This window comes from Daktulosphaira vitifoliae, unplaced genomic scaffold (genome assembly GCF_025091365.1).
Source record: "Daktulosphaira vitifoliae isolate Bord-2020 unplaced genomic scaffold, ASM2509136v1 Scaffold_4, whole genome shotgun sequence".
NCBI lineage: Eukaryota > Metazoa > Arthropoda > Insecta > Hemiptera > Phylloxeridae > Daktulosphaira > Daktulosphaira vitifoliae.
In genome coordinates this window covers 36353309-36472243 of record NW_026099575.1, presented here as the reverse complement: position 1 = coordinate 36472243, position 118935 = coordinate 36353309, and the positions used below count along the sequence as shown (strand labels likewise).

The window sequence follows — 118935 nt, the reverse complement described above, 5'->3', positions numbered from 1 at the left end:
TCAATAACATTTCCTGTCTTTTTTTTTTTAATAATAATTTACCGACTTGTGTAAAAGTAAAGTTACTTAAGAATCGAAGCAATAAAATATTATAAGACAGCCGATAGGAAATATTTCAAGACGGTTAGTCCGTAAAGTTTTTCCGGTGCTACATAATTTATTAGGGTTGATTTTAGAATTTCCAATGTTCATTATATTATTTATTCTTATCAAATAATAATTATCGATTTAATTACATTAGATTATTCTTTTTCCTAAAAAATAAGCACACGCGTGGATTCATACGACTAGTTAATAGTTTATAAGTTTAAAGGTATTTTCACCCTAAAGAAATTGAAGTCGAACACCGATAATCAAATAATAAATACATATAACGTTATTTTTTAATGATGGCGTTTTAGTAGACTTCCTCGTGAAATAGTTTACCCATTGATAATAAATCTTGGTTAGCTGATGGGAAATTATTCAAAGAATGTCTTTTGACGGAAAACAAAGCAAGTAAAAAAATCTTATCAACTTTAAAGCTTTGAAATCTTAATAATTTATAACTGAGGAATGTTGAATTATTTCGTGGTAAAAATTATTGGATTTTCACAAAAGTAATTTGATTTTATTCAAATTTATGACTGCCGATCATTTCCGTTGAATAGTTTCATAATATTTAGAGGCCTTTTTTGTCAACGGATTATAATATTAATCATATGTTAAAATTATACAAGTATAATAATCATGTATAATCGTCAAGTCAATTGTTAATTTTTTTATGCGTGTTTTTACTGCGTACTATGCATAGTGTAGGTCAATATTTTTTTTTGACCTTTTCATTTTTTATACGTATTTTGTTTCTTTTAAGTCTTTGTTATTGTTAAATTAAATACTTGTTATTAGAAATAAAATTGTAATTTTTTTTTTTATCTAATATTTTTCTTAATAAAACTTAAAACTTAATAAAACTAGAATTTGTTTTTACATAGAAACCGTAAGTTTAGACCAAACACTTTTATAACATTAAATGTTATAAAAACAGTGTGCGATGGAATATTTATATTATATAATAATATAATATATAATATTCCTATATTCGCTTTCTCTACGGAAATTTCCGTAATACTCAGTAAAAACCTTTGTAATCAAAAATTTGAAAGAGTGAGTTTAAGTCAAACACGATTTAAAAAAAATATAAGTTTATGTTTGTAAAACAATATATCATATAACAGCTGTATCATTCAATATTGTAGCAGTTTTATGATCTATATTGTTTTACCACTATAACCGAATAATTTTTTCATGTTAATTTATTTTCACAAGTTTATGACTTACATAAATTTCTCGAGTGCTATCGATTTTTTTGATTAATTTTTATTTGAACTTTTTTTGAAGCCCAGTGATACAACTAGCGAGAAAGTGGACTAATATTTTGCCGTCTCAAGCGTTTTTGTTGTATTATTATAACAAAAAAGCTTTTATTAGCCCAAATTTATAAATTATAACTTTAAATAAAAGTCATCAAAATTTGTACAAATAGAGCTTTTATGTTGAAAAGGTCGTCTTAAGATACTCTCTTTGAAGCACATTATGCTACTGATGCAGGTACATAGAAAACTGATGGTTACTTAAAAAATTCTGTAATCTACATGAAAATAAACTAAGTTAGTTTTTAAAGGATTATTTTTTTGGTTTCTTTTTCCTTTTATTTTAATAAATGTGAAAAGATTGAAATAGATTATTTAGAAAATCAAAAATATAATAATATAAAAATTTATCACAAAGACCTTTTTTTTTAATGATTGTTTTCAATTTGTTTTAAATTTTTGTTTAGTAATAATTAAACAAAGAAGTATAAAACACTACAACTAATCATAGAGTATAATTAAAACATGAAAAAGTAATACTAGTTTTGGCTAGAAGCCACTACTTTTAATTATGGTAAGAATGGCTCTTAGCCAAACTAGTAGTTACCTTTTTATTTTTAATTATACTACAGGCTTAGCCTTATTTTTTTCTTATTTATTGTCAATAAATGAGTATTTATACAAAAAAGTAAAAAATAATCGTCAATAGTTCATTAAAAACATCTGTGCGATATTTATTTGTAAACGAAAGTGTCTCAAACAATAACTTCTGGCAAAATAATAAGATTACGTATATAAAATTTAAATTCGAAATATTAATTGTGCTTTCTTCCTCGAATAATCATTTCAATTTAAAGTGTTAAAAAATGTCATTCTTGAGGTTATGTTTAACAAATATCTTATGAAATCCAAAAAGGACCGTGTATATTGTATTAAGGTATTTTTAAAATACCAATGATTCTAATATAAATCATTGATTAATAGGTGATAAAAATCATTTAAAAATAGTTGACAGTTTGAATAGATGTATTTATCACAAAAAATGTAATTGACGTTTAAAACTCTCCCCAAAAGTCTGAATAGAAAATTAACAACTTTCTGTTGTCTTATAACCTTTGAACAATTTTGTACGAGAAGAGGTTTGCTAAAAATAATATTGGTAAGAATCGGCTCTAGTCACCTTCTATGTATTATAAAAAATTTACTTAAAAGAACAGTACTGTTGTTTTCCGTGGATTATGTTTACATTAACCGTTTTGTACTGTTCGATTTTATGTCGTCATTAGCGAACGAAATTCACGTTGCGCGGCGTCTGATTACCTTTGGCGGTCAATCAGCGCCAGGGCGACGGATTCACTTATAGAGTTGGTCACGCGATTCGCATTACGCCGTGTTAAACCCTTTTGTTGGTTTTACATGTCCGGCATCCCTTCCATTCAGCCTATCTGCGTTTTCACTTCTCTGGAACAGGCTTGTTTTGTCCCAAGGGCGCAGTCGGCGTCTTTTGAATGCGAAAAGTTACACGAGCATCCTAATGTCCACAGATCAAGTAAAATTGACAAGATGCTCATAAGGGCACGTCGTCGGCGGAGAGAAGTCCGCGGTGTGATGGTGTGAAAGGGGTGCGCTTGGAAGCGTCAATCAGTGCGCATGCACACTCGCGAAACAACTCCGCCATGTTGCCAAACTAACTATTAATATAATATAATTAATAGCGAGGACCGGGTGCGATGAGGAGAGAGTGGCCGCGGGGAAGACAGCGGCGGAAACGACGGCTGTGACCGGTGTGGTACGGCGCAGTGGCACGGGGTATGTATATACGCAGTACACATACAGCAATGAGATGGAGCGAGTGAAACAATAAGGGTCGAGTGGAACGGGGAACGAAACTCTTGTTAACATTGTGTCCAATTATTGATCTGCGTAAGTATGTAGTAGGAAGCGTTCACACTGCTTTTAAGTAGGACATGTGGGGTAAGGAAATAATACGTTAGACCATCTCATCGACGTGGTTTCGTACCGTTTCGACTCAATGATTTTTAATTTTATCGGACATGCAACGGTCATAAAAAATCAAATTCGTCGAACCGAAGTGTCGTGAAAAGAATGGAGCCCACACGTTGCAGTAACGTATGGGACAAGTTAAAACTTGTTCAAGTATAAAGCGTTTGACGTCAAAATCAATTCGCATCAAACGCACACCGTATCTTGTAAGTCGAAGATTAAAACTATAAACTTTGAGTTTTTCCGAGAAATTCTTATTTGTTTCAACTGGCACTAATGGCTTATTAAAATGTATATTTTAAATACACGCGGTACTCGAGAAAACTAAGTAGAGTTAAACTTTGTAATGTTTTTGAAAAGGTAAACTATTTAATGGAAAAACATACTTTACGCCGTGGGATTTTTTTTTTACACAAATAAGTATACATTTTTAATATGCTTATACGTTAAGTTCGCTGTCGTGCCTAAAGACAACGCCGAGTTTCTTAATGTAGGTCTATGTACATTGAATTTGACGTTTATTCATAAAATTCCACAGCAAAATCGATAATTACATAATAGCAGCCAAAGCAGCACAGCTTATATTGTATTCAATTAATTTTGATTGGTTTAAGAATTACGTAATGCCTGTACAATATAATGAATAAAATATAATATAATTTTGTAATTCGTTGCTCATGGAAACCATGTACATACATTGTTATGGGCCATAAGAGCAGTTATTGTAAATTGGTTAATTAAGCACAATTGAAAGCGAAACGAAATGATAAATTTTAGCTGCTAGCATTGAAATGTATCAAAACACAAGGTAAAGAACACAGTCGTTTGCAAAAGTTTTCGAGTGATGGTTAATTATAAAACGAGACTGTAGTGTTTGAATTTTAGGCAAACGGTTTACAAGCGTTTAGACGAATGATGCTTTTTACTATTATTATTATTATTTTGTTCGTTTGTTTAATTGGATTGACTTTATGCTTAGGGAGAAATCACTCGCTTCATTGTTTGTATATCATTTCATATGTATCAAATATTATTGAATTAAAAAGTTTAAACGCGTTCTCGTGTACATGACGTATAGGTACATTAACTTAAATCATGAGGGAGTCGAGTGTATAGAGAGACAGTTGGAGAAACAATAAAAAATTATGTATTATAAAAAAAAAAAGAATCATAATTGAAAAATATCGCAGGACTTTGTTGGGGTATGATGATAAAAAAAACACAATACCTAATTGTTCATACATATTAAATGTAATTTTATTTTTTTAAAGAATAGCGAATATACGTTTTAGCTAACGGATATATCCGTTTGTCTGAGAGTAGGACTTTTTCGAGACCATTTTTTGTTTGTCATTTGACATTTGTATTTTTTATGAAATACTAAATTCGTAGAATGAAATGGGAAAGTAATCATTGAACTGTATTGGATCAGTTTATTTTGTAGAGAACTCAACTAAATTGTAAAATGGCGGCATAGATTATTGTTTAGATGAAAAAATAAATAATGTACTCGGTAATATTAGATTGAATTAGTAGACAGTTAGTTGTAATGTGAATTTCATATACACAGAACTTAATATAAGTTTGTAGACACGAGAAATATGTGCTATATTAATAGCGCAAAATGACACGTAATTGTTTTATCATTAATTTCTAATTACTGCTATTTCATTTATCGTTCAATATTATAGTAATATGCATTAATTAAAAAAATATTCAAATCTGTTGTTTTTCCAAACCTAATAAATAATAGCTTAATCAAATTCGGCTTTAAAAAAAACAAATATTTTTCATTCGATCGCATTTTCGTGGCTGTCTCCATTAACCGTCGGATTAGACAAACACATTTTTCACATGTTTTTTATTGACTTTGTTTTAGGAATTTCTAATAGAGGTGCTACCAAGACCTATACAACACATTGATTGCAGTCGGTACGGGCGAGCGTATTTTCTGCTACGGACATACAGTACAGATTGGCGAGTAATAATTACCGACCACTTGAATCGCTAAAATATCGGATACTTCCAGCCCATTTGTAATTTTTTAGAAAACTACCGTAGGTCTTTCACGCGAAGCGTTCGTTTTCGCTACACTACTTTATGCATGTAAAACATAAGCAACGTTTATTTTTTATCTTCTCGCGCATTCATTATCGCCGATGTTTTATTTTCAAAACTACACGCACATGATAAAGTAATACAGTCGGCGGCGTTAACAATGGATGCGCTAAACGTGCATTATGCCGTTGACGCGGCTTGCACGCGGTGGTACCGTATGACCCCAAGGGGAAGAGATACAATAAAAATAATAGTAATAATACAAAAAATCTATACTTGCAACACGCGGGTGCGCGGTGGTATATCATACACTGCCACGGGTGTGTAATGTTGTAATATAATATACGTTATGAGCGTATGAAAGAGGCAGTGCGAACAAGTGCTCAGGCGCACACACATACTCTGCCGGAGGACCTATTCGCCGGAGGGGGCTCGGACCCCTTATTTATTTAAGTTGGTCGTATGCATAATGTATGTTGGCTGGGTACAGAATTTTCTATAATAAACGAGATATCTTTTAATTTATTAAATAACCCCCTCCGCCCTTCGCCCCGTCCGGTGTTCTCGTTGCACCCTCGTATCATCGCGTACTCGCCCCCGCCCCACTTGCCGGCCTGCATTTTAAGATCTGCGAACGGGCAGCTAGAGGCGCTAACAGCAACGGCGATGTAGGTTGTAAAACCCGAGCGATGGAAGCCTCCCCTACGTCGGTCGGGCCTCGCACGACAAACCGGGTGAGCGGGCGGACGGAGGAGGTCTCATAATTTGTTTTGGTTGTTTATTTTTTATTTAAAAATATAAAAGTAAAAGAAACCCAGAGGCGACTGCTCTGGTGTATTCAAACTTTTGTAAGTAATTCATCGAGTTGGATGAGTGTTGTGCCCGTTTGCAATATTAAAGTTAAAATATTAATACATATTTATCCCCTAACAGCTGCATCCCGGTTTTACGCCGCGTATCCCGTAGGGTAACTCGGAGTGGTGATAGAAGACATAAATTTATATATATATATATATGTACGATGCATGCGCTTTAATAATATATTTATAAATGTACACGTTATGCAAGATACATGTTACATTTTTCATATACTTTTACAACGGAGAATGACTGGATAAAATAAGACACGCGGAGAGGTAAAGCCAGGGGATATTGTGTGCGAGGACGTTAAACGTATATGTGCAAGTACATGTTGTTATTGCGGAGGAGGTTCGTTAAAATTATTATATATATATTTGTATTAAATGCATAGCGAATGAGCGAGATGGCCGACGTCGTGTGTCATCATATAAACGATATTAGAAGAACGTATCACCGTATTCGACGCCGCATCCTCTAAGATCGGCAGGGAATTAAAAAAGTATGGATCAAATAAGCAACGAAACAGCTACCGTCATTAAATTTTATTTCATTTGGAATTCCGGTGTAATTTAAATGCGTCCAGACGTAATTGTGGTTACCAAATATTAGTCGGAAAAAGGAATTGCACAGACAACATTTTTTTTGAAAACCAAAACTAAGGTCATAATTATCAAAAGAAATAAAGTAACTGCGCCGCGGCTCTCGAGTGTAGCTCCTTAACAAAAACCAACGTCGACTCCAAACGGAATGCTTTGCGCCGATCGATGCACCAAGAAAGAAACGAAAAAAGTGAATGTATTTGTATAAATAAATAATTCCGTCACCGCCGTTCCTTATTATTATAAATTATTACCTGCACATTTATGTATAGGTGTATTTTACAAATTTCCCTCTGTCGATAAGTTTTTTTTTTTAAGTAAAAAAACGAATTATGCGCATATGACGCCGACTAAAGTTTACAACTTCAGATCGATACCTTACGGTAGGAAAGAAAACTTGTTCAACTAACGTAATTTCAAACGGTATAAATAATTCATGATCTTTGAAAATTATTGAAATTTACATAAAAAAATAAAACAAAATACTATATTTTACAACAATATAAGTCAAAAGTGTATTACACTGAGTTACGCGAATTTCATACAACACTGATTAATTTTTTTATTAAAAATATCGAAAGTACAAAAATAAATGCACATTTTCTTTTTAATATAAAATATCTTATGATTTTATCGTATTAAATTAAACGAAAATATCCAAAGGTAATTTAGAAAAAAATGTATTAACAAACATCTTAGGTATCCGAAACGGTCTTTTCTTGATTAAAAATAATGTTTACTTTAATCCATAACATCTGTAAATCCAAACGAAACATTGTTAAACTCTGCCTAGACGTTTTGTTGATGTACAAGATTAACACCATATAGAAAACAAGAAGGGTTGGGTTTGTGTTAGGGTTAGTTTAAAGCGTATCGAATATATCTACTGAAAGTGTATGAATACAACTTAATTAAAGGCTGAAACTAGTTATAGGCTAACCGACATCATCTTAAATGTATACCCGTTTAAACTTAAAAGTGGACACACTAGGAATTAATAAAGTAGGATATAATTTTAGGGGTAAGCAACTAGGTAATCCAACAAAAAAAGTTATTTAGGCATGTAATACGGAACTGAGAAATTGCATCTAATAATTGATCGTTCTTTAAATCGTTTTAAATACATTCCATAATAAATGTGGTTGATAACCATACATTTTTTCTTTGACACATAACGTTGGAGTGACTTTTTTTCTAAAATACGGTAGAATATCTTATGATGCAAATTTCAATAATGTAATATTTTAAATTGAAATTGAATTTCGCATGAATTATATGTACTTGAAATATTGTCAGTGAGGAGGTTTCTATGCTCTATTTCATAATTTTGGATAATAGATCTGACAGATGCTTCTCTCCAAATTAATGGGTTGAAGCCTTCACAGCTCCTATGGAAACTACATTAATGGTGAATTATACGATTTATTCAAACTAATTTTTAGATTTTTTTTCAATGCGCAATGGCAGATAAATTTTATAAAAGAATCTTAATACTCATTTACAAATCTAATTTATTTTTTATTCAACTTAACTTTATTTCATATATGGAAAATAAGTACAATTATCATAAACACTATTATTTGCGTATCACCAAGTGTTCGATAGTATAAAAGAGAAAAAAGTAAAAAAAATTTCAAGTAACTCATAAAAAAATCAGAGCCTAAAGGAAATATATAGTGTAAAATTATCATTACGAGAATACATTATATCAAACCAATATTTTAAGATCAATATCGTTATGATTAAAATAAGTTAGGCAATATTAATGTGATTATGTGATGTATTAAATGCATTCTTGATAAATAGTTCATAAACTTATATGTTATAGTTGTACTTATTTACATAATTACATAACCGTATGCAAATGTGCTATAATATTTATCGTCATAATAAAAAAAAAAGTTTATTTGAAAAAAGAAACTCTGTGCTAACATTTTTGTCTAATTGTACGTATAGTAAAGTATTTAATTGCAAGTAATTTTAATTAAATACATAATAAAAAGCGAAAAATGAAATTGTTATTTTTTCAAAAACTACATTTTATATTCAATTAAACTAACAAAGATTTTTTTTTAATATGGCAATAATATAATTGTGTTTGAAAAATTCATAGAATAAATAAATTATAAATTCCGGAACGATATTTCGATAAAAATTTAATATTTTAAATTACTATTTCTTTTTAATTTATTTGATTTGAAACAATTTCTAAAAATAATACTATAATAATCAAAACTTAATGTTATAAACAGTAAAATTTGTATTTGGAAAAATAACGTATTCTATCCCCGATTAAAAATGTTGAGGTCTTTTTTGAATTATATATAATTTATATTAATTCAAATAATTTATATTTAAAACTATAATGGTAAAAAATAGTTATTTAAAAAATATTTCTGGGTAGAATAAATAATAATAATATATACATTTAAGTTCATATTTTTGAAAATAAAAATTATTATTTGTAGGAATCTCATTAAAAAAAAAAGCGGTAGCACAGTGGAGTCGCTGCACACTGTGAACATGGTATAGTTGGGACAACTATAAATGATATCTGACAGACATTAAAAACACTATCATAAGAAACGTTTCGATGCAAATCTGTAGTATTTTAAAAAATTGAACCCCCCTGTATAAAGGACAATGGTTCAATTTAAAAAAAAGTATGCTGGGTGAGAGGTAAATATATATATATATATAATTTAGTTAAAAACAAAAATTAATATTGATTTATACATTTTTCAAAAAGTTATAGTAATTTAAAGTTGAAAAAGTAAAATATAAAATCGTACATTTTAACGCTAAAATTGCATGTTTTTTAACTACGGCAGTCATTTGCATATAGAAGATAAGTCTTCGGGACAATCTTTTTTTTTTAACTTATAGTGCATAACATTAGCTTTATTTTAACATATGTTTGAAGCTCGGAGTATGTCCGAAACACTTAAGTTGCTATTTTTAAACCCTCTCTGTGGGCAGGTAAAGGGTTAAATTATCAAAAAATGTATATTAAATAAAAGTAAAATATCTAGGTATCAATAAAAAAAAACATTTATTTTGGTTTGTTCATTTTTCAATAAATTATGGTAATTTTTAGAAAAGAAATTTCAAAATTTACCGATTTTAAAAATCGTATTTTTTTGGGGGATTTTCACTAATTATGACGAACGAGGGAAAATTTTTTTAATTATTGATGGTAATGTCATCAACGAGATACGATTTGTGATATTTTGACGCATCGTTGAAAAAAATTTGTCCAGTGAGATCTAAGAAAAAGTAGTGACAGATACAAAAAAAAAAAATAATATAAAAAAAAATAAACAAATCATGGAAAATTAATACCTTCTCAGCTTCGCATCGAAGCTAAAAAATTACTTAAACATTTTATAATTTTTAAAGTGTGTAATAATACTAAATTAAAAAAACAAGAATAAAAAAGTTTTATAGTTATCTACCTTTTCGATTAAAATTAGCTTTAAAAGTTACCTTGAGAAAATATTCTTATATTAACGTCTATATATTTCAGTACAATTTTTTTAGGCTAAATTGTCAGGAAATTTTCTATAGCGGACAAATTCTCAGAAACTATTATTTTGGCTGTCACCTGTCTTTTGTTTTATGCGGTTTCATTAATAAATAACATCAGCTTTTAACGTTACGCTGTGGATAATGAAATAATTCATTTACCATGAAATTCTCGTTGCCCGAGAGCTTCAAACTATCCGCAGAATTCTGTAGAAATTTTTTTCTTATATATTTTTAGCTTTAGGTGTTAGTTACGTTAAATTAAACCTATAGTTTAGTTCTTGATTGAATTATTCATATAACTAATTTGGCTTTTTGAAATTACAATAACATAATTTAATTTTTAGATTGTAAAATTTCATTAATGGCTTTAGCTCATTCTGTAGAAGAGTTGTGATTTCAGTTTATTTTTATACTTTTAGTTAGCTCAATCTTTATTGAATATACTTTTCATTTTTTTTTTAGTTTTAAAACAATTAGTGCAGGCGAATTTTGGGAAATGAAAATTAATTTTTTTCCAGGAATACTTTCGAGCGGCAAAAAACTTGACAATGAAGGAGTTGGTTGTGCAAATTGTTGTGAGGGTATTTCGACTTTTGGATCCTGTTAAAGTTAAAGTGAAGTATTTCGACGAATTTTAATTATTCATCTGCGAGTATAAAAATACAACAATGAAGTACACTGAAGACTTGAAATTATTGAATATAAATCAACTGTGCGTTATGTGTGCAAGTAAAAAATAACAACCAACGCGATAAATATAATTTAAACATTGTTATTTACCTAATTTTAAAGGGCGTGCAATCAATGCGCAATTCACTGTGCTTTTGTAATGGACATGTATATATACTTTGCGTTACTTTTTATTTAAATAATATTTACAGTTTTGGACTACGTTAAAAACACAGTATTAATTGTTTTAGAAAAAAATTGAAAAACATATATTTATCATGTTTTTGAAATTTAAAAATAGCAATTATTGGGCTACATATTACAAAAAATTTTAATAAGTTAATAAAAATTTTAGAATAAATACTTATCGAATCACAAGCATTTTAATATGTATAGAGTGGGTATGTAACGCGGGTGGAGTATGAATTATAAATAAAGGGTTGGACTAGCCTACCGGGACACCGGGAAATTTCCCAGTGGGCTGCAGTTATATTGGACTGCGAGTCCGACGGATGAGGATGAAAGTAAAATTGTTTCAATAATTATTTTTTGTGGAATTGTTAAATTGAGAAGAAAAATTTGATAAGTTATTATAATTATGTGATATCAAGTATAGTAATCGTGGCTGAGATAACAATGTTTATTACATAGTATTTACATTAAATGTAACATCATACTTACCACGGTTCTGTTAACCAATATAATTTTAGTTAGGAACATTTAAAAATTGTATATATTGCTGATTGATAGTTTTAAAAATATAAAATAATTTAGAATACGATAAAAGTTCTGACAATATATACACCAACTTTTTAATGAAACTTTAATTTTTAATTATTTGTTGTTTTTTTTTAATCGTGATGAATATTTTTGGTTCATTTGGCATGTGAATATTTTTTTATTGCGGGGCTTAAATTTTCATTACCTAATAAATCATTTTTTTTCTTTGATAATATAGTTTTATTTTTAGGGCAAACCCCCTTTTCCAACTATAAGGCTGGTAAAAAATATAATTTCTCGGGACATATTTTGGGGCTAAGTTAACCCCCTGTATAAATACATACTAGTACAAATTACGCCTACCCAATTTGTATATGCTTATAATTCATTGAGTACTTGTCCGATCATCATTTTTGGTAAAAAAGTAATAAAAATATCTATACTAAAATTTTGAAAAAATAATTAAATTAAATTTTCATTTTGATTCTTGTTAATGATAAATAATAGAAATATGATTTAAAATAGTTTAAGAAGGCAATAATTATTTTCTAAATAAATTTCAACAAAATTATAATTCTATCAAATATCATAAGAGTTGTTAGTTAGGTTTGAAACATTCTGCATTTCGGTATATATACGTGTCCAAAAAATTTGTTTAATGATAACGTAAAAAATAAAATAGAGTTCTAAAATGTGCGGTGATTTATTTTGTATAATTATCATTGTTATGGTTGGAAAATAAAGAACAATTAAAAATTAATTAAGCGCTTCGAATGTATAATAATTTTGATTTGAGTTACCAACCATGTGGAAAACTATTTTTTTAAAGTGTAGATTGATAGTCCAACAGCAAATGGAGTATAATACTAGACAAACGAAAACAATAGCAGTTGAAGAACAATTGCCACAGTTTAAATTATATCCTTCTTCGATAAACTATTATATTATTTTAGTATAGATAAATATAATCGACCAAGTATCTTAATATTAATGGTATTCATTTTTTTTTTTTTTTGTAGACTTTTCAGCTGTGCCATAATGAAAATATTCGAAGAACGACAAGCTCTCCTCTAACTCTTATGGCGTATTTAAGTAAAAATTGCATAGCTTCACTTGAGTTTAAATTATATCTATTTATTTTACGCATTCAAAATTCCAAAAATAAAGATTTTTTGTTATTTTTGTAATAAGGTAAGTCTATGGTAGTTGAAACATTTTTATTTTGTTAATAAAAAACGCAGAGAATTAAAGTCTTTGTACTTAGATATTACTTTTTATTTGTTGATACTTATAAATTCAATTAATTATTCACTTAGCCAGAAATCCAGTTGAATTTATGTAATAAATTATTTCTTAAGCACAAACTACAATCGTGAAATTAAATTAAAACTGCGGCTCAGCGACCTGAGCGAATTTGGTATTTTCTTATTACTATATTACATAATAATGTATTTATCAATTATTTATTGGACCTCCTCTGACCTCGGTTTGCTGGAAAATAAGTATATTTGTGTACATAAATATGTTAAGAACTATAATAATGTATTACTGAATTCATAAAAATAAATTGCAAGTAATAAAATGTGTTATAATTAAACGGCTGCATAAGCAAGAGATAATATAAATCACTGTTTGAGTTATACATTTTAATATTAACATAAAACTTCAAGTAAAATGTATTATGGATCAATACTATGATTATTTTTTGTTCTTCTAATTAATCAAATACCATAAAAGTTAGTTCACTCATTTATAATATAATTCGTCAAATCGAGTTAGTCACCATAACACACACACATATGATAATATTAGAAATAATTCATTCAAATGTGGATATAATTAAACAACTACTAAAGGTCACGATCGCCAGTTATTGAATTATTATTATAATAGTGAATACTTTTTGAAAAGTAACATACATGAAATATGTTTTTTTAAGATTGATATAATTCCTAAAGTAGAAATGATTATTGTTTTTATTTTGGATTTATTGTTCACTTTATTTTAATATGTATAAAAGGTTAGTAGAATAACGCCGATGAATATCTTTTAATTGTTTGAGTTCTTACCTAATTGTAAAGAAATGGGCAATCCACTTAAGTTATTCTCGTGGAAGCTATGAATATTCGCCAAAGATTGTCCATGTTATTGTTGTTTTAAAGTAATCTATCCTTAACGTTTAAGGTGTATAATTAAAGTCTAAAGTGAAACAGATAATATTATACATTTTCTCTATTTCACTTATTTCTTTGGGATATTTTAATAATTAATGTGAGTAGAATCTCTACATACATGATAAATAGATTTTTTAACAATTCAAACATCTTATCCCTTACCAGTTAATAAAATTTGCATGTAGACAATTGAAGAATGACAAACAATAGGTCAAATCAAGTTGTGTTGATAATAATGTATTTAATATTATAGAATTTATTAAATAATGTTATATTTTATTTGGTAGCAAAATTATTTCATTTTCATAAAAACGGTAATTATTTTTACAATTTTTTTAGCTTCGATGGAAAGCTGAGAACTTTTAACTTTTTTATACGTTTGTCATAAAAGTAATAACTACTTTATATTTTTTTTTATAATTTCTCCGTAAAAATTACAATACTAAATCATTAAATATCAAATTCATACTATATATTAAATTGCTATAATAAATATTTATTCATATATTATACTTATAAATCACAAAACTTGTAATCAGGTTATAAATAAGGAAGTAGGAGATCATGTTGCTTTTGGAATAATACACTATTTTTTTTAAATTAAACAATATCTAAAGATTTGCATCGAAGCGTTTTTTATGATAGTGATTTTAATCACTGTCAGATTAAATCTATACTAGACCCAACTTAGCCACGTCCCCACTGTGCTAGGTATTTTAATTATACATTCAAAAAATTGAAAAATTTTTTTTTTTATTTTATTTTTTTTTTTTGTCGATGCTGAGTTATATAAAAACAATTAAATTATAATTTAACAGTATTAATTTAAAAAAAATTTTCATGACGAAGTGTTCTACGTTTGATTCTAAATCTATTGACTTGACAGGGTCCGATTAAGGGGGCGACGCCCTGAGGTCCATCTCGATTTCACTTGCCTAGTCTTGATTAGTTGATTAGTTTTCTTTTTTTTTTTACTGATTACTTTTTTCACGATAACGATAATTTTTATAGGAGAGTCAATTTCATGGTCCCAAGGGCCTATACACAAGATTAATACAAGTGTCGATATAAATTATAGTAATCTATGAATCAATATATTTTTTAATTAATCATTAAAGAAGCAAATATTATTTATAATTATAATCTTTTTCGTTATTGACGCTAAAATATAAGCCAGATATTTGTATTTTGGTGTAGAAAAAAATACACTAAAAATAAATAATCTCTATAATATATATGAAAAAATAATAGTACATATACTTTTTTAATAAAAATTTTATAGCTTTTACAAAAGTGTGTAAAATGACCATGATATTTATAAGGTTATAATTATTCATACTGTTTAAATTAGTAAGTGCCTATTTGCAACTCATGAAAATATTTCACTGTACCGCTTCAACTATAAAATGGTTTCTTGTGTTTAGTCTAAAATTACAATATTTTTTAACCGTGACTGTATGGAAAAATTACCTAACATACGCCAGTCTTACACAATTGAGATCAATTTTTGAATTCATATAAATGTGTTGTATTTTATTTGAAGACAACATCAAAAATTGAAAGATCAAGGCACTAGATAATGCGTAACAAAGAAATATCAAGTCCAAGTCTAAACCGTTTTTATTAAATAACGCACATTTTAATTTACTAAAAATTATTTCTCAATTTTTTATTATTATATGCTTAAAATTTTCATGAACAATCACAATAGCTGTTTTTCTAAAAAGAAGTTATTGAATTAAATATATTCTATATTATGTTTAATACAATTCTGTATAATAACAGTTATTTATCAAAAATTCAGAATTACAATAATGTAATAAAAAAAAAAAATACACTTTGTCTATGTTTTGACATCGTTAAGTAAATATAATACGGTATATCATTTTACCTGACGCTCCAAACATCCTATTATTCAAATTTTATTCCTTTTTTTTTTTGCATTAAAAAACCTGTGGTATATATTAATATATTATTAAAAAAAAAGTTTAATAACTGTTATTTGCCAATAAGATTCCAACAAAGAATACATATTTAATATAGAATTTGAAATATATTTAATAATACAGTTGGACTAGATGGATATTTTGATTTATTTAAATATATATTTGTTGTTTAACCTATGTAAGCACAGCAAATTATTAAAGAAATGATTCCTTCAAAGTTCGTTGAAATGTGCCATAAGTAATAAATATATAAGCTAAATTCATTAGAAATAATTATTTTTAAATACCTTCATCGCCCAAACGAATATTTAAATAAATAAAATAATAAAACACTTCATGAGGAATGTAACGCTGACAAATCGTTTCATCGACTTGGACATGATCCAAAAAGTAGAAAAAAAAATTAAAAACGCCCCATACACAGAAACCACGTAGGTATGTATTTTTATATTCCAACTCTAGAATAGTATTCTGTAATAAAAATAATAATATAACACATTATTATTATGAGTAATAATATGGTGAACCTTATACAATGGTGGAAATATATATAAAAATACGTCTTGCATCGTAAGATATAGAGGAAGAGGAGCGGTAGGGGTGTAGAAACGAAGCCGCTAGAAACGATTTCTTTATGTCTCTGTGCCCCGTGTTATTATATTTTGATTATAGTTGTACCCTATAGTCATTACACAGCAGTTACTAACCACACGGTTCACGTATGTACGTTTTAATATGGATTTGTCTATAAAGGCATAGAAAAGTACAAAACACATGTCATAAATTGCGCAACTCGTTTTTGAAAAAGGCACGGACGTATGCGTTTGCAAGAATACAATTGGAATATTTAATTTTTCAACGTCCAATGAGGGCTGGGTAGTTAAATTTCTTTTTTTAGTTATTAGTTGAAGAGCATTGTTACCTGATAAAAACAATTATTTTATTTTTATGCTATATGAGAGAGATTTAATCCAATTTTGAACTGTATGCAAGTTTGGAATTCTTATTTTAAGGCAATGAAATGTAGACTCGTTTTAGTGGGGTGACTTATTTTTTTTTAATTTTCTAAGCATTGTAGACAAGATTTTTTTTTTAAAGCAAGGTGATGACCAATAAGAAAAGATCTTTAGAGCCATATTTTGTAAATATTGTCTTTTAAAAATTTTACAATACTGGTCCAGGAGATCGATAGTTCTTATCGCCCCTCGCCCTTAAATATGTCTTTGGTATAAATATTAAATTAAAAAATATATACTATTATTAATATTGTTTTAATTTTACTATGTTAAAATGTTTATTGTCCATGTTCATCAGAGAACAATAGAAGTAAGACAATCTTTACGTATTAAGTGTTGACTATAAGTAATGGATTTTTTCCATTATAATGAAATCAAATAATTTTTTCAACATTATAAAAAATTCGAATTTTTTAAACAGAAATATAAAATAATAATTATAATACCTATGGAAAATTACAGTTTCACAATCAAAGATAAGTTTATTATTATTAATCACGTCACAAGAAATAATTCTATTAAAATGTTTATGAAACGTGTTATAACAAATGCCTTAATAATTGTGTGCATTTCTATAATTAGGATTGTGTTTTAAGTAAGTCTAAATACAAATTTCCGTTTTTATTTATCAGTTAACAAAAATACAATCAATAACTTGATAGGTAATAATTATAGCCATTAAACAATAGACATTCAATACTTACAGGTTTATTTATGCTATCCATTGATAAGCATTTTTTTTTTGGAATATATAGTACAAATGTTAAAATTTATTTGGCGAATACCGATTTTTTCGATGAAGTTTGATATCTGCTGATTAATCCATAATTTACCAAGTTGTAATTGATTTTTAACAGATAGAGGAGGAACTACTCCAATAATACATTAGGCACTGTCTGTGTTTCTATCTTTTCTGGTGAACTTACACTAACGTTTGATGTCCTAAAATGAATAAAAAAAATTTTAATTCTTACAATTTTTAAAATGTTGTTTAAATTTAATCATAAAACATTAAATAAAAATTTTACTATTAATTTTTTTCTTATAATCTACTTTATAAAATGACTATCTTGATTTTTTTTCCCTATGCATCTATAAATTACCCGAGAGACTAGCCGTGAAGCATTACTTCCCCCAGGTTACCCGATGTCATTTATTTAAAAACATCAAAACCTTATAACTAAAACAATGTTTTAATTCTAATCTAAGATTACATAGGGACATTAATAATATTTTCAATACCTCTAATATATAATAAAAGTATATAATGTTCTTCCCTATTTCTACATAAAGTTTTCAGGACCAAATCTCAGATCTCGATTCACCACTACTACTTTACGGCTACATCTGTCGTATCTACTTAAAATCCTCTTTCTCAAGTATCATCTTATATACAAAACGACTTACTGAGTTTCAGCTATCGCAATTGCCTAACATTTTCTATATTACTGTAGATATTTTTACAGGTCCAATTACTTTGTATAGCAGTATTCTCTCCGCATCTCATACTGGACAGTCCAACAGAATATACGTGGTGTCATCCACGGGAGATTTGCAGTGGTGACAGTATTGACAGGGTACCCTCTTTATTTTATGAATATAGACCTCGACACAACCATGGGCTAATAGGATTTGTGTCAAATGAAAGTTCAATTGGTCATGTAATCATCCTTCTATTAAGTCTCAAGTTCTACAAGTCTCGAATGAATCCAAGCAACTTTCTCAGCATAGACTAACTGGGCTTCCCACTCGTCCAAAGTAATTTGAATTCCATTCTTTAACAAGGCTTTTCTAGGATAGGCTCACAATGTTTAATGTGCGCTCTCTTTTTTCTGGCGCTAGCAGTTTGATAGGAGGTACTGCTGCTAGATCATTGATAGCCGTATAGCTAATAGTTCTATAGGTATATTAACTTTGCGGTAAGGTTCTCCGCTGTATTTTTGCTAGAGCAGTCACATTGCCTACGCGCGCAGAAGCGCATTGACCCAAACAGTATATATAACATTACTGAATGTACAGCACTGGACAATAATCGAAGTCGCAAATTTTTAGGACCAGTGTTATTCGACATGAGTCGCAATAGCTATAACATTATTCTAAGCTTAAAAAAGTTAAAAAAAAAAGCAAACAAAAAGTATTCAGTGGATCAAAAGTTATAGGATTTGTCAGAAAATTATGAGACGTCTGTATATTTTAGATAATTTGAGAAAAGCTATTTTAATTAAGTTATTCAAAAATGATTTATAAATACACGGTTTTAAGATTTCGTAGGTAAATCCAATACAATAAAATTAAAAGCAAATTTAGTGTTATAATAATAAAAAACTTTAATAAGTTTTTCAAAAAAATGTACAGTATATTTCATTGGAATTTTCGAAAATTTAACAAAATTTGTCGTATGGATTTTTTCCTGGACTAAAGAGACTACAAGATGGGCAATATTCCCCTTCCTTTCTCCTTGATTTATATTAACAGAGTGTCTCACGAAGCTCTGATATCTATTACAACTATTAATTAAATTATAATTTCGTTGAAATCAAGACTGTGACAGTCTTGGTCTTCGTAATCGACCAACACTAGAAATTGCTAGTGTTAGTCCAGTTTAGTTTTGGCCTTATATTTCTATAAGACTCAATTTTGGTCCTCATTAGTGAAAATATATTATCTTAACATATTGCCTTCTTAGACTAAGTTCATAGCATATTATTATTATTGAAAAAAGGGTCAGACAGTGAGTAGAAACGTACGTTTCCGCGTTCGGAGTCCTGGGTTCAATCCCCGGGGTGATAACGAGATTTTTCTTGCCATAATACCTATCCCGTCCGGCATTGGCCTAGTCAAGAACCATTATTAATTCACTAACATATGAAAGAAGGCCATCACCCTTTGTAACTTGTTAAGTTCGGGAAATAGAAGAAGGTAAATCTGATCATTTTTTTATTACTAATAAAAAAAAATTATTACATTTTAAAATTTTTTTTTCAAATTTTCAAAATAGTGGTATTTTAAAGCTTTTTTTACAAACAAATGTAATGGATCAAAAATAATTTTAGGATAAGTACCTATTGAGTGATGAGTATTTCATTACGTAGTATGGGTATGTAGCGCGGAAGGAATATGCATTATAAATATACACCTAAATGAGCTGTACCTACTTGGAAAAATTAATTTGCAGAACCTTCCAGTTGTTAGTATGCACATGAACAGCGTTCGTTTGAACTCACCTACCACATTGTTTAGAAGCCAAAACCTCTGTATGTTTTAACTCAAAAAATGTGTAAAACACCTCGTTGAATCTTTAGTACTAGTCTACTTTATGATTTTATTCTGTTAGCTCGGTGTTAATTAAATAAATTGTTACTCGAACACGATATTATTTTATGTTGTACTGTATGAACTATACAATCCTTAGCGCGTATAGGATATGTATACACAACGTTTATAGGCAGTGGTGCGCTAGCAAGTTTAATGTAAGACTTATGACATTAGTGAAGATATCGTTCCTCTCGTGTCTTGCAAACATGATCAGTGCTGGCGTTTCCCCAGAGCGCCTCATCTTGGCCTTCTCCTATTGTGGCTGAGGACGTACACTTTTCCCGCGCCCGTAGATTTCCCAGTACAAAAACAATAATAACTTACGGTACATAAATTGCCGGCGTCTCGGGGTGCGGTAAAATATTATTATAAATATTATAATAAAACTCTTGTAGTGTAATTAAAATTCGAATTGTTTTGCGCTGTAATAAAACCCAAAAACCCGTTTTACGGGGCTCTTAAAAACAATGTGCCTCCCTCTGCACCCTGTTCGACGACCGCCTTACACGGCCACTCGGTCAAAAATACTCGCTGCGAGCAAATTGCGGCTTTTAAAAATTATTATTTTCCGAAAATCGTCTGCCTAGCACAACTTTGTTGTGTTTTATTTTATTAATTTTTTAAAATACACCGTTTCCACTACACCGACGCCTTTTCGCCCGTTATTGTTATACTTTCGAGGTTTAACCATTATGACACGAACGTTCCGTTTTACAAAATTACATTTGTTCGGGAAATCTAATATTAGGTCTGCGCAGTGTAATTAAATTTTACAAGTTTTGTTTTCGTCCGTCTCTGTCCCTCCCCCCGCAATCGTGCCCTACCTTACTATTACTTTATGCTTACTACACATGCCGTACTTTCTCTCTTACACCTATATAACTCCCCAGGGACATTGATTAAGATTATTTATACCCCCGCCGAAGACAATAAAATACATTTTACACTGCGTGCGCGGGGTCGAAAACATTTCCAAACGTGCAAACCAATTACTATCTATGTGCATGAACATCGTGCCAGCCGCCACATTGGAAAATATTAATTAACGAAATGTATAATATCATAAAACATACTATCACGGTGCTTCGGTGTAATATTCTTTTGTTACCTATCTCCTGTACTTTTTGATGTACTGCTCATCGCCAATACACGGCCGTAATTATAATATGATTTGCTTGAATTGATCAAATTTATTTTTAGCCTCTTGCTTATAGTCTTATTATCCTCTCAGGCGTATGTGATATATTGTAGAAAGCCGAATTTTCGAGTGAATTTTGTTTTATAGATAAAATTATAATAAACTTTAATTTGTTATTGTGTTAAGAATAGCCTTATGTTAATTCATATTTAAATAATAATAATATGTAATCAATTGATTTAATGTTTACGACTATGTATATAATAGGATCAGATGGGATAAGTGCATTACAAAAAAAAAAATTTTATCTTTCATTTATACTTTCTAAATTTTTTATATATACCATATTTTTCTATTTGAATTAAGCTGTTATTTTTAACATCGAAACCTAAATTTGTAGAAGAATTTTTTTTTATAAACTTTTAAATAACGAACTTGATCCGAATTAGAGGGAAAGTGTGTCATTTAGATATATTACTGTCTGTATATGTTCAAGTCAAACAACGGAGTAATAGCATAGTAATATAATAAATTAGCAAAACTATTTTTTTATAGGAATAAAATAGCTATAATACTTTTTGTAAAATATCGTAATGATTTGTTTTCGTTGCGTAGCACTTTAAATTGATTCAAACAGAACAGCTTAATCATATAAATTTTCTTATAGGCTTTCACTACATTCTGTTTAATAAGTTAGCACTTAGCCTGTATTAAATATTTTGCAGGGAAAATGTGGCATTGAAATAATATCCATTTATCAAATGTCAATAATCAAAATTACTAAAAAAATACATATTTGATATACTTTGAGTATATAATTACTATTGATTTAAATTATTATTATTATTATTATTTAGTATATAAATTATTATTTATTTACCATTTATTTAAAAGGACCGCTTTAGAATAAAAAATTGATGAGTTATAAATTTAATCCTTGAAATATTAAATCAATTCTGCATATCATCATTAGTTACATCCGTTATAATCTAATAGCATTTAGAACGAAATAACGCATTTACTTAATCTGACCCTAAATAATATATTTAAAAATATACAATGTATCAAATATAATTAAAAAATATAGGAATGAATAAAAAATTAATTAAACTCATTATGGGATCGTTTTTCTTGTTTTTTTTTTATCATAAAGTACTCTTAAAAAGCTTTAATTTGATATAGGTTTGACAAACTTAGACATTCCGATATTTAATATTTGAAAAATTGAGTAATATATTATTTGATATATTCTTTTAAAATTTCATTAGGATATTTGTTTTTATAAAAAATTTGTAATAGTCTAAAATACAGGAAAAAAATTGTAAAAGGCTATATTTTATGGTAGCGTAATTTTGAAATATTTTTCTAAATTTCTAAAATTGAGGGTTTTTTTAATTTTTGACTACGTAAGGCTGAACTTAAATAAAATTGGGTTCTTTTGACGTATTGATTATTAAAAGTGATACAGTGATTCCATAGACAGACTTAAAAAAAACATATTATGGTTAAACCAAATAGTGTCAGCTTCGCATTGAAGCTAATATTAAATGCCCATGTATTTTTTAATTTAGTACAAAAGCTTTAAATTAAATTTTCATCGATATAAGGTATAAAGTCTAAAAACTACTTTTGTAAATAAAAAAAAATTGTAATTAAATAAATAAAATTGTATAGTATAGTAACTCAAAATGATATATAAAATTAGTTAGTGGTTGGCTTTGTACGAACATGAGAATGATTGGGTTACTAGGTATTTATTGAATAAAATGATATAATATAATTTTATTGAGGGGAATGAATACGAGGGTTTTATGAAATAATGTAGAATGCAAAAAAAAACAATGTGTTGTTTGAAAGTTTATTGATATAGTGATAGTTTGAAGTATAAATTATTGTGATTACTTATCACAATTTAAGTATCAATATCGCCACTCGTACCAGTGTCTAAGCTGTGCTGACTGTGAGTCGTGTCAATAAATACCTCGAGTAGTATAGGAACCACAAGTGAGGGGTTCTCTATCTTCGCAAGAGACTCTTTATTTGTATTGACCACACAGGTAACCGACTCTAAGTTTAGACCAGGCTGGTTAACTTCGTACAAACGTTATCGATATTACTTATTTAAATAATATTTTATTTTATTAATCAGTTAATTTTTCTGGTTCCGTACTAAATTTATGTACTCATTATACTTTACATTATACCTTATAAATCTTCTGTGAAATGTAAGTTTTCCTTTGTGATGCTGGAACAAGGTTGAAAATAAATATACTTCGAATTTTTGTGAATTTATAATGTATGCCAAGCCACTTCTAGCACTTGTTGACAGATCATGAAGTGAAGGAGCAGTGAGTCGAATTGACAGTTTTTGTGTCCTTTTATATTAAATTTAATTCATATGTGCAATAAGTGTCACGACCTTTTACTATTATATGTGTACTTCTCGATTGTGTTAGTTATTACATAATATTTTACTTAAAATAGATGATTTGTCACAACTAAAGATTTCCTTATAATAGATTTATATCTGCATTTTTATACATATTTCTCGGAATAGTTTAAAAGATTGACAAGAATAATATATATTAAATTTGATGACTAATAGACAATAATTAATAGACACTACTGAATAATGAGAAGTTTATGCATTATAATAATAGTTCTTAATTATAATATTTTGCGTTAAATATTCAAATAATATATTATCCTCTACAAATTGTATTCAAACACGTATTTATTTTAGTTTTGAGGAATTTCTCAGGACATATTCTTGTGAATATTATCTTTTGATAAAATTCTAAATTGAACTTTCGCGCTACTTTATTTTAGTGTCGTATCATGATGTAACATAAAAAATATATATAATTAATTTTTAGACCGTATTTTTTAACAATTATCAAAATTTAGTACCAGGAATTCATAAAGACTAGTACTATGGGATCACACGTTTAGGTTTTTTGAAAAGGTGTTTAGCGGTTTGTCACGATCGTGTTTTCATGACGTTATTTTTTATAATTTGATGTCTTGGGCGTATTGTGTCTACAAAACGTTTCAAAAAAAGCCGGGACAACAGTTAACTTAACAGCATGTTAAAACACTGCGACAACCACAACTGACATTGTGATGATACCCTCAGTACACAATACTCACTGATGTAAAAATTTTAAACGCATATTAATTCAATGAAGTCGCTGTGATTTGTCGTTTGTAGCACAACATTTATGTTATTATGGATGTTCGTGGAGACGTGTTACAGCTTGAACAGTGTACATGGCTACTTTTTTTTATAAAATATAAAATTAATGTCCAGAAATGTAATGTAGGTGTTCAAATTTCGCTAGTGATTTTTAAACGGCCATTAATATATTTAAATAAAATGAGATAAACAAATGTTACCACTAACAGTCGATAATTATGAACTCCTAAATTGCATTTTTCTATGTATTTTGCTACTCTGTAAAACCAAATGTTAAGATAATTTACTGGTAACTAATGTTTTTACGTTGCAGAATTAATGTATTGTTCAAGTTTATCAAACTAAGTTTTAAATACTTATCTTAACATTCATTTAAACTGGTTTTGGGTAATTTCCGTATCTTGCTTATGATTTTTTTTCTTCGAGGGAAGTTATATTTAAAAACAATTTTTACAGTCTTTTCTGTGTTATACCTTAAACAAGTAATTATTCGTGATGGGTTCCAACTCCTAATTTTTACTAAAAATTTGGTATTAATTAGGTACATTTAAATAATTTGCTCACAGTCCCTTAAGTACTAATACGGCTCTGACTACTAACAGAGATCGTAATAGCAGTAGCTTATCCAGAGAAGCTAAAAGGACTAAGCCGTCCATGGGCAGTAATAAACCAATATTTTAGCTTAAGAAACATCTAAAAGTAGATAATTTTATTTTATTTTTTTATTAGCCCTCTATTGAATAATCTTGGGTACGCCACTAATGACGGGTGTAGCTTTACCTCTTGTTGTAACAATAAAAAATGGGCATTTTTAATTGTGTGTTACTTAAAACTAGCCATTCAGCAAACAAGATAACGTTTGAAAATTCATTTAATATTATACATTCATCAGCGATGAAAACTTTTTTAATTAACCGACCAATTTATCAAATTTTAAGTAAAGTTTTCGCATTACTCTTAGTTGAACAACAAACAAAATTATGGTCGAGAATAAAGATTGTGCGCATTTTAAAAAATATCGATAAACGTGATAAATTTCCCACATATGAATTATGAGCTCTAGCGCATTTTTACTGTTCGTGACAGGATAGAGGTGTCGGTATGATTCCCAATATATTTGTAAAACTTTTTTCGACGTGTTAACTCTGTACACATCAATATTATAATGGGGCACATTTTGACATTGCTATGTACTTTTACATTATGTATACATTTAGAATATCCCTATGGAAATATTTCTGCTTGGGACGTTTTTATCGGTTAAAGATAACCAATGTTTCTATCTGCTTAAGGATCCCGAATGATTTTTAAAATCACATCAGCCGTTAAACGAGTGTACAAAATCAAGAGAAGAGTCTTCCTAGTCACCTACCCCAGAGGCGTTTAAAAGCAACACCAGACACGAGAAAATTACAAGTGCTAGGGTGTCTGGGCTCCCTGTGTGGAAATTGATGGTAAATTCGTCCAACCCCTTTTGACCGCCGCCAATCGTTCCCCCACGCCTCCGTTCAAAACATGAGCTGATTTTTCTCCGACTTACCGCAGTCAACGCCCACATGCTGGTTTTCTATATTATACACAACAACACGGTGCGCACATTTCTTTTGTGTCTTATGCAATGCCGAATTGAATTTTTAAATAATATTACCCCTCTACGACTCCCTAAGCTGATCGGCACTAATGATGATTTGTTCTCGACGGCGGAGTGTGTACACAAAGTCCAATCGCTCCGCGGGTCTTTGCACGCGTTTATAATACCCAAACAAAGTGCACATTATTTATGAATAGTTGTTGTCATACGTGGCAAGTAGACACATCGTGTACGGGCGTAAGTAAATTAACGCACACAAGTTATGCACAACAATAGTCTGAGTCAGGCGAGTCAATATTGACAGCAGATGCACTTATTATTGCAATAATAAGTGAATCTAAAGTAGTAAAAACTGTTACTACTGTGTTGTAATTGACTATTTAATTATCGAAAAACTATTGCTAAAAAACGGCCGACGTTGGTTCGTTTATCCCCGCGAGTGAAAACATTAATACGAGATTTGATTTTAGACAAACATGGGCGTTTTGAAAAGAACGGCTTTTGTTCTTCTTCTTTTTTTATCGTACTGTTGCCGTTTTACCCATTCTATAGTTATTATTATTTTTCATGCTCTAGTAAATTTAAATTATTATCTAATGTTGTTTTAATAAAGGGATATTGATTAATAAAAAGATACAAGAGTTAATCTGGTCGTCGGAAATACTGGAATTTTCTCAGGAAACTAAATCAATTTTCGCTGACTAATTAATAACCTTAAAAAAAAACAATACAAAATTCTATTAAAACTAGTTGCGTAGTAAACTAAGTTAAGGTATATCATCTTGTAGAGGAATATGACATCTATACATCATAATTATGTATAATTGTGTATAATCCTGAATCATATAATTATTGAACAGTCAAAATGCTCATAAACTGAATACTAAGTTTCAGTCGAGTCTAATACATGTCATCGATCTCTATAGTTGTCAGAGATGTTTTGAGCATACGATTTAAAACAAATTCAGTTATCATTAACAACTAGGTCAAAAATAAAAATAAATAAAAGCTCAATACCAAGTATTGTATATGACATATAGTTATTGTCGAGTGCTTAGAACATCAATTGTCAATAGTAAATACTTATCATTCATGTATTTACATATATTCAACATGTAAAATAATTAAAAAAAAACGTTTATTGAATTTTTTTTTGGAAAATAACATTAATTAATAAATAAATAATTTTATTTTCAGTGATTTATGAGTCTTTACTAAAGATCCAAAAGGCTGGAAACGGACAAAACGACACATCACCAAAAAAGTATGTTATAATAAAAGCCATTGTTTATAAAATGAAGTTTCAACAATTGCATCGATTCGCTTTACATCACTTAAAGTGAAAGTAAGAATTTTTATAGGCGCAAGAATATGTTTATTATAAATTTAACAGGTGTAAATAGTATTTCAGCTATGATTATGGTAATTTTTCAACGTATCATTTCCTATGTCTTAACATTTAAAAAGTTTTGTATGTAAAGTAATAAGTAAAATACATTTACGAATAAAAAAAATAGACATTTAACGAGAAAAAAACATTTTACAGTGTATACCTAAAGATTTATTTAAGTAACATTGATTATTCTTCGATCAAATCAAGATCTTGATTAACTTGCCGAGTTGAACAGTACCTTGTATCATAATACTTGGGTACATCCTTCTTACAATTATAATAATTATAATAAATAACAATGATAAAATAATTTCGGAATATTTCCACGTATGTGAGCACGGATCCCATTTTCTATATAATATTTATTATTTTTTCTATGTTGCGACGTTATTATGACTAATATACGGGGCCGGAACTGGGCTGGGCCCATCCCACCGTAGGTATTTTATTATTATTATTGTTTTATTATTCCTTTTCGCCACGAAACGTCTATTAAATCGAAAATTACGCAGTAAAAATAATGACTCCAACATTTATATTAAAATTATACACCGTTGCCGCAACGGCCAAGACTGCAGTGTATTATATCTTATACGTGTACAGATGGATGGTACCTATATTATAATGTTCATTATAATAGTGTACAATAATATCACTGCGGCGGTGCCCGACAGTCCGAATTGTGCTCGTTAATAATATTATATTATTATTCGTTGTGTATAATAATAAATATGTAAGAACACACAAGTCATACCAGCGAGACCATTGACGTGCGCTTTGTGTACAGATACATTTGAAAAATATTTTCCCTTTTGGTCTTCATTTTGTGGAAAATGTGACCTGTACTGATTACTATTTGATCGTTTCGAATCAAGGATATATATGAAAATACCGTCTATTTACTTTTAATATAAATATAATAACTTGCTAATTATTTTATAATTAACGTTTATAGTCGAAACAAACTGCCGGAAGAATTTATTTATTTTTTTTTATATTAAATTTCGTTTTATTATATAAGTGAATGTGTTTCTGACAACCAAATTTATTATAGCTATAGTGATTATTATTAGGAGTTCAACAAATATGTTACTAATGTGTTATTATATCTTATATTTCATCAAAAATTTTGAAATAATTATTTTCCCATTTCGTGTGATAAATAGTAATAAAAACGGCAAGGGCGTATGTAGAAATTTTTCATGGGGGAAGGGGGAAATTTATGTATTCAAATATTTGGGTTCACTGTCTGAAATGGCAATGACCAGTGTCCTCCGTGTTTTCTTGTGGTCTCGTCGTAGGCTAAACAAGAAGGAACATTCAAATAACGAATTATCTGCCCCAAAATTTGAAAAACGATGTACGTTACCATATAAAATAATAAAGGGACAATAAATAAATAATAAAATAGACAACAATAATAAACACGTAAAATGTTATTTAGGGTAGGTAGAACATACAATTAGCATTCACAAAAATATTCTTCTAATAGGCACTTATAAAAAAAATATAAATAGTAGTAATAGTGGTAGTTTTATGTATTATTTATAAGATTAAGTGTTTTTATAAATTTAATAAATAAAAACCAATTGCATTAATTTATAAAAAATAATGATCTTAATCCTATTATTCGTAATATAACTTAATATAAAAATTTTATTATTTTCTTTTAATTAAAATATATATTATTTTACAAAATTTTATAATACACAAAGATTAAGAAATTTGATCAAGCAATGAGTCAGGGGGCAACTGATGCTATGACGACAATGTGTAACAATGTCCTTATTTAATATTAATTTTCTATAAATTTTATTTATGTTTTGAAAATAAACAAAATAAGTAATCTACACGTTTTCATATATTACTAAACTACATATTATTTTTTATCGGAGAGACATGTAGACTTGAACATTCGTTATTAGTTAGAATATTGATGTGTATATAATTTGTTATAATGTGTTGTATTAATTAAAATAAACTGTATAATAAAATATAATCAAAATTCGTGTAATTTATGTAATATATAATTTTTCAGTTTATTATTTTTTAATATGATATTACTAAATTTTACTTTATAAATCTCAGAATTATTTTATAATAAATAATTTTTATTGGAAATTTATATTAAATTTTAATTTTTACCATCCAAAAAAATACTCGATTAAAATAAAACAGTTATATCAAAGCTCGACGACCTTATATCCGTTAAATATTAGGTCATAGGTTTCAATTGATTATTATCTGACCAAAAAAAAAAAAAGCGCAATAAATTAAATAACAGTTAAAATCGAAAATAAATAAGGATCGAATTTCTGTGAAATATTGTAACTAGAAAGTTATACGGAAAAACATTAGGATTTCATTACATACATTTTAGTCGTTGATCGGTTCGTGTATAAAATCAGTTGTGAAATAAGTCTATAAATTATTTAAGAACAAAAATAATAGTTGAAATTAGAATTAATAAAATTTAAAGCTAAAGAATAATTTTCATTTTTTCGATAGTCAGCCGAGTTTAATACAATTGAACCAAATAGAAAAAAATCGTTACAACGTTCATCAATTCTATACCAACAACCGATGTAAATAAAACATATACTGTGTATGTGAACAAGGACCGTTTTTGGAATTCCAATAAAGTTCATTATACATTAACGATATGTACTTGTACTTAAAAATGTGTATACATTTTTTCATTTTGATTGACATGATCAGTCTATCGATCTATACTAACGATCAGGTTAATGCATTTGAATGATTTTCTTTGAAATTTAAAATAGATATAAAAATATGGATAATTTTTGTTTTACATAAAGTATTGTCGATACCTTTATTTCTCAGGATTTGCGCTGCGACGGACGGGCTTGGAAATATTCCGTTGTAATTTCATTATAATATTAATATTTTTAATTTTGAATAATTTATACTGTAATAAAAAAAAGAATGAAAATAAAAACAAAAAAAAATGTATATTAATGTAAACGACCCGATCGTTGAACTCAGTACATAATACAAAACCATTGGAATATTAAATTTCGCTGTTATATATTTTTACCATAATGCTCGGCCGGCTTTTCCTCCCCTCGACGTTATAGTGACATTTTCCCTTTAATAATAAATTATTGAAATATATTGTATCGAATATAATACAATGTGTTTAATGTAATTAGCTCTTTTGGGTGTACACGTAATGTACGCACCGACTCGAGTCTGTCGATTGCTAACTGTTCCTCTACAACTCAAAAAAAAAAAACCTATTTTAATGATTAATTAAATTTTTCGAATTCAGAAGAATTTTACTTCATTTTTATTTTATGGCTCTGACGGATTTTAATAACAGCGCAGTTTCTTGTGTAGAGAACGAGCGCTGTGTTACGGCTGAACACCATTTTGTTAAGTACTAAAATATTACAATAATGTGTACATAATAATGTACCGAAGTTATAATAGAGGTTATACTGTATCTGAGTTATTTTTTCTAAGCGATAAAATCAATACGTTATTATAAAATATAATAAATATTCATTAAGATAAGTAAAACAATGCTATGCGTATTAATTGAATAAAATAAAAAATTGGTATGTAATAATAATTATAAAACAACTATAAAGTCAATGGATAATATTTTAATCTAATCCACACACAATTATACTTAGATCACGCATCGTGGTGACGTCACTGACCTCAGCACATATAGTATGTTAAATAAATTATTTTTAATAAAGCCCCATATAGTTTAATTATAATTGTTATAACTGCTGAATAATTGTAAATTCTCAATTTTAAAAGAATAAAATTATAGTATACTATAACTAATATAATATTTAAGTTATAAATTAAATTAATGGGTTTTATAAAATAATTTTAATAACATCTCTTTTATATTACTTAAGAACAAAATGAACGTTTCGCCGAGAACAACGTATTTTTAAATAGATTTTTCTAAATATATAGGAATTATATTATTTAACAATATTAAAAGTAGAAAATCATAAGCATGCTGAACGTGGAAAAAGTACATAAAATGGCAACACAGTTTCCATAATAAGCACATAAAATTTATTTTCTAGTGCCAACACTGTTGACGATCGCACAATTTTTAATTAAACATTTGCTCGACTTGTGTTATTATTAATTTAAACAAATTTTTAATTAAAAGTGGAATTGTTTGTTTTGTAAATTTTACGAAGATGTTTGTTTTTAATATCGTGTTAAATTATTTTAGTACAAAGCATAAAATGTGTTGAATTTTAATATTAAATTCAACCAGCAATTATATCAAGGACATAAAAAATAGTAATTTTATTCAGAACAAACTAGTAGCGAAATCGCCAATACTATTGAATGTCAGCCAACTTGAATAGCACACCCTAACTCGTTTGTAATCTTTTAAAAAATTTAATAATGTAAACAAATAGACGATACATATCACGCCATCTAAAAAAAGGTGAAATCTTGCAAAAAAAAAAAAAATATATATATATATATATGCGGACAATTAATTAAAATAGATTTTTCAAAATTAATCAAATATTTGTGTATAATTACGTAATATGTTCACAAATTATATTAATAGCATTATAAGAATATATTGTATTCTTGTATGGCTGTTGTAGGTAATATTTATTTAGCGTGTCGCACAACTATCAGACGTTTCATCGACAGAAGTTATTATTTTTTTAGCGTAAAAGGTTGGGTTGGGCTATGAATGTGAGTGTGAAATTTTGTTCGTGTCAAAATTACCGTTTATTCTGGAATATGTATTTTATGTTTCTTCCCCTCGACAGAAATGTAATATTAAAGTTAAACGTATTTGATTTTTGCGTTCGAGGATTGGGCCGAGCAAATTTGCACCAAACAAGGAAATTAGATTCACAGACCGAGGGAACGACGACGACATGATGTCGATGATCAAAATGCTTTCGTTTCGGTAGTTGGCAAGAGTCTGTTGTGGACCAATGACAAAAACGGATTTATATCGAAAACAAGTCTCTTGGTCGTATGTGTGTGTGTGTACATACATTATATAGTTGGGGTACATAACATTCGCCATCGTCGGAAAAAGTATAATTTTTCGTTCGAATAAACTCCGGTGAACGATTTCACCCCTTGCCCTTGAACGACTTACAATATAAATGTATCTCGTACATGATTTTTAATTATAGATGAATCCGGAAAGAGTAAAAATTCCAAAACTAAATGGACTCGAGTAAATTATTCTCAATAATGGTTCGGTAGTACTATTAAATATTTAAAATTGACATTTCATGTACAATTTAAATTTTCGCTGGTATTAAAATCAATTTATTTCAAGTTTTCCATAAAACTGAATTTAAATAATTCAGAGAACATCAAGAACGTCAAAGTTTATCTCTAAAATGTTCTAATAAACACACTTATGTTGGAATATGTAAGTATATAGGCAGAATGAGTTGAACGGTACATTTTTGTAATAAATATTTTATGTAATAAATTCACTAGAAATATTTGAAATAAAGATTACAATAAAAACATTATTATTTTTCAATTCAAGTGTTTATTGAATTTAAACTTCACTTCAAAATAATGCCATGAATTATTTTTCGCGGCGCGCCAAATAATTTTCACGCCGGGCACAGTGAAAGTTAAATTTCTCTTTTTATTAAGTATGAGCTTTCTTTTGTTTGATTATAAAGTTTTTATCATTTCGTTTAGTCATTGACTTTGAAAAGTGCAGAGATTTGTACTCGATGCGTTCATATGTGTTCATGTGTTTCTACAGCGACCGTATAACGATTGTATAGTTAGTCTGTCTGTGGTCCTGAGTTGCAGACATTTAATTTATAATTGGTCCCCTTTGCTACAGTAATATTATTATGACACGTCCGTTATTCACAATTTGGCCGAAGTTCAGTATTTTACCGACGTCCAGGAAGATTCAACTAATTATTTATTTATTAATATATTATAGAAGTTTATGCGGCTGACGACCCAGACGATTCCGGCTCTTATTGTCTGGTCTTACTTGGGAGTATAATAATGTGCAATTTACACAACTATACCGTGTGCGATCTTCTATAGGGAAACCAATAAAAATACGTCGCGTTTCTCTTTAGTTTTATATCCGACAATAAAATTTAGAAGTATAATATAATATTAATAATGTATATTATTTTACAGTGAGTCAATCGCCTTTCAATACCGTCAGTAATAATAAACTACAATAGGAAATTAAATAAATGGCTTTGTGCGTTTTTAAAATTAAATGACTAATGGATCGATGAATAGCAGCACAACGCAAGTAACATTGTCGAACGGCTAAATATATTTGAAATTATAATTCTTAGGAAATAATACATTCTATATCGATCGTAAAAATACCACGTAACTCGCACATACGCTTCATATGTTGAAAAAAAAAAAATAATCTAATTAATTATTTTAAAAATTGTCAGATTAAATAAAGTAGTGACATTAAAATAGCCAATGTGATTGCTTTGTTTCGAATTTCAATAAAGTATGCATTAAAAACATTTTAGATGGATTAGTTTAAGATGTTAATAGCTATTTATTTCAATTGATTTTGCATTTTGAGTTGCCATACGGTTTTATAGATGTAGCGTTGTACTTTAAGAATACAAACTTGAAATTAACTCCAAATTATTGCAAATAACAAATATTTCTTTAACCTGATTAATTATTTTTTTATGAGAAAAATCAAATCTTCTTAACAATTACATTGGTTTCTGAGCTTATACTAATTATTTTGTGAATTTTAGTTTTTTGAAACTAGTGACTCCGCCGGATGCGATTAGTCCGACCAACAAATTCTTTATATAATGTCATTAGGTAAACAACTCAAATCTATATGCCATTTCCTATCCATTATTGTCTAGGTCATCCTCCAAGTTATTATTAATAATATAATAAACAATAATATACATTATCAGGGTAATGTTTATAAGCTACCCGATTTTTTTTCACTGAAAATTTTAATAATTTAATTTTTGCTCCACCTTCATTTAAAAATAGTTATGGTGTCTCTGTTGAAAAAATGAACTTAATTTCTCCTATCATTAAATTTATTCTCTATAAATTCACATGTATCTTTCATTATTTTTGGAGGGGTCGCGACAGATTCAAAAGGTAATACCATTGAAATATAAAATAAAATATTATGTACCAACAGGTTTGCGTATCAACGAAAAATCATTGAAAAATTAATAAATAAACACTAAAGGGTTCACTTTATTAGGAGCAAAACATTTTGATTTTTCAATGAGTTCCGGTTGCAGCCGATAGACACGACAGTGCAGGTTATTGGGTAAGTTTTGTTTAATATTTGAAAAGTGAGAGTTTTAAACATTTAGAAATATTATATTATTGAGCCATAATCAAATCATGTTTTTTTGTATACATGACGCATTCGAGTGTTTCTAAAAATAATCCACCGAAATTAAAACGTGCGCGTGTGCGGCCGAGCATTACTCGAAGTTAGTGTGTATGCATACCATCAAATGGTTGAAATAATAATACATTTCATGAAGAATACAGTGAGATTCTGAGACGTCATTAATTATTTTGGCTGACGTGCAGAATGAAATGATTTAAATTGTTGTGTTTTAATGTTGTTTTTGAAAAAGCTGAGAAACGATCTGCGTTTACTGTTTGATTGGATCTAGTGAAGTTCAATGAATTAACACAAACTGTATTAAAATAATAATTTTAGGCTACGTCGAACAATTGTTGAATAAACGCGGCCATTTTAAAATGAAGGTCTTTCCTAAAAATTGATTACAGTGTAAATACCGAAACATTTTATTTGTAATCGAATTATACACTTTTACCGAATCTTATTTTAAGACCAAGTAAGCAAATATTTGATTGACCAATAAAAAAACCCACCGACACGCATGATTACCATCAACAGTATTTTAAAAACGAAAAACGCCTAAATGTAAAAAATATTGTGCCTTTAGTTTTGAAATTAAAAGTTTGTCGCATGTGCGGCACCGAATGGCCATGAAAATAATGCGACTGAATAAAATAAACAGATGTCAACTATTAGCATACATGTTTACATGTATATAGTGTCCTAGGCCGTCATCCACACGCTCTTCAACTTGTCATAAAAGAATTACAATTATTTTACTTTTATAAGTATATGTCAAAGTATAATAATTGTAACGACACAAGATTGCGTTTACCAAGTCGACGCGCGGGTTTATTATGTTTAAGGCGATATCATACATTTTTAAACAGCCCGCAGGTACTCGCCCTAAGCATTTTCCGATGAGAACTTTGTATTTTTTAATAATACATGGCATATAAAATATTAAATAACGGGTATATCTCGGAAAAGTAATAATTTATTTATTTAGTAAGCATGCTTTATTAAATCAATAGTTAACGTTCTTCGTGGATCTGCGATCCGAGGAAATAAATTATATTGTGCAATGCTGCATAAGCGGTAATATTATCATATTAATTATGTTAGGCTCAACAACCAGAGTGTCTTCGATGGAAAATACAAGTTAGAGTTGAATTTAAAATATATGTAAACATGTCTAAAAAGTTACTTGGTAAATTGTGAGCCCTGTTTATTTCGTAACTATTTTCATGTATAATACACTTGTTGACAAGTAAGTAGTTAAATTGCATAAACGGAACGCCTTTTAATGTTTTGTTGCGAACCTGGTTATTACCCAGCCGTAGTAAAAAAATCAATTATTTTGTATATATAATTTTAAGCCCTATGACTATAATTATCGTTGAGAGTAACATTATTTATGCACTGTGTTCAAAAGGATAATTGTACTTTAAATATTTATTAGTTATAGCATACATTTTTTGCAGACACCAATTCGAGCTCAATTTAAATAATTTTGCCGTCTGTATTAAATAACCAATTTTATAGTCAATTTTTAAATTAAATATTTAAAGATGATTTAATGCCAGATTAATTTTATTGCAAATTATAATTTTAATATTAAATTTAATCATTTATTTTGTCATAATAAATTACTATTTAAATTTTTGCTTCAGGACATTTTGATGGATACAAGAAATTTAAATTTATTTATATTAAAAATTCATTTGAAAAAAATAAATATAAATTTTTTCTTAAAGAAAATAACTCTTTATAACACTTTCTAAAATTTAAAAGTATAAAAACAACAGTTCAAGTTTGAGAAGTGTAAGTTTATTTTTCTTAGAATAATTTTAGTAAGTAACTTTTGAAAACAAAATTCTATCAACTCTTTTGACATTTGACCAAATTAAAACAGCATAAAAGTTTTTACTTATAATTTGTAAACTTATTTGAAATTTAAACAATTTGATATCTTATCATAACGAAGAAAAAACAGAAAAATAAATTGACTTGGCAAACAAGTTGAATATACGTAGTCAATCTAATATAAAGAAATAATTTTTCTATTTATTCAATTTTATCGCTCAATAAACACTGTTTAATAAACTATGTATTTTCGAACATGGTCCATGTGATATAATTTCATTAAACGCTTTCTATGACTCAAATTTTGAAGTTCCGTTTGAGTCCATTAGATGGCGGAACAAAATATATTATTCTTCATTTTGTGAAAAAGTAATATATTTTATACTTTTACTTGTAAAATTTGATTTATTGTTAAAATAATTAAAATATTTCTATAATAGTGATTAACTTGATAACACTGTTTTTTTAGAAAAATCGCCTTTTTATAAATGATTTACCATAAGCACGAAAGGAAACCAGAAACGTTGTATTTAACGAACAATTGATTATATCGTTGCTAATACTTTCGGTTTTAATACAATACATTTTAACATGCTAATAATCTATGTTAATAATAGGTAAATAATATAGAATATATTATCCAAAATTATTATATAATATTATTTTGATAAATAAAAATAACAATATTATCATGCTAGTAGGAAAAGTTACATTTTAAAATTATCAAAATTTACTTAATTAAATACACTTAAGACTCGGGATCTTTAATGGATATCTCAAAATATTTTTGTCTTTGATAAATACTTAGAAAACTAACTATACTGTTAATTTTTTTTTTTTAATTGTATGTTATATTTCAGCTAAAAACAATGAATTAATATAATTAGAACAGTTATTATTATTCATTCTTTTATCGCTTTATACTTTTATCGTCTAATTTGTTGTGTATTCTTATGTGTTACTGCATTTGCTATTTAATGAATTTATTATAATGCTGTGTATGCATTTTTTAAAGCCGGAACAAACACATGTAAAGTGATCTAATATGCATGATCGGTAATTATTGATTATTTTAAAAAATGAGCTATTGATTTTATAGTAGTTTTGGGATTTATGATTTTTAATTTTAAGGCTAATAAAAATTATATTAAAATAATACACGTCTAATGTCATCATCTGAAAGTAATGATTTCTTTACACCAAAATATATTTATATCGTTCACTTAACACACCGATTCGCTGGATCTCAGTATATTAGACATGAGAAACGAGTTTAATTTACTGAAGAGTTCATTAAAAATTTAATAGTATTTAGTATTTTACATACTACACAATACTTTTTTATGATAATTTTGATTTAATTGAAAGTATGGAGAAATAATGCAATAAGGAATCTCAAAATAGGAAATTTATTAAAATTTTATAATTTTCGTGATCAGTTAGTAGTACTTTTTGTTAATGAGAAAACGAGGAATTTTTCCTTGTCTAAAAGACAAGAATTAGTATGTTATTGTTTAAGTACTGTACATCGGCATGAACAGTAATCCCACGTGACGTTGCGACGCATTTTAAGTATTTTTAGGCGTATATTTTTGGACGAATAGTATAATAGTATGCTTTTGGGTCTCAACACGTGACGGAATATGCCACCGTCGACATCTGGTCTTTCTGGAACAAAAAATAATTCCTATAGCGAGAAAGAAAGAGATACTTGATTGGATAAAAGGATAATATAATAGCAAAGGAAGGAACCAGTGATGAACGACAAACCAGTTTTCCTTAACACTAGAGGAATAATATTTCCATTCAAAAAATTCACGTTGATCATATGAAAAATGTCCTTTTTTGCAAATGTTCTTTGTAGTTGTACGCTATGGGTCACTTAGTTGTACGTGATATTTTAGAATTTACACTCGGCAAACAATGGTGGCAGAAAGAGGTTGCACTTAACGGATTTACATAGTTTGCATTGAATAGTTAAAAATAATTTAATTTTACTTTACCATTTATGACACGGGGTATTATGATAAATTATTGTTTATATTTTATAAAGCCGATTAAATTTTTTATGTGAAATCAGTGAGCTCTTTTGCGCACTGGTATCCCGGAATCTGTAAAAGACCGAAAAACTGATTTGTTGTTATTTTTTTGGAACATCATGTGGACGCCAAATGTTTGTAAATAGTCTTGTGAGGACGTCTCTACATCAAGTGTATCTCAGAATAAACTTTTTATTAGGATTGCTCTATTATTTGATTTCAAGTCGCACTCGCTTGCTAATTTGGATTTATTATCGAACTCTATGTTACTAATTTCGTATCCTTTAAAAATGATTTTTGATCCGTTTATTGTAAAAAATGTTACAGCGGCCAATTCGCCATGTAAAGGACCGGTTTAGGGACCACTGGGCGGCGGCGGCGGCGGTGGTCGTGTTCCACAAACATGTGTGCGGTGGGCAGCGCGTACGCGTACATGCTAGGGATGAGCGCGTATCATTATTATCATCACCGGCACAGTCGGTGCATCATTGACGTGCGTATACTATGCTAGACGCCCGTCGTCCGCATTCAGCAGTCGCACAGCAGTCCGGCCGTCCGTGAATATGACCGCGATCACCGCCGTCCTCTGGTGGACCCTGTTGCTGGCCGCCCCAGCCAGGCCGGAAGTGCTCACGCCGCCGTACTTCAACTTGGCCGAGGGCCGTCGGATCACAGCCACCGCTACTTGTGGTGAAGGTCTTCAGGGTCCTGAGCTATACTGTAAACTTGTGGGTGCCAACTCTGAGCGTAACGTTGACTACGAGGGAAATCTTGTAATTCAAGGACAAGTAAGCGATTTCCCAATAGATTTATTTGAGGGGTAGGCATTTTGAAATTGGTTAGTTTTATGGAAGCTTTACAAAGAAATGTTCCTTATGGTTTTCGTATTTGTACGAAATCATTTAAAAACCGTCTAACGAATATATTTTAATTGTGCACCACTTTAAGCTTTCTATGTAGGACCGTCTTTAAGGGGGTTAATGGTTGCACGTGTCTCAGGAGTCGGGACGGACTAACTTCTCGTCTCAAGTATAAATGGTTAAGAAACCTTCTCTTTAGGAGAGGCTACAGTTGGCTGTAAAAAAATAAAACTGGAGAAAATGCTAGCCGTATTATAAGTGTAAAAACTCGTATATATCATGTATTGAAGACCTTTTATTTTACTCTTCATTTGAAAAAAAATAGAGACCGAAATAAATGAGTTTTTCATAGAATGGTGCAAATTTTAAATGCTGCAAAAGTCTTAATTGTTTACTTCATAATGTATTTTTCATCGTTAATGTAAATGTGTTACGAGTTCACTTTTGTGAAAGACACCAATTTTAAATTATTAGTCTTTTAATAAATCCATTCTATATCAAACAAAGTAGACGTAAGTTAAAAAATAAGTTGCCATTCGGATGATTACATGAAAAAACTGCATTTTAAATTATTTTCCTTTGCTCTCTTAACAAATTAAATATCAAGAAAAAAGGGATATTGCAAATTTTGAATCATTGTATTCATTAAGTATAAATGAGTAGGTAGATCAATAAATTATCACTGTTCAATGAATATTTAATAAATTTTTTTATTATTATACATCTAATATAAATCATGAGAGTAATGCCAAAGTGTCAAATTTATAAAAATAATAGGTATGAAAACCTTTTCTTATATTGTCAATTCACTGCTTTTAAATAGCGTTTTACATCCTTAATTACACCCTCGAGAATATTTTGAGTATATTATTAATTATAATTACACCACAATGGTAGTTTATTACAAAGTTTGTCTTCTTTTTCTATGAAACAAATTTTTTTCTTACTAAAAAGCTCTTTAAAAATCAACCTCCATATAGAAAAGCTAATGTTATTTATTTCGAAGAAGTACGTTTTAGAATAATAATTTTTACGATACAATTTTTTAGCCGGTAATTTCTTTTATAGAAATATTTATCTTAACTTACTTCGAAAGTAAAATGTTATATTGAACTAATTATTCATTTTTGTAACACTAAACAATCTATTCTTAGTCTAAATATGGCCAACAAAAGGAAATTAAGTTAATAGCAACGTGATTATTAATTACGAATGAAAATAAATTATCACTTATTATACTTTCATCAGGAAGATGTTAATAAAATTACCAAACATGTAAATATTTGTCTAACCACCGAGTTACAAGTATAACTAATCAATAACTTTAGTGGTCAATATAATAATAATATATATTAAGAATGATCGGTTAATCATAAACCACTCGATTTCTAGTAAAATAAATACAATATTAGAAAAAAAAATTGTATTTCTAATAGTTACTTATAATCCTTGATTTTCCAGCTAATAATGAAATTTTAGAATCATGTAAGTTAAGTAGTGTAAAATTTATTTTTTCAAATGGAAACATATAAATTTAATTAATTTGTAAAATAGATAATTATCTAATTAAGAAAATGACGGGTCGACAACAACTTTTGGGCCAGTATTTCAAAAGTTTTTAACAATTTAAAGTATGGACAGGAGGTGAAGAGTGGGTGCTACTATTTTTATCACTAGTGATTTCCCGTCAGTCATTTTTCGTCTCACCTTGGTATAAAAATGAGCATAACTTCTGAAATACTGGTCTAAAATTTGTTATCGACCCGTCATTTTCTTAATTAGATAATTATCTATTTTATAAGTTAATTAAATATGTATGTTGTCATAACAAAAAAAAAAAAGTTGTTAGCCTTTAAGCTATAAGGGATGATTCTAATAAGTCATTATTAGCTGATAAATCAAGAGTATATGTAACTATAAGATATCAACACTTTTTTTTCTAATATTATATTCATTTTGTGAGTAATCTAGTAGCTTATGATAAACCGATCACTGTGTATATAAATTAGTTTACTGGGAATGCTGAAGGATGTGAACTGGAGGGTCATTTAATTCATTGATAAAAATATAATTTGATATCTATTACATGAATAAAACGCAAAGTGATTTTTACATTATATACTATAGTAATATATTTCATAAAAAAATACACAGCAGTGGTTATTTTTTCAAGATTTTAAAAATTTTGATTTTATTTTGTTTAATGATATATTCATGATTTTATAAATATGATATAAAACACCATAGTGTATTTGCTAATTCTTAAAAAAATGTATCATAAAATATTAGGTCAAATTTTTGCCATGAACAATGTATAATGTATAAATATATTTAAATAATAATAAAGTCATTGTTTTTCACTTTTATTTAGCGAAGAGAATAAAAATTTCTTTCTGTAAAATTTAAAATTTTTTTTCTCGATAACTAATCGATAGTAAAAATATTGAAATTACTTAGTACTTGTATCCATATGTTTTAAAGTTTTTCTTACCATATTTTTTATTTTATTCCATAATATTAATAAAAAAGGAATATTATTGTTTTTTAAATGTTCCATAGTAATAGATTTTATGTTTTTTTTTTAATATCAATTGATTATTTATTAATAAATAAAAAAATCAGTTGTTGATATTAAATATCAACAATTAATATTTTTTACAGAACGTATATTTTATGTTCATTGCAATAAAAATGAAATTTTATTACTTCCTTGATAATACAAATGTATATTATATAAAGTTAAATGTCTTTAAAATACTTCAAGTAAAATTCAAGATGAAAATTTAATTTAGGTTAGTTATAATTTTTGTATTCAACATGTTATTTCAAATACATCAGTAGGTGTATGTATAGAGTATAAGCTTATGTTTTGTACACAATTATGCTATTTATAGCAATAAATTGTATTTATATAAAAAAAAATGCGTTCGATAAGCAATGCCTTGTTTAATAAAATGATTTTTAAGTGCCAGAAGTAAATAAGTCTATTGATAATTTGTTGACAGGTATGCGATCATTGTGATACTAGTCGTCCAGACAAGTCACATCCTCCAGAATATGCGGTGGATGGACAAGAAACGTGGTGGCAAAGTCCACCGCTATCAAGAGGCATGAAATATAACGAAATAAACTTAACAATCGATTTAGGACAGGTAAAACAAACATAAAAACAATTAATTACTGTTATTCAAACTCGATTAAAATCATTAACGTGTATCCGAACTATGAAATATTAAATATCCTATTATTAGGTTTTTAATAACTGAAAAGTTGAAAACTTTTTGGAAAAAGGAATGAATTTAAGAAGTAAAATAATAATTACATAACTTTAAAAAGTATTAAATAATGTTCTACATCCTGTTGATCACGTCCAGGTAGGTGTAATCTATAAAGGTCGTGTATGGTTATCACATAAAAATGGCCAACTCGCTGGTGAGGTTCAATATACTAGTAGCTAGATAAGATAACAATGAAAAGTCCGTCCTGTTGGCCTACGTAAAGTTGGTTTTCCGCTGTTCAAAAATTGCGGAAACGTGACCAATTCAATATTTTGCTTTTTTATTAAAAAAGTTTTAAGTGAATTTAAAAATATTATAATTTTATGTTAGTCGATTTTTTTTTATATTGAAAATATTTAATTTAGAAAAAAATATATTTTTTATATACACGTAACACAAATTTTAAATGATTTTTCAGAAGTGTATATCACGTAACTTCCGCTAAACAGATTATTAAACCATAATGAGATAATATATTTATGACACTATATATTTAAAATATAGTGTTGTTTTTAAATTCGTTACCAAAAATATTATATTGAATATTATTAATAGTAATTAAAATTGAAAACAAAATAATTAAATATACAGAGTGTTTAAAAGGAAAGAAACAGATCAATTGTTACAAATATAACCCTTTTCCTTACTTACATAACACCCCATATATGTGTAAGAATTATTATGATTAAAGTTAATAAGATAAAATATTTTATGACAATCTTTTATGGGACCTATTTTGACAATTTGAGTTACATACAAGTACATTAATTAAGCTAATACTATTTCGCTTTTTTATAGTTGTACGTATAAATTCTAAACTCTAAAATTTTAAATTCTAATCTTTTTCCGAAATTTAGGTCGATATTTTAACTGTATAATTGGCTGAAATGTTCAATATAATATATTATTAAGCATTATTGTAGTATTACTTTAGTAATATAGTATTTTACCTGTAGGAATTTCATGTAGCATACGTTGTTGTAAAGATGGGAAATTCTCCTAGACCAGGAGTTTGGGTTCTTGAGAGATCAGCTGATCATGGTCAGACTTATCAACCATGGCAATATTTTGCAGATAACTTAGCGTGAGTAAATAACACCTAAAAATAACTTATAGTAGCATTTTTACTGTATTAGCCACATTTTATCGATTTTATTATTGTATTTTAATATTATTTGTTGCATTAAATTAATTATAGAAATACTATTTTTTTTTTAAGACTTATCATAATTGTACATTAAAACAATATCAGTTTTTATTTGAAATTTGATTAAAATTTGTCTATCCTCTTTCATATTATTGAATATTACTTTTATGACTTAAAATAATACTATTGTTGATATATTATTTATGAAAAATCACATAAATAATTATGTTTCACTGTTTTCTTTACAGAGATTGTGAGTCATTTTTCGGAAAAGATAGTATTAAACCCATTTCGTCTGACGATTCAGTAACTTGTGAAACTGCTTTTTCTAAAATAGTTCCATTAGAAAACGGTGAAGTGAGTCAATTAGATCATAGAATTATAAAATTATCTATAAAACCGGGTTATCCTGAACTGTATGTTTTTTTTATAGATATTTGTGAAACTTTTAGCTAATAGACCTTCGGCTAATAATTTCTTCAACTCGTTTGCTCTACAAGAGTTTACTAGAGCAACTAATGTAAGGTTTCGATTATTAAGAGTAAAAAATTTGCTTGGTCATCTAATGCCTGTCGCTAGACAAGATCCTACGACAACTAGAAGGGTATGAAATATGAAATGTTTTTCAAATATTCATGATTTAAATTTTCACTTTGTATTACTATTTTTAGTACTTTTATTCTATCAAAGATGTCAGTATTGGTGGCCGTTGTCGTTGTAATGGTCATGCTGATTTATGTGATATTACTGACCCAAATGATTCATATAAACTTATATGTCGGTGCAAACACAATACGTGTGGACATAATTGTGAGCGATGTTGTCCCGGCTTTCAGCAAAAAGCATGGAGCCAGTCAAAATATGACAAACTATTTGAATGTGAACGTAAGTAAATTGTTATCATGTTACAATAATGTTTTAATTTTTAATGAATTATATTTTAAAAATATTCATTTTTTAGCTTGCAATTGTTACGGCCACTCGGAGACTTGCATCTATGATAATGCCACGGATGCCGCTCATTTATCAATCGACATTCATGGAAAGTATGAAGGAGGTGGTATTTGCCAAAATTGTAGGGATCACACTATAGGAATTAATTGTGACAAGTGTGCGAATGGATATTATAGACCATTTGGAAAACACCTAAATGAGACTGACGTATGCCAACGTTAGTATATATATATATATAAAAAAAACTTTAACACACCTTAGAAATAATTTTTTTTGTTTAATTATAGCTTGCGATTGTAACCATTTCTATTCTACTGGAAATTGTTCTGAAGGATTTGGAAAATGTGAATGTAAACCCGCCTATGCCGCACCAGACTGTAAATCTTGTAGTGAAGGATATTATGATTATCCTGAATGTAAACCATGCGAATGTTTTCCAGAAGGTACACGAGGTAAACAATGTGAAAATAACGGGGGAATGTGTCCATGTAAGCAAAACTTTGGTGGACAGTTTTGTTATCAATGTGCTGAGGGTTTTTATGATTTCCCTGAATGTAAACGTAAGTTCTGATAGTAAAAAAAATAGCAGCAAATAGTATAAATAATATTGATATTGTTTTCATTGTAATTTTTATGGATTTTAGCTTGTCAGTGTAATGAAGTAGGATCCAAAAATGCTATTTGCGACCAAAAAACAGGTCAATGTGCTTGTCTCAGTAATTACGGTAATCAGTCTTGTGATCAATGTAATCATGGTTATTATGGATTTTCATCATGTTCATGTAAGATTTTAAAACAATATTATTTTTTAAAATATTAAAATAATATAGAACAATTAATTTAATTTAAGATTGTAACTGCGATGCAATTGGATCATTGCCAGAAATTTGTAACAAAGTAAATGGACAATGTTTGTGTAAGGAAGGATATGCAGGTCCTCGATGTGATAAGTGCTCACCTGGTTACAATGGATATCCCGATTGCAAGCCATGTGGTTGTTCAGAACAAGGAAGTGCTTCTTCAGTATGTGATGCTTCAGGAAAGTGTCCATGTCTACCGAGTTTTGCTGGAAAATCGTGTGAACAATGTAGTCCCGGTTTTTATCAATATCCCGATTGCAAACGTAAGAACTTTTGCTGATTAGTAGCCATTTAAAATGTATTGTAACCAAATGGTTGAAAATTTTAGATTGCGATTGTAATAGTCAAGGTTCTATTGGTGTATCATGCGATAATGACGGTAAATGCAAGTGTAAGCCGAACTTTTCTGGAACGCAATGTAATCAGTGCAAAGAAGGGTTATATAATTTCCCGATTTGTGAAGGTGAATAAGATTAAAGTAGTTTATACAAATTAAATTAACTTTTTTTTGTATTTTTATTAGAATGTAATTGTAATCCGGCTGGAGTTCTATCAACATTTGCTGGTTGTGGATCTTTACCATTGGGTGAATTATGTCAATGTAAACCCAGAGTTACAGGTAGAATTTGTAATGAGTGCCGAGAATTGTACTGGAATTTAGAACCAACAAATCCAGAGGGCTGTCAAGGTAACAAGCATGTAGCTTATCAAATAACACAAGTTATTATACTAGACTTTTTTCAGAATGTGATTGTTTTATGCCTGGAGTTCTTAGTGGAGTAGGAGTGTGTAATCCAAAATCCGGTCAATGCGTTTGTAAACCTTCAGCTACGTCAAGAAGATGTGATGAATGCGCTGAGGGTTTTTATAGTTTGGACGAAAATAGTTTGTTTGGTTGCTCAGGTTTGTTCATATAATAAAAGGTGGTTTCCCATAACAAAATCTTACCATTGACCTCTGTTTTTTAATGATAGAATGCGATTGTAACATCGGAGGTTCAATAAATGAAAAATGTGATAAGACAACAGGACAATGTTTATGTCAGCCCAGGATTATTGGTAGAGCTTGCACTGAACCGATGCAAGCTCATTATTTTCCCACTTTATATCAATTTTTGTACGAAGCAGAAGATGGGAGAACTCCAGTATTTACACCTGTGAGATATGGTTTTGACGAAGAACTATTCCCTGAATATTCATGGAAAGGTTATGCTGTTTTCTCTCAACTTCAAGTAAAAAAGATTCATGTCATTAATGTATTGAAATTTAATTGAATTATGGTTTTAGAGCGAAATAGTTCATGAGATTAATATTGACAAACCATCTATTTATCGAATTGTTCTAAGATATGTAAGTCGAAGCAACGAAACAATAGTTGGACAAGTATCTGTTACACCTGAAACGCCTAATAATATTAATATTGAACAAAAATTTATGGTGAGTATATTTTCATAAATTATAAACAATGATAAAATTAATTTTTGAAAATATTTTTAGGTTCAATTAAAACCATCAAAGACGCCTTCTCTTGTTACTGTGTCTGGGGCAACTAATAACATACCTTCTCCATTTGTTATGAATCCGGGTCGATGGGCAATTACAATAAAAATTGACCAAGGGTTATTTGTAGTAAGTATTTTTTACTTTTAGTCACATTTTTATTTGTTAATATTTTAATTTTTACTTCAGGATTATTTTGTCATTTTACCTGCTGAGTATTATGAAGGTAATATTTTAGTTGACAAAGTATTAAATCCGTGCATTACAGATAACATAGAAGACAGTCTTTGTCGACATTTCGACTATCCAAGTATAACGAATTTTGACCAAGTTAGAAGTAATTCAGCTTTGATGTCAAATGGAGATGATCCCATTGATTACTTTGATGATCTGAAAGTATTATAATTTACTACCGGTTTATTAATATTCTTTAAGTATTTAATTAGGATTTATTGTTCACAGCAATTAGAAGTGTTAGGTTTACCAAAACTACCAATGATTAGTGAAACCCAACCTGAATTGAAACTTGAACTTCCAACTAATAGTCCTGGCCCTTATGTAATTTTGGTTAACTACATAACTCCTTCAACTGTTCAAACTAAAGCAATTGTAGATGTGGAAGTTAATGACAAAATTAATTCGGGAAAAGTAATTCTTTATGCGTGTCACCACACTACTGTTTGTAGACAAGCGGCAGTAGATGCAACTGGAAAAGTAGCTATATTTAATATAAACGACACAAATTCAAAAATTTTACTAAAGGGTGGTCAAGATCGAGGCCGAGTTGGTATAGATTCTATAGTAGCTGTACCTTTGAAAAAATGGTCTTTAGATTACATCAATCCCAATCCATCATGTGTTAAAAAAGATGGAAAATGCATACATTCCTTATATCCTACCCCACCAGATACGAAAAAAGTAGAATTTAAATTTGGAAACGAAGCCCGTTTAGCACAATCTGGTCCTAAAAACGTCAACGATAACAGTTCAGCATTGGTATTGGTTGATATGCAAGATACCACTGTCGATCTCGCTGGAAAAATACCCAATCCTGGTCCATATGTTTTTATTGTTCATTTTTATCAACCTGATTTTCCTAGTAAGTATTCTAAAAAATGCATTCCTAAACATTCGCTTAAATAATATGAACATTAGATTTTACTATACTTATTAAACATTTCTTAATAAGTTATTATCAATCATAAAAATCAATGTGATATATTTTATATTTTAGCTTTTGAAATGAGTGCACTAATTCATAATGGACAAACTTATGAAGCAATATTGCCTATAAAACACTGCCCATCGAATTCAGGTTGTCGCTCTGTTATCGTACAACCAAACGGCAATACAGAGTTTCATCTTACTGAAAATTTCTTACTAACTTTAAATGTAATTTGTTTCAATATTTTATTATATGTTAAAATACTTATACTTAATTGCGTTTGTACATTAGGGATTAAATCATGGAAGTGTTTGGTTAGAATACGTGTTAGTTGTTCCAGCACAAGAATATACAGAATATATAATCAAAGAACAACCATTTGATTACACTGGTTTATTTATATCAAAATGTGGAACTAATAATTTTTATATGAATTCATCTACTACAGGTAAAAACTACATTTTTAAAAATCTATTACCATTGAATATAATATATTACTTATAAAAAAAAATTATTTGAAATTATTTACACCTAATATTTATACTAATAATAAAATAAATAATTAAAAAATGATATTATGTAAATGTTTAAAATGCTTTTTTTATATAAAAAAAATATAAAATAATTTTTAATTATTATAAATATGATAAAATTTTCATGTTTAGGTTTTTGCAAAGAGTCCACTTTTTCATTAACAACAGCTTATAATAGTGGAGCTCAGCCTTGTCTTTGTGACTCTGATGGGTCATTAAGTTATATATGTGATCCATTTGGAGGTCAATGTCAATGTAGACCAAACGTAATAGGTCGACGTTGTGAGATTTGTAAGACAGGATACTTTGGATTCCCAGACTGCAAATCGTGTGATTGTCCTTCAGTTGCTACATGTGAAGCCACCACTGGAGAATGTATATGTCCACCTAGAGTAACTGGTAAAAATTGTGATCAATGTGAACCGATGACTTACGGAATCGACCCAATAATTGGTTGTGCGGAATGTAAATGTAACTATTTTGGAGTAGAAAAAGGAAATCTTCAATGTGACTTATTTAATGGATCATGCGAGTTAGAAAAAATGACTTTTATATTAAATTAATATACATAAATAATTAATATTTTAAAGTATTGTGTATATTCGTTGTAAATACTATTTATTTTTCTTAATTTAAGGTGTAAACAAAACGTTGTTGGGCGAAGTTGCGATCACTGCCGTTCTGGTCATTGGTCATTTCCTACGTGTTTATTGTGCGATTGTGATTATAGAGGAACAACTAATGAGATATGTAATCAGGTAAGTTATTATTTCAAGCTAAATTGTATAAACAGTTTTTTAATATCAATTTATTATTTTAGCTTACTTCTGAGTGTTACTGCAAAGCTAATGTATATGGACAAGCTTGTGATCTCTGTAAAGAAGGTACATTCAACATCCAAGAAAAAAACGAGGAAGGTTGCTCAACATGTTTTTGCTTTGGCAAAACTAGTAGATGTCAGAGCTCTAATCTTTATAGAACTGAAGTAGTCATACATTAGTTAATTTTTTGCTCTTTGTTATTTTAATTATAGCTAATAACTTTGTTTTTAGATAACTATTGTAGATAATTGGTTGATAAAAACAATTAACGTTTCTACTAAGTCTGTTATGGTAGAAGAGATGCAAATAACACCAGAGAAAATAAGTGATCAAGAATTTGGTGTAGACTTAACTGCTAAAGAATTAGAACAAAAGGTTACCTACTTTAGTTCTCCAAAAGAGTATTTAGGCAATCAGTTAAAGTCCTACGGGGGATATCTTAATTTTACCATACAATATACATCAAATCTGTTTGGAAATGCAGTGGGTGGTGCAGACGTTATTTTGAATGGTCATGATATATATTTACATTACTTTTCTTTGGAACAACCGGCATCAAACACATTGTTCCCGAATTCCGTTGAAATCGTCGAGCAAAGTTTTGTATTAACAAATGGATTGCCAGCAACTAGAGAGCAAATTATGCAAGTTCTTCAAGATTTACAAGCAATATATATTAGAGCTACATATTGGGAGCCATCTGTTACAACACGGTAAAATTGAATCATTATTCAGTATTTAATGTTTATATTATTAAATTTAAATTATTTGTCGTAGAATTTCTAATATATCATGGGAAACTGCACAAGAAGAATATATAATGTCTAAAGAGATTGCAACAGCTATTGAGCAATGTCAGTGTCCACCTAATTATGTGGGATTATCTTGTGAAGAATGTGCTGATGGATACTATAGAGCACAATCAGGTCCATATGGAGGATTTTGTGTTCCATGTAATTGTAACGGGCATTCAGCCACTTGCGACAAAATAACTGGAATATGTGATGTAAGTAGAAATGAATAATTTCTATCTAATTAATCACATTTTTAAATTATTTTATTTATATTTTATATTAACTCACTATAATTATTATTTTCTTCTGAAAATTAAAAAATTAGAAAACAAACCTTACGTTCATAATTATTATTTATAAATTTTAATTATTCATCTTCTTTATCTTCGCCTTTATCTCAACTATTTGAGATCAACCATCCTTATCTTAAACTTCGACTTAAGACGATCTCACACATCATCTACACACACATCAGCAGTTTTCATAATTATTATTAAAATAATTAAAATATTAAATATTATAAATTATTAAAACATATTATATAGAACTGCAAACATAACACTACCGGAGAACATTGTGAAAAGTGTATTACGGGATATCATGGTAATGCAACTATAGGCACGCCTTATGATTGTCTCATTTGTGCATGTCCTTTACCAATTCCTTCAAATAAGTAAGAAAATTCCTTGGTAGTTTTTAATTTTTTTTTTACAAAATATTATTAAATATATTTTTTAGTTTTGCAACTGGATGTGAAGTTAGCCCTGATGGTAATAAAATTAGCTGCGATTGTATCTCTGGTTATTTTGGAGCAAGATGTGAATCGTGTAATGCAGGGTTTTACGGAAGTCCCGAAATACCAGGTACATATTTATAATTTATATGCATTTTTTCAAAAATTCACTTATTTTTTACCTAATATTTATTGATATTGATTTTATTTAGGTACGGTGTGGCTGAGTCCGTAACGCGGCAGTGCTTGACACGCACTGCCTCGGGTTCGAAACTCAGTACTGGCGGCTTCATTTGCCGAACAAAAGATCAGTTCGGTATTTGGAGTCGCCATACCTCTCTTCGGCAACGGACTAACCACCCGTCCCGGAGTATCAATGGTTCAGAAACCTCCTTCTATGGAGGAAGCCGCTATGGCCATTAATGGACTTAAAATGCGTTAAATAAAAAAATGGATTTTATTTCATTTATATTTATTGATATAAGATTTTATGCACAATACAAGTTCTAAATAATTTTCTCCTTTTTCCTTGTCTTAATTCCAACTACTTGGGGTCGGCCACCCTTATTCTAAACTTCCATTTACACGATTACCCACATCATTTACGTTCGCACAATCGTCCTCATATCGTATTAAATTATATCCTTCCGTCTCTTTTTTGGTCTTCCTGTACTACTTCTTCCTTCAAGCATTCTTATCTCTGCTACACTCATTCTCTAGTCTAGTTTCTTGTCAACCACCCAACACTCTAAACCATACATTATAACTGGTCCCATTACAGTATTATAGAATTTAACTTTCAACCTCATTGGAATTCATTTATCGCATAACACACCAGACGCTTCTCTCCACTTTTACCACTCACACTTAATCCTGTGTCTTACATCATCATTAACACCACCGCTCTTTTGCACAACTGATCTTAAATATTTAAAACTTTCCATCTCTCTTATCACGTCTTCGCCTATTGTTACTGAACTTTTCATTTCACCTACCTCGTGTTCTCCTTTGTCAAACTTATTCTTAAACCCTTTTCTTCAAGAGCTAATCTCCACACCTCTAGCTTGTGATTAATTTCCTCCCCTTTTTCTTCTATTAACACTATATCGTCAGCGAAGAACATCTCTTTAAATACAAGAGAGAACGGTACCTCTCTTGTATCTCTCTGACAATTTCATCCATAACTATAGAAAATAAGTAAGGGCTTAAAGTAGATCTTAATTTATATGTAAAAATAAATTACTCTATATTATTTTTTGTATCCAAAAATAAGTATCATCATCTTTGTAAATATTTATAAGCTTAAAAATTAACCTTTAAGCCTGAAAAATAAAAATTTTATGATAATCCGTCCAGATTCTAAAAATAATTTGAATATAAATTGAATAAAACAAGTAGATAAAAGAAAACAAAAAAAAAAAACTCAGCACGGAGGTCGTGGCACAATGGTGACATGACATAGTTGCGTCAAGTATAATGATATCTGATAGTGATTAAAATCACTATCATAAAAAACACTTCGATGTAAATCTTTAGATAGTGTTTAATTATAAAAATTAACCTTTAAATTTTATGATGAAATTCTAATTTTATATATATATATATTGATTCTTTTTAATATAATTTTAGGCGAAGTATGCAAAGAATGTCAATGTTCTGGTAATATTATTAAAGAAGACCCTGCATCTTGTGATTCTATCACTGGAAGATGCACTCGTTGTTTAAACAATACATTTGGTGAATCTTGTCAGTATTGTAAACCAGGATTCTTCGGTGATGCAATAAGTTTAAAAGATTGTCAAGCATGCGATTGTGACAAATGTGGTATGGATAAATGTGACAATTATAATGGAAAATGTGTATGTCAACCAAATGTAGAAGGAGATAAATGTGATGCATGTGCTGTCAATCATTATGGGTTTGGTTCTTGCAAGGTATTGCGTAAAAAATTTACAAGTAAATTTTTAATTAAAAAATTTTAATTATTTTTTTTAGGGTTGTAAGCCTTGTGGTTGTGGTTTAGCTAGTGAAAGTTCACAGTGTGATGAAAACACGGGAATGTGCCGATGTAAGCCAGGAGTTGCTGGTAGAATGTGTGATAGATGCAAACCTGGCTACTGGAACTATACTTCTGAAGGATGCATATGTAAGTATAATTAATCAATGTATGATTACAAAAAATTATAGCTTAAGTTTATTTATGTAGCTTGTGGTTGTAACTCTGAATACAGTGTTGGTATTAGTTGTAATCCTTTAACAGGACATTGTGAGTGTTTGCCAGGAGTCATAGGAGAAAAATGTGATCATTGTCCACATCGATGGGTATTAATTCAGCCTGGGCCTAATATAGATACTATAGCGGGTGCTGGTTGTTTTGAATGTGACAACTGCACGCACGCTCTTCTTGATGTGACAGATAATTTGTTTTCAAAGTTATACCCGGTATCAAAAGAGTTTGAGGTAAGTTTTCTGCACATATTTTTGTATTTGTTATGAATATAGCTATGTATTATTCTTTTTTTATAATTTTAGACAGTAGCTTTAGGATATTTTACAACTCAGCGATTGCTCCATATAAATAAAACTGTATTAAACTTACAACCCAATTTAACAAATTTGGTTATAAGCAATACGGATCCGTTTTCGTTAGACCAACATTTATTTGATTTCCAGAAAGAGATTGAGAGTTCAAATAGAAAGGTAATAATTGGTTTATTTTTTTTAAATTTGAAATATATTAAATTGAACTATGTATGGGTTCGGTTTCTTCTTTTTAGGTTTCTTTTATTTATTTTTAATACACGTTTTAATTAATTAATTGTAAAATTTTTTGATGCCTATTTGAAACATATTAAAAATCAATTTATTATATTTACCGAAAATTTCATGATTCTTGGCTTTAATGCTTAATAGCTGCCGAAACTCATGATTTCGAATAATTTTTCATTTTAAAGTATATTACATTAGTATTAATTTAATATAGGTCTTTTAGAATATTATCAAAAATGATTTTTAAGCTCCCACACTACCTTAGTTAAAGATTGAATTTAAAGAAAACCATTTTATAAGTAAGAAAAATGTTTAAAGCCTGAAAAATAAAAATTTTATGATAATCCGTCCAGATTCTAAAAATAATTTGAATATAAATTGAATAAAACAAGTAGATAAAAGAAAACAAAAAATAAAAACTCAGCACGGAGGTCGTGGCACAATGGTGACATGACATAGTTGCGTCAAGTATAATGATATCTGATAGTGATTAAAATCACTATCATAAAAAACACTTCGATGTAAATCTTTAGATAGTGTTTAATTATAAAAAATTAATGGATTATTCCGAAAGCTACATGATCTGTTATTTTCTTATTTACATCCTGATTGAGATATAGTATGTCGAATGAACAAGGGATATAAATACTACTTCTCATGAAAAAATTGTATTGATCCATACATTTTTCAAAAAGTTATAGCATAATAAAGTTAAAAATGTAAAATACAAAATCGAGAATTTTCACACTAAAATAGCATTTGTTAGCCATTTTCACCGTAAAGACAAAATAAAGTCCGACATTTTTTTTCCATAATAAAGTATATTACATTAGCTTTAATTTAAGATATATATAAGTGTCAGACTTTACGGAACACTTTCAANTAACACTAAAATAGCATTTGTTAGCCATTTTCACCGTAAAGACAAAATAAAGTCCGAAATTTTTTTTCCATAATAAAGTATATTACATTAGCTTTAATTTAAGATATATATAAGTGTCAGACTTTACGGAACACTTTCAAATGTTAAGTTGAAAAAGTTGTTATTTTAAATCCTCCCTTGTGGGCAGGTAAAGGGTCAGATTTATAAAAAAAATATTGCAAAAGAAAGGTAAAGACATTAAGCATCTATATAAAAAAATGTATTGATTTAGTTTTTTTTAAAAGTCATGGCAGTTTTAAGTAAAAAAAATTGAAAAAATGTCGAAATTTAGGGATTATTAAATTTGTAATTTTTTTGGAGATTACCCCCATTTAGATACGATTTATGATCTTTTGACATATCGTTGAAAAAGTCCGTTTGGTGAGACCTGNAAAAACTCAGCACGGAGGTCGTGGCACAATGGTGACATGACATAGTTGCGTCAAGTATAATGATATCTGATAGTGATTAAAATCACTATCATAAAAAACACTTCGATGTAAATCTTTAGATAGTGTTTAATTATAAAAAATTAATGGATTATTCCGAAAGCTACATGATCTGTTATTTTCTTATTTACATCCTGATTGAGATATAGTATGTCGAATGAACAAGGGATATAAATACTACTTCTCATGAAAAAATTGTATTGATCCATACATTTTTCAAAAAGTTATAGCATAATAAAGTTAAAAATGTAAAATACAAAATCGAGAATTTTCACACTAAAATAGCATTTGTTAGCCATTTTCACCGTAAAGACAAAATAAAGTCCGACATTTTTTTTCCATAATAAAGTATATTACATTAGCTTTAATTTAAGATATATATAAGTGTCAGACTTTACGGAACACTTTCAAATGTTAAGTTGAAAAAGTTGTTATTTTAAATCCTCCCTTGTGGGCAGGTAAAGGGTCAGATTTATAAAAAAAATATTGCAAAAGAAAGGTAAAGACATTAAGCATCTATATAAAAAAATGTATTGATTTAGTTTTTTTTAAAAGTCATGGCAGTTTTAAGTAAAAAAAATTGAAAAAATGTCGAAATTTAGGGATTATTAAATTTGTAATTTTTTTGGAGATTACCCCCATTTAGATACGATTTATGATCTTTTGACATATCGTTGAAAAAGTCCGTTTGGTGAGACCTGAGAGAAAGTGGTAATAGACACAAAAAAAAACACATCATTGTAAAATTAATACCTTCTGAGCTTCGCATCAAAGCTAAAAAAATGTACAATATTATTTTTACTTTATGATTAATTAAATCATTCGAGACACAGAATTACTCTTTTAAAGTGCTCTAAACACTTTTTTTAAGTTCCCAACTTGTATTTCTTTCATGATTGATTTATTTAATTAACTTGATAAATGACAACATTCTTAATATTCTTAGGCTAAAACAGCATTAGCAGATGCTTTAGCATTAACATCAAAGAGTGATCTCATTCATAATAATGCAAAAGAAATAAAGCATTCTATGGATCAAGCGGTTGTAGAAACAAGGTCAGCTGTTACTGATGTAACTAATTTAGCTCAAAGTTTACAAGATGGAGCTGGTCCCCAGATTGATTCAGCTTTAAATGATGCTCAAATGTTCATGAACAAAATTAATCAATCTCTGCCTAATACAGAAGATAAATATGAGGAGACATCAAATGCTTTAGATAAAGCTGTAGATTTACATGGGAAAATGACACAATTTACAACACCTTTGAAAGAACCGCTATCATTATTAGAACAATTAAAGAATAAAATGGGAACATTTAAAAACAAAATAAATGATATTAAAAATCAGACGGATATTGCGAGAGAAAAAGCATCTCAAACAGCCTATATAAATGATTATAATAGGTATGTTGAAATATTATATTTAATCATTGTTGTTAAATTACTATACACGTTTTAGAGAATCATTATTGAAGCAAAATGACAGAACTAGTGCTTTAATAAAAATTAAAGACGAAGCAGACAGTGCAATGGGTAATTTAACGAAATTGGCTAAAGATGCCTTAAGTAACCTAGAAAATTCCAGACAAACATTTGCTAAATTAGGATTAGAAAATGAATCAATGAAAGCAATTAAGAGTAAGGTTAATTCTGCTCTTGGCGCAGAAGAAAAAAAAATTGAAGAGCTACAGGTTGGCATAAATAAGGCTCAATATCATGCAAATACATTAAAAGAGCAGGTAAAATAAGTAAAAATTGTTTATAATAATTAAAAATATACATTTTATATAAATATTACCTTATATTATAATTTTTTTTTTTTTAATTATAACAAAGGCTGATTTCATGGAATCTTTAATTAAAAATTCAACATCTGCATCAGATTCTGTTATCTTAGCAGCTAATTCTTATAAGAACATCGCCACAGAAATACAAAAGTCTTTTGATGCCTCAATGAACGCAAGTTCTGCAGCTGAAAATGCAATTGAAAAAGTACGTAAAAAACTTTCACACTATAATCTTGAATATATTTTGTATTCACATTTTAGTCGGAAGGAATTGGTGAAAAAGTTGTAATAGCTGATCAAAACTCAACAAAATTATTCCAAGACGCCAGAAAATCATTAGCAGATGTTCAAGAAGGTCTTGAAGAATCATTGAAATCTGCACAAGATTTATTATTGAAAGTTAACAACACGAAAAAAGAAGTAAATGACAGGGAAAATGAAATTTATAAGTAAGTATTATCAAAGTTAATTTATAAGTTTTAACTTATAAATACTATATTATAATATAAAATTTATGTTTGAAAAAATGTATAAATGTTTTAAAATAAGGCAAGTTGAACATCTCATATCAACAGTCGCAGATATAAATTCTGATAAAGACGTAAAAAAATCGTTAGATTACGATGAGAAGTCACTAACAGTTATTAAAGATTACAATGAATTAGCTTTATCTTTGCCAAAAAATTTAATTGCTTCCCAACAACTAAATAAAGATGCTGAACATGCAAAAAAATTCATTACTCAATCTAACAACCAGCGTAAGTTTATACAATTATAAAATACGGTATTCACAGAAACCATACTTATTTTGATTCTTTTAGTTGACATAGCATTATCACTTTTACCTAAAGCAACTAGTACATTTGATCGCTTAAAAGATAAACCAGAAAAACTTAATAAAAAAGAACAACAAATTAAAACAAGTCTAGATTCTCTTCAGAAAAAAATTGCTATTTGCAGAGAAATGATCAATAGGTAATTATGTTCAATTAATAATTAAAATAAAATAAAATAAAATAATTAATTAATTTCAGGATAAAAGTAGGAGTTAGTTTAAAAAGAAATTCAACTCTTGAACTTCGAAACCCTGAAAATTTGGCTCAACAAGGAATCAGTACTTTAGCATCAATATATTTTAAAACTGATCAACCAAATGGTCTTATATTATACTTAGGAAATGAAGTTGGAACTAGCCGAAGAATGAGAAGAGCTAAAACGGTTTGCTTACATACTTGTATAATGATTTTAATAAAATATGGACTTAATACATATAATATAAATAATTAATAGGATGATTTCATGGCATTACAAGTGCAAAATGGTTATTTAGTTTTGTTAATGGATATTGGATCAGGAATTTCTACTATTAGTAGTAGCAAGAGAGTATCGGACAACAAATGGTACAAAGCTACAGTTGAAAGGTAAATGATACAAATTTGGAGAAAATTTTGTGTAACACAAATGCTTTAGTAAATGTTTATTCGAAAGTTTCAATTGTGACCATACTATGTTCCCTATAAAATTGAAAATTAAAAACGTACTATTCACAAGGCAACTAAATTGAGCTATATGTCATCAACGAGAGCCAATATAATGATACAAAAATGATGATTATATAAAAAATGTGTGCTATCATTTTTTACTACATTATAGATGAAAAACTATTTTTTTTGTTTAATATAATCTACAAATCAAAATATGCGTAAAAACAGCACCAAACAATTTTTGAACGAAGAATGTTTTTAATATCTATATATAAAATGGAAAATATCTAAATGAAAACTCTTTTAATTTTTGATATAATTAAAATTATGCTGTTATTATTTTTTTAAACAATTTGTACAACTTTAGACTATTTTAAAAGTATATTTCTTGTTATTAATTTTTAATAATAATATAAATAATTTTTTTTTATTTTTTATTTCTTTAAATTTCAAAAAAAAAATCGTTTTTAGTTTTTCTTACAACAATCTATCGAGGTATTTATTGAATTATAATCATTTTAATACATAAAGTAAGTGTGTAGTACATATGTGTTATAAAGAGAAAATAATCCTAATATTCATAGGTTTTTTTATAATATATATATATATATACTTGGCTTCGCCAAGCTGAGGTCCAGCTCCAGTCTCGGTGCCTTGCAGGACTCGTTAATATTATGACTAAAAAATGGTTTGGTGTATTCATATAATTTTACTAATTATTATTTCATACAACAGATGAACAAAAAAAAACTTAACAACCGTTAAAAACAATCTTTAAATGCCGTGTCATTAGTGAAAATTACATATACTAACATTAACAAAATTGAGTTGTGTAAAGCAAAATCATATCCTATTAAAAAATGTGTGTAGAATTTAAAAAAAAAACATAAATGCTTTATAACTCAGCCAAAATTAACAGATTTTAACGAATTTTTCTGAGTACATTTTTAATGTTATTGATCAGATCTGGTAAAAACTTTAGGCTTTAAATCGAAAAATATTGACGGCAATAAGCGTTTTTATAAAATTTTAAAAAGCTCAAGGTGTGCTAAAAAAATTTTTTACATCTTCACTAATAATTTTTCTAGAATAATGTCGAGTTCATTCATTGAAAAAAAAAAAATTTGAAAATCGTACGTCATTAAGTAATTTTTCCAGCATTGAATAATTTTTTTAAATATTTTTTTTGATATAAAAAGAGTTATTTGTAATAAAAAAAATATATAATTAAATTTATAATTTTTATAAAGTTTAAATTACCTCATATTTATAGATATTAAAAAAATTTTACTTTGTTTTCAGAACTGGAAAAACAGTGAAGTTAACTGTTCACGAAGATTTAGGAAAAGACGCAAATTCTGAAACATTGTCTTATACAAAAGAAACTATTCTTCCCGGGAACTCTTCAATTATGAATTTAGATAAAGATCATTCTAAATTATTCCTTGGAGGATTGCCTTTCTCATTCCAATCTCAACCTGGAATAGTAGAACTATCTTTAGAAGGCCGCGTTGAAGAACTAATGCTTGGAAGTACACATATAGGACTTTGGAACTTTGTTGATTCATTGGGTGTAAATGACGGATCAGTAGAGAGGTATTTCACATAAAAATATTAAAATCCTTAGAAATATAATATTACAATAAAATAAAATGTATAGAGATCAATTAATAAATGCAACAAATCCATCTGGATATCGTATGAATGGCGAAGGATTTATTGTACTTAATTCTGCACCATACAAAATGAATGAGAGATCCTCGATTGTATTAAGTATAAAGACCACATCTGCAGATGGTTTGATATTTTTAGCATTTAAAAATAATCACTATATGTCCATTGAGATGGAAAATGGTAATATTGTTTCTAAGGTAAATATTATTCTACTTTATTAAATATTATTGTATCTAACAGTTATATTAAAAATTATCAAATTTACAGCTAAATCTTGGTAGTGGTCCGAGTGTAATTACGTCTAAAGAAATGTATAATGATGATAAGTGGCATTCAATTGAAACAACAAGGTTAGGTAAAGAATCTGTATTAAAAGTTGATGGAGAAATTATAGCTTCGGGGACGTGTCCCGGTGATGTTGCTGATCTTCAAGTATATAATTTGAAAAACTACAATTGAATTTAATGTTAAAATGTTGATAAATTTTTAGGTATCTGAACATTTATACATCGGGGGTTATCCGGGCAACCATGGACTAGAACAAGTTACTAAATACAACTATGATGGCTGCTTAGATCAAGTACAATTTAACGAATTCCAAGTTGATTTAAGTAAAAATGTTAATGCTTTTGGTATAATTGCAGGATGTCCCGAAAAGGTGCAATTCTATATTTAATTTGATGCTTTTTAGTTAATATAATTAATTACATTTTTTCATACAGTTTACTAGTATTGTATCCTTTGAACCTGGTAGTAGGGGTCATGTGAAATGGCCTAATGCAACAGCGTCTGATAATGTTATTGATCTAATATTGAGATTCAAGACTAGTTACCCTGATGGTGTATTGGTTTATGGTGTGAATGGACCGGCTATATTTTCACTAAAATTAGAAAATGGAATTTTAGTTTTCAAAAGTGGTGGTGTTCAAGTTTCATCTACACAATCTACAAGATATGATGATGATCAATGGCATGTAGTTTTCGCTGCTCATTCGCCACAAGGACTATCTTTGCTTGTAGATGACTATGATAGTTTCCAGTATGTTATAAATACTTATCATAGTAATAAAAATTTGTTTCAAAAAAAAAAAAATTGCTTTGTTTTTTAGATCTGATCGATCACCGAACCCAGTTAGATTTTTGTTCTCCGATTTTTACTTTGGAGGTGTTCCATCTTCAGTTGATGCAGCTGCTGCAATATCACAATCATTCATCGGATGCATTGGAGATGCCACATTCAATGGAAAAATAATAAATTTTGCGCAATTAACTGAAATTCCAGGAGCTACTATTGGCAGGTGTTCAGGACCTCCAACTCCTGGAAGCAAACTGCCAAAACGTAATGAATGAAAAATAGCATAAAACTTTTTAGTAATAAGGTTGGGTTCTAATTCAAGTTATTATTTTTGTTTTTGGTGTAGGAGGACCTGTACCTCCAATTGATAAGTATCCGGACACAACAATAGCTCCTGTACCACCAATTACTTTCCCTCCTACGTTCGCTCCAGATGAAACGACAAAACCAACTCCTCAAAATTTATGTACCCTTCCAATAGTCCCTCGTGATGATCCTGACATGACAAAAGATAGTGGATACAGATTCGGTATTAATAACCAAACTCAGATAACATTATTACTTATTTTAATATATATAATTTTTAGTAATTTATTGATAAATATGTTTTAGGAAATATGATTGGAAGTAGATTTGAATATGATAACATGATTTTAAAGCCTAAAAATATTTCAAGTGAATTGTCTGTAGACATTAAAACAACAAGTAGTGAAGGAATTATTTTCTTCGGTCAAAAATTAGAAAGTTCTGATATGATAGCTGTCTACTTATCCGAAGGAAAAGTAATTACAAAAAAAATTGTCAATTATTCGAATTAATCGAAGAAAAATAATATATACGAATTTTATTTCAGGTTTACTACCAATTGAGTTGTGATTCTATACCAGCCACAATTATCGCACAGATGCCAGTGAACGATGGAGAGTGGCACACAGTTAAGTGGTCTAGGTCAAATACCAAAGCTGAATTATTTGTAGATGGAACATTAGTTGGCTCTAGTAATACAGCAGATTGTAAATTGGACATAACTCCACCATTCTACTTAGGTGGAACCAATCCTTTAGATTACCAAAAAGTTATAGACCTAGTGGTAATTTAAATTATTCATGTATATCAAAAAAACATTTGTAACAATTAATTATTTTTGACAAATAGAAAATGAATGAAACATTTGAAGGTTGTTTGAGAAGATTTAAAGCTAATTCAAAAGAGCTTGGAAATCCTGACCGTAAATTTGGCGTATCTAGATGTTCTGATAAAGTAGAAGGAGGAGCGTTCTTTTTTGGAAACGGCGGTTATATAAGATTATGTAAGTCACATATAAAATGAAAAAAAAAAATTTCATTACATTTTTTTTTATTGTTTACAGTTGACAAGTTTGTTGTGGGTAAAGAGCTACGTATTACAATGCAAATAAAACCTAGGAGTATTGATGGGACTTTAATGTCTGTAAAAACATCTAAAAGAGACCATTTGCTTTTGGAGTTAAAAAATGGAACTATAACATTTTCTGTTAATACTGGAAAAGGGCCAATGTCAGCATCATATTCTCCGGCATCACCATACTTTTTGTGCGACGGACAATGGCATACAATTGAAGGTATGAACATTTTTATAACTTAAATAATACTAAGTATGTAATTACAATTATTTTTAATACGAGTTCTAATTTTAGCGGTAAAATCAAAAAACGTAGCCCAAATTGGTGTTGACAATGATTTTAAGCCTCCTGATCAATTTGGAAAAGGAGGTTCAGTTGATAGTGTTGGTAAACAGTTGTACATTGGAGGTCATCCACTACAAAAACGTAACGGAAACTACAATAGATACATAGGATGCATTAAAAACATTGAAATTATAGATAGCTCAAATGAAAAACATAACTTTAATAAGTTCCCTACACAGATGGTACAAGGTAATGTGACATTAAACTTATGTCCAACCATTTAAAGTTACCATCCATTAAATTATGTACAGGAATTAACAATTAAAAAAAGTTTTTTAATTATATTTTATTTTGTAAATAATGCTACTATATCATGATTTATGTTAATAATTAGGTATAGTTTATTTATTATACAGCTGATATAATTTGATTGTGAAAAAATAAGCTGTTTAAAGTATATTAATACTGTACAAATATAAATTTTAAGAGCAGTAAGAGCACCCAAAAGACTTTTAATGCCAATTTATTAAAGTTATTTAATATAGTTATTAATTAAAATAAAATATTGTTAAATGAATTATTATAAATGATTTTCTTTTTTTAAAATATATGAAATTATTTTATTAACAGCATCTTAGTATTGTCAAAATTAATAGAAGAATAATATGTAATGTATAATCATATTTTTATAACTTATATACAAATAATTTTGTTTGATTTTACTCCTAAATTTTTCTCTTTTTAATAAAAATAAAGAAAAATAATGAAAAAATATCTAAAGTTTAATATATTGTGTGAATAAATAAAGAAAATTATTAATAAACTGTCACAAATTTTTAAGTATTGATAATTTAACAGATATGGTAATTAAATATGGTACATAAATATAAAACAGATCTTATTTTTATATCTTTATTAAAATTGTAAGATATATATAAAAGTGTTAGATCTTCCAGAACATTTTCAAAAGTTAAGTTGAAAAAGTTAATTTTTTGTGAAAAAGTTGTCATTTTAAATCCCCCCTGTGGGCAGATAAAGGGTCAAATTTACAAAAAAAATATACCAAATGATAGGTAAAGACATCAAACATCTATATAAAAAAAAATTATATTGATATGTTCATTTTTGAAAAAGTTACCTCAGTTTTTAGTAAAAAAAATTGAAAAAATTTCGAAAATTAGCGATTTTTAAATTTGTAATTTTTTGGGAGGTTTCCCCCATTTACGGGGAACGAAGGAAATTTTTTCAATTTTAAAGGGTAATGTCTTCGACTAGATACAAAAAAAAAATAAAATAAAATAAAATAAAAACACATCATCGTAAATAATACCTTCTCAGCTTCGTATCGAAGCTAAAAATAATAATGTTTTGATTATTACGACAGTGAATTATCAAAATTAAATAATTCAAATAATAGCCAACAGTAATTTATTTGATTTAAATAGCTTTCGAGTTTTTTAAATAGTCAATTATTGCTCAATTAATCTGTACATGATGAAATAATTCTGAAAAATAAATAATGGAATTTAGTAACTGTGAAAAGGTTTGAAAAATTAACCGAGGAAATGAATCCTTTCAAACATTTCAAATTGTATTTTTTCGTGAACTTTATTATAGCATAATTTATTATGTTATATTTACATCAAAATTAAGTGTCTGCCTTTGCATTAAAATATTATTTTGTTTTTTTTTTTTTAACTGTTTAATTTACTGAAACTAAATATTGACTTCAAATTGTTTGTACAATTAAAGAATTTCAAAAATCTATGCGAAATTTTGAAATTTGCCACGGGGGGCGTTTATTTTGCATTGCAGTCGTCAGTATTAATGTGTTATTGGCTACTGTTCAACAGACATTAGTGACGAAGGACGCTTAGAAGGGTACTCGCAGTGCCATTTCGTCCATCAAATCCGCCGTGAAAAAATCTCGCCGTATATCTTGAAAAATATTAAATCAAACGTGTTTATCAAAAAGATTGTCCGGGAAATTTCGGCGGTAAAATAACTATAACTTTTATTTTACATAAAATCTCATTAGCGTTACAGGTGAGTTAACTGAGTTTGTGAACTATATACATATATATGACTTTATTAATTAGATACTATTTATTCATAAACATATTAATATTTAAACACTACCGAGTTTAATTGATTACAAGATATTGAAAAATATTTTTTTTAATTAGTCGACTGAAAGAAAGTTCCTCATTGAAACTGATAAGACTTGAGTAAGTTGGTTGGCAAAATTCAAAACTGCAATAAACATTTCTTTTGACGTGTATTAATAGAGTTATAGCGATTTGACCGGTGACACTACAGTGTGTATAGTTGTCTATATAATTTCAACGCGCGTTTGGCAAACTTTTCGTGTCAAGCCATTCAACCTCGTTTTCTTTATCCTAATTTACTTTAACTTCCGTTAATCTTCTATTATAAATAGTATGAAGGTAGAAAAAATATTTGCTCTAATTGTTAAAAATAACTAGATTATTCGTTTATATTGAATATTTTATAATCCTTAATGAGAGTTGACACACAACAAAGGTATGTTTGTGTTTATCCGATCAGCTTTTAGATTTGGATTTTTAAATAAACTGACCTATAGCAACGTATTACAACAATCTAGAATTAGAAGAACGAAATATAACTTCATTATACTTATTTTTACTAAACGTAACTAAGAAATTATCAAACTGTTAAATATTACAAAAAATATTTTTAAATTTCAATTTTTCAAGAGGGTAGAAAGACATTTGGTATTCTTCATTTTTAGATATTTTAATTCAATAGTCGACAAAAAATGAATCATTTATAATTTTATTATAACCAAAGTTGAGTTAATGTTATTTGTTAGTTATATTGGTAAAAGTTTGATAATCTTGTTTATAGTGAAAATTCTATTTGAGTTTAGATCATGATTACAATAAATATTGTTATTGAAAATTAAAATAAATCATTAAATCTGCAAAATTATATTTAACTATAAAATATAAATCGTGAGAGAAATAACAATTTAAAATGTTGTTATAAAGCTATTAGTTTATAAAAACCTTTATAGAGCTAATTTTTAAAAATGACGTATGTGTAGAGAAAGTGCAAATATAATAACTACTGACTATTTTATTTACATAGTGTAAAAATACATGTTAATTAATGATGTTTTCGCATTTAAAGACATTTTCAACCTACTCATTAGATCATAATAACTCGACGTCACTAAGTATATGAAAAGTATAGTAATGTTTTATTTATTTTTTCGGTATGGATCATTTAGATATTTGCTTTTACACAACTGTTAAAAGATACAAAAAAAATTCAATATTCAACATGACTCATAGGTTTATTTTAATAACGAATACTGTAAAATTTAATATAAACAAAACAAATTATTATTTTTTCCACATGTGCTGAGTTGTTGAAACATTATTTAGAATATTTTTCTAAATTGAATGTGTTCCTAGTAAATGGTGGAATTAGTGAAGGATAGGTTATGTACAAAACATACATTGTATCCGATTCACAATATTTTTATTCTTATGATTTCTAGGATTTTAGGTTACCTTAAAAAGATATTTGGGTTTTTATATAAAAATTAATAGTAATATTTTTGAGTAAAAGTTTTAATTTTTTTTTAAGAAACCTTACTTTATAGGTAGCATCTTTGTGCCTTTAATTAAAATATTATTCTAATAATACTACTACGATATCAGCTTCGATACGTAGCTCAAAGTGTTGATAGTTTAAAAATAAATAGAAAAAAAAATAGTTTTCTGTGATTTTGTTGTTTTATAGGCAAGCATATGTAATTTATAGACTAGAAATATAATGAATACTGAAAATAGATTTGTTGTTGTGTAATATTTCAAAAATTATTTTTCAATATATATTAATAAATGACCATTTGCAGGATGTCTGAAAGACGAACATTATTAAGTCGCCCTAGAACTCGGGTGTACGATTGCAATTACAATATTGGAGAGGGTTATTACAAACCAATGATGGATCATCTGGACCGCAAGTACTATGGCGGATCTACGATTCCTTCGCCTAAACCAGCTAGAAGCTTATTTGATAGTCATAAACTTAACTTAAGTCCGTCAACATTTGATGATTTCCAGTCTTCCTCGCCAATTAGGTCAAGGCGTGGATCTGACTCTAGACTATCAATGCCTGAGGATGATTTTGAACAGGAGGTATAATTAATGTTATGAATTTAAGCTAACACTTGAAAGTAACACGTAATTGTAATTTAAACACACTTAAAATTACAATCAAATTTTGAAAAATCCATTTATTTTTTTAATTTTTGAATATTTAAGTAAACGCATTCATTGTGTAAATTGATCTACATGTACTCCCAATGAAGTGTACATGTATAAACAGTGATTAAAGCTTGAAAATGTTGTTTTTATTAAATTTTTCAGAAAAATTTTCAAGAGTGGTCGAAAATTTGAAAATTTGGATATAAAAATATAAATTTTAATATAAAATATTAATATTTTAATTTACATGATTTTGACTAATAGTATTACTCTATTACAGATGTTTAATCTGATGTAAGTAACGGATTGAGAGTTCATTATTATCAGTAGGGCTAGGACAATATGCACTAAAAACCTACAATAAATATATTAAAAAGTCATCAATAATACTTCAAACAAATGTTTTTAAAACAATAGTGCTTTAAATAATGTTTTCAAAATGTCAAATTTAGCTGAAAATAATTTATTAGTACTAGAGTAATATACTAACTTACATGTAATCAAATGTTGAATAATATTAATTTTTAAAATTGTTATATACAATTAAACAGTAATGTAAAATAATAACTATTAAATAGTTAACTAAAATGTAACTGTTTTTTATATTATTGAGTTTTGTAAATTTACAAATTTTTAACAAAAATAAATATTTCCATTTAATTGTGTTCTTTATCAAAAAATTTTTAAATATTTTCTAAAAATTATTTTCCGATATCGTTTTAGTGGTGGTATTTGACGAGTCTAATTATATTTAAAATTACTTCATATAAAAATAATAATTTTTATTTATCAAAATATAGTTAAGGGGATAAAAGTCAATAATTAATAGTTAATTAATTAATTGGAAAATAAACATAAATATAAGAGTAAATATTTTCACTAAAATTTGAAAACTTAAGCTAAAATGTTCGATTTTAATATATGTTTGACGTATAAACTCAATAACTGTCACCATAAAATATACGTCAGTATTGATCATATTCCTTATTAGTTTTAATATTCAACCCGATAAAAATATTAAACTCGTGCACTTAATAGAATAATGAAGAAATACTGTTTTTTAATTTGTCTCCTGTAATTCGAAAAACACACTAGTTATGAATATGTTAAAACTTTCATGGATTGTTTTGTTGCTTGAAGTGCTTGAGGATATATCCATGTTTACAGTTGAGTCCGAAACGTCAGAACTCAACTGTAAACATGGATATATCCTCAAGCACTTCAAGAAACACACTAGTATTAGATATTTTTATTCATCTAAATATCCAAAATTTCGAAACGATTGTAACATCATTAATTTTCTCATGAAACTATCATTAATAATTTTTGTAGAACATTTTTTTTATTAGAACGTATTAGCCTTACTAACACAACCTTGCTCCTTGAGTTTGAAGTAAGTCTGTAGTTGAGATTGCCCATAAAAAATGTCTAACTTACACCTTGGAGTCGACCCAAAACTACAACCATGTCAAATTGTATGAAACTTATTGTATTTTTAACATCTTTTTCTGGCGTTATTATTTCTTTCAACTTGGTATACATATACAAATATAATCATCACGTGCGCTATAATTCTTGCAAAAATAAATAACAAAATATTTTATTTTGAAATCGATTTTTTTTCAGTAGATTTTCCTGAGTATAATTAATCTTTTAAAATTTTCTATTTTTTAATAGAATTTCAATAGAATAAATGGTTTAATTACTGAATACCCGCCAATAAAGACACCACAGGTATCACTTAAAATTATAACTCCGTAGCATACATAATTGAATAATTTTGTTAATTTAAATGACTTAAGTAACAAAATTTTAAACACAAATATTGATATTTAAATTTAATTGATCACATCATATTTAATATGATATGATCAACCAAATTGCGTTCAGTTACTCGGTTTTTAAAACTTAAATTTAATCCATTACGTTTATTTTTTATCTAATATCACTATAGTGACTGGAATTTAACTGTATATGAAATTATTAATTTTATATCCAGATATTTGATGTTATCTCGTAATAAAAAATCTGTTATATAATTTTGAACTTCAATGAATCCTTAATAATTAGGAACAATTATTGTTCTATTACTAGACGAGTTATCCTACTAAATACTACCATCCAGTATTCATTTACTTATAAATAGTAATATCATTAGTTTAACTTTGAATAATAATCTTTTAAATTCTATTAGTTTTGAGATAAATTGAGAATGTTAATAACATTAGAAATACTGTTTCTTAGAGATAGTTCCTTTCCAATTCATTGCATCAATGACGATACAGGTTATTTTTATCAACGTGTCTACGTGTTAACATAAAAATATAGAGCTTTGTATAGATAAATATAAAATGTTACATGGCTATATAAGTTTATCCCAAATATTGACCATTGGTGGAATGTTTACCCTATTAAAATAAATTATTTAAATAATTATCATAATGAAGTTCTTATTTTACTTATGATTATTCTAACCCTGCAGAATATTTACTAATTTATTGTTTATAATGTTGTTATTTATAAACCCACGATTTAATAATAGTTTTTATCAATGACGTAGTTTTATTTTTTTTTACAGAAGAAATTTAAGACGGACTACTAAACATTTAAAATTTATATTTATTTTTAAATTTATTTTATTTATTAATTGATAAATATTTTTTTTTTGCAAATAACGTAATTCGGGGGAAAATACATAATTTTAGTGGGCTACTGAAAAAATCAGATGAATGACTATGCTGACACCCTCCTAATGAAATTCCAGCGTATTATACAAACTATTTCCAATTTCATGATTCTTGCATATAATAATACAAGTAAAACATTAACCCAGCATGAGATAAATTTATGATAGCAAATTATATTCAAAATCATCATTAGATTCCTACACAAGGACTTCGACAAAAAAATTGTCACATAAAATTTTAATACTTCATGTATAGATAATTATTATATTATAACATATATTATTCCAAAGCATTGACACTATAATTAAGTTCAAGATAATCCAAATAGTCATTTGCGATCTATAAATTAATTATAACTATTAATAACCGTCACCGAATACATTTAAAGTATTTTACTGAACTATATAAATTATAAATGATATTAAATATTAGTTATTTTAATTTTTACTTTTTCAAAATTAATATTAAAATTTCTATTACATTTTGAAATCTAAAAACAAATAAAATTATAAACCAAACACAAACAAACACACACGTTTTTGTTTATGAAGTTCCACTTATAATTACAGCTGTTAATATAGTGTTTTTTTTTTAATTTTGTGCATATAGCTTCTTTAAATTTGAATATTTATATGGCTTCTTTAAATGTATCATGAAATTAATAAAGCCATAGCAGTTCATAAGTTTAGAGAAGTCATATAATTGCACAAAATTTAAAGAAGCCATATAAACAGACGACATTTAAGAAGCTGTAGAAGTGTATAAAATTTAAAGGAACATTATAAATTTATAAATTTTAAGAAGCCATAGAAATTTACAAAATTTAAGAAGCTATAGAAGTGTACAAAAAAAAAAAAACATAAAAATACATTAATATAAAAAAATTATAAAAATGCATAAAATAAAAAAAATCCTTTCACTGAAGTCTCAGGGTTAGTGTTTAACTATTTAACTAGTATAATACTTTTAAAATTACGTCAAAGTTTTACTTTCAATTAATTAAAATAAAATTATTTTGTCTAACAAGATGGTGGACCAAAAATCTACTTAAGCATTATTATTTCGCTAAAAAGTTTACAAGTTTTTAAATTTGAAACTAAAGTAACTTAGATCATAATTTTAATTATAATAATAGCCTTGTTTTTGGGTATGATTTTCCCTAGTTCAAAGAGCAGTTACACTATTAAAAAAATATGCGTACTGGAAGTTTTTAACGCTACAATGTAAGGGGAAATTATTATAACAAGCAATAAATATGTTATAATTGTGTGCGAATTTCCGATACTTTATAGTTAAAGCATTTAATGTTACTTCTTTGAGAGAACTTAATAATCTTCGGTATAAATTTTTAAACAAACGTTGTACAGTTCACAAAGTAATGTTAATTGATTAAAGAGCAATAGAAATCGAAATATTTAAATACGAATTTTTATTCAGTGAATATATTGATTTTTTAATAATATAAATAAATAAACAATACCTTCTATGCATTAATAAATTTAAAAAAAAAAGTAAATAATTTCTTTTTAGATTTTCAAACTTTTTTGAAAACAGTAATAAGATTAATTGTGGGTAGCTGAATAAAAAAATGTATTACTGAGCTTATTTTAATTCAATTTGTTTATTGTAATTCTATGAAAAACGTTTAATATTTTATAACTCAAAAATAATTTAATTGAAAATTATCTTATGTACTTCCATTTTTGCATGTCTACACAACATTTAACAGTTATAAATAAACAATTATAATAATGCACTTTAATTATAGACCACATGTTTGAATGTAAAGAAATTCTTTTTGTACATCGTTTTTAAAGTTCCATTCATTTATTTATTTTAAATACATTATTATGTGTTATACCAGTAGGAGTTATACAGTATATGATACGGTCTGGTGTGAAGGATTATTGCTCAAATTGGCAAGAATATTTTCATGTAATAAACTTCTTCCACTTTTAAACAACTGCATATCAAATTGAATATTTAAAGTGCACATAGGAGACCAACAAAGTCGACGGAGAAAAGTCAGACAATTACAAACGTATACTATAAAAAATGTTCTTATAAAAAAAAGTTATATTTGTAAAAAATTGTTTGATCAATTCATTTATATTGTGTTATTTTTCAAATATTACAAAATAAAATACTTTTTTTCTAACTTTGTTAGTATAAAAAATAAACAAACAAAATATATAAAACATTTTATTTTAAACAACATTTCATGAACATTTTTTATAGTTTTAACATTTTGTCTAAATAATTTAAATAAACAAATAAAATCAATTTAAACTGTTTACATTAAATGGCGTTTTTTATTTTTATGTTTAAATATCACAGATATGACTTTTTTTGTAATAACTCTTTTATAGTATACGTTTAGTTTTACTTATAGGGTTTTAATTTTTTTTTTATTGTAAACAACATAATCTGTAAGATAATTGACGAAAACAGAAAGATTACTCCTTCAGTGGAATTTTCAACTCTCTTATCACATATGTTAACGTCACCCAAATTTTGAACAAGTTTTTTTTATTTAACAGAACATTTTTAACAGACATATCGAGTGAATTTGAAAACCTCATTTTTAAGATACATCCTAGTTGATGCGTAATCACGATTATTGAATTTTTATTAGGAATAGCTTGAGAATATCATATTAATAAAACTAATGTATTTTAATTTTAAGATCGCAGCTCTAAGAAAAGCTCGTGCGGCTAAAGCAGCTGCTGCAAGAACAGCTTCATTAGAACGGGAGTTCGAATCTGCTTTCAACGGATTGTCATCAGATGGCATGCCTAGATCACGTTTTGACTACACGGGAAAGGTTTTGGACTCAGTAGGTTTAAACAGTAAAGCACAAGAAGCGCTTGAGAAGGAAATTACGAAGAAACGTACCAAGTCGTACTTTCAAGAGGCCGACGAATTTGCAGCGGCGGCTGAACAACAGGCGACAAACAAATGGATCAAGGCAAAAATACAGGATGATGCCGAAGAGCGTTTCGCCGAAGAAACTGCCGCAATAGCAAGAGCACGCAAATCCAAAGCTCGTTTGTTGGATATTCAGAACGAGTTGGACGACTTGGCCGATCGCGATGCAGCCAGACAGAAGAGGTCAGCTGATCTCAGGGCATTATTTGCTGACAACGAAGCACTTACAGAATCTGCCAATTCGGTATTTAAAAAGAAGTCATCAAAGAAAGTGTCTTTTTAATCATTGGTCGAAATAAAAATTTGTCTGTAACAAGTTTCCGGGCTGTCTCAAATGCCCATCATTAGTAACTCAATTTATACGCCAAGGCCCAATTTATCAAATATCTGTAAATTTTATTTAAAAGTCACCTAATTTTCATTTTTAAGCGTAAATGACTGAAAAGCCATTTCAGAGTCTTAAGACACATTTCTTAATATCTCACATTTTATGTCTGACAAAATGTGCTTTTTAATTATCTTGTATACATTGAAATAATTAAATAAGTAATAATTTTAGATAAGTGAAATATTTTGATGAAAATATGAGTGTATGAAAAATGTTTTTTTTTTAATTTCTGTTATTATATTTTATAAATATAAAATAACAAATTACATAGAATTATGTGTTATGAATATTTTTTATTTGTTTTAAAAAACATCCAACATTTCATATTTTGTAACTTTAAATTATTGATTCAATGGATTAGTAGAATTGTGTAATGAAACATTTATTATTTGAATGTAATAGTTGATAATGGTATCTAATAAATTTTAAATATTCGTGCGTTTGTTTTTATTATCTTATATAATTTATCATTAGTAAACAAAACATAATAAAAATACAAAAATAACAATATAAATAAGACAAGTATTGTCTTGTTCAAATAATCTTTTCAATAATAATTGTTTGTGATGCATTTGTTTTTATAATTTAAAGGCTAAGTGCAACAATCAGATAAGTCCATCTCTTTCAAAAAATAATTTTTTATTGATTTTGTATAAATATCATTTGTTTGCATAATTCAGTACAAAAACGAATTCTATATTTCTATGATCTGTGGAGATTTTAATTTAGGAAAAACATTTTATCATTGCTTTTGTTATTTCAATAAATTATTTAATTGATATAATTATATTGTCATTTAAATTTAATTTAATCTCATTATATATGAACTTTGATTTCACCATGTTACTAATGTTATTTTAATATATATAATTTGTATCATTTAGTTGGAATTTACTTTGCCAGCTAAATAGAAGCCAGAGGAAATCCAAAAAATTTGACTTTTCAGCATTTTGTTTTTATTGATTTATGATTTATTGAGTAGTTTTTAGTGAAAATTGTCATCTCGAAGCATACGTGTTGCCATTGGAGTATAAAAAACATTTATTTATTCTCTCTCCTAATCGTATCTTAAACAAGAAATTATTTTAGCATGGGACTCCTAACTAAGCTCTCGTGTGGATATCTTTTGATAAAAATACAAATTGTGCTTCCCTACTACTTCGCAATGTGTTTGTTCGAAATTCGCAAGATTAAAATTTTTCACTCGCGCAATCAGTTAAATAGTTGTTATTTTCGGTATTTCGCGGCAAATATCAAAATTGAGCACGACGAATTTTTAAAGGTTATGTCTAAAAAGTGTCCGGCGGCTCGTCTCGGCCACAATTTTCCGTACGTGTAATTTCTACGCGTTCGTAGCGATTTGTCGTTTGTGGGACAACAGTTACGCAATGGTGATGATCGCAACAATGATTAGTCGCAACGGTGATTGGTCGCTCGGATGAGCCGCGAATTGGACACCGTACCTGCATTATTAAAAACGTACGGGATTATAATGTCGCACCATGTGGTGAGTTAGTTTAGATACTGTCGACGACTTTGGCATTAGATGCATCTCGTATACCACAGCGCAGTAAAAGTACATAAAACGATGACGTGACAAAGTGCGTACACTTGTAATGCTTAAATAGATATTTTTTCGTTTAAATTATAATTTGTACTCAAATAAAAAAAGTTGATTACAGAAACAGTTAACGTGTATTTATTATTTAATTGAGTTGCAGGTGATTATATACATGTGCGAGTGTAGAATACAACAGGATGCGTTCGTCTATAATGTATCTGTCTGGTCGCTTTCCGGCACATCAGATGTTCTGGGCGTGCAATCGGTCTTTGATAGTCGGTCTTGGCACTTCCAGTAAGTTTGGATTGCGTCCGAGAGTCGATACGGTTACCCTGTCACATAATTTACTACATGTTAATTACTTTTTCACTCAAACAGTCAACCAGGTTTAGTACAAAACAAAAATGGTCATTTTAAAAGTCATAGAATATTGGAAAAGTTTAATCCTGACAACAAAACTGTAGGCTTTTGTGGACAGAACATGATTCCCAGCAAAAAAGCACGTGAAGTTATTGTGGAAATCATTAAAACACCCAATGTACAAATTTAGACTCAGAAAAATCTGTTTCATTTAATGATCGCAGTGAGAAATTATTTCGTCGCCAAATCGTAACGGATTGTTGTTGCTTTCAGTATTATAAAAACCAAATTAATGATAAAACTTGTGTATTTTTAAACCAAATCTCTATACAATAATAAAACGCTAACAGTTGATTAGAAAAAATAAATTTTATAAGAACGAAATCGTATGAATTTTTCTCTATCATATCGTTAAACTATTAAAATGGGTTACAGTTTAAGGAAATCAAACTTTAGGTTTTCCCTGTTGGATCGAAAAAATAATTAACTACATGTTATTCTAGACTTTTTTTTAAATAAAATAATATTTTCATTGACGAAAGTTTCAATAATTTCCAAGAAAATGAGTGTCTTATCCTTAATGTATCAACCTGTATATTGAAAGACCATTTAGTTGGTTATTTTTATTTGAATTCAGTTAAGGTAACGTTTTTTTGATTTATAATCTCATTTAGATCGATTTTCAATGAATAAGGTATAATTTTTTTTTTTATTCTTTCTTTCTTAATGAATCAGAAAAAAACTATTCACAATACTGATCGTGAAAATTGGAAATTTGTTATTTAAAATTAATTTAATAAAAATCTAAATGAAGTGCATTTTTTGTTTGATTTATTTTCCTATTTTTGGACCTAGATATGAGTTCGATAGTATCACTTCCGGGTTTTAGGTGGTCTAAATCACGTTTTGAACAACTAGTTTGTCTCGCTATAAATAATAATATGAAGGCTAAGTTCGAACTAGGGCCCAAATCTTTTTGCGAAGTAAATACTCTTTACTTCATCGGCCAAATACAACATTTTTCCAGGAGTTTATATATAAATTTACTCATATTCGAAAACACATGTTTACAATAGAAGTGAATATTTATGGTATTTTAAGAAGGTACTTTGAATTTAAAGAAAAATCGTTTTCGAGTGGATCGGTTTGTATGTTAAAGCGAACGTAAAGAAGTTACCATGGCGTTCCGATGAGGTAGTCGTAGTATTGCCTGTAGTAATAGTGCTTATCGTGATCTGCCCGGCAGATAGACGGGATAACGGCGTAGTCATTGAGCTTGGACCTGTTGGGTGGGTAGTCAAAGGCAGAGAGTCGACGGCCGTCTTTGGTACAGTTCCTCAGCACACGTTCTTCCCACGTTTGCGGTGGTGGCACTGGGTCGTACACACCTCTTTGCCGTTTGTCCATGTACGCTATGTAGTCATCATAATAGTTATGCTGGTAATCGTACAAGATCTTGTACTGAAGCCTCGTTGGTCGGGCCCAATGCCTGAAGATCTTACGCGCGTCCTTTTCTTCGATCTACAAAAGCACACGTCGTGTATATTTATGCAATGTCTGCTCATAGTTTTGTTATTAAACAATTGTCGTGTGTAATATTGTTTTCGTTATCTTACAGCCAAATAGGTAAATCGCACGTGTAATCGAAAAATATTTCTTTTGAAAACGCATCGATTTATTTTTAATTGGATGAATTTTGTCAATGATGAGCACGAAGCTCACAAAAAAGACCTCGAAAATGTCACGGGACATGAAAGTGTCTATAGAAGGTAAAAATGTTCGTCTGGATCGAAGAAAAAATAACGATTGGTACCAGTAAATTTATTTTTAATTATCAGTTAGAAAATAATTGTCGTTATGTTAACACGTTTTCAATATAATCATTAAATGTTGGTACTCACATATTTTTTGTAAGTTTTTCTCCATTCTGCGGGCGGTTTGGGAGCCTCGACTTGTTTGGCCGGTTGATCGGCAGGTGCCGTTTCCTCGGTGTCTTCGACAGCGTCGGTTGTCGCCGCCGAAGTGTCTTCAAAGTCATCGAACGACCACGCTACGTCTGGGTCAGCCATGGTACACAGGCAGGACAATTAAGTCAACTAAAAAAATATATATATATTATTCTGGGAGAATAAAATTAGATTTATTTCTGAACAAAGAATGTCTCACTGAAATATGGTCAGAAAACAATATAAACACACACGAACCTCGACGAGCGAATTCCGATCGAGCTGGGCACCGACTACGATCAGCTTACTAAATGTACCGATTATCCCTTTGGCGAGCACCACTTATAATTCACTAGTGGCCGTGAGCATGGTCTGTGCCCAAAATGTCAGGTTTGGTTAAACAAATATTACGGCAGCCAATCTTATTCAGTGTGGCAATCACAATGTTTGGGAACCACTGAGAATTCGATTGCCGATATAAGAGATCTGAATTGACTTTTTTTTGGCGCCGATAAAATTTTATTGTCGCCTCGACCGTTGTGTCCTAATTGTCATTGTCAATGATGAACAATGCCAATATTTTGGTGCGGTGAAGAAACCAATTGGTGTTTGATACGTCAGGGCCTAGATGATAATGTGAATTCATTCACTCATAACTTGTTTGTTTTCGTTGTCAAAATAAAGCAACTGGCTACGTTTTTGATGAAAATATAACAATATTTGTATAAATACAAAGCTAAAAAATGGTAACGATAAACAAAACAAAGGCATGACTTAGAAATGAAGCCAAGTGGGTTTCTAATTCGCGAGAATAAATGAAAATAACACAAAAAGTCGAGATATTTTTAAAATATCCATTTTGAATTTCGAAATGTAACGTTACTAAATCTGAACTATAAGTTTAAGTGTTAAGTAAACTATCAACATAGTTATAAATTTTAAAGAGAAGCGTTTTGTGAAGTAGAAACAAACTGTAAACATTGTTGGTATTGAAAAAAATATAAACATCATTTATACTCGGAGCATGGAGGGGATCCATAGGCTCTGAACTCCAAAAATTGTCAAAATTGTATAATAATTATCAGGTTAAAACTTGTTAGTATAACGAAGAAAAAGTGAAAGTTTCTCTTAGTCTCTCAGCTAGTATACAATTCTGACTATGTATTTGACTTGGAATACTGTAGGTTCTTATTAAAAAATACCACTTACAAAAAAGTACTCTAAGACTCTTGAACAGTTAGGTAAGATATGATAAGTCATATTTTTATGAAAAAACATAAAAAACCCGCAACTATTTTTATCGATATGATCAAATATTATATATTTCATAAATTATTACAACATTAACACATTTACTATTTTTAAACAACCTTGAATTAATTTCTTCATTAATTTTTATAATAACTAACCTACAGAACAATTTATTAATACACCCGCTTTGAAGGAGTATACAAGTTTGTGCCAATGTTTGACAATAATAATTATTTTGTTAAACACGCACTAGTTAAAAAAAAATCTACAATTTTTTAGTTAATTTGATTATACAATATATAATATAAAAATATAAAAATATAATAAAAACAATATATTATATTGTTTTTCGTCTAAAAATCAATTATTGATAACAAGCGCGAGAGGACTAAACCTTATGTTTGCTCTTTTAAATGCGTTCAAATAAATAAATTTTTTAGTCTATACTCTTTTACACATAACCGTACTGGATTTATAAATAATGAAATGTAAGTAAATTTATTTATATGCTGGTATGATGAAATATTACAATTATAAAAATCATTAATAAAATAGTTAGAAGTTCAACATAGTTGACTTTTTATGGCCACAACTGCAAACGAGAGCATACTTATTTTAATATCTAAAGAAATGACTATTACATTAGGAGATTTTTATAGGCAACACAATTTCCATTAGATGTTAGAGGTGAAGTGCTACGTTAGACGCCAAAATGAATGAAAAATCTGTACCAGGGATTCATGAGACAATGTTTTACTTTAAGAAACAACATTCGTCGTCTGCCCAACAATCGGCAAAAAATAAGACAACGCGATCAAGAAATGGTTGCGTTGTCCAAGAAGTGGATATCGGTCGTGACATGTCGTACCGAAAATATTGTGAGAGATATCTAACCGCCGCCAGATTGTATACTGACGGCTGCGGTTCAATACCATGTCATGGAGCCGTTACAAAGGAGTCGTTCTTTCATTTAATGAATAACTCATGTTGTATGTTTAATGTGTAACTGCATTACAATTTTAATTAAAGTTTATCAAAGATCACTGTAACTGCCGACAAATGCGTCGCTAGGATTGGAATTTATTATTGTTGTTTGTTAGCGACTTTATTCGTACAACACAATTTTTGTTTTACATCAGTTCTCCCAATTTATTAAGAACTCAAGTAATTTGCTTTAACCAGAGCCGATAATAAGTTACTTAAATTCTATTAACTAACACTATGACATGGACTAACTTACGATTAGTACCTTTCTGTGTTACGCTATTGGACGTCACAAATGACTAGGTTCCTACCCTCTTCCCATATATATTATAATATATTATTAATATATTGGTCTGTTAAAGTAGTGATATTTACATTGTGGCCAAGTTTGCTATTTCTTTAGTTAATAAACTTCAATTCTAATTTTACGAGCAACAATGTTTCTTTTGTTCGTATCACTTAACAGTTGGTCAGTTTTTAAATGAGACATGAAACAGATTTTGTCACAATTTCCTATTAATCTTGCGAGAAGATCTGAATTTTGTTATTTTTTTTCTAAATTCTCTCCTTTCCATCTGCCATACTTGGTAAGTTTTTAATTTAAAATTATACTCCGTAAGGAAAATCAAAAACATATGTTTCGAAAAAAGTGTTGGCAACTGATTATTGTGTTGGACTCTTCAATCATAATGTATTTTTTGTCCTACTAAAATAATGCTTAGACATTCTTCATATAACGCTAATTAGTATTCTATTTGAATAAAAGACAGTGCTTTTTACTTTAAAAATGTATATATTAAGTACCCAACCTGTTGATACACCATAAGTACTATCACGTTATCAAATCACATATAATTCATGATTGGATAAATANTTTACAATCTAAGAGTACATGTGTTATATGTAAACATCTATATATAATTTGAATTTACACGACTGTGAAGTTAGCAATTCCTACATAGCAATTCCTTATCACATATAAAACTCAAATACACCGCTAGAGGGCGCCACTTATTTAAAATATATGTTTTATTATTAAANAATTTCAATTTTATATTTAAATCAAATTATTAAAATTTTACCATGAGTTATAAGCTAATTAAAGATTTATATTAATATGCAAATTATTAATTAAAATGATTCCATTATAATTGTGTAAAAACTGTAAGAACAGAAATGGATTGAGCAATTAAGAATATGAACCATGTACAGCTTTGAATAAGATAATACTAACAAGGTAAAAATAAATGTGTATATCTGTTTTACCAAGAAAATGCTCGTATTCATATTAAAAAAGACTAGCTAACCACTTTTCACCTTAAATTATTAACTACTATTATTATGTCCAAAATAATTTATAGAAGAAATTTTTATTAACTTGAAAATAAGTATTGTTTAAGAATGCAGCTGTTAAATGGTAATAATTTCACTAATTAGGTTATTTTATCTTATACTTAGAAAAATGATGGGTACTATTGTAAAACTTGATTGGCAAAATACAGCTGAAGGTAAAACTATCATGCAACATTTTTACAATCCACAAAATAATGGAAGAAAGCTATTTGGTAATTTTTTGTTCTTTCTATAAATAGTTTTTTCAAATTTTTTACTTTACTCTCAAGGAATATTAGAGCGGCCTTTGTTACCAAATGTTGAAGAAGTATCTTACAAGCTATTTTTTGTTGGTAAAAGTGGAACAGGAAAATCTGCCACAATTGCTAGGTTAGCAGGAGCTCCAGAAATTAATGAAGAGTATATAGAAACACGAGGAATTCGTAAAACTAATATTTACTGGCCTGCTAAAGTATGGGATAGAACAATTTTATTTAGACTTCAATGCTGGGATACAGGTGATAGGGATTTAAAGAAGTTTGGTCATATATTGCCAGTAAGTATAATGCTGGATAATATTTGGAATTTTATTTTTAATGTTCATAATTTTAGGCTTGTACTGAAGAAACTGATGCAATAATATTCATATTTTCATTTAACGATCCAAGTGGATTAGATAATATTTCAACAAATCTTCCTACATTTATGAATCATAAAAGTAATCCTGCTCCTATTGTGATTGGAACTAAGTAATGTATTTTTATTGTATTAAAATTAATTAAAATTATATTTATAAATTATACATTTTTTTAATTAGATATTGTCCTGGTGATTTTACTGCAAAAGTTACAGTTTCTGACATTGAGGAGTTTGAAGCCACTCAAAAAATAAACATTCTCAAAATAAATAAAACTGTTGGTAATTACGATCAAAATGAAATCGATCTTACATATTTTACATTAAATGTAATTTGTGAGCAACTGTGGATTAGAGATCAAAATTATATTCTTAGTCAAGAAATAAATTCATCACAAATTGTATAATTTTCAGTTAATATTAAATACATAAATTTTATAATAAATTGATTGTATCTATACTTATTCAACAGACTAAATTTCTATTATTTTTATTGATACTCAATTTTTTTTAAATATTGTACGAGAGAGTATTGTTGATGAGTGTGTGAATATTATTTTTATAAATATAAAGTTATAATTTTCTGATTAATATTTTATTAATGTACTCAAGTGTTTTTATTTTTCTTGATACAATGAAAAATAAACCAATTTTTACTTTAATTTTATCAAATGATCTAGTACTGATATTCTAGTAATTCAAAATGTATATGTTCGCAAGTATGTCATATTTTGAACCATACAGTAATATTACTTTATGTTAGAATAAGTGTTACATAAATTACACGAGTTAGTATCAATTTAGTGAAAAAAGAACTAGTGATATCTCTTATCTTAAATTGATTAGTAGTATCCCGGCATGATTGTGATAAAAATTTACTATTAAATTTTTGTTCATTCAAGTAAAATGAACTTTTTTTATTTTATTAAATATTAGTAATTATTATTAACATTCTTAAAATGTTGTGCATTCAAACTTTAATAGGTGTAAGAAAATTTTATAGGGTACCATCAACTTTGTAAGTTAACATAATATGCGATATTTAGAGATTTTATCCTTTTTTCATTAACATTATTATTCATAAAATTATATTGAACTATATGTAATCATTAATTTACTATCATTTTTAGATTTATTAGAAAACTTGCTGTTCCTCAAACATCTATAATTACAGAGCCCTATATAATTTCGGAAGAAGGTAAAAAAAGATGTGAATGTTTTAATGTAAAACAACTGATACATCTTTATTTGTATTAACTAGACATAAAAAAGTTAAGAAGAACATTCACATCACCACGGAATGTAGTATCAAATTATTTTAATCAAGTTGAGCGTTCATCACAAGTGAAAAAAGGACATAGTTTTAGCTTTCAAAAGAAAAAGAATGAGTGGAATTGTCAGTTGAATATTAATTGGCCAAATCATATTGCCTTCACAAGTGCTGCCATATCCAAAACAAAAGCTGCAGAAATTGTATCATTAAAAGCAATAAAATGGCTCCAAGTAAGACATTATCTTATGCGTTAAATCTTTAAAAATTTTCTTTTTTTTTTAAATTTTCAAACATTTTTTATGTTAAATAATTATCAGTCTATTTTAAAGCATTTAAAAATAATAACCATGTTTTATAAGCTGTAATTTTTTAAGGAAATGAATCAACTTGACAAAAAAGGAAAACCTATTCTGGTAACAGAAAAGCAACGTTTAGATATTGCCCATTCTCCAGTAACATCAATAGATTTAAATGAAAAAGACATCATACTAATTTCAAATTTATTTAAAAAATATAGACAAGTTAGTAAATACATATTTTTTGTTAAAAATAAATTATAGAGTCTACTTTTAGCTTCGATGCGAAGCTGAGAAGGTATTGGTTTTACTAAGATGTGTTTTTTTTTTTTTTTTTGTGTCTGTTACCACTTTTTCTCAGCTCTCACCGAACCGATTTCTTTCAATGATACGTCAAAAGTTCACAAATTGTATCTAGTTGAAGACATTACCCTCAAAAATTGAAAAAAAGTCCCTCGTTCCCCGTAAATGGGGGAAACCTCCAAAAAAATTACGAATTTAAAAATCACTAATTTTCGAAATTTTTTCAATTTTTTTTACTTAAAAGTGCCATAACTTTTTTAAAAATAAACATATCAATATAATTCTTTTTTATATAGATGCATAATATCATTACCTTTCATTTGGTATATTTTTTTCATAAATTTAACCCTTAACCTGCCCACAAGGGGGGATTTAAAATGACAACTTTTTCACAAAAAATTAACTTTTTCAACTTAACTTTTGAAAATGTTCCGGAAGGTCTGACACTTTTATATATATCTTAAATTAAAGCTAATGTAATGTTCTTTATTATGCAAAAAAAAAATTTCGGACTTTATTTTATCTTCACGGTGAAAATGGCTACCGAATGCTATTTTTGTGTGAAAATTTTCGATTTTGTATTTTACATTTTTAACTTTATTATGCTATAACTTTTTGAAAAATGTATGGATCAGTACAATTTTTTTATGAGGAGTAGTATTCATATACATCTTTCATTTGACATACTGTTTTTTTTAAATCGGACTATTTCCTTATGTACGAGGGGGGTTCAAATCTAAAAAATGCATGTAAAAAGTAGAACTTTTTCAACTTAAATTTTGAAAGTGTTTCGGAAAGTCTGACACTTTTATATATATCTTAAATTAAAGCTAATGTAATATACTTTATTATGGAAAAAAAAAATTTCGGACTTTATTTTATCTTCATGGTGAAAACAGACATCAAAGTTTATAAAAAAAATACGATTTTTGTAAAAAAATTCTTTTTTATATTTTTAACTTTATAATGCTATAACTTTTTGAAAGATGTATGGATCAATATAATTTTTTTTTTATAGATGCATGATGTCTTTACCTATCATTTGGTATATATTTTTTTTATATCTGACCCTTTACCTGCCCACAGGGGGGGATTTAAAATGACAACTCTTTCACAAAAAATTTACTTTTACAACTTAAATTTTGAAACTGTTCCGGAAAGTCTGACACTTTTATTTATATCTTAAATTAAAGTTAATGTAATCTACTTTATTATGCGAAAAAAAAATTTCGGACTTTATTTTATCTTCACGGTGAAAATAGCTACCGAATGCTATTATTATGTGAAAATTTTGTTTTTTACATTTTTAACTTTATAATGCTATGACATATTGAAAAGTGTATGGATCAACATTATTTTTTTATGAGAAATAATATTTTTTAATAATCCCTTTTTCATTCGACATACTTTATCTTAATTAAGATATTAATAATGAACTAGCAGATCATGTAGCTTTTGGAATAATACACAAATTTTTAAAAATTAAACACTATCTAAAGATTTGCATCAAAGCGTTTTTTATGATAGTGATTTTAATCACTGTCAGATATCATTATACTTGATCCATCTATGCTACGTCACCACTATGCCGCGACCCCCCTGTGCTGGGTTTTTTTATTAATAACATTTTTTTGATTATTTTTTTATTTTAATAAAAATATATTAATTAATATAAATATATTAATTTTTTTTGAAATTAATAAATTCATATTGTATACCTTTTTTATTATGAAGTTTATACTCTATTATTAATTCTATAATTACAAAGTTATGGAAGCGATATAGCACTAATATTCTCTTAAATAATTAATATAATGATAAAGATTTGTTTTTTGTTTAAAGAGAGTTGTTAAAATATTTCTTATGTATAACTTAAGTTATGTTATTATAATCTTAGGTATGTATTTAAGTGTAAACTATTAAAATATGAGAATTATTTTTTTAGTCATTAATATGAATAGGTACAATAGTTTTATATTTTTTACCAAAAACCACTATAAACAAAAAATACAAGTATTTTCTTACTAAATTTTAATATATATAAACATTGTTAAAATATCTTTTCAACTGAGTCTCAAAGATCTTCTATAAGAAAAAAAATTAATAATCACACTTATTTTTTAGGAAGTTTTACCCGTGATAAATGAAGACACTAATGAAAATGTTATAGATAATTTATCTGAGGGTATGTTATGCTTAAATTATTATTTTATATTTGGATATAGTTTGTGTTAAAAAGTACTAATTTATTTTGAACATCTACGGCTATAGAAAATTCTATTGAAGATCAATTTGTAATAAGTTATTAAGTTTTTTTAAATTTATGGTCTTTATTATGATTTGTGCCACTCTGTAAATTCTGTCTAATATTTATTGTATTTTTAATTATTGATTATGATATTTTAACTAATTTTTGTAATTAGATGAATCTCTTTTTGTTTTACCCAAATTTTCACACACTGATTATAATCTAAGAAATAAGCAATTGTATAATAAATATATGAAAAAATCTATAAAAATATTAAAATTACCAATAGATGATTATAAGTAAGTTAAATATAAACAATTAAAAAGCTAGAATTGTTATTAATATTAATTTAAATTTTATAGAGAATCAATTTTAGAAATTATTCAAAATAACCAAGTAACAATTATAAAGGGTGAACCTGGGTGTGGAAAAAGTACTCGAGTACCTCAATTTATAATAGAGCAATGGAGTGAAGACAAAAAAGGAGCTGATTGTAATATTTATATCACACAGCCTAGACGAATTAGCGCAATAACACTTGCTCAACGTGTAGCCGATGAACGATCAGAATTAGTAATATTTTAGTTTTTATTTAATTAGATTTTTTAAATTTTAACCTTTAGGTTTGATTATTTAAAAAAAAATTTAGAACTTGATTTTTGACAAGACTAATAATCTAGTTTTAATTTATGAGTAAATATTTGTTACTCAAAAAATAATTTATTTATAATTTGTTCATAGTTTTTGTTAGTCATTATTATGTCTGTTAGTTTTAAATATGTATATCACTGTTTAATAAAAATTACAGTTAGGTGATGTTGTTGGTTATCAAGTAAGACTGAATCAAATACTTCCAAAGAAACCAGGTTCTATTGTTTTTGCCTCAAGTGGTATATTACTCCAAAAATTGCAAACTGATCCAGAACTAAAAGAATTTTCACATGTTATTATTGATGAAGCTCATGAACAAGATATAAATACAGAAATACTGTTAATGCTGACTAAAAATGCATTGAAACTTAATAAAAATCTAAAGCTTATCATTATGAGTGCTACTTTAGATGCTAAACATTTTCAAAGATATTATGGAAATAATGCTAAATCTATTTCAATACCAGGAGCAACCTATCCTGTAAAAATTAATTTTTTATCGGTATGCTGCACATACATATTGTTTTTAATAACATAATTACAATCAAAGTATTTGTTTAGGAAATTTTTTTGAAAGAACTAGGTATCGGTCAGCAATCAACTGTTGAACAAGATAATGGCCGACCTTTTTGGAATCCAATTTTAGTAGCTAAAGTTATAAACTGGATTGACAAAAGAAAACCTCCTGGAGCAATTTTATGTTTTATTTCAGGATGGCAAGATATAATAGATGTAAGTTTATAGATGTAAATTTAAATGCTATTATTATTATAGAATAAACTTAATCTATTATTTATTTATTATTATATTTGTATAATGTTCTTATTGTTTAATTTCTTATAATTTCAATATTTAAGGTGAGCAAAATACTTCAAAATTGTTTAAATAGTCTAGAAATTAAGTTTGCTCATTCTAAGCTTACACCAGAAAAACAAATAGAAATTATGAAACCAGCAAAAGAGGGCAAACGAAAAGTTGTATTGGCAACAAATATAGCAGAAACAAGTATAACAATCAATGATATTGTTTATGTAGTGGACACTGGTATGCAAAATGTCTCAAGGTAATAATTTTATTTTATTAAAATGTCAAACATATTTTATGAGCCATTGATTTTATGCTATTTTTTAATTATAAAAGTATTATTTAAGTATACATCATATTTTTCATCAATTCTGAGTAGTTATTTTATTTTTAAAGCATTTTAATACGAATAATCCTGCTAGATTCAATATTTATTCTAATAAATTTTTTTATGAAATAATTTTTAATTAAATAAATATTACTTGTTACATATTCATTTTTATAAATTCGATTATGTAGCATATTTCTAAAATGTGAAATAGATTTTTCTAGCTTCAAGCTATTGATTTTTTATTTATAAATAACTTATTACGACTTATTTGTAATATACATTAAGGTTTGAAATACAAATATTAATTTTTAGTTGGAGTGCAAACAAAGGAATTAAATATTTAGATAGAAGTTGGGTTTCTCAAGCTAATGCAATTCAAAGAAGAGGCAGAGCTGGTAGAACTCAACCTGGTGAATGTTATCATTTATTTTCCTTAGAGCGTTTTAATCAATGCTCTGAGTATCCAATTCCTGAAATTCAAATGACTCCTCTTGAGCATACTGTTCTCAATTTAAAAGTACTGTTAGCTTTTAGAAAAATAAAATTAGTTGATTAATAAGATAAAATATTAATTATAGATACATAGTAATGAAAAAGCTAGGTCAGTATTGTCCAAGCTTTTAAATCCTCCAAATTTAGAAAATATTGATGGAGCAGTTGCAGAGTTAAAACTTCTTGGTGCTTTAGACAAAGAAGAAGGTTTAACAGCACTTGGAAAACGAATTGCAGCTTTCCCTTTTGATCCATCTTTATCAAAAGCTCTTGTAAATTCAGTTTTTTTCAAGTAAAAAAAATATATATTAATGTATATATAATAATATGTAATCAACAAATTAAAAAAAAATTGTTAACTTTTAGATGTCTTGACTCAACACTTACAATTATAACATACTTATCAAGTAATATAAATATTTTTAAAGATGCAACATCAGTCGAATCAAGAATGATAAAGAAAAAGTATTCAGAAAATAGTGATCATTTAGCTGTAGCTAGAATATATTCTAAATGGAATAAAATTCAGAGTTTAAACAAGATGGAGTCAATTGATTTTTGCAAAGAAAATTTTTTATCAGAAGCAAATCTTGTACTAATTTTTAGTAAGTCAATTATTTTTGTTAATATTTTAAAATATTTTTAATTATTAGAAATCATACTATGTTTAATATAATGTTTTAATAATCTTTATGTCAATTTTGTTTAAATTCCTTGAATGAATCATTTTTCTGTATTTTAAATTGCATAAATAAATTATGACATAAAAAATTATTAAAAAATTTGAAAAATACAGAATTAAAATCATATTATAATTTACAGGATTGAGAAAGTTATTTATTCAAAATCTATTCAATAGTATGTTAATAGATAATAATAGCATAATTGACTGTGATGTTAATTCATTAAATTCAATAGATTTATTACTTCCAGCCGTATTGGTTTCTGGTTTTGGAAATTTAGTGTTTAAACGATTTTTTATGCGTTCAAATGGACAAAGAAGTTCAACTTTTATTAATGAGTAATATAAGTCAATTATTGATATCAATAAAAAAATGTCTATGTTTTACTAAATTTCAGTACTGGTATTAAAGTTATAATGCACTCAGAATCAGTAAATTATAATAAAGCACAGGAAAATGAGTTGTTAACTTACTATAGAGAAGGAAGAACTCTAGACCATGATATGGCAATGTTAAATAAAACCACCTACATTCATCCAATATTAGCAGTATTATTTTTTAATGGTCCAGTGACATTTAAACATGTAAGATTTATAGTTTCATAACAAATCAGGAAAAGCTTATTTTATAATTAAGTTTAATTTAAAATTAATTTATTTTATTTTATAACTAATATAATATATTATTTTTTTGTTTTAATTTAGGATGGTGTCAATAATTGTATTATTTATTTAAAAAACAAGAAACGAATCAATTTATTATGTTCCAAAGGGTAATTACAAAACAAATTTTTCTATTTCCAATTTTAAAAAGTTAACATAATTTAAATTCATATCAAATATTTTTTTTAGTGATTGGCAAAATTTAATGGAGTTAAGACAAATTATTAGGAGTTTAGTAGATTACCTTATGAAAACATATGGCCATAATGAAATCACTGAAGAGTCAGATGAAGTCATTTTAAATTTTCGTGATTCCTTATGTTCAGTATTAAACTCATTAGTAAATAAGAAATAGACACATATTCGACATTATATATGATTGTTATTTTTTTTTTGTTAATATTAAATTTCATAATTTTACAGTTAAATTATTTGGTTGCCTTAAAGTTTTAACTGATTTAATTGTTATTTTTTGTATTTTTAAATAAAAAAATATAGGAGAAATTATAATAAATTATAAAGTACTTGTATTTTTTGTTACCTTAATGGGAAACATATAAATGTATAAATATAATAAAAAGAAAAAAAAGAATGAGAGTTAACTTTGTTAGTTAATTATTATTTTTAGTCATGAATTTGAAATTGTAATTTATGATAAACTACTGATAGCTAAGACATTTTTTTTGGAAAGGACAGTCCTTTTACTTTTAATTAAATTTAATATAAATATAGGATTGATATTAAAAGCTGCAAAATGTTTATAATTAACACATAAAAATTTAGATTTTTTAAGCATGGTTTGATAAAGTGGTTCTTAACTCCTTCCTATATGACTATACCTAAAATATAGGCATAAATAATTGAAAAAAATTGTTCGATTATCATCATCATTAATTTGATAAATATTGGATATTAAATCATATTTTATTAAGTCCTAGTTGATCATAATTTATTGAAACCATTTATTTATTTAAATTTAATGAGATAATCTATTTTAATAACAGTTATCATAATAGTTGTTATCAATAGATGACAACAGATAATAAACACAACAGAGAAAAAAAAATGTAATCATTATAATTTATATTTTTTAGTGCATTTAAAATATTTTTTAATTTTTATTTCTTTTGTAAAATTTATAAAGAATACTTTAACGTTGGTTCGAGTGCTATCGTTTTTATATAAGGTATATTTATTAAGATATAAACTTACAAAATGCTTATAGCAAGAAATTTGGTAAGTACAATATATTACTTAATTTAACGTAGTTTCAAGAAAAATTGTTCTTAAACTGAATTTAATTGTAGTGTCAACATAATGAATTTATCAATATTTTTAGATTCGACATTTTATGAAGTTTTCTCAAACTAAAATGAATAATAAACCAAAATTATATATTTGTGTTGGAACTCGTTGTTTAAGCAGTATTTATGAACCAGATTATTTGGACAGACTAAAGCCTGATATTCCAGAATATGAAGAAATCAATGTACAGATAAAAGGGTATGACTTTGCTGTTTTAGAGTCATTTCAAAAATTTGTTCATGCCACAGCAGAAAATATGGATATTGAAGTATCTAATGGGTAAGTTTTGATCTTAACATCATTTAACATTTTTTTTTTTTTAATTGCATTTATTTTCAGAGTAATCAAGTGGTTTATTATAAACCAATTACTATGTATTTGAAATAGTCCTTTACAAAATTATAATTATAAACATGTTTTGCTAGTTTTTGTTTGTAACATTTTTTTTTTCAGTTGGGCATTACCACCAAAAATTATCAATGTTAAGAGATTAGTTCCAAATAGTGAAAATGTAGAAACCCAATATAACCTTAATGTTTATGAAAGAAATATTCAGGTTAGAAACTGCATAAAATAATTATCAACTTATTGTAGACTTTCTTATCTCTTAATAAATGTTTAGGTTGTTGATGTACCTTCAAATAAGCTATCTTTGCTTATTGAAGTTATTGAATATTCTCTGCCTGTTGGAGTTTCAGTATCTATTCATCCACATACAGAGGAACACGAGACATTAAAATATATACCTGACAATGAACTTCAATCATTAAAAGAACAGCTGGAAGAAATGGGTGGATCAAAAAAGAAAAAGTAGAATCATTACAATTTGTTATATATAATAATTTATAACATCATTTTCATTTAGATAAAGGCAGCATTAATAAATTTGTTTGCTTAAATATATGTATAATATTATTTATATGTCTTAATCTTTATATTATTAGTTGGTATATTAGTAAAAAATACACTTTCAGCACTGTTATATTTAATTCATTAAAAAATAAAAAATGAGCTGTAGATTCCTACAATATCAAATTATTAATTTTGATCGCATTAAGTAAATTAAAACTACGTCTATATTTTACTGTAAAGTTTATTTGAAGTTTTCTCTTTTAATTAAAGAAAAAACCATAAGTTAAAATAATTACTGATGAAAAATTGAATTTTTAATTAAATAAATTAACTGTTGGACAATTAGATTTGTAAAAAATACATATTATAAATGTGATACTTCTTTTAATTCTTGTTAGTAGCTAAAATCATTGGAAATTATAAAACTCATTTTGACTAATTTTTATTTTGTTTTCTTTATTATACTAAAATATTTTATATAATTACAAATAAAGTAGAAACAAGACGGTTTTTTGAGTTAATCTTGAAATATCATGAAATTATTATAGCAAAATCAAGTTATTTTATGGAGATTATAAAAAAAGTAAAATGTGATATTTTATTTTCTTATCGATTGGTTTTGTTAGAAAATTTATCTGCAGCTGAAAATTACTAAACACTATTATGTGTCTTTATATAATAAATGAATAATATTTGAGTGCTCTACCTCATAAGCAATTTTTTGAATATTAACTATTTTGATAATTTAAAAATATATATTTTAAAAGCTCATTTTGTAAGCTTTTTAATTATATACTATTTATTAGTATTCTAAATAAAGAAATCGAGTAACAATAGAAAGGATAATAGTAAATAAAACGGCTCATTATTTTCATCATACATTTTAAATTCATAACTCTAATAGTTGACAATTTTATAAATATAAAAAATATTTTATAAATGGTTTTTTATATTTATAAATGGTCAAACATATTTCTTATTAAAGTTCAATATTGTAATAATAATTTTTTCACACCATTTTAAATCCTGGATCATTATGCTATTGTCTAATGAGCTGCTAATATTTAAATAGAATAAAGTCAATGCTTTTTAATATATATATATATATATAGGAATGAAATTTAACATTACTGAATTCATTTTAAACTATTTAAATAACTTTTTTTTAACTAATAAATACTTTTTTATTGTTGTTAAAACTCTTATAACTTGATTAAAATAATAATTTTTTAGAATTTAATTAGAAAATTTTTTCAGATTATAGCTAGTATTAAGTTGGGATAAGTATAATTAATAACTGATTTTTTAAAATTAACTATATAAGATATGAATATATTTTGAAAATTTTTATTTAATTTCATATTAATGATATAATGATAAGTTTAAAGGCCAAAAATTGTTAGCACATTTTTTATCTAACCACAGAATATGTATTTTTAAAAGTCTAACTATATAAATAAATGGAACTGTTAAATTGATTTGGGTATTCCAATTGTCGTTTAAAAATCCTGCCTGATTATTAGGTATGATAAATAAAAAAAAAATGTATTAAACCTTTGCTTTATTGCTGTATTAAAAAAAAATTTAATTAATTTTTTTATAGCGATTTAAATTTTATAATTTTCTTGTTTAAAAGACTTAAAACTTTGTAATGATTCAAAATAATTTGACTTTTCATTCAGTGTTAGTCCTGATTTTTTTCGAATCCACGTCTCATTCTATTAACTGGATTCAAATCTTTTAATTTTTCAATGCTCATTCCTGGCATATGGGGCATAGAGTGGTCACCCATCATTCCACGTTCAGGTAATGATGGCATTGACGGAAATCCTGATGATATTTCAGACGGCATTGGTGGGAATTGCGGTAATGCAAATGAGTGAACAGCAATAGCAAACACTATAAATGTAACCTAAAACACAAAGTTTAAGTAATGTGTTTTTAAAATTTTCGAATTGTCTTTTAAAACATACATTTTTTTTACGCTGAGAACCGTGAAATATAATTTATATTATGTAAAATATATTCTACTTTTGTTCAAAACTGTATGTATGTATTTTAAAAAATCGTTAAAGCTTATAATTTCTAACTTTATACTAAAAAATGTTTATCTTTTAGTTATTCCAGCTATAGGTAATTAACTTTTAAATTTGAAAAAGCTATAACGAATGAAGTCAACTTTGTCTGATAAAATAATTGTGAATTGGATAAAAATATATCAACGTTTTTTAACTAGTATGTCGTCAAAATGTTGTTAATAAAGTGTAAAATAATATCTGAGGGTTTATTCTGAAAGAATATCGATAATCGAGTATGATAACATACAGAATGATTCTTTTATCAAGAACCACTTAATTAATCGAAAATAAAAATAATATTTTTGTTGGTTTTAATAATCAATCATGAAGGATTTTTTATGCTCATATCGTATATCTTACAAACATGTAAACATTTTTTTTTCAAATGGTAACATATATAGTTAACTAGTTTATTTATTATATATTGATTAAATTAACGAAATTTTTAGTCAATAATAACTTTTAGAGCAATATTACAGAAGTTATTAACATTATTATACCTAAGCGGGAAGAGAAGTGAGGTCAAAAATATCTGAATTTAACAGCTTTCACGCCTAACCTCCAACCATATATTTAAATTGTTTAGAACTTTTGAAATACTGATCCAAAAGTTCTTAATTGGATAATTATATAATTAATAAACTAGTCAATTATGTACGTTACCATTTGAAAAAAATAATGTTTACAATCTTGTAAGATATAATTAATGAACATAAAAAATACTTCTTGGTTGATATTGAAAAAATATTGGAATTAAAAGAAACTAATAAAAAAATTATATACCAATATTTTTTTTATTTTATGAATAATTTTGTGTTTTTTTTATAAAGAAGCACCCTGAAAGTCATACTACAAATATGATTTATAAAAATAATTTGAAATTTATATAAAACAAAATAATAAATATATTTTAAATATCAATTATTCATTATTAGACATTTATATAGCGTTGTTTAATTTAAATAGTATTTTACTTACAAAATAAATTCGATTCATGTTGTTTTTGTTAATTTCTATGTAAAGTTCTTGAGATAAAGTTTTTGTAGAGTGTGGCCAAGTTAACTACTTTTTTTCTTTGTGGTGTATAATAGAAATAACATGCCTTTTTATAAGTATTAAAAACCAGGGAGGGTAGAATTAAAGTGTAATTATCACTCAACTGTATAGGTCACATACATTATATTACTAAATGTGATTGAAATTAATTATTTAAGTAAAAAACCATTGTAACTCTAAGTATAAACTTGATCTTCTGTGAGATTAATCATAAGAATCTGTCAACATGGAGTAATTAAATATGACAATGAGATCTTTGTAATAACGCTTTTTAATAATACATATAATTATTTTTAAACGGAAATTATTATATTCTGTACATGTTTTTTAAAATTTTTATTTCATTGTTATAATGACGTCAATGTATAAATAAATAAAATATAATTTTAAATAGTCTTCTTTCATATAAGTTATTTAAGAAATCATGGGCATATTTAGAAATTTATAATTGACTAGCTTCCATGAAAACTTTTTTGCAACTATTTTTACTCATCTTTAATGCGTAAACTTTCATCTAATTCTGCGTTAATACAATAGATTTAGAATATTGACTTGAATCAAAAAAATTCCTGAAATAATACTATTGATTAAGAAGTAATAATATAATGTAGATTTGAGCGCAGTACTTAAATCAGAAATATTTCCATTTGATATCAAGATTCATAAATTTTATTTTACTTAATTGATTTAATTGAACATTATATTTTAATATAATTTATTTATAAATTACACTAAAGTATATATTTACTATTTCCTTGCATAGTTTGATTTCTATTGAATGTTGATTCTTTGTTCAAAAATAAATGATAACCTAAAATAAAAATAATATTAATTATATCTGTATAAATTATTTCTAGGGCTAGAAAAATTATGCACTAAATAAAATCTTACACTTCGTGCAATGAAAGTTATCAATAATACGATAAAAAACGCTTTTATAAAGTAAATATTACTTCAACGCATAAAATTTAGCTGAATATGTTTTTAAAAACTGAAATACAATATACTAAATTACACACATTTAAAAGTTGAAAACTAACAACTTTCAGAACACTTAAATAAAATTTTATACCTGCTTACCATGTTTGTTATTTTTTATTATGTTACATTCAATTGTATGTTGAAATATGTAATTGTGGGAGAATAAACGAAATGATGATTCATATTTTAAACTCAATTCTTGAATAGTTTTTACGTAATTTTCAACCTCAACAATTATTCTTCCTAATTTAAGTACCATTTCTTCGAAATCCTCTTTGTTTTTTACTTCTATAGAATCATCATTTTCGAATTTTAAAAGACTAAGTGACATAACGTTAAAACATCGATTATAAATCGTATTGATCCATTTGGGTTTTATAGTCTGTAAATATTTTTTGTTTGGAAATTCAACAAATTTTTTAAATTCAAACAAAGTTGCACTCAAATGGTAATATGCGTTTCCAGTGTATATATTTGCTGATATTAATAATTCAAACGCCTTAATAATCAGCTGTCCTTTGTCATTAATGTATTGTTCGTAAATTTCGGCCCTCGTATTTACGTCAGCAAATTTGTCTTCTCCATTATAGAATATTTTTTTGACGATTTGTACATATGAACCAATACATGAATAAACAGGATGAACTATAGCTGCTAAAACTTGTTGATGAAAAGATTTTAAGCAGGTTGTATCGAAGACTCGTTGAGCCATATTAAATAATATTATCATATTTGCTGCCTTATTATCAACCAAGTTTTCTTTTAAAATAATACTTCTTAGCATGTTTAGAGAATTTTCATAAAACTTGTTTGAAAAGAGATCGTAAAATAAAATATATTTAGGTTGAAGTATTTGATAGTATGAAGGAATCAACCATAATTGACTTGTTAAGAAATTTAAATCGATGACACTTTGATCTAAAGTATTGAATGTGTCCATCACTGATTTGTTGAAAAAACAATTGGTGGCATCTAAATTCCATGATTCAGGTAAAAGATAATTCAACTCATCGAGCTCTTCCAAAGGATCACGAAGAAATACAAAAGGTGTATTTGCTTTAGTATTATTTAATTTACAATCGTATTTTATGCTCAAAGTAATACTTTCAACTAATTTGTTATTTGCTTTTTTTAATTCTGAAATTAATATATTTTTTTCATTATTTCCTGTATAAAAAGTATTATTTACTCCATCATATGTTCTTAGCATTAATGTTCCAAGATTATTATTCAAATATAAATTTAAATTTAATAATCCTTGTGATTTGTCAAACTCATGATGATTGTAATTTAAATAATTCACCATATGTAAAACGGCGTTTCCTATAGATCTTAAGTCTTCTTCGTATTCTATTAAATTTTCATAAAAATACGGTTCGCATAAAAACATTTTATCGAAATAAACATCTTTTGTTTTTAAGTAATAAAGCATATATTTGTTAAATCTACAAGTATTTAAACTATCACTCAAAACAAAGCCATATAAAATAAAAATATTAAAAAGTATATACTTCTGTATCATTGTTTTATATTTTTAAATGGAAATTTTTATTGTACAGACGAGGTTATGGTAATGAACTGCTTCACTGTTAATATCGTATCTTTTATTTATTCAATGACTTTCACAATTAATTATTTTTATTGCTTTAATTACTAATATGCGTATCACTTCTCTCTTAGCCCCCTTCTTATAAAGTATCATTGTATAAAATTGTTCATTATTATAGTAAGGGTGTTAATTTGAGAATGTTAAATATTATGATTTATTATTTACAATAGATCATATTGTTTATAGTAATTATCTATAATTACTACACATTTTTCTTCTTATTATTCATCATAATCTATAAAACTGAAAAATCTTTGTTTACATTATACATTTTTCCTTTCATTTACAAGTTATTATCCTGTTTTCTGAAGTCCTAAAAGCTAATGAATATTTGGCATTACTCTCATGTTAAAAATTTTGATCTGTATGAATTAAAGTTGACTTAAAGGGTTGTAAGGTTTTGCGCAAACATTTGTTGTGGGGTCATTAATAATTTTACAATAAAAGTCTATGTAAACATTTTAACGACTTTTTTATTTCTCTTTAGTAAAAACTCGTTTAACCTCACAAATAATTTGTTTTGAATAGTCTTTTTCAAAAAATTTAATTAATAAGTAGAATTAAGTAAAATAAATAATGATTTAAAAAAGGACAAGCTACAGATAATAATAATTTAAGTAGTGGTCCTAAGAGGTGTCTATACCCCTCAAATATTCATCGTTGCTAGTCCTGACCATAACTATAAATGTAATATTATAACATGTATAAAAAAATGTAGTCTCTTAGTTGAATAATTATTAATTCATAACACGATTCTTATTTAAAATTACAAAATTCATAATAGTAACAAGTTTTGTTACCAAAGAAGGGAATAATTTTATGCTCTAAATTCAAAATTCAATTACTCAGTTATTTTATTTTATTACAATTTTTTGTAACTTCTTCAAAAGTAAACATTACATATTTAAAAATTAAATAACTGTTATATTTGCTACAAATAAAATTCTATCCTTGATTTAATGAGACAAACAACGAATGTATAATATCATAGAGGTGTCTGTGCCTCAATAAAAATTTTTGTATGGTTTTGTTATAAATTGAATTTTTAATTCATATTGCAAGTCATTATTATTATTATAATTACTATTTATTTATTAACACAACAAGCCAAAAATAAAATGTAAATTGCAGCATTTTCAATATTTACATAAAATAAAATAATAATACAAATATAAATTAAGTAAGCAATTATAAATATGATTTAGTATTGAGAAAAGTATTAAAAGTAATTAGGACAATTTCAAAATTAGGAAATTTCAATATTAAATATAATTAATATTAAATATTAATCATTATAAATAATTTATTATAATAAGATAACTATGAAACATTAGTATAAATATGTATATTACAAACTTACCTGGGATTCGAGATATTTTAAATGATTTAAGCGGACTGTTCCTATACAGAGCCGCAAACTTAATACAATTGTGTATTCTTGAAACAGCAATTAATATTATGCCAATTTCTATAATAAATATGATTGCGGTAGACACGTCTAGGGAATATAAGTGGCATGGTAATCAACAACAAACCAGTGGTAGTTAATGATTTCCCCGAGGATGCCTTAAGGGTATGTACATGCCGTTTGACGTATAGGTTGTGACAGTAACAAAGGTGGTTTAAATATGGCCAAGGGAATGAAACCTATACTTGAGACGGTAGTCACGTCTTATTTGTAATTTAAAATTTTAACAACACTAGAAAAAGCGCTTCGATGCGATTTTTTATATGGAAAAATTAGAAAAAAAGAAATTGAAAAGTTTTAACGGAAATTTTACAAATTTTGGCTTTTCCCACCAATTACTCAAAAAATAAAAGTTCTTGAGACATTTTTATATTTTTGATTTTGAAGTAGATTTTAAAATGTTTCAATTTATAAAGGTTTAAAGGATACAGACGTTCTGGAACATTTTTGAAAATTGAAAAAGAATAATTTTATATGCGCTTGTTGCTACGTTCGAATAGTTCTTATAGTTTGGGGTTTGATTAGATTTTCATAAAATACATATAAAAATAAAGAGAATTAAAATTACTGTTAAAAATTTTAACTGTGATTTTAGTTATATTGAAAAAGTTATACTTAGCTAAATGAAACAAATTTGGCAAATTTTAATAAAATTGAAAGTTTTCAACGGCCAACTTCTATATGAATTTAGGATAGGTATTTGAAACGGCCGATATTAAACTTTCAGTTATAAAATTATTCAATTATAAAATAAAAAATGAATAAAAGTTAATTTATAATGTATTTTAAATTATAAACAAACTAAATTAAAAGTTATTTATTATTTAACAATTACTTTTATAAGACGAACCCCATATTTTCTCTAGTATTCATTCAATCTTGAATGTATACTTAAAAATACATAATTTCCATATTATAATTTAATTATTAAAATCGGGCGTTCCAGTGCTCCACCTTGTATACAAAGTAAATAAGCCATTTGGTCTATGAGAAAAATAAATATTTAAAAAATCACTAATTTTACGGGTATTGTTTGGAAAGCTCGTTTTTATCCATTTGGACCTAATATATGTAAATGAAAACTTTTTTACAATATTACACCGATAAAATAAAATTGGCAAAGTTCTGCAATACCACTTATCACCACTTCCTTCTGATTCGTTTCTGATTGTATATTAAAACATTGAAAACTTTAAAAAAGTTGAATTTAGAAAAATAGACTCGAGAAAATTATATCTATTACGATTTGATATTGTTGCTCGATTGTATTTGCTGTCAGAAATAATAAATAAGTAATCGAGATATAGAAACAATAGGGTTACTCGCAATCAAATCAAAAGCATTGATTAAAGCTCTGTTGTGAAACCTATTGTAAAATAAGTTTTCTAACGTTACTCATAAAAATCAGCTGTAAGTTTTGCTGTGGTCTCTGAAAAAAAAAAATCCTATGCTGCAGAGACGTTACAATGAAAGAGAATTTGACATTTACCCGAATATCCACACACACATTTTTCTTATCGTTTCTTTTCATTTTACTTTTGAATGCAGCGTGGCCGTCGGTTCCAACAATGAACATCAAGCACACGTTTGATTTATGATAGCCAAGTTGAGATTCATTTACGGACAGTCGATTCGCCATCATCAAGTTCATAAGGGTATTGCATATCCTTTCATGCTAACAACGCAGTCAAATGTCCTCAAAATTCACAAAATTAACCTGTTTCTCATTAAATGCTAATGTGTTTTATGGTATAGTGTGTTCAAGCAAATCTATTAAAGTTAACTAGCTATTATAGTTTTTATATGTTGAAATAACAGATTATATTCGTCTAAATATATTTTTCATAGACGGTAGTTAATATGGATAACTACTATGGAACTAATATAGAAATAAAAGAGGCAAAAAATAATAGGGTAGCAAGTCTCTCAGTACTTCTTGCGACGATATTACAAGATTTATCTGCGTTGCTAAAACATGAGAGATCAAAATATCAAGTCGAGAAATATCCAAGAGAAAAACAACTACTATTTGTCGATTTGCGTAAATTCAAAGGGATTATTTAAAATAAATTTCGAATTTTTTTAATTTATATTATAATACTTTGAAAAATCCAAATAATTTCTATCATTAGTGTGCACAAAAAAAAAAAATAGTAATCTAAATTGTTCATAAGATGTTTAAATCCAATTGGAATAATCAAGAAAAACTATTTTTATTATTTGCTTACTGTCGCAATTTATATACAACTCATTACACGTGATTACTACACACTCGTGTGTAAAAAATAAGGATCTTAAACTAATTGTATCCAACGCCGTACGTAATCTTATATTATTTTCAAAGCTTCGGTAGCGCAACAATAAATATAAAGAACTGGGAGACTTCAAAAATCTCAGAAAGAATATAAACCACCCTTTGACCCGATACTACTATTGTTTACTTATTATACTTATGTGAGGCCACTACGAGAGAAGAGTTACTTATTTCTGTATGTTTAACTTACACGTCGCCTGTTTTATATCCGACAATGATATTATTGATTCAGATTTTCCGCTACTATACTCGTGTTCGGTTTTATTTCCCTAGCTACAAAATTTAATGTTTTCAAATCGACAAAGTTCCATTTATAAAAATGTCTGTCTGGGCAACTTTTTGAATTTCAGAACATAACACTTATTATTTTTTAATGAATCAACCCCATTTTATTTAACATGCTATTTTTTAATTAAATTATGCAATGCCAAGAAAAACCATACATGGTTTTCTTTTTACACTAATCGCTAAACATAGACTTTTGTTGTAGCGTACTGTATTTAGTTACATAATTATAATATTTTTAGCTAAGTTTTATACGTATTTCAACAATAAATGACGATTGAAATCATTAATTATTTAAATGTATACTAAAGAGAGCTTGAAGTTAATGCTCTTAGGGAGATTAATCTTATCTGTTAAATTTTAGAAATAAAACACTATGCTATGCACTAAATCTATGAAAATGTGTTTTTTAAACACATTTTGATGTTCTATAATACTTTAAATAGATTTTTGTTCTTTATACGTGTACTTAAACAATCGAACTATACTTAAGATTAAAACTATAGTTAAAATTTCAGTGAATTTCTTGTCAACTTTAATTAATTCTCAGATAATTTATCAAATGTAAGTATTCTGTGCATACAAATTATTACTATAGTAAAATAGAGACAAATAAGATCCAAATTCCTAGTAAAAAATTGTGTAACATAGGATTATTAAAAAATTGAGAATTTTCAGAGTATTATGTCTTATAAAGAAAAAGTGGCTAAAGTAGAAAAGAAAAAATAATGACGCAATTACTTCAACGGAAGTTTTTAATAAAGGTACTCTTTTAAAAAGTTGTTATTTTAGTTAAAATTGATCAAAATTAAAAACATAGTGAGGTAAATGTAATTTTAAATAATATTCTGTTAAAATAATTCAACTATTTTGTTCTTATGACTATACTTCAAACTGAACAATTATATTGTGTGAAAATATTAAACGTAAATTTAATATTAACAACTAGTTTAATTGTATAAAAATGAAGGATAAATATACGATTGTCTTTTAGAGATTAATAAAAAATAATTGCTATAACCAACATGTAATTATTTTATTATTTATGAATACAACGTAAATAATAATGAATTATTGTCTGTTTATAATTATTTCCAGATAAAAATAATTTTGAAATTTGATTACGTTAGTGAAATTTAAAAAAAAGAAGATTACGGCAAAAGAGAAAAAAATGACAACCAAAATCTTATTTGACTTAAGCTCTAATACGAATCAAATGTTTAAAAACATATTAAATTCTATCTACCCAACAAAAGATAAATTACTATACCTAGTACAACTTGGTCGAAACGCGTTTTTCATTAAACTTGACCTTAATAACTGCCGTCACGGACCCACTGGTTTTGTACCCTTTTGGCCAATTATTGTTTTACTGTAATTAGGAAGAGAGTTTGGCGATTATTAATATTTTCTATAACCACCGCCAAAAATAGGGTAGACAAGATTTTCGTATTGCTTCTTTCGCAGGGTATCTCGTACAGTTGAGAATGTTACAAACTACTATGCTAAATAGTACAGACTCGTTGTGATTGGAAGTTTAAATAAATGTAATATTTTTTTTAGTTACATTGACTTCTTTGTTCTACAAAAGTCTTGAAAAACTTATTAAAGCTTTAATATTTCGTAAAATTTAATTTGTTTCTAAAGTTTTTTTCTGTTTTATTGTTGAAAAAGTTTGACAAATGAGATGACAACCATTTTAATGTCAGGCCAACTTATTCGAACTGTTTTTAACTTTAGTGGCTCAAGCATCTTTTTAAATTTAGTGTCACAACTGTATTTGCTGACATTTCTCAACATGTTTATATATAGGTTGTAAAAATCATAATGAACCTTTTTAAATTTAGATATTTATATAAATAAGTATAAACGTACTGCACCATCGATTCAAAGGTGAACGTAAACTATAAAGTATGTTAAACTTGTGTTTAAGTAAATTCGTAAACATACATGAACATTTTGTGTTTAATAAACTGTATCAACATTAAACGGTTTGAGTTTATTATTTCCTTTATGTCGGTTAGGTTTGGTTACTCCGTTTGCACACTTCAAAGGGATAAACGAATGGTAAGCCCATCTCAATACTTCATATGAACATAGATCTGGCAGACGGTTACGGGTGTGGTTTCTTCGTTATTTGAGCACTCCTAAATTAGTACTCCGGATTTGATATTTTAATAGTACAATACTGAGTTGAAAATAAATTGGACAAGTTTTACTCTTGGTTACAAAAGTTTTCACAACTCGAAAAACCTGTTAACGACAACATGACTTATTATACGGATGCCCGGTATGCCAACTTTATGATATACTGGGTGCTAGAGAATTTTAGTCCCCCTTTTTGTTTAATTAACCTAGTCACAGTTTTTGGAGTCACCACTTTGATGTCATAAACCTTCCAATTTTATTAAACATTCGCCTTTCCAAACTTTTCTGTAAAATGAACAGACAAGTATATGCGAGTTGTTGTGTACACATTTTTGGTAGCCGTTTTTCTTTTTTTCTTCATTTTTTAAATATACCTAAACCTTTTTAATAGAAATTCACTAGAACTTTTTCATTTATTACAATTATTGAACCTCGAATTGTTATGATTATTAAATAATCTAGTTTTAAAATTGAATGGAACTTAAATCTACTAAAATAATGTTTTACTTAAAGAAGGAAAAAACTTTCAAAACACTTTTATTTTTGTACAAGTTAAAAGTGCAGAAACGTTTAAGTACTATCATCATTCATAATTTTTCACATATTCTGAAATGCTGTTAACGGTTATCATTATCTTTTTACGTTTCATTGAACCGACCAAGGACTTTTGAGATTTTATACACATGACCTCTTCTTTATGATTGTGTCAGAAAACTTACTGTCGATGAACTATATCATTATTCATAAATTATTGGTTGTGACAATTTTACAAGAAAATGAACAATTTAATAAATATACCATTCTCTTGACTATAAATTTTAATGATTATTGAGCCCGTTGTTCTTATTGATTAATTAAAATGAGGCTTATTTATACACATTAACTTTATACACTCAAGACTTACGCAAAATTTGTTAGGCATAATTAACTTAAATTTGAAAACTATTTACCTATACAGAAACGTATACATTTTTTTCCTTCACGCATCCATAGATAACCAGGAGGAACTAATCGTCAAGTATTACTTCCCTCGAGTCACCCGATACCGATTGTTAAATAACAACAAAACCCTATAATTATATAGTTATATTACGTCATTATTNCCAGGAGGAACTAATCGTCAAATATTACTTCCCTCGAGTCACCCGATACCGATTGTTAAATAACAACAAAACCCTATAATTATATAGTTATATTACGTCATTATTGTAGTACTATAATAATGGCTTAATTCTAATTCTAATTCTAGGGGACTAACAATACCCCCTATATAATTTATACACTATGTAACATATAGTGTATTATGTTGTTTTCCATTTTTTATTGAACTTTTTAGGCCTAAATTCCATATCTCAGATCTGTATAATTGGAAAAATGTTATTAAAATATTAATAATCCTACTATATTTAATGATACACATAAAAATAAATACGACTAGAAACGGTCGATATTTCGTGAAGCATAACTCTATAAAAAAAAGGATTTACCGAAAACATTTTTTGTTATTATACTGTTTTAAGATCTTTTAAGATGTATACATATCAAATTATAACATAAATTTATGCAATATTAAAAAAATTTTCATGAAAAATCCTTGTATGAAACAATACATTTTGGCTTCAACGAGATACATGTAAACGGTCTATCGTTCCCTGTTTATTCATTTTTATGGCTATGATTTGATGTGATAGGATTATCAATGTTTAAATTTTAACTTTTTTTAGTCCACGGTTCAAAACTAGTCCCCATAGAGTAAAAAATTGGCCCATCAAAGTTATTTCTTTTTAATTTCTATTATTATCTCTGCATATTCAGAGAAACCTGCTTCATTGTTCACGCATAATTGATGTTTGATTTACTTATCGATATCAGGAGTATCATATATCAAAAAGCTAATCTAAGATAAACGGTAGTATTTTTTTTATCAAGTATATATTTATGTACAGTGTAAATTAAAGTTTCATACTATGAAACATTTGACAAATGTTTTAATAATTTGAATCTGTAAAAAATTAAATGTTAATATAAATTAATAATAATTTACAAGAGAATTTATCTAGTTGAAAGAAAAAAGAAAAGTCCATCTATCTTGAGAATATAAAATATTTTTCTTTATAAGTTACGGTTATATTATAATAAATTAATTAATATTTACAATGTGTAAATATAGTGTTTTATTGTATGCATATTTCATTACTAGTGCATTATTATATATTATATTTTTGTTGTTCATAATTTGTTTATTTCTTTAAGTCAATGTTTGTATTATTAAAATAGTCAAATTTTAAGTCATGTTATAAAAGTAACTGTCATTTCAAATCATTTTTTTTAAGTTACACTTAGCCTTGAACTGGCTCAAGTCTTGGGTCCGAGTTTAGAACCCGAGGCAGTGCACGTCAAACTTACCGACTCGGACTGTCCTTCTGATATCATATACATATTAAAATTAATTTCTTACATTTAAATTCGATCATAGCCTATGACATTACCATTAAAAAATTTTCGAGTACTCTCAGTGATTGCCGGACAGCACGGTGGACCAGGCCAACACTGGTTGCTTAAACAGAAATATTTTACTGGTCTTAAAAAATTATATACATTACAATGAAAGTTTAAAAAAAGTGGTAATTTGTTTTAAATTCAACAAAATAACCATTTTTAAACTTATTTAGTTGAAAGAAGTAAAAAAATATATTATGCTGCATACTAAGTGTCTATTATTTGTCCTTCGTGATAAATTGGTTAATATTTTATCGGTCATACACAATTATTAATTATTACTTAAGTTGAACGCAAACTATTAGAAGCGAAAAGAAATATACACTTGTACGAAATTAATTTATTGCCTATAGTATTAAATTGATATATTTGAACCTATTTTAATCAATGAAAAACGGATTTAACTAATTTATAGTTTGGTAAAATAGAACGTTTAGTGTTATCGAAGAACATTTCCCATCTATTATACTTTTGACGAAAATAAGTTTGTTACAAATAGAGGCTAATATTAATTTAAGTGCGCTGGCAAGTGTTATAATGTGTATTCAAGTTTTGGCTCAGAGAATTCAGAATAAGTAAAGGGTCAGCTAGGAATTCGATTAATTGCCGGTCGGATTGTTTAATATTGGTTAATTTCTAAACAAAAGCCAAACGGTCTTGTACTAAATTGGTAATTTCAAATGTGTCACAAAAGTAAGGAGAAACAAGTGACAATGTGTGGTTTGAGTTTACGTTCACCACACTGGAATTCCTCTTGTTTAGTCATCGTCTAATTATTGTGAATTTGAAACACAATTACTACGATTCTATTTGTCTTCTTTTTTGTTTACAGTATTCTCTGAATGTACAAAAAAGTCAATTTGGTACAGCAATCGCACATCTAATTCGTATCATTTTGTAGCACTCGTATGCTAAAGTACGACTACATTTTCAAATTTACTTTAAACTATTTTAATAACTTTTTAACTTTAATTAGTCTCTGAATTTACTATTTCTAAAACACACACTTGCAATAAAATAATTATGTAAAAACTAATAAAATACATTAATTGTTGAAATTTTTTAAATTTTTTGTCATAGTAAATTAATGATAATTTTAAAATAACATTAACTATTAGTGGCACATATTTCCGAATTTCTTGTAAAATTATGTTTTATTTTTATACCCATGAATAATACAAATTTATTTTTAAAAATCTATCTCGAATTACTGAGTTTAAAAAAATTTTTAAAAAGTAGCCGTGTACTTTATTTACATTGTTGGAAATCAAATTTACAATTTTATTACAACAAAATATTATTAAATATAAGATATAGATCATTTATTAAATTTTTTTAACACATGAATAGTCTAATTTCAAAAAGAAGTATAACATGTATATTTTTTAATTTTAGTTTTTCTTAACCATTTAACTTTAGTTTACAAAAAAATATGTATGTTACCATAAATATTAGTACAACAGGTTTCATGAAATGACGACCTAGAGTTAATTTTTAGAAGGAATATGTTGTGAATTTTGACGACTAAATTATTTAAATGAATGAAAAAGATCACAATATGTTCTTAAAATACTAATTATTAATGACTTTAATTCATTTTGGGTAGCGTTTGATCCTCCACTAAGAAATCGCCCCCGAAACTCATACATAAAAAGTATTTTAAATATACGTTATTTAAATTTATCAACATCTATATGTTAGTTAATAAAATTATTATTCAAATTCCCTAAACGGATCACAAACAAACCATTAAATTCAATGGTATTTTATTAAATGTAAAGATATTAAATATTTTTAATTAAAAACTTCTTCTGCATATTTAAATGTAAAAGTTTGTGTGAATATTTTCAACGTACATAGAAGATGTATAAAAATGTTAATATAAATTAAAAATATCAAACAACAATTCGAAAGATACACATGTGTAAAAATAAGAGTTATTCAAATTTTCTATTCATTTTTTGAAAAATTACGAGCACAAAAAGATGATATAATAATTATTGAATATTTTCGATATTTGATTTTTGAAATTATGGTTAATTAAATGAAATTATTTGTAAATAGTTAATTTATATTAAAATTAAATTTTTTAACAAATTACATCTCGCACATAAAATCTTATAAATGTAACGTGTGTAGTATTTAAAATTTAAATTAAGAAAATGCTTTTAGACTACAGTGAATTGACCGTAAAATTAAATGGATGGAATACATGATTTAGACAATAAGCGTGAGAACTGGCATTTAGTAATTAATATAAGGCCGGATAACTTCGGTCAGTTATAATTTCACACAATGTCATTAAGCGTCAGCTTTTATTCCTCGGTGGCTCGAAATCCGTTGAAAACATTGTGCAGGGTATTTGAAAACATTAGTTAATCATAAGGAGACTGTGAGAGAATATTTGGCTACCAGCTCTTGATATCATCCGCTCTGCGGGAATTGCCATCAAAATTTCCATAAGCGGACATGACCCTTTGTTTCGGAGTTATCAGAGCATTAGTGTCTACTCTACTCATTCTGTCTCTACTCTTTAGTTACCTTCAGCAAACTATATGGCTGTGTGCCAATCATACGGTATAAAATTATTATGATAAAAGTAACCGTTTTATAAATTTATCACCGTTAAATTTTCGTCCGGTTTTCCATAGAAAAAATTGAGAAAACGAAATAGGTTAATAGTAAAAATGACACTTGTAAATCAAATTATAACGATTTATCTTTTGGGTATACGTCACCACGGGGATCATGTTGAATCTCGGGAAATTCCAGGTTATATTTAGAGAGTGTAATTGCTATTATTGTAATAATAACAATGATCACGTTGGTTTATCGTGGCATTGTTGGTGTTTAACTGAAACCCTGGAATATTGGCATAAAGTTTATAATTACCTTGAAATAGTAATGTATTATTCAGTTCTATGAATATACATGACATATATTATAAGTAACAGAGCTTACTAAATGAAAATTTCATTTAATAATGTCCGTATGGTCGTATATATATTTATTTATACAATTACAGAGAAAGACCTAGAGAGATCTAGTGAATAATTCCACATAACGCATTATCATTTAGATTGGATACCACACTTCTGAAGATAATCCGTTCCTAATGCTTTAAATGACGCTGTATAGTAGCGTTTTATAAAAAAAGGATACGTATTAATCTTTGAGTAGTATATAGTACCTGCTCCTCTATTTTTATTGGCCTTTTCAGTTACAGGATTCCCACTGTTTTATTTATTTTCGTCAGATGAAATGCTAACAATATCCAGTTGTTTTCTTATAATAATAATTAGACAAAAATTACTTACAATTAAAAAAATATGTAAACAATTTGATTTAAGAATAAAAATTGACATAAGTTAGTGTAAATAATTATTTAGGACTCTTGAAATAAGGAAGAATATAAATAATAAAATGGAATTATTAGGTTATTATTCATAGAGTGATTTTTTTATCATAATCCACTCAATTACTCATAGAATAAACATAATTTAAACTTTTCCTTTTTTGAATACCGTTAGTTACATATTATTCTTGAATTATTAACTATGTAATACTTTTTAAGTTCATCCCTTATGCCTGGTAAGGACGTCAACTTTGTTTTTCGAAAGGACCATATAATTTTAATTTAATAAATTGTTTGAGTTTTTATTTTTATAATAAACGACATTTAAATTTTTAATATAACTTTTGTAGTATTCCGCATAAATGTAACGATCTAGCGGCGATAGGGCCTACCGATAATTGTATGGTGAGTTAGTGTCTGGTTGACCCTCCGCCGTGCCGGGCCAGATTTACAAGTGATAGATTATTTTTTTGCGTAATTGAGGGTCGATTAATTGTCGAATCAAATAAATTATATTTATTTTTAATGAAGGTGTATTATTATTTGTGTCGTTTTCATTTTTTTCCCTACACTTTATTCTTTTATTAGATAAAAAACTTTAAAGTTTCAAATTTTTGAGTTAATATATATGTATATAACAGAAGGGATTACAAGTACAGAGAATTAATTGTTTTTTTATGACTGTGCTATCACAGATACGGTGCGTTTATTGTCAATTATGACTTTATCAATAGACATATTTTCTGTATTGCCTGTTGGTGTATTTATAAACTCACAACAATTTGCCTTACTGTTATTGATAATAAGTACCGTGTATCTGTGAATGTGACGTTAGAAAATAATAATTACCTACTTGCATTTGTAATTCTTGAAATTGAACAAGAATTATACAAGAGTATTAACTCAAATAGACAATTAAAATGTCTGGTGAAAATTTGATGATGGAAAAATAATTTTAACATCACTTATACAGTTTCAAAATTTACAATTTACGTATTATGGAAAATTAAATTACTCAACATTAAATTTTTTGTATTTAATCTGCACGAAAATAAAAAAACTATATAACATTGTAAGCAACTAATTTTAAAATCGTAATTTTTTTTAAATATCATGTATTTTAGATTATTTTATTATTCTATAAGTATAATACAATGTGTTATATTTAATTTTTTTTTTTTTTAATAAATTCATTTTATTAACTAAAAAGCAATTGCAGTTCATTATTTTCATATTTTTCACCAAAATCATTTCACTAAAAAAGTCGTTAAGTATTTAATTGTATTTATAATTTATACAAACTTTTATCTATTTAATCCTCTAAACACATTTCATTTCGAATTTCAAGAAATCGTTTTAAACAAAACTTGTAAAATGATTATATTAATACATAATATAAGTAGTACATATTACATTTAAGCAATGTTATACCAATATTTGTAATATTTTTAGTGCTTGAAAAAGTAGTAGAGAGACTTATATTTGTTTAAAATTTTAAATCATCTATTACTGAAGACTATTATATTCTTGTAGTATCTTTTATCCATTCAATTAATTAGTACCATTGAGTTTACTAATATTATTAACTCCAATTTTATTACTTATACTACTAACTTTCATAAATATTAACTGAAGTAAATTCTTAAATGATTTAATGCTAAAAATAATTTTTTTAAACTCATATCACAAATAATCTATTTGTTGAAATTCATAAAAATATATAGGAAATAAAAGTTCTACAGGCATAAAAGCAAAAATAAAATTATGAGTTACCTTGTGAGTGATATTAAAATACAAGATATTAAGTGACAAAATATATTTAACTTTACATGGCAATTATTCTTTTAAAATCAACAATTCTTAAAAAAAAACATTGAATAAAATAGAGAGAACAAAATTAAATGATTAGTACATATTTTGTTATACTAAAAAATAACTTAAATTAGTTTAAAACAATTTCAGAAGTACTTTTATTTTTTTTTAATCATAAAAAAAGTATTATTACTGAAAAATATAATATTTTTTAGACTATTAAATATTATGAAATAAATTTTTAGTCTAAGAAGAAACTTAGTATAATATTATATATTATGAAAATATATACAATTCGAAATTTTTTCATCTTATAAAAATGTAAGTGATTAATTATTTAAATTTTGTTTGTATCTACATAATATGAAAATGGCTATATAACATCGAAAAAAAATAAAAGTATGCATGACAAAAACTACTACAGTAATAATTTTATTTACTGTTTACATTCTATACATGATTAAAGTTTAAAAATAGCTAACTATTGATTTTAACAACCTAATGTAATTTTTTCTGAGGTAAGAATAGATACATGGACTACTTGATTTACATATTTAATAAGGTACTATTTCTGTTTATCCTTAATACCTTTTAAGGGTAATAACTTAATTTATTCAAATGGCAACCTACATATTTAATTAGTCTATAAAATAGAAAATGATCTAATTAAGAAAATGACTGGTCGATAACAATTTTTGGACCAGTATTAATTCGGAAATTATAACAATTTTAAAATGTAGACTGAGGAAAAGACGATGGTATTTTTATCATAAGATATTTTTCAGCCATTTTTCTTCTCCCGCCTTGGTATAAAAACGAAATAACTTTTAAAGTACTGGTCCAAAAGTTGTTTTCGGCCCGTCATTTTCTATTATTTAAGCTACTTGAATGTGAATTAAAAAAATCCTTATAAGGTATAAAGATGAACTGAAAAAGTGTTTAATAATTGATTAATAAAAATTTCTATAGAACTAAAAAAAGCCAAAAAATATATTACTGAAATTATTTTTATTTTGGAAATAATTCAGTGGCTTCTGTTGAATGAATCACTCTGTATAAGTGCGTTATGATAATTAATGTAGTCATTGGTTATGTATTGACAACGTTATTCATTTTAAATTAAAAATAGGTCAAGTGATTTTTTCAAAAGCATGTCTCTTCAGTTATTAAACTAGCAGTTTATTATTTAAACAGTGGTTATATTTGATACATGAAAAAATTCTATACTGGTAAATACTGTCAATTAAACAAATACATTGACACCACTTTTAGTTTTTTGTCATATATCAAAGATTATTAAATTAGCAATATCCATTATTTATATGGTTAAATAAAAATGATTTGATTTTTAAATATTTTTTATATTTGTATTAATGTCTAATTGTTCTTTTGCTTTTGTTTGAGTAAATGAGCTGCTTAGCTCAGCCGAAGAAAATCGTACTCTCATACTTACTATACTGAGCCATTGTAAACATACAGAGTTAATCAAATTAATCGTCAGTCTTCGTGTAATAAAATAAAACTTATTTTAACTGAAGACGATTAAATTTGTAAAAATAAGGGCCTCTTTAATAATCTATAGAATAATTTTCAAACGCATTTTTCTCGAATAAAAAGAAGTTGGATATATTATTTTCCGTATATTGAAAGTATTGCCTTAAATAATCAAGGTGTTAGACTTTTTATTTACATTCATATTTGTACAAAACATATCATTAAAAAATTACTTTCAGATTTATGAAATGAATATCTTTGCGTGATTTAAAACAGTACAAGAATGTTTTACATCATACTTATTAAGTCATTGGGTTGGCTTCTCTTTTGAAACTGTAAGGTTTCTTTTAAGATATTCTTGAACAAAGACCGGATTTTGTTAAATATACTTTTTGACTATATAGATTTACAGTTGTTATACACTGTAAATAAAAGGATCTAAATAATAGAAATTTCTAAAAATTGTATAAAGTCATTTATATATTAACTTTTCTTTTACTTAAACTTTAATTAAAAATTGTAAAAATGTTATTATCTAAAATTTCCAACGTCTTAAAATGAATTATTAAAAACAGAATTTCCATACTTCAATTATGTATTCAGATTATACATTCATTATGAATTCATATCAAAAGTTAATAAGAAAATTTGATTCCAAACTTCAACAAACTTAATTATGTACATAGCGATACCCATATAAAGTTTCAAACAAATATTTTAAAATTTATATCTTATTTCATTCTTAAAATTACATCTCTAAATCAGCTTGCGAACACAAAGTACTGTTGGTAAACTTTTTAAGTAAGGCAATCATGATACTATTGAAAGCAAACACAGCTTAAAAATTAGAGTTGTAATACTTTAAATTATAAATATAACATGATAAATGAACAATTTTGTGATACAAATAAGTACCGAAAAAACGAATACGAGTATAGACACTTATGTTTATCTTAATTTGAATAGATTTTTTCTGCTATTACCGTTTATATATTTTAGTCTGATATGCAAACATATAATAATGCCTAAGTACAATAAAATGTAAAATTATTTATAATTTTGACATTTTAATTTGAGCATAATACAAAATGATCCGTTTATCTCAACCCACTTATATTCTCGCAAAATTGATACAGTATTAAAAAAAAATCAACATTTTTTTAATAAGAATGACGTGTTGATAATAACTTTTGGACCAGTACTTCGGAAGGTATAATGATTTTGAACATAGACTGAGACTATTTATGCGTATATTAAAACGGGTATATTATTAGACTTTTTTGGCAGAACTCCTCCTATCCACGTATAAAAATGTTAATAACTTCCGTAGTAACGGTCCAAAAGTCTACGACCAGTCATTTTTTTATCAGATCGTTTCCTATTTATAAGCTAGTTAAACATGTATATTGCTATTTTAAAAGATAAAGTTGACTCCCCAATGTGTAATAATGGATAATTACTTTTAATTCATAGTTTTAAAGTTTTATAATTATTAATAAACTAATAACTCAATAAATACATATAAATACCTAAAATAACCTAACATTTTTTACATTATTGTATTTATTTTGCAAGTAATTGAGTCAGTTATAATAAATGGATTACTTCATTTATACAGAGTTTATGTAAGATATAATAATAGCAAAGGATAAATAGAATAGTACCTAAATTGAATTTAAAAAAATATTAACCGAGTAATTTTGCTATATCTCATATTTGTATTTCGATAAAAAAATTGTGAATAATTTTGATGAATATAATACCATAACTCGGTAGCTGATATTCATTGATTACATGGGAGTATTAAATTTGTATAAGTTTGGCGCCGTATTTCCTAAGTTCAATATAGAATGATTCATATTAAAATTTGTGAATAAAAAATATATACATTTTTGTAAAAAGTTTTTCAATAAAATGAATCCAAATTTTTGTAGTATAGAATAAAAAACATTTCAAGATAGAAAAGTATTATGACTATTTATAAATGTTAATAAAATAAAAACTACTTGTATTTTAATTTTTATTTATCAATGTAATAATATTGAGTTACTAAAAAACTGTTAGCAGTTAAATAGTATTTTGTAATAAGTAAACATAAAATTCAATTAACTTCACATTTTAAATAATGACTATCTCGTTTTTCCTACTATGAAAAATGTATTTTTAATCTTATTGATTTTTAGAAATATTTTTTAAGAAACTTTTAAGTGATTTCGATCAAAATCATGTAAGGTTTAAACTTGAAATGAGCTTAAATTTATTGAACATTTAGAACTTTGTGTGGATACTAGAATTAAAAATTATATACATCAAACCCTTAGTGGTAATAGCTCGTAATTACATTTTTTGTGGTAATAGCTTTTATGTACTAAAAATATCCGTTATTCTCACATTTTTAATTTAGTCATTAAGTGTTTTAATGAAAAAACACATATTTTCTCTATAAACTACAATAATATGTAATAGTTATGAATACATACATACATAAAAAAAAACTTGATAGTTAATTTTATTGTTTTTTTACTTTAAATAAAATTTGAAACGTAATAATTAGGTCTATGAATTATATGCATTTATAAATTTTGTTAAGTTAATCCGAAAACACCATTATCAGTCAGTACAAATTTTTATTAATCGACTTGAAACTTAGTAATGTGTTTATTCAGATGTTATAATCTTGGGAGATTAGGGGTTGAATTCTCCCCTAAAACGAAAAATATTTCTGCTTTACTATATAATCCTACGGCAAAGTTGCACAAACTTGGGACCCTTCAAATTGGCTCAAACAAAATGTATAAACGCATATAATTGACAGCCTCGTAATAATTAAAACAATTTTTGTGTTATAACCGGTACTGTTGACTCAACTAATCGAAAGCCATTTTGTCGAGTGAAGTCTCGTCTTTTGTAATAATTACATTAAAATTAATAAAATTAAAAGTAAAATAAAATGTATGGATTGTACGTCTCTTTTGGTTTCTTTGCTATTAAACAATGGCAGGTTTGAAATCCATCAACTTTGCTAATATTACAAACGCTTTTTCATTACAATTACATACAATGAATCACACAGTTGAGCCCGCGACGCAATCGACTGTGTTCCGATGTCACTCTAAAAATAAGCACAAATACTAATATACGTTCAGGTACAATATAACGTGTTAAGATAGCGCACACTAAATAAACAAACGCTGAAACACATAAATAAAACCAACTGCGACACGTCTTACAAGGATACACTCCGAGGAACCAATAAAGTATACAGTAGAATGTTCAGTAAGTAAGGAACGGGTTTCTATTGTTCTCGTTGTTTATAACAATTGATTTGTTACTTTACTTGCTGAACACGTTGTATATGATGTTTACCTGTAAGGTAAAACCTGTTTGGACGGGTTACGCTCGCAAAACCAAACTGTTAATATAAATTATTTTTAGCTTCGATGCGAAGCTGTAAGATATTAAATTTACTATGATATATTTTTTTTTTGTCTGTTATCACTTTTTCTCAGCTTTCACAGAACCGATTTCTTTCAACAATACGTCAAAAGATCACAAATTGTATCTAGTCGAAGATATTACCCTCAAAAATTAAAAAAAATTCCCTTGTTCCCCGTAAATGTGGGAAATCTCCAAAAAAATTACAAATTTAAAAATCACAAATTTATGACATTTTTTCATTTTTTTTTTACTCAAAACTTCCATATCTTTTTTAAAAATTATCAAATCAATATAATTTTTTTTTATAGATACGTGGGATATTTACCTATCATTTTGTATATATTTTTTTAATAATTAGACCCTTTACCTGGCCACAGGGGGATTTAAAATGACAACCTTTTCACAAAAAATTAATTTTATTAATTAAGCTTTTGAAAGTGTTCCGAAAATTCTGACACTTTTATATACATTTTATATTAAAGCTTATGTAATATACGTTAGTATGGAAAAAAAATTTCGAATTACATTTTGTCTTCATGGTGAAAATGTCTACTATATGTTATTTTTGTGTTAAAATTTTCCATTTTGTATTTTATTTTATTTTAAAATACCTTATAAAAGTTTTTGAGTTAGAAAAAAATTTTTAAATTATTTGATTTTTATCTTATTTAGATTCAATAACTTTAATAAATATCAAGGTCCCCATCACTGTAGTCCCCTTCGTTTGAAAGAATTTCTTGTTCATATTTAAGTTTTTTTCCTATGTGATTTTTTTTTATGACTCTCATTTATTTTCTTAGCTTTTAATTGACCAACTTTTTTTAACGTTACATCAAATGATTATGACTAATACACTCGACTGAATAGATTTTTTTAACAACATTTTTATTGGTTGTCTTAGATAAAATAAATCATTAAAATTAATTATGTTCTGAATATTTCAATCAAAGAATATTTTTAATCACAAAAAATAACTTAGAAATTATTACTGTTTTATATTTAAGTGATCTATTACAATAAACATGAAAAAAAATATTGAGCTTCTCTGATAAATTTACAGTAAATAGTAATTATAAAATTTCCTGACTGCATATTAATCCTAACAATACTATTTTTTTATTCTCATAAAATGTTCTATCTAATGTAAATTTTAAAACTTGCTTAGCTTAAAGTTATGGTAACATTTTCAACTTTTTTTATTATAAACTTTCAAAAATCAACTTTAAAATACCAAAAAAATATGTTAAAAATGATATTTTTACTGATTATATTTAAAATATTAAAAATCAAAATCTGTAATTATTTAAAAACAATTTTTTTTGTGTTTTTAATATTTTTTTATCGTAATAAATCATATCAAAAGAAATATTAACAATTTCTAGATAACTCTTGGTGTGTAAATAGATGATACAATTGAAATATTTAGAACTATTTTCCTTATAGTTATATCCTATAGTTTTTAACTCATTAGTAATAATATCAAAAATTATTGGTGATGGAATACATATAAATGCTGATTTTAGTACGAAAAATTGAATAATAAAAGTATCTTTTTTACTCTGATGACAATTTTTTGCAGACCATTTATTCATAATTAACAACAAATTATTATCAAAAAAATTTCTTTGTCACTTCAATTTTGGTATGGTAGCTAAATTTTCATTTTAAATTTTATTTTAGACTGAATATACATTGTATTTCATATTAATTTAATTATAGTTGAAAATTAATCTACATAAGACCCAACCATTTCTCACAAATAAATCAATAAATTTGGTACTTCATCATAGTCAATTTTACTACAAATGTTATCATATCACTTAAGTACTATATTTTAATTTATTTAAATTAAAATTTATCTTAAATAGTTGGATTCCTGAAATGTATTTAATTTAATTATTGTTTTAAATAATTTTCTGTTATCTCTAATTTAATTGATATAATATTTTGAATTAATTTTTCACTTAATTAACATTTTTTTTGCTCTATTTCCTTTACTTATAAATGGACGATTTTTATTTGTTTTAATAATATTTAGTCAAGTCAATTATTTTTTACTATATGAAAATTATCACCTATTTTATTATCATTAATTTTATTACATTGGAAAAATAAATTCTGTACATTTTGTTTTCAAATCAAAAATTATGGGTTAAAAATATGATAATATAAAAAAATATGATTTAAGAAAATTTTTTTGACCTGATTATATAAAAATCAAGTTTTTAATTTGATTTATTAATGTTACATTTTTGCTATGAGTATTATTTTTTTTAACAGAGGGTTAGAAATTTTTAGCAATTGATTTTTGTTAAGTTATCATTAAAATAAATTAAATTAAATTCATGAAGTTTTATAAACTTTGTATAGTTATTTACAACCTATATACTGTAAGCAAAAAATGTGGAGAGTGAAAAATTTATTTTTGTCGATTGAATAACTTTTTTTTTTAATGGTGCAACTTTTTTTAAATAATTATTTGTTAATAGCATACTCTTATATTAAAAAATTACCGACTAAAACGATTAAATTTGGCCAAGTGGTGGGTGTAATATCCTTCACAAACCCCTCTGAATGACGGCTCTGTATATACCTACATATTAATCATTTAAAATTGTTTTATCGAAAATTAATTTGTTATGAGTTAACATTAAAACTATTTTTGTTGTGTTTGCGTGGTGAAATAATGTTGTATTTCCCTGACAGTAATTCATTGATTTCTTAAAATAGATTTCAAAATATAGTCAAGGTTATACCAAGTAGGGTTAAAGTCATATGTGCTATTCGAATCTAATGTGTTGAAACGATTATTATTATGCACATTTAATATTTGTGTCATTATTATATCTACTAATGGTGTATTATTAGTAATAG

The 118935-nt window shown here is 27.1% G+C and overlaps 7 protein-coding genes and 1 long non-coding RNA gene across 10 annotated transcripts; 6 read left to right on the top strand and 2 right to left on the bottom strand.

The window, feature by feature from the left end:
* The first annotated feature begins 3190 nt into the window (after positions 1-3190).
* Positions 3191-11282, top strand: LOC126904285 (uncharacterized). Its single transcript, XR_007703705.1, has 3 exons — positions 3191-3275; positions 9343-9553; positions 10921-11282. It is a non-coding gene; the product is annotated as an uncharacterized LOC126904285 (long non-coding RNA).
* A 27994-nt stretch (positions 11283-39276) lies between these two features.
* LOC126905433 (laminin subunit alpha) lies at positions 39277-63945 on the top strand. The gene is made up of 51 exons (XM_050685113.1): positions 39277-39607; positions 42685-42831; positions 43914-44041; positions 44353-44461; positions 44538-44708; positions 44776-44989; positions 45066-45275; positions 45346-45618; positions 45703-45840; positions 45909-46181; positions 46247-46381; positions 46442-46606; positions 46663-46821; positions 46893-47149; positions 47205-47354; positions 47415-47546; positions 47607-47813; positions 47880-48516; positions 48652-48809; positions 48874-49030; positions 49248-49647; positions 49753-49873; positions 49936-50100; positions 50168-50649; positions 50714-50942; positions 51276-51403; positions 51469-51593; positions 53093-53397; positions 53459-53609; positions 53670-53923; positions 53996-54163; positions 56550-57007; positions 57063-57342; positions 57440-57595; positions 57652-57839; positions 57940-58148; positions 58212-58365; positions 58425-58608; positions 58681-58811; positions 60177-60470; positions 60535-60745; positions 60816-60980; positions 61039-61206; positions 61271-61587; positions 61658-61887; positions 61970-62152; positions 62236-62405; positions 62477-62713; positions 62779-62932; positions 62993-63223; positions 63299-63945. Exons 1-51 carry the CDS (start codon positions 39383-39385, stop codon positions 63571-63573), a joined length of 10968 nt encoding a protein of 3655 aa, XP_050541070.1. The 5' UTR covers positions 39277-39382; the 3' UTR covers positions 63574-63945.
* A 1196-nt stretch (positions 63946-65141) lies between these two features.
* On the top strand, positions 65142-74000 carry LOC126905438 (uncharacterized). The gene is made up of 3 exons (XM_050685121.1): positions 65142-65335; positions 67197-67482; positions 72925-74000. The coding sequence occupies exons 2-3, from the start codon at positions 67198-67200 to the stop codon at positions 73447-73449; spliced, it is 810 nt and encodes a 269-aa protein (XP_050541078.1). The 5' UTR covers positions 65142-65335; position 67197; the 3' UTR covers positions 73450-74000.
* A 1230-nt stretch (positions 74001-75230) lies between these two features.
* LOC126905440 (flightin) lies at positions 75231-77802 on the bottom strand. 2 transcript variants are annotated; one of them, XM_050685124.1, is made up of 4 exons: positions 77680-77802; positions 77377-77571; positions 76653-76996; positions 75231-75447 (listed from the first exon to the last, which is right to left on the bottom strand). In XM_050685124.1, the coding sequence occupies exons 2-4, from the start codon at positions 77542-77544 to the stop codon at positions 75357-75359; spliced, it is 603 nt and encodes a 200-aa protein (XP_050541081.1). In that variant the 5' UTR covers positions 77545-77571; positions 77680-77802; the 3' UTR covers positions 75231-75356. The 2 variants fall into 2 exon arrangements, with proteins under 2 accessions (XP_050541081.1, XP_050541080.1); XM_050685123.1 differs by having other exon boundaries at positions 77642-77775.
* A 2901-nt stretch (positions 77803-80703) lies between these two features.
* LOC126905439 (ciliogenesis and planar polarity effector 2-like) lies at positions 80704-82155 on the top strand. The gene is made up of 5 exons (XM_050685122.1): positions 80704-80893; positions 81115-81221; positions 81279-81544; positions 81601-81737; positions 81806-82155. Exons 2-5 carry the CDS (start codon positions 81119-81121, stop codon positions 82029-82031), a joined length of 732 nt encoding a protein of 243 aa, XP_050541079.1. The 5' UTR covers positions 80704-80893; positions 81115-81118; the 3' UTR covers positions 82032-82155.
* A 330-nt stretch (positions 82156-82485) lies between these two features.
* Positions 82486-89741, top strand: LOC126905434 (ATP-dependent RNA helicase DHX30-like). Its single transcript, XM_050685114.1, has 17 exons — positions 82486-82642; positions 82755-82822; positions 82886-83127; positions 83272-83418; positions 85621-85681; positions 85920-86043; positions 86107-86317; positions 86553-86897; positions 86957-87127; positions 87253-87458; positions 87843-88047; positions 88109-88314; positions 88389-88627; positions 88845-89043; positions 89103-89289; positions 89410-89477; positions 89557-89741. Exons 1-17 carry the CDS (start codon positions 82584-82586, stop codon positions 89720-89722), a joined length of 2904 nt encoding a protein of 967 aa, XP_050541071.1. The 5' UTR covers positions 82486-82583; the 3' UTR covers positions 89723-89741.
* Positions 89742-90423: 682 nt separating this feature from the next.
* Positions 90424-91591, top strand: LOC126905441 (uncharacterized). Its single transcript, XM_050685125.1, has 4 exons — positions 90424-90603; positions 90707-90951; positions 91126-91228; positions 91295-91591. Exons 1-4 carry the CDS (start codon positions 90583-90585, stop codon positions 91484-91486), a joined length of 561 nt encoding a protein of 186 aa, XP_050541082.1. The 5' UTR covers positions 90424-90582; the 3' UTR covers positions 91487-91591.
* A 3396-nt stretch (positions 91592-94987) lies between these two features.
* On the bottom strand, positions 94988-97396 carry LOC126905435 (uncharacterized). 2 transcript variants are annotated; one of them, XR_007704000.1, is made up of 3 exons: positions 95739-97396; positions 95285-95469; positions 94990-95227 (listed from the first exon to the last, which is right to left on the bottom strand). XR_007704000.1 is itself a non-coding variant. In XM_050685115.1 (2 exons), the coding sequence occupies exons 1-2, from the start codon at positions 97159-97161 to the stop codon at positions 95390-95392; spliced, it is 1503 nt and encodes a 500-aa protein (XP_050541072.1). In that variant the 5' UTR covers positions 97162-97396; the 3' UTR covers positions 94988-95389. The 2 variants fall into 2 exon arrangements, 1 of the variants encoding a protein (XP_050541072.1); XM_050685115.1 differs by having other exon boundaries at positions 94988-95469.
* Between the last annotated feature and the right edge of the window lie 21539 nt (positions 97397-118935).

Excerpts from the sequence above, each read along its gene's own strand:
- LOC126905435 (XM_050685115.1), bottom strand. The coding sequence starts at position 97,161 with ATGATACAGAAGTATATACTTTTTAATATTTTTATTTTATATGGCTTT. Across the intron at positions 95,470-95,738 it reads AATAAAAAATAACAAACATG|GTTATCATTTATTTTTGAAC; the intron begins GTAAGCAGGTAT and ends TTTTTATTTTAG.
- LOC126905440 (XM_050685124.1), bottom strand. The coding sequence starts at position 77,544 with ATGGCTGACCCAGACGTAGCGTGGTCGTTCGATGACTTTGAAGACACT. Across the intron at positions 76,997-77,376 it reads GAAAAACTTACAAAAAATAT|ATCGAAGAAAAGGACGCGCG; the intron begins GTGAGTACCAAC and ends GTGCTTTTGTAG. Across the intron at positions 75,448-76,652 it reads TACCTCATCGGAACGCCATG|GGTAACCGTATCGACTCTCG; the intron begins GTAACTTCTTTA and ends ATTATGTGACAG.
- LOC126905439 (XM_050685122.1), top strand. The coding sequence starts at position 81,119 with ATGATGGGTACTATTGTAAAACTTGATTGGCAAAATACAGCTGAAGGT. Across the intron at positions 81,222-81,278 it reads TAATGGAAGAAAGCTATTTG|GAATATTAGAGCGGCCTTTG; the intron begins GTAATTTTTTGT and ends TTTACTCTCAAG. Across the intron at positions 81,545-81,600 it reads AGTTTGGTCATATATTGCCA|GCTTGTACTGAAGAAACTGA; the intron begins GTAAGTATAATG and ends TCATAATTTTAG.
- LOC126905433 (XM_050685113.1), top strand. The coding sequence starts at position 39,383 with ATGACCGCGATCACCGCCGTCCTCTGGTGGACCCTGTTGCTGGCCGCC. Across the intron at positions 49,874-49,935 it reads CTAATGAGATATGTAATCAG|CTTACTTCTGAGTGTTACTG; the intron begins GTAAGTTATTAT and ends TTATTATTTTAG. Across the intron at positions 57,840-57,939 it reads AGGGAAAATGAAATTTATAA|GCAAGTTGAACATCTCATAT; the intron begins GTAAGTATTATC and ends TTTTAAAATAAG.
- LOC126905438 (XM_050685121.1), top strand. The coding sequence starts at position 67,198 with ATGTCTGAAAGACGAACATTATTAAGTCGCCCTAGAACTCGGGTGTAC. Across the intron at positions 67,483-72,924 it reads AGGATGATTTTGAACAGGAG|ATCGCAGCTCTAAGAAAAGC; the intron begins GTATAATTAATG and ends TTTAATTTTAAG.
- LOC126905434 (XM_050685114.1), top strand. The coding sequence starts at position 82,584 with ATGTTGTGCATTCAAACTTTAATAGGTGTAAGAAAATTTTATAGGGTA. Across the intron at positions 86,318-86,552 it reads CCGATGAACGATCAGAATTA|TTAGGTGATGTTGTTGGTTA; the intron begins GTAATATTTTAG and ends TAAAAATTACAG. Across the intron at positions 87,128-87,252 it reads GATGGCAAGATATAATAGAT|GTGAGCAAAATACTTCAAAA; the intron begins GTAAGTTTATAG and ends TCAATATTTAAG.
- LOC126905441 (XM_050685125.1), top strand. The coding sequence starts at position 90,583 with ATGCTTATAGCAAGAAATTTG. Across the intron at positions 90,952-91,125 it reads GATATTGAAGTATCTAATGG|TTGGGCATTACCACCAAAAA; the intron begins GTAAGTTTTGAT and ends TTTTTTTTTCAG. Across the intron at positions 91,229-91,294 it reads TTTATGAAAGAAATATTCAG|GTTGTTGATGTACCTTCAAA; the intron begins GTTAGAAACTGC and ends ATAAATGTTTAG.